Source organism: Ursus americanus, chromosome 6 (assembly GCF_024610735.1).
Source record: "Ursus americanus isolate L20-20 chromosome 6, mUrsAme1.1.p, whole genome shotgun sequence".
Lineage (NCBI taxonomy): Eukaryota > Metazoa > Chordata > Mammalia > Carnivora > Ursidae > Ursus > Ursus americanus.
This window is the reverse complement of record NC_142132.1, coordinates 28,481,383-28,625,561: the sequence shown is the minus strand read 5'-3', so window position 1 is coordinate 28,625,561 and position 144,179 is coordinate 28,481,383. Positions and strand designations below refer to the sequence as shown.

General features: G+C 37.7%; 1 protein-coding gene across 1 annotated transcript; it reads right to left on the bottom strand.

Annotated features, from left to right (window-relative positions):
* Nucleotides 1-32,795: 32,795 nt before the first annotated feature.
* Nucleotides 32,796-91,884, bottom strand: LOC123783638 (inactive heparanase-2). The gene is made up of 3 exons (XM_045784495.2): nucleotides 91,485-91,884; nucleotides 88,368-88,525; nucleotides 32,796-33,138 (listed from the first exon to the last, which is right to left on the bottom strand). The coding sequence occupies exons 1-3, from the start codon at nucleotides 91,769-91,771 to the stop codon at nucleotides 32,936-32,938; spliced, it is 648 nt and encodes a 215-aa protein (XP_045640451.1). The 5' UTR covers nucleotides 91,772-91,884; the 3' UTR covers nucleotides 32,796-32,935.
* Between the last annotated feature and the right edge of the window lie 52,295 nt (nucleotides 91,885-144,179).

Sequence of the window (144,179 nt, the reverse complement as noted above, 5' to 3'; positions counted from 1 at the left end):
TCAGACACTTTTCTAAGTGCTTTACTTATTTAGTTCTCACAACAATTCTATGGGGTAAATGATAATTTGTTGCCAATTTTAGAGATGAGAAAATGAGGCCTAGAGTTGTTAAATAACTTTCCCATTGAAACTAAGAATGTCCTTAATATGTGGTCCCCTTCTACTTTATCAATTCATCCTTCTATATAGTCTAGGTTTTACACACTTATTAGTTTATCTATTTTGAGTTGACCAATGAAGCATTTGCAACTGGGGACAATCCATTCTGTGGAACACTGAAATATCTTCCAGGAATTGTGTTTTATCTAGACTGTAAAAATTGGAATAAATGTTCTTCTTCCCCACAGGAGAAAAAAACATCCTTTTGATTAAAGAACTTTTATATATCTCCTGAATCCCCTATAAAGCTAATAAGCAAAGCCTCTTTTCTATTGTAAGGGGCATTTGGTTATTTCAGTAATATTAGAAAATTCCATGTCTTTACTATGTTTTTAGGTTTCTCTTAAAATTCTGGAAAATAACTGATCCATCCCAATTAGCTCTATAGTTTTCTTTCTATAGTAAACTAGTATTCTCTTCTCACATTCTAATTATCTCCATTGACAAAATCACAACAAGTTAAACATTTTTATTTTCCTACAAGGTTACAAATTTCTTTTTATAGTGATAGGTACTTTGGAATAGTAATCTCCACAAACTATTTTTCTAAAACACAACATACTAAATACCTAGGGATATCCCTTTATTATAATACTCCCTCACAATTAAATAGGGTTTTATAATTTGCAAAGTACTTCTATGAACATTATTTCATTTAATCTTGAAAACAATCTTACGAGCTAGTTAGAAATAATTATCCCCATTTTACAGATAAGAAAATGGGTTCATAGCATGTCCTAAACCAAAACACAAGTTAAGTAGAGGAACTAGAAATGAACACCAGGTCTTCTGCCTTTCAGATAGGAAAAGTCACTGTCTCCTCATGAAGTTACCAAGACTCTGAAGTAGGGGTGGGGAGCTTCTTTGACTATAACTTATTGTTGGTGGTTTATTCCTCCCTCTGAGCCCGTCTTTCTCTTCCATCTTTTCCATTTTCAAATCTGATCCAATCTTATCTCTACATCATTAAATTCTGATGCAAGATACAAGTGAGTGAAAAATACACACCTCAAGCCCTAAGTGACTGTAAATGACAGAGAACAAACTGAGGGTTGATGGAGAGGGGTGGGTGGGGGATAGGGTTGATGGTAATGGGTATTAAAGAGGCCACTTCTGATGAGCACTGGATGTTGAATGTAAGTGATGAATCACTGAATTCTACTCCAGAAACCAACATTGCACTGTATGTTAACTAATAAAATTTAAATTAAAAAAATACACCTCAGACTTATTTCGTGGGTGTTCAAAATGGTTTGGTACATATCCAGCTAAATTCAGGGGACCAGTTGAAACAGGGTCCCCTACTCTTCTGCCATCTTGCCCCAGACCATGAGGGACTCTGGACTCCAGGAAACAAACTGAGGGTTACAGAAGGGAGGGGGGTGGGGGGATGGGGTAGCCAGGTGATGGGTATTAAGGAGGGCAGGTGTTGTGATGAGCACTGGGTGTTATACACAACTAATGAATCGCTGAACACTACATCAAACACTAATGCTATACTATATATTGGCTAACTGAACATAAATAAATAAATAAATATTTATTTAATTAATTAATTAAAATACACATCTCATATTTTTAAAGAGCCTATATACTTAGCAAATATGCTGGATTTCAGTCCAGTGCTTTTTATCCTTCCTTTCACAAGGCTTGAATCTCTATCATGATTACCTTAATATAACATAACATAGTATATACTAGATGAGTGCTTCTTATGTGCCTCTTTTATTCTTAATTCCACCTTATTACCTGAATCATTAAAGAATGCAAAACATCGCTCTCACACTGGTATTGAGATTTGTAGAAAACATTAGTTTCTTAAAAGTTTAAAACAGCAAACCACTCCATTTATCACATTTAGAAAATCGTTTCTGAAATCTCTGCAAGAAAAAAATCGTAGAATCAGCTTCAGTTGTGATAATCATTTTATTAATGTATATTTCAACAAGGTTTGGAGACAATTTACATACAGGTTAAACACATTTTATCAATAATATTTCACCAACCATTTTTTAAACCTGCATCAGCTGACTAAAGTGCTAGGGTTCTCATGAACTGCTTTAAGAGCAATTCTGATTTTAATGTAAGAGAAAAATGGTGTAAATTTAAAAATTAAAAAACTATTATTATGTTTTAAACCCCTATTATTTTTACCAAGGTTTGAGTATATAATACTTACAATAGTTGTCACTTACTTGAGGATTTACAGTAAACTGGGCACTGTGTTAAGCTCCAAATATACATGTTACTTAATCTTCATATCAATCCTATGAAATAGATACTATTATTATCCCCATTTTATACCTGAGGCTTAAAGAAGTGATCTTTCCAAAGTCCAACTATTGATAAAGTCAGAATTCTAGTACTGCTGGCCTTTCTGACTCCTAAATTTAAGAAATTACTACTCTTCACTAATTTTTTTTAAACATGTTTCATGTTCTTTTCTCTGACATTAATCTGGTAATAGTCTAGGCATCTTTTGAAATAGAGTAAACTTTCTCTTAAGCAGATCCATTAGTGCTGAAAGGCTAACTATGCCATTATAAATTAATACTTTCTACTCTGACAGCGTAATTAAAAATTTTTTTTTCTGTCATTGGTTTTCTAGCCTTTAATCATTTCTCAGCTAATACAGAAAATGAGTTAGCTCTCCCCATAGAATCCTTTCTTAAAAGAACCATGTCCTCCTCTACCTCAACCAACACTAACAACTGAATTTCACATTTGTTATTAATTGAATAGCTTTAAATATTTTTATATTGATTGGCATTTATTCTTAGATCAATATTTAACACCTTGTATTAGTTACCCTGGAAATAAAGAACATATATTCAACTTCTTTTACTCCACGGCTTCTAGCATTGTGCCTTATATACATTTGATTTTCGGTCAGTAAATGGTTGCTTGATAAAAGACTACTCAAAATCCCAAGAGCATATTATTGGAATTTTCATGGAACTGTGGATGAACATTCAACATGCATCTCCCAGGGACTTACACACTGAACATACTAGGTTTTCTTGGAATGAAGAAGGGGAACAAAGTGAACACTAAGTATCTCCTGGACTCATCTTTCTAAGAGGATATCCCACTAGCCTTTTGCAAATATTAATATTCCACAAAGAAGATAGGACTAATTGTAAGGAAACCTTCTTAGTAGCTTAAATCTGTTTTGCTTTTTCAAAGAGGACACAAAAATTTTTATCTAACTCCTGTAAAATAACATTCCTCTCTAAATGAAGAAATTCTAAATAACTGAAGCAGATGGCATTGCATGTTTCTTCTTTGAGAGATGCTTCAGAACTACAGAAGAGTTAAAAGAAGATACTGTCATTATGAACTACAAGACAGAAAACAGCTAAGAACAAAGAAATACAGAGATGCAAAAATAGACAGTTGGAGAACATACTTGTGCTGAGAGGATCTGAGAGTCTGTTAAAAAGCTTATTGTGTTCAGAGAGATTAGCAGGAAAATATTAAGCAGGTATTGCATAACTTCAGACTAACCAGCGTAAACTAAAAAGAGGTCATACTGAAAATGATCTGCAGCAACCCACAAGGCAGATAAAGAGGAGACACTATTTAGAGAAAAAAAAAAATCAGTTTATTTTAGTAACACAGCATACCCATCCTATTCAGAAATCTGTTTCTTCTGATTACTCTCTACATAGCATTTCATGACTAATTTATATTATCACCTAGGTAAACAATTATAATTCTATTAAAAATATAAGCATATGGCAAATTAATATTGTTTCTCTCCATTGTCTATGCATAAAATCTAATCATTACCCTAAAGAGAGACCATATTAGCAACTACCATCCAGCCACCAAAAATTAAGATACAAGACCTAAAGAGAATTTTAAATTCCTCTTCTATTTATCCTGCAGGCTTAATCCTCTTAACATGAAGTAGATTCTTACATTGGATACTCCTGTAACTGACACCTTTACTGTAGGAACTTGGAAGTCTCAGTGCTCCTTAAACGGTTAAATAATGTATCACATTTTCAATAAAATTAAACTGTAACTTCTCATTCATTTTTACACTTCACATTCTTCCTTCAAGACTCAGGTACTTCCCTATGCCCCAGACCAAGTTACTCAGCGTCCTGACATCTGAGAGTAGAGCACTTCTCTCCTTGTGCTGTTGTAGATCTGCCTGTCAGTCACACCCATAGATAGCAGGCTTATCTGGGACTGAAACACTGACAGGTTCACTTCCACGCTGTTAGTGCCTACCTCTGCATTAGACAGAGTAGCCCCTCAACAATAATTTTTGGAATACATATATAAATTAATTCTTTAATTGTATAGTTCTTTTTCAATTGGACAGAAGATACTTCATTGCCAGGAGAGAGAGAATTTGCAGGATAGTAGGAGGAGCAAGGAACTCAAGAGCCCAAAGCCTAGATTTTAGTCTCATCTAGGCAACTGTGTGTCCTTGAACAAGTAGCCTCAGTTTATTTACCTGTAATGTGGCAGGGATGGACTTGATTTCTAATAACACTCTCAGCTAAAAATTTATATTTAATTTGGAAATTTTATTATTTGGTTAGCTTTTTATGAGTGTCTTGGAATTCTCGCCTAGAGTACTAAATGCTGAAATGACTTCAGCCAGGCAAACAAAAGAGTTATGCCCAACTGGCACAGGGTGGAATGGATTATTTCCCAGCCAAAAATGGGGTTCCATTCCCATGATGTATCATTCCAAGAATGGAATGATAATGCTAAACAGGAAGCTCTTGTGTTATATGGGGCTAGCTCTTTACTGCCTCTTCTTATGAGAAAAAAAAGAAAAGCAACGAAGTGGCAGCATTGAATGCCCCCCAAACACTCCAGAATGTGTTTTGGCTGCATAAAATGTGGGCTCTGTTCTTCTCTTCCATTAGCCTCTTCTACAAAGAGGTTGAAAATGACATGAAGAAAAAATTTCCATACAGTAGACTGGATACTGCCAGCACATGAGAAAAAAAAAGAAAGAAAGAAACAAAAAGGACTCATCACAGATATAATTAAGTTGGAAGAAATAAAAGTAGGGGCGCCTGAGTAGCATAGTTGGTTAAGCCTCCAACTCGGTTTCTGCTCAGGTCATGATCTCAAGGTCATGAGACTGGGGCCCACATTGGGCTCTGCTCTCAGCTCGGAGTCTGCTTGAGATTCTCTCTCCCTCTCCCTCTGCCCCTCCTGCTCATGTTTTCTCTTGCTCTCTCTCAAATAAATAAATAAATCTTTAAAAAAAAAAAGAAATAAAAATAGTAAACATTATTGTTGAATATGAGACTGGTTGTGTGAGGTCCCCTGAAAATCAGATTCTGCAAATCTACTCATATGGAGAATCAAGAAATACAGGACTGGGAGAAAGTGATGTGATGGAGACAGGAACATAAATAAACAATCGTTAAGGAAGACAGGCCAATTTATTCTCCAAAAATCATATCCTAATAAATAAGCTTGTGTCATAAGCAAACATCTCTTAAACACCATATATAGAATTATCTAACTCAAAGACACAACAATGTTATTTTGGGGATTTTTCTCCTAAGAAAATATTATCATGAAGCTACTTTAGAAGAAAAAGACATGTTCCTTAGCATTAGTTTCCTGTACTGTTTCCTACTTAGCATATACTCTTCTTTTGAGTAGGCCCACTTGAAAAGGAGATTGGTTTTCAGCTCCTGGTTGGCTCTTTAGCCAAAAGTTTTCTCTGTAAAGAAAGGAGCAGCAGCCACAGAACAAATGTGGAAACTGCTCCTCAAGGTGTGTGCAGAAGCTCCACCCTTGACAGGTATACTGTAACAGGTATATCTCTGTGCCTTAAGAACATAGGATAATAAGCATCCTCCCCTATTCTAAAATGAAGTATGACTTCAATGCACAGGAAAGAGTAAGATTTATCAAGAAGACTCATCGAGAGATGGAAGAAAAAGGATGGCAGAGGAAAAGGGGACCCTATTTCAACCAGTCCCCTGAATTGATCTGGAAATCTACCAGACAATTCTGAATACCTACAAAATCAGCCTGAGATGTAAGAAGATATATCTGGATCTCTACAAACAGAATATCTCTGGCAGTTGGTCTCGAGGTATGAAGTGGGGAGTCGAGATTCTGTGGGCAGATATCAGAAAATAAACAGAAGGGGGAGGGAGCCTCCATGAACTTGAGCTGGGAAGGCAAAAGACTCCTGTGGTAGGGACTAAGCAAAGACTTGCAGACCGGTAGCAGCGGGGAAAGGACTTTAGGGCAGCCCCACAGACTGAAACTGGGAGCTACGGGTGCACCTGCGCGAACCAGGGGCGGCTTGAGGTTTTAGAAGTGCAAAAGGCAGAGACGCGCCCAGCCCTGGGAGTGACAGCTGGGAGTGCTGCTGTGGGGTGCACAACCCAGGAGACTGCAGTTTTTAACAGCACAGACAGAAACAGAGACACTGTGGCCTGGAGAGCTCAGTGAAGAGCGCAGACTGTGATCTCTCTGTTCTGAGACAGAGGTTTGGATGTGGTCACTTCTGCTCTGACTCTTGGAAGAGACACGGAAAGCCACCAGGGAAAGCCCCCAGAGAACAAAAGCCCCCCAAAACTGGTTTGCACTGAGCCCACCCCCGCCCCCCCCCCCCCCGCATAGGGGGCAGGGCAACTCTGCCCAAACAGGATTGCCTGAGTAACAGTGCGGCAGGCCCCTACCCCAGAAGACAGGCTGGAAGAACAAGAGGCCAACAACCCTAAGGTCCCTATAAAATAGGTACATCTTCCTTGGGTTGTGGTTAATACTTAGGACTCTACATTCCCTCAATCACCCCTCAACAGAATGACTAAGAGGAGGAACCCCCAACAAAGAAAAGAAGCAGAGACTGTGGTCTCTGACACAGAACTGATGGATATACATATAACCAAAATGTCAGAAATAGACTTCAGAGTAACAATTATGAAGGCGATATCTAGGCTTCAGAAAAATATTAACAACAATATAGAATCTCTAAGGGCAGAAACGAGATCTAATCAGGCCGAACTTAAAAATGCTATGAATGAAATGCAGTCTAAACTTGATACTCTTGACTGCCAGGGTAAATGAGGCAGAAGAACAAATTAGTGAGCTAGAGGATAAGATAATAGAAAAGAAGGAACCAAGGTGGCATGGGAAAAACAGATTAAAACCCAAGGGATCAAACTGAAAGAGATTAATGACTCAATGAAATGTTAATATCAGAATTATTAGGATCCCTGAGGGGGTGGAGAGAGAGAGGACTAGAAGATATATTTGAGCAAATCGTAGCTGTGAACTTCCCTAATCTGGGGAAGGAAACAAGCATTAGTGTCCAAGAGGCAGAGAAGACCCCTCCCAGGATCAAGGAGAACAGACCGACGTCACGACATATAATAAATAGTACAATTCGCAACTATTATATCCAAGGAAACAATCTTGAAAGCAGCGAGGGGGAGAGATTTCTTATGTACAGAGGGAGGTACATCAGAATAATGTCAGATCTGTCCACAGAGACCTGGCAAGCCAAAAAGGGCTGGCAAGACATATTCAGGGTACTAAATGAGAAGAACATGCAGCCAAGGATACTTTATCCAGCAAGGCTGTCATTCAGAATGGATGGAGAGACAAGGAGCTTCCAAGACCGGCAGAAACTGAAAGGATATATGACCACCAAGCCGGCCCTGCAAGAAATACTAAAGGGAGTTCTATAAAAGGAGAAAGACCCCAAGAGTTTCTATACATTTACAGAGACAATCTACAGAAACAAGACTTTACAGGCAACATAATGACAATAAAATCATATCTTTCAATAATCACTCTCAACGTGAATGACTTTAATGCTCCCAGAGTTGCAGACTGGATAAAAAGACATGACTCATCTATATGCTGTCTAGAAGAGACTCACTTTAAATCTAAAGATACCTCCAGACTGAAAGTGAGGGGACGGAGAACCATTTTTCATGCCAATGGACCTTAAAAGAAGGCTGGGGTAGCAATTCTCGTATCAGACAAATTAGATTCTAAGCTAAAGACTGTAGCAAGAGATACAGAAGGACACTATATCATTCTTAAAGGGTTTATGCAACAAGAGGATCTAACAATTGTAAATATCCATGACCCAACATGGGAGCAGGCAACTACATAAGCCAACTGCTAACCAAAATAGACATATTGATAATAATACGTTAATAGTAGGAGACCTCAACACTCCACTCTCAGCAATAGACAGATCATCTAAGCAGAAAATCAACAAAGAAACAAGTGCTTTGGATGACACGCTGGACCAGATGGATCTCATAGACATATACAGAACATTCCACCCTAAAACAATAGAATAGTCATTCTTCTCAAACGCATATAGAACTTTCTCCAGAATAGACCACATACTGGGTCATAAATCAGGTCTCAACTGATGCCAAAAGACTAAGATTATTCCCTGCATATTCTCAGACCACAATGCTTTGAAACTGAAACTCAATCACAAGAAAAAATTTGGAAGAAATCCAAACACTTGGAAGTTAAAGACCATCCTGCTTAAGAATGTTTGGGTCAACCAGGAAATCAAAGAAGAACTTAAACAATTCATGGAAACCAATGAGAATGAAAATACATCCATCCAAAACCTATGGGATACTGCAAAGGCGGTCCTAAGGAGGAAATACATAGCCTTCCAAGCCTCGCTCAAAAAAAAACAGAAAAATCCCAAATACATAAACTACCTTTACACCTTAAAGAACTAGAGAAAGAACAACAAATAAACCCTAAGCCACACAGGAGAAGAAAAATAATTAAAATTAGAGCAGAGATCAATGAATTAGAAACCAGAAATACAGTACAGCAGATCAACGAAACTAGAAGCTGGTTCTTTGAAAGAATCAGTAAGATTGATAAACTACTGGCCAGACTTATCCAAAAGAAACAGAAAGGACCCAAATTAATAAAATTATGAATGAAAGGGGAGAGATCGGGGCGCCTGGGTAGCACAGTGGTTAAGCAACTGCCTTCAGCTCAGGGCGTGATCCCAGCATTCTGGGTTCGAGCCCCACATCAGGCTCCTCCACTAAGAGCCTGCTTCTTCCTCTCCCACTCCCCCTGCTTGTGTTCCCTCTCTCGCTGGCTGTCTCTCTCTGTCAAATAAATAAATAAAATCTTTAAATAAAAAAAAAGAAAGGGGAGAGATCATGCCTAACACCAAGGAAATAGAAACAATTATTAGAAATTAGACAACTATATGCCAACAAATTAAGCAACCTGGAAGGAATGGAAGCCTTCCTGGAAACCTATAAACTACCAAGACTGAAACAGGAAGAAATTGACAATCTGAATAGACCGATGACCAGTAACAAAATTGAAGCAGTGATCAAAAACCTCCCAAAACACAAGAGTCCAGGGCCTGATGGATTCCCTAGGGAATTCTACCAAACATTCAAAGAAGAAATAATACCTATTCTCCTGAAGCTGTTTCAAAAAACAGAAATAGAAGGAAAACTTCCAAACTCATTCTATGATGCCAGCATTACTTTGATCCCCAAACCAGGCAAAGACCCCATCAAAAAGGAGAATTACAGACTGATATCCCTGATGAATATGGATACCAAAATTATCAACAAGATCCTAGCTAATAGGATCCACAGTACACTGAAAGGATTATCCACCACGACCATGTGGGATTTCTTCCTGGGATGCAAGGGTGGTTCAACATTCGCAAATCAATGTGATAGAACACATTAACAAGAGAAGAGACAAAAACCATACGAACCTCTCAATTGATACAGAAAAAGTATTTGACAAAATACAACATCCTTTCCTGATTAAAACTCTTCAGAGTGTGGGAATAGAGGGTACATTCCTCAATTTCATAAAAACCATCTATGAAAAGCCCAGAGTGAATACATTCTCAATGGGGAAAAGCTGAGAGCCTTTCCCTTAAGATCAGGAACATGACAAGGATGTCCACTCTTACCACTATTGTTCAGATAGTACTAGAAGTCCTAGCAAGGGCAATCAGACAACAAAAAGAAAAAAAGGTATTCAAACTGGCAAAGAAGTCAAACTCTCTCTTTGCAGATGATATGATACCTTATGTGGAAAACCCAAAAGACTCCACTTCCAAATTACTGGAACTCAAACAGCAATTCAGTAATGTGGCAGGATACAAAATCAATGCACAGAAATCAGTTGCTTTCCTATACACTAAAAATGTAACTGTAGAAAGAGAAATTAGGTAATCGATTCTATTTACAATAGCACCAAAACCCATATGATACCTTGGAATAAACCTAACCAGAGGTAAAGGATCTATACTCTAGAAACTACAGAACACTTACGAAAGAAATTGAAGAAAACACAAAAAGATGGAAAAACATTCTATGCTCATGGATCGAAAGAACAAACATTGTTAAAATGTCTATGCTGCCCAGAGCAATCTATAATTTCAACGCCATCCCGATCAAAATACCAATGGCATTTTTCAAAGTGCTGGAACGAACAATCCTAAAATTTGTATGGAACCAGAAAAGACCCCGAATCACCAAGGAAATGCTAAAAAAGAAAAACAAAGCTGGGGGCATCACGTTGCCTGATTTCAAGCTGTATTACAAAGCTGTCATCACCAAGACAGCATGGTACTGGCACAAAAACAGACACGTAGATCAACGGAACAGAATACAGAGCCCAGAAATGGACCCTCAACTCTACGGTCAACTAATCATTGACAAAGCAGGAAAAAACATCCAATGGAAAAAAGACAGTCTCTTCAATAAATGGTGCTGGGAAAATTGGACAGCTATATACAGAAGAATAAAACTTGACCATTTTCTCACACCATACACAAAGATAAACTCTAAATGGATGAAAGACTTCAATGTGATACAGGAATCCATCAAAATCCTGGAGAACATAGGCAATAACCGCTTCAACATTGGCCACAGCAAATTCTTTCAAGACACATCTCCAAAGGCAAGGGAAACAAAAGCAAAAATGAATTTTTGGGACTTCATCAAGATAAAAAGCTTCTGCACAACAAAGGAAATAGTCAACAAAACAAAGAGGCAACCCACAGAATGGGAGAAGATATTTGCAAATGACACTACAGATAAAGGGTTGGTATCTAAGAGCTATTAAGAACTTCAAAAACTCAACCCCCAAAGAACAAATAATCAAGTCAGAAAATGGGCAGAAGACATGAACTTCTCCAAAGAAGACATATGAATGGCTAATAGACACATGAAAAAATGTTCCACATCATTAGCCATCAGGGAAATTCAAATCAAAACCACACTGAGATACCACCTTATACCAGTTAGAATGGCAAAAAATGACAAGGCAAGAAACAACAAATGTTGGAGTGGATGTGGAGAAACAGGAACCCTGTTACACTGTTGGTGGGAATGCAAGTTGGTACAGCCACTTTGGAAAACAGTATGGAGTTCCTCAAAAAGTTAAAAACAGAGCTACTCTATGACCCAGCAATTGCACTACTGCGTATTTACCCCAAAGGTACAGATATAGTGAAAAGAAGGGCCACATTCACCCCAATGTTCATAGCAGCAATGTCCACAACAGCCAAACTGTGGAAGGAGCTGAAATGCCCTTCAACAGATGAATGGATAAAGATGATGTGGTCCATATATACAATGGAATATTACTCAGCCATCAGAAAGGATGAATACCCACCATTTGCAGCGACATGGATGGAACTGGAGGGGATTATGCTAAGTGAAATAAGTCAAGCAGAGAAAGACAATTATCATATGGTTTCACTTATATGTAGAACATTAGTAATAGCATGGAGGACATTAGCAGAAGGAAGGGAAAAATGAAGGGGGGAAATCAGAGGGGGAGATGAACCATGAGAGACTATGGACTCCGGGAAACAAACTGAGGGTTTCAGAGGGGAGGATCGTGGGGGGATGGGTTAGCTCAGCGATGGGTAATAAGGAGGGCATGTATTGCATGGAGCACTGGGTATTATACGCAAACAATGATTCATGGAATACTACATCAAAAACTAATGAAGTACTGAGAGGAGTTAAGATGGCGGAGGAGTAGGGGACCCCTTTTTCAGCCGGTCCCCTGAGTCGAGCTGGGTAGGTACCAGACCAGCCTAAATAACCACGGAATCAGTCTGAGACGCAGGATGATGCATCTGGATCTCTACAAATGAACATCTCCAGCGCTGAGTATTGAGGTACGAAGAGGGGAGCTGTAAACCGTGCACGGATATCGGAAGATAAACGGAAGGGGGAGGGAGCCGCCGCGTTTGGGCTCCGGGAAGCGGCAGCCACCTGCACGGGGGAGCGGGCGGACTCACAGAGGGCACCCGCGAGAGAGCGGACTGCGACCGGTGAGCCGTGAACGCGCGCCACCAGGCATCTCCCGGAACACCGAAATCCCGGTGTGCTCACGGGATCCAGACTGAGACCGGGAACTCCCGGAGCGCGCGGGGCGGCTGGCGGCTGGCGGGCCACCTGCACGGGGGAGCGGGCGGACTCGCGGTCGGCACCCGCGAAACAGCAGACTGAGACCCTGAACCGGGTGCGCGCGCCACCAGGCTTCTCACGAAACTCTGAAACTCCGGAATCGAGGTGTGCTCACCGGGCATAGACTGAGACCGGGAGACCTGGGAGCGCGCGGGGCGGCCGGTGGCTGGCGGCATTAGAAACACAAAGGACAGAGATGCGCCGGCCCTGGAAGTGAGGGCAGGGACGCCAGGTGTGGGGCGCACATCCCGGGACGCTGCAGGGTTGAGCAGCACCAACAGTAATAGAGTTAAAGTGGCCAGAACATCAGTGGAGAACGGGCCGTGATCCCTCTGTTCTACGACAATGCAGCCTCTGCTGCTCTGACCCTCAGAAGAGGCATAGCCGGCCGCCAGGGAAAGCCGCCAGAGAACAAAAGCCTGGAAATACCAGCTCAGAGAGTGCCCATCCCCATCCTCCCTCGCAGGGGACACGGAGACTCTACCCAAACAGGGTTGCCTGAGTATCGGCGCGGCAGGCCCCTCCCCCAGAACACAGAAGGCAGGCTGAAAAATCAAGAAGCCCACAACCCAGGCGCCTGGGTGGCGCCCTCATTGAGCGCCTGTCTTCGGCTTAGGGCGTGATCCCAGCGTTCCGGAAAGGAGTCCCTCATCGGGCTCCTCCGCTGGGAGCCTGCTTCTTCCTCTCTCACTCCCCTGCTTCTGTTTTGTTCTTGCTGACTGTCTGTCTCCCTCTCTCAGATAAGTAAATAAATAAAATCTTTAAAGAAGAAGCCCACATCTCTAAGATCCCTATAAAACAAGGGGCACGGCCTGGGACCCAGTCAATAATTTTGGGCTCTGGAAACCCCGCAACCTCTCTTCATCAGAATGACAAGAAGGAGAAGACCCCCCCCCAGCAAAGAAAAGACAGTGAGTCAGTGGCCTCTGCCACAGAAGTAACGGATATGGATGTAACCAAATTATCAGAAATGGAATTCAGAGTAACAATGGTCAAGATAATGAGTAGACTTGAAAAAAGTATTCAGGAAAATATTACTGAGAATATAGAATCCCTAAGGGCGGAAATGAGAGCGAATTTGACAGAAATTAAAAATTCTATGAGCCAAATGCAGGCAAAACTAGAGGCTCTGATGGCCAGGGTCACGGAAGCGGAGGAAAGGGTTAGTGAATTGGAGGATGGGTTAATAGAGGAAAAAATAAAAATAGAAGATGGTCTTAAAAAAATCCACGCCCACGAATGTTGGCTACGGGAGATTACTGACTCAACGAAACGATCCAATGTTAGAATCATCGGCATCCCCGAGGGGGTGGAGAAAAACAGAGGTCTAGAAGAGATATTTGAACAAATTGTAGCTGAAAACTTCCCTAATCTAGCAAGGGAAACAAAAATTCGTGTCCAAGAGGCAGAGAGGACCCCTCCCAAGCTCAACCATGACAGACCTACACCACGTCACGTCATAGTGCAATTCGCAAATATGAGATCCAAGGATACAGTATTGAAAGCGGCCAGGGCAAAGAAATTTCTCACGTACCAAGGCAAAAGCATCAGAATTACGTCAGACCTGTCTACACAGACCTGGAATGAGAGAAAGGGTTGAGGGAGCATTTTTAAAGCTCTTTCAGAGAAAAACATGCAGCCAAGGATCCTTTATCCAGCAAGGCTGTCATTCAGAATTGATGGAGAAATAAAGACATTTCAGAATCGACAGTCACTAGCCAATTTTGTAACCACGAAACCAGCCCTACAGGAGGTATTACGGGGGGGTCTATAAAAGTAAAAAGGCCCCAAGAGTGATACAAAACAGAAAGTCACAGCCAATACAAACAAAGACTTTACTGACAACATGGCAGAATTAAAAGCCTATCTCTCAGTACTCAGCCTGAACATTAATGGTTTAAATTCTTGCTTCAAACGCCACAGGGTTGCAGATTGGATAAAAAGAAATGACCCATCCATTTGCTGTCTACAAGAGACTCATTTCGAACCCAAAGATGCATTCAGACTGAGAGTAAGGGGATGGAGTACCATCTTTCATGCAAACGGACCTCAAAAGAAAGCTGGGGTAGCAATTCTCATATCAGATAAATTGGATTTTAAACTACAGACTATAGTTAGAGATGCAGAAGGGCACTATATTATTCTTAAAGGAAGTATTCAACAAGTGGATATGACAATTATAAATATATATGCCCCCAACAGGGGAGCAGCAAGATACACAAGCCAACTCTTAACCAGAATAAAGAGACATATAGATAAAAATACATTAATAGTAGGGGACCTCAACACTCCACTATCAGAAATAGACAGAACACCCTGGCAAAAACTAAGCAAAGAATCAAAGGCTTTGAATGCCATACTCGACGAGTTGGACCTCTTAGATATATATAGAACACTACACCCCAGAACCAAAGAATACTCATTCTATTCTAATGCCCATGGAACATTTTCAAGAATAGACCATGTTCTGGGACACAAAACAGGTCTCAGCCGATACCAAAAGATTGAAATTATCCCCTGCATATTCTCAGACCACAACGCTCTGAAATTGGAACTCAACCACAAGGAAAAATTTGGAAGAAACTCAAACACTTGGAGACTAAGAACCATCCTGCTCAGGAATGACTCGATAAACCAGGAAATCAAAAATCAAATTAAACAATTTATGGAGACCAATGAGAATGAAAATACAACAGTCCAAAACCTATGGGATACTGCAAAGGCAGTCCTAAGGGGGAAATACATAGCCATCCAAGCCTCACTCAAAAGAATAGAAAAATCTAAAATGCAGTTTTTATATTCTCACCTCAAGAAGCTGGAACAGCAACAGAGGGACAGGCCTAATCCACGCACAAGGAAGCAGTTGACCAAAATTAAAGCTGAAATCAATCAAGCAGAAACCAGAAGTACAGTAGAGCAGATCAACAGGACTAGAAGCTGGTTCTTGGAGAGAATCAATAAAATTGACAGACCACTGGCAAGACTTATCCAAAAGAAAAGAGAAAGGACCCAGATTATTAAAATTATGAATGAAAAAGGAGAGGTCACGACGAACACCATTGAAATTGGAAGGATTATTAGAAATTTTTATCAACAGCTATATGCCAATAAACTAAGCAATCTGGAAGAGATGGAATCCTTCCTGGAAACCTATAAACTACCAAGATTAAAAAAGGAAGAAATTGATTTCTTAAACAGGCCAATTAATTATGAAGAAATTGAGTCAGTGATAAACAACCTTCCAAATAACAAAACTCCAGGCCCGGACGGTTTTCCTGGGGAATTCTACCAAACATTCAAAGAAGAAATAATACCTATTCTCCTAAAGCTATTTCAAAAAATAGAAACAGAAGGAAAGCTACCAAACTCATTCTATGAGGCCAATATTACCTTGATCCCCAAACCAGGCAAAGACCCCCTCAAAAAGGAGAATTACAGACCGATTTCCCTAATGAATATGGACGCCAAAATCCTCAACAAGATACTTGCTAATAGAATCCAACAGTTCATTAAAAGGATTATCCACCACGATCAAGTGGGATTCATACCTGGGATGCAAGCGTGGTTCAATATTCGCAAATCAATCAGCGTGATACATCATATCAACAAGAAAAGACTCAAGAACCATATGATCCTCTCAATCGATGCCGAAAAAGCATTTGACAAAATACAGCATCCTTTCCTGATTAAAACCCTTCAGAGTGTAGGAATAGAAGGTACATTTCTCAATCTCATAAAAGCCATCTATGAAAAGCCTACTGCAAATATTATTCTCAATGGGGAAAAGCTGGAAGCCTTTCCCTTAAGATCAGGAACACAACAAGGATGCCCACTCTCGCCACTATTATTCAACATAGTACTAGAAGTCCTTGCAACAGCAATCAGACAACAAAAAGGGATCAAAGGTATTCAAATCGGCAAAGAAGAAGTCAAAATGTCTCTCTTCGCAGACGACATGATACTCTATATGGAAAACCCAAAAGAAGCCACTCCCAAACTATTAGAAGTTATAGAGCAATTCAGTAACGTGGCGGGATACAAAATCAATGCTCAGAAATCAGTTGCATTTCTGTACACGAATAACGAGAACGAAGAAAGAGAAATCAGGGAATCCATCCCATTTACAATAGCACCAAAAACCATACATTACCTTGGAATTAACCAGAGATGTAAAGGACCTTTATTCTAGAAACTATAAATCACTCTTAAAAGACATTGAGGAAGACATAAAAAGATGGAAAGATATTCCATGCTCATGGATCGGAAGAATTAACATAGTTAAAATGTCCATGCTACCCAGAGCAATCTACACTTTCAATGCTATCCCGATCAAAATACCGAGAACGTTTTTCAAAGAACTGGAACAAATAGTCCTTAAATTTGTATGGAACCAGAAAAGACCCCGAATCTCCAAGGAACTGTTGAAAAGGAAAAACAAAGCTGGGGGCATCACAATGCCGGATTTCGAGCTGTACTACAAAGCTGTGATCACAAAGACAGCATGGTACTGGCACAAAAACAGACACATAGACCAATGGAACAGAATAGAGAGCTCAGAAATGGACCCTCAGGTCTTTGGGCAACTAATATTTGATAAAGCAGGAAAAAACATCCGGTGGGAAAAAGACAGTCTCTTCAATAAATGGTGCTGGGAAAATTGGACAGCTACATGCAAAAGAATGAAACTTGACCACTATCTCACACCATACACAAAAATAAACTCCAAATGGATGAAAGACCTTGATGTGAGACAGGAATCCATCAAAATTCTAGAGGAGAACATAGGCAGCAACCTCTACGACATCGGCCAAAGCAACCTTTTTCATGACACATCCCCAAAGGCAAGAGAAACAAAAGATAAAATGAATTTATGGGACTTCATCAAGATTAAAAGTTTCTGCACATCCAAGGAAACAGTCAGAAAAACTAAGAGGCAGCCCACGGAATGGGAGAATATATTTGCAAATGACACTACAGATAAAGGACTGGTATCCAAGATCTACAAAGAACTTCTCAAACTCAATACACGAGAAACAAATAAACAAATCAAAAAATGGGCAGAAGATATGAACAGACACTTTTCCAATGAAGACATACAAATGGCTAACAGACACATGAAAAAATGTTCAAAATCATTAGCCATCAAGGAAATTCAAATCAAAACCACACTGAGATACCACCTTACGCCAGTTAGAATGGCAAAAATAGACAAGGCAAGAGACAAGAATTGTTGGAGAGGATGTGGAGAAAGGGGATCCCTCCTACATTGTTGGTGGGAATGCAAGTTGGTACAGCCACTCTGGAAAACAGTGTGGAGGTCCCTTAAAAAGTTAAAAATTGAGCTACCCTATGATCCAGCCATTGCACTACTGGGTGTTTACCCCAAAGATACAGATGTAGTGAAGAGAAGGGCCATATGCACCCCAATGTTCATAGCAGCAATGTCCACAATAGCTAAATCGTGGAAGGAGCCGAGATGCCCTGCAACAGACAACTGGATTAAGAAGTTGTGGTCCATATATACAATGGAATATTACTCAGCAATCAGAAAGAATGAGTTCTCAACATTTGCTACAACATGGACGGCACTGGAGGAGATAATGCTTAGTGAAATAAGTCAAGCAGAGAAAGACAACTATCATATGATTTCTCTCATCTATGGAACATAAGAACTAGAATGATCAGTAGGGGAAGAAAGGGATAAAGAAAGGGGGGGTAATCAGAAGGGGGAATGAAACATGAGAGACTATGGACTATGAGAAACAAACTGAGGGCTACAGAGGGGAGGGGGGTGGGGGAATGGGATAGACCGGTGATGGGTAGTAAGGAGGGCACGTATTGCATGGTGCACTGGGTGTTATACACAACTAATGAATCATCGAGCCTTACATCGAAAACCGGGGATGTACTGTATGGTGACTAACATAATATAATAAAAAATCATTATTAAAAAAAAAAAAACTAATGAAGTACTGTATGGTGACTAACATAATAAAACTAAAAAAAAAAGACTCATCTATATGATGATAGAGTCCCATCTTCACAAATATTTTCAGGAAATATGGAAGTTGGTAATTGAAAAGGCTTTTTACTGGATTAAATGAACATTTTATTTAAATCCTGATGATAGAAGAAAAATATTTTTATTCTATCTTTTGTTAATGGATTAAGAAACCCAAAAATTCTATTGCAATTATCCAAAAGATTCCTAAAAGTATCATTCAAATCTTCACTATTAGTCATCTTTCCTTTCATAAAACAGAAATCTCTGACAAGTTTGTAGAGGATCAACACATTCACTTGTTTAATACATACTACAATGTATGTAGAGAGAAGGAAGAAAATTTTTTGATGAATTAAACATAAAATATGTTTTATATTATCCAAATTTAAAATTAAGAATGCAGAGGATTTCTGAACCTACTTGATCATCCTCTTACAGTGTCTCTTGAAGAGTAGAAGTTCTTAATTTTAAGGAAGTTCGACTTTTCATTTCATAACTCATGCTATTGACTAAACCCAAGGTCACCTAGATTTTCTTCTATGTCATCTTCTAGAAGTTTTACAGTTTGATGTTTTACTTTTGGATCTATGATTCATTCTGAGTTAATTTCTATGAAAGGTTTTTTTTAATGTGGATATCTAGTTGTTTCAGCAGAATGTGTTGAAAAGACTAACCTTTCTCCATTGAATTACCTTTCCTCTTATCAAAGATCAGTTTGTCAAAGACCAGTTCAGATATTTGTGTGGGTCTACTCCTGAGCTCTCTATTCCATCCCATGATCTATTTGTCTATTCTTTCACCAATACCACATTATCTTGATCACTGCAACTTTACAGCAAGTCTTGAAGTTGGGTAGTGTACAGTCCTCTGACTTTGTTCCTTCTCAGTATTGTGTTGGCTATTCTAGGTCTTTTGCCTTTCCATATAAACATTGGTGTGTGGGGTGCCTGGGTGGCTCAGTCATTAAGTGTCTGCCTTCGGCTGAGGGCGTGATCCCAGAGTCCTGGGATCCAGCCCCGCATCGGGCTCCTCCACTGGGAGCCTGCTTCTTCCTCTCCCCCACCCCCCGCCGTTTGTGTTCCTTCTCTCACTGGCTGTCTCTCTCACTGTCAAATAAATAAATAAAATATTTTTTAAAAATTGGTGTGTAATTTTCAGTTCATAATTTTGTATCCTTTGTCTTAAAGAGGGCAAATAAAACTTTATGAACTACAGACCCCATAAACTCAGAACCTACTTTTATGTGACAATTCAAGCCACAAGTGTAGATTAAAACCTGGAGGAAGAAAACAGAAGGTGAGGCCCCGATGTATATCCTCACACAAGCAAAAGAGAGAGATGAGAAAAAGAGCCAGAAGAACAAAGAAAGACTGAGATCCTCCAAGTTGCTCAAAACTCCTAATTCCAAACCACATCTGCAGGTACAGACATATGATATCTCTAATTCTAGTGTACAAAAAAAAAAGTATGGTACTTACTTGTAAACTAATTTTTTATTTGAAGGCACCAGAAGCTGCCAACAAATTTGAAGAAAACCACCCCTCTGCTTTTCCCTTTGTTTGCCAAACAGTCCATAACTTTTGAAATAAGGGCTAACCAGAATTTTTATGTAAGAGCAAAAACTCAAAGATCATTAGCACCACTTCCTTCATGAAGACCTCTCTGATTCCCCTAAGCCAATCCAGACTATTCCTCTAATATAGCCCTAATCGCAGTGAGCTATAATTGTTTGCATGTTTGTCTCATTATATTATACTTTCAGGGAGGGCAGGGATCAAATCAAGTCTTATCTACATATCCCCAGTGGACAGCATAGTACTAGCACATATAAGTGTTCAGATATGGGATGAATAAATATTGACAAAAGGCAGATACTATGATTCCAAATTTATAAATGAGGAAGCTCAGGCTTGCCCCGGTGTACATGTGAAACAAATGGCGAAGCTGAAATCCAGGTTTCTCAAGTGCAAAAATATCTCCCTAATATATTAACCATAAATCACTGTAACAATAATATATTTTAAAACATTAATCACCTGAGACTCAAGTGGCTATTCCAAATGGAACAAAATGTTATTTTTCCCTGCCGCATAGTACAATTTATCACTTCCTACTTCCACCATACTTTCACTCACCCAGATTATATGTGAAGCTTTATCTGTAGACCTGTAAGTTTTCTTCATACTAAGGAAAGGAACTGGTAAACTATAACAGCTGAAGCTATTACATTCAAAGGAAATAGGACAAAAACTAAAGAAATTGTAGGATGGTTGCATTTCTCCTGTTCAGAACTCTAACAGAGACTAGAGCTGCTCTAGGGGAAAAGGGTGGGAAGCATGTTCACGTGCTCATGCCCCTATAATCTCTATAAATACTCTACTTCCTCCAAAGCCTCCGCCCTTACACACACACACACACACACACACACACACACACACCGCCACACACACCAGATGCATGAAAACCTTTAGTCCTGACAACAATCATGAAACTTAAGGACTTGCTTCTTTTGAAATCTATTTAGCTCTTTTTCACTTTGCATCGTGACAGTACCTGAGACATGAGCTTATTTATGGAAGATTCCCTGAAGGACAATCTCTTTATTAATAATAACAACATAATAATTATAATAACACAACATAGTTAACACTCACTGAGCATATGGCTTTGTATTAAGCACTTCATAATATTAGTTAATCTATACCTCACAAACCATGTAAAATATTACTTTCCCTATTTCACAAATGGGAATGAGATGAAGTAGTTTGCCCAAGCTCCACACAACAAATACATGGTCAGCACAGAATCAAAACCTGGGTCTGTTTAACCCTAAAGTTTCTGCTCACATCTACCATCTTACACTGCTTTGAGGAACAAAGAACATCATAGGTTGGTGGCCTCCAAACTTTTTTGATTGCAGATGAGTAAACATTTTTATCATAAATCATCTAAATATAAGTATTAATATATGTGAAATATACGATTACATATACGTAATACATATATGTATTACACATGCACTTCATGCAGTTACATTTTAGTGACGTTACAAAACATAGGTCAAAATAAAAACTTTAAATTAATCAGCTAAAAATTAAATAAGCAATATTTTAAAGTTGTTTTATTTTTATAATGGTTCAAAAACCTTCCTTCTCCTATTTTAAAAATAGTATTAATAATAATACCTGGCATTATTAAACTTTCAATAAGACACATTATTGAAAATAATATGAAAATTCAATTAATTACAATTTCAAATAGTCTTCTTGATAATTCAGAAATTTCTGGATAACTTCTTGCCAGATTATTTTTACCAAATTATGTGGTTGACAAAGATTGTATGTAAGTGTTGAATCACTAAATTGTACACCTGAAACTAATATTACACAATATGTTAACTACGTGGAATATAAATAAAAACTTTAAAAAAAAACAACCATCATCTTTGCCATTTTCTTTTTGTTCCTTTGTGCTGGCATTATTAGAACCATATTATACCAATTTCTTTTTTACAAAATCTCTTTAAATCTACTTACCTGGGCACATGTGAACTGCAGCATTTTGAAATACACTGAAAATAAACTAACAGATGATGAACATTATCAATTCCTCCCAATTATGAAAATTCTCACTCCAGTCTCAGAATAAATAAAAATGTATAAAACTAATAATTATCTGATAGTAATTAATTATTAGCAAAACTCTTCTACTCAATGAGGTTTTATCTGCACATCTCCTGGAGTGCTCATACACCCTCTCCCATACCTGCTTCGTCCTTGGAGATCACTGACCTAAATATTCTAAAATACACCACTAACCTAACATAATAAAACCGGACCTGCGTAGAACTATCAGAATTTAATTCATTGTCCAAAAAAATCACTTTTATTCCATTACGTTTGATGCGATACCATGAGCCTAACTGAAGGAATGCAGGAGAAACTGCTTTCATAGTGAGGGAAAAGGAGAACTAAAGTTAAAATGAATTCAAAGGACTCCTTCCTACATCATCTTTCACAGACTATGGCTGAAAAGCAAGAAATAATCATCATTTCTGCACGTCTCCCAATACAAATACTCCTGCAAACAAGGAAGTTCATTCTGTGATTCATACAGACAAAGCTTGCAACAGCTTGGGAGAGAATCAATCGATGCCCCCAAATCTAATTTTGAGAGAAGCAGAACATGAGCACGTTTTAAAAGACATCCTTTAGTGATTATACTAATTGTCAATACAACCAAATGTACAGTTTGTATAATTATATCCTCTTTTATGTTATGAATTTTCTTATCATATTTACTGAAATGTAATTTTATGTCTGTTAAATCAAAGAAACTGAGTTTGTAAAAAACATTTTTTCACTTATGTGATGGTTCATAAGAGGACCTATCAGCCAGAGTGTATCTTTGTACTTAAAACCATAAAGCAGGGCACCTGGGATGGTTAAGCATCTGCCTTCAGCTCAGGTCATGATCTTGGGGTCCTGGGATTGAGCCCCACATCAAGCTCCCTGCTCCACAGGGGCCTGCTTCTCCCTCTCCCTCTGCCTGCCACTCCCCCTGCTTGTGCTCTCTCTGTCAAATAAAATCTAAAACAAAACAAAGCAAAACAAAAAACCATAAAGCAGCTAGAAGAAAGGGGAACTTCTAGTCATTTATTTAACCTCATGGCTGTGTGCCTGTATATGATCACTGACTTTTATGTAGACATTTCATTATGCTGATAACAGCATTAGACTCATTCTAATACGTAGAATACCACCTAATTTCTATCCTGCTCAGTATCAGAGCTTCATGTTAAGATAATCAGGAAAAGTCTAATACCAAGTAATATTCATCTAGTTAGTGTCATGCCTTCAAGGAACTCAAAATGCTTGACCAAAAAATTATGAACAATGCTTCCCACATGACATATTTTCAGACCTTTCTTTTCTAGGATACTGAGTGACTCTTTGTGCTGTATTTTACTGATGCTTACATACATCTTAGATAACTGAAAAATCCAAGGTTCAGAGTGGTAGGGAAATTTATCATGAAGTTACCACAAGTTAACAGCAGAGCTCAAAATAGTTTGATTGGTTTTATCTTACCATATTGTGTCAACTGACGTTTTTAAAAACAGACAAATGTTAGTACCAGAAGAGAAACTGAGCTACCCAAGAGTACTAATTGCATTTGAAAGTACAGTAACATTAATCACAATAATAAATCTAACAAATATGGGTGCTTACTTACTGTACACCATGCATTGTACTAAAGCATTATGCACACAATCTCATTTAATCCTCAAATTCTCTGAGATATGAGTTCTGAACAGGAGAAATATCATTTTATGCCTGAGGAAATCAAAGCTAAAGAGAGGATAAAAATTTGCCCAAGATAGGAAAGCTGGTAAGCGGCTGTTCGAGTCAAACTCAGACTGATTCCAAAGCTCACATGTTGAACGAACATAACTAGGTAGAATTAAAAACTGCCCAACCACTTGTGTATCTCTGCACCAAGGGACCACTGTGATTACTTCATTAATAAAGACATGAAGCAGATTCATTTATAAAGTATTTTCACACTCATTATCTTATTATTCAGAGATCAGAACACTATTTCTCTAGTTTTAACACACTCTGAGGCGATGATTCCCAAAAGTAACTACAAAAAGAAAACCAATGCATATATTACTGCTAACCTATTAATGATGGGAACATTGATGCTTAGAATATACTAATGAGGGGTGCCTGGGTGGCTCAGTCTTTAAGCATCTGCCTTCGGCTCAGGGCGTGATCCCAGGGTCCCGGGATCGAGCCCTGCATCGGGCTCCGTCCTCCACTGGGAGCCTGCTTCTTCCTCTCCCACTCCCCCTGCTTGTGTTCCCTCTCTCGCTGGCTGTCTCTCTCTCTGTCAAATAAATAAATAATATCTTAAAAAAAAAAAAAAGAACATACTAATGATTGATTACACAGCTGGAAGGTCTCAGCTAAGAGACGCCTTCCCTGACTGCCATATCTAAAGTAGTCTCTGCTCCAAACCTGCCAACCTCATCACTCTCACAGTGATGTCACAGTAGTTCGACTGCTAACAGATAATGCAGATAAAAAGTGCCATGGGAGAGATGGAAGACCAGAGCCAGACTGACTAAGTGGAAAAACAAAACAAAACAAAAAAAACACTGCTAACCTGCTGCCCAGAGACAAGAGTTGATGAGAAGTGGCCAGGGAGAAGTAGTGAGAGGGGCTGCAAGACACCTAGAATTCAAGCAGGCCATGTGGCCCAGAGGCTGGATGTATAAGACCTCAGATATCACCACAGAGCAGAACCACACACCACGATAAAAACTGTTCTGAGCTAGGAACACCAAGGGCAATAGAGACAAGAGCCAAATTGCTAACCTGCCCGGGGTGAGCACAGAGGAAGAAAGATACAGAAAAGAAAAACAAAACTTAAAGACTACTAAACTACGTACTCAACAAAAATAAACTTTTTACACTTTTTTTTTGCAATATACATGACAAAGGATTACTATCACTGATACATAAAAAGGATCTTACAATTCAATAAGAAATTGACCAATAACCCAATAAAGAAATGGACAATTCATAGGAGAAATAAAAATGACAGTTAACCTCATTAGTAATTAATGAACTATAATTAGAAATGATGCCATATCAATTATAATCTATTACACTAACACATATAAAAAGATAGGAAATAATCGGCATTAGCAAAAAACAGAATAAACTTGTTTTCTCTTATGCACTGTTGATATAAGTATAAATTGACATGACCTTCCTAAAAGTCCATTTACTATTTTGAAAAAAATCCACTTACTAAATGTATCAAAAGTTTAAATGTTCATTCCTTTGACATAGCTCTCATACTTCTAGAAGTGTACAAAGATACATATGTAATGGTGTTCATCATAGCGTGGTTTAAAATCATGAAAAATTAAAGATAACTATGATGTCTATCAATAAAAGATCAGTTAAATAATTACAATATATCCATAAAACACAACACTAATGTAGCCATTAAAAAGAATATAAGCCTATATTCTTTGATATCGAAAGATATTCACAAAATATTGAGAATGTTACAAAATAACAAGCATGTATTATATTATTTGGTTTGTATAAACTGATATGTGGCTCCTATATGTTTATAACTTATGTATATGTGTGTACAGATAGAGATGTCTAAAAAGATATTAATAAAAATATTTTTATCTCTACTATAATAAAAATAATAAAGTTGCTCTCATTTTGAAAAAATATATTTTTACTTTAAAGTGTTAATTTTAGTGGATAAATATTCAGATATTTATGCACATGAAATAATGAAGTCATTTCACTGAAATGTGAAAAGCACCCATTACCAGTATTTTTCAATATTGTTTGTGAGGGTTTTAGAAATTAAACGGAAAATATTCGGTAAAAATTTAGAAAAGAGGGGCGCCTGGGTGGTGCAGTCGTTAAGCGTCTGCCTTCAGCTCAGGGCGTGATCCTGGCATTTCAGGATCGAGCCCCGCATCAGGCTCCTCCGCTGGGAGCCTGCTTCTTCCTCTCCCACTTCCCCTGCTTGTGTTCCCTCTCTCGCTGGCTGTCTCTGTCAAATACATAAATAAAACCTTTTAGAAAAGAAACTAAAATCTACCTTTGTCTTTGACCAATAGCTTCTTTCTTACACTGGAAATAAGTTATAAAGACAGAGAAATTCACTCTCAACATTAGCAAAGGTATAAAATATTAAAGAATAAGTTTAAAAAGGCACAGGGAAAAACTTATGAAATATTTTCAAATGACATAAAACAAGAACTGAACAAGTAAGGAGATGTAACATATTCTTAAGTGGAAGACTTAATGTCAGAAAAATATCAATCCCCTCCAAATCAGGATGTAAATTGAATACAATTCCAATCAGAATCCAGCGATGAGTATTCTTGAACTGGAAGAAATGAGAAACTCATTTCAAAAAGTAATTATATGAGAATAGCTATGAAAACGTTGGGGAAAAAAATGAGAGAGTGGTAATAAACCTTACCAGATATCAAAACAGTATAGCACTGGCACAGAAATAAAGAACAGAAAAATGACAGAAAATACAGTTCAGAAAGAGGTACACATATATGTGGGAGTAAAATATATAACATATATGATGTTCCAATTTTGTGGTAAAATAATGTTTTATTTTAAAAACAGTGCATTCATAGCTTGGAAGAAAATAATGTGATATACTTACATCACACTAATATAAACATAAATTCCAGTTGTAGTAAGAGAGTAAAGCTCTAAATTAAAAACAGAGTAAAAAGATGAAGGATATCCAGGAAAATGGTTTGCAATACATATGACAAAGGATTAATATTCCTAATTCACAAAGAGTACTTACAAACTGATCAACACTAATTTTTAAAAAAAGGACAAAGAATATGAATAGGTAACTCACAAAACAAAATGCAAATCAACAATAAATATTTGAAAATTTACTCTCTCTGGCTATCACCAGAAAATTGCAACAATGAGATAATAATTCTCACCTGTTAGGCTAAGAAAGATTGAAAAGAACACTGATACCCATTGCTAATGAGAATGCCAGAAAATAACTGCTCTCATACACTGCTAGTAGGAATGAGAATTATTATAATCTTTTCTGAAAATTCTCTGGCAAAAGTGCATCACAATTTCAAATGCAAACCAAAAAAATTTCATAAATTGGAGTCATCAAAATTAAGACTCTGCTCTCTAAAAGAAACTGTTAAGAAAATGAAAAGACAGCATGCCTGGGTGACTCAGTCTGCCTTTGGCTCAGGTCATGATTCCAGGGTCCTGGGATGGAGTCCCACATCAGGCTCCCTGGTCTGCAGGGAGCCTGCTTCTCCCTCTCCACCCTGCTCGTGCTCTCTCTCACTATCTCTGTCTCTCTCTCTCTCTCTCTCTCAGATAAATAAAATCTTAAAAAAAAGAAAAAGAAAAAGAAAAGAAAAAGGGGCGTCTGGGTGGCTCAGTCGGTTAAGCATTTGACTCTTGATTTTGGCTCAGATCATTATCTCAGGGTTGTGAGATCGAGAGCCTGACATTGGGCTCTGCACTGGGCGTGGAGCCTACTTAAGATTCTCTCTCTCCCTCTGCTCCTCCCCTATGCCCCTCCCCCCTAAAAAAATTCTCTTTCTCCCTCTCCCTTTGCCCCTCCCCCTCTCTAAAAAAAAAAAAAAGGAAAAAGTCACAGAAAAAACAAATTTGCAAATCACTTATCTGAAAAGGGGCTTATTGCCCAAAATATATACAGAACTCTCAAAACTCAATAGTAAGAAAACAAAACTCATTTTTTTTTTAATGGGCAAAGGGCTTAAATTACACTTTACCAAAGAAGATATATAGATGGCAAATAAACACCTAAGAGATGTTCAATACCATTAGTCATAAGGTAAACTGCAAATTAAAACCATGAGATACTACTATATATTCACTAGAGTAGCTAAAATTTAAATGACAGACAATACTAATTGTTGGCAAAATGTGGATGAACTAGAACTCTCACATACTGTTGTAATACACGGTAGTTTCAGCCACTTTGGAAAACAATCTGACAGCTTCTTTTAAGTTAAACAAATACCATGAAATCAAGCATTCCCATTCCTAGGTACTGTACTATCTAAGAGAAAAGAAAAAATATGTCAACATAAAGAGCTGAGAACAACTGTTTATAGTGGCTTTATTCATAATCACCAAAAACTAGAAACAAACCAACAGAGGAATGGATAAATAAATTGTAGCATGTTCACAACATGAAATATTACTCGGCAATAAAAAGGAATGAAATGCTGATACATGAAACAAGTGAATGACTCTCAGAAAGAATTATACTAAATGAAAGAAATCAGACACACAACCACTTTATTATTCCATTTATACAACATTTAGGAACAAATATCAGATCAGATACAACTAAGGACTGGAAGGAGGAAAAGAAGATTGCAAAGGGAGACAAGAGAACTTCTAGGGTGAGGGAAATCTGTATCTTGATGGTGGTGGTGGCTATTTGACTCTATTATATATACATTTGTGAAAATTTATTTTTTTCTTATAAATTCTACCACAAAAAACCTGATTTTATAAAATTTAAAAATGCAAACCCTTCATTAAAAAATAAAAAGATAAAAAAATAAAAAATAAAAAAATAAAAAAAAAATACAAACCTTTTGACCCAGTCATCCAACTTTGAGAAATCTATTCTACAGAAATAAATGTGTCAACATGTATAGAAATTGTACAATGACAGGGAAATGGTTAAATAAAGTTATATTTAATACCATAGAATGGAATGCAAATAACTTAAAGGACCTGGAAATAGTCCTCTGAGCATTATGATTTATGGGAACTGAAAGAACAGTTCTCATTCCACTGATGTGAGCCCTTTGCTCAACTAAAATTAGAAGAATGGGCCACAACAGGGAAGTATGAGCTTCTTTTGCTCAATTCATTTGCCACAGTAACACAGGAAAGCTGACCACAGGGATCCCAATCCACTTTAGAATCTAAGACTGAAAGAGGAGGTACAAAACAAAAAGTGGCAGCAATTAACATGAGAAGAGTCCTCATTTGGAAAGCATCTTAAGTAATGCCATCCATTTATAATAGTTTCTGTTCAGGCTGCCTGGTTATAGAGGGTTGACTATGACTTCACAGCACAAATAAATTTTGTTTAAATTTGACCTCGTTCCAAGATCATTCACTATGCTCCATATGCTATGCAGAATGCTGTACAAATATGACATTCCTTGCCCTCCAGAAGCTTATGTTCTAAACAAAATCCTAGAGAATACATTGCCCCTTAAGGCTGACTTTTTCATTTGATTATAGGAATCTACCACAAAAGTTGAATTTATGCCTCAAAAAGTATGGGAGTGGGGCAAGGTGAGGGGAAATGAATAACTGAATCTGAACCTACAAAAGTTACTAATTAGCTGTCAAAATTATTCCAAGTGAATTCATAAATCATATACACAGAAGAACATTTCCAACAAATATATAGAACTTTATTACATTAAGAATCATGAAAACACAAAGAAATGGAAGAACAATCCCTGTTCTTTCTTAAAAGCTCCGGGACAAACTAGAAGCTACAGGACAAGCATACATCCATGTGTTGTGAGTCAGTGTGAAAAGTGCAGCATGTTACTTGTCACCATTTAAAATAGTTCTATCACTGTTGTTCTATTGGTATTACTCCATCACCTTCCCAAAACCTTGGAGTTTATTTCAAAAACCCTCTAGATTAGGTGAAGCTAACATTATTTCCATTGCTATGTAAATCATTCACATAAAAACATTAAAACATGTTTAATACCATGCAAAAATACAATCCACTTTTCCAAAACTATGATATAAGAAGGAATACTTCAATAAGATACACACATTAAAGAACTGTTATTAGTCTCTGTTAACTGGACTGTCACTAAGGACTGCAGCATTGTTTCCTTTTATTGAATGGTCAGAAGACCTTCAAAGCTAGATTATCATTTGCCCACATCTGAGGGGTGGTTGTTTAAGAGAGACTGTGAGCTGGAATGTCGAGTATGAAGGCATGCCTCTCACTCACGCTGACAGTAACATCAGCCAAAGATGAACATCTAAGAAGGAGGGCTTGCTAGTGAGGTGGAGGGCAACAACCATCATTTTAGCATGCTTTTAACTATTTGACATTTCACTTTATCAATTTTCTACTACATTGATTTTATTAATTTTTTCCCATACTATGATCTTAGTTATCCAATTTTAAAATAAAGAATATACCATTAACGGACCAGGAAACAATTATGATACCCTGCTACCACCTATATACATGAAATTCTGTAAATAATTGAGGAGAAGGGTTGAGAGGAGGGCAGAAGCATGAAGAAAATGATCTCTGAGATTTTTGGAGGCCCAGTTTCCTCATCCTGTTCCACATAAATACTTTCATTGCAGACATTTCAAATATTATGCCAGAGTTATACAAAATAAGTGGAACATCACCAAGCAGAAATCCTAAAGTAGGTGTTCTGTACATGTTGGTAAAGAAAGTCACTTCATTTGAGAGGTCTCTGCCCCTTCAACCTCACCCTCCTTACCAATATACATTCATCACTGAAAAGGGAAATATTTACAAAAGTTAGTTTAGTTATGTTTAAATATTATGTTTAGCTGTCTGGAGACCATGTTCTCAAAATTTATACAAGAAATCAAGGATTAAACTTCGTAACAATTAGGAAACCACACTGTGTAAAATCAAAGACTTAGTTAAAGAACATTAAAATAGTTTTACCATTGGTGCTAAATTGAAAGTGACTACATCTCTTCCCAACACCTGGAACCAAAACCTTTTGAACTTTCATGTAAACAAACTGGGGCACACCAAATGCTCTGTCTGCATCAAGGTACCACCTCTGTACACGCATTTGGGTGAAAAATGTGGAAAATGCCTAAGGACTCTTTGAAGCAGCTTGGGAGAAGTGAGAGCAGGAAAGAGGCTCTTCTCTAGGGTAAGTTTGTTTAGTGGAAAGTAAGCAAGTTGTCAGGGTAAAAGTTGACAATGTTGATTCCAACAGTTTGAACTGCGAATAAACATCCAAAGGGATTATGTTACTGAGAATTAGAAAAGATTCCATTGAACTCAATAGAACACTTGTGTTTTCAAAGATAATATGCCTTCAAGCTACACTCTGGATCCACAATTTAGGGTTAGAATTACCTTAAGCCCTTTCTATGCCACATTAAAGAACAAGGGTCTGACCTCTTTAATACGGACCTAAAATTAAAATAAGAATGGAATAAAAATATTTTATTTCTAATAACTGAATTAGAAAATACTAAATACATGTACATTTGTACACCTGAGACAGAATAAGGAAATTTGGAAAAAAAATCTATGTTCTTCCCAAACATCTAAACTTAAATAGTTTCACCAACCAACTTAGGGAAATAATGCACTGGCCATAAATCACTTTTAAGTTTTCTCCCCTTAATGACCTATCAAAGAGCAAAAAAACAAGGCCTATACTTATGAAATCCATAATCCTCTTCTCTGCTCACCAAAGCCACATTTAAATCTGGCTTTTATCTCATGCTGTTGGGTTTTCTACCAGGTACCAGATGAAAAGTTGGAAGACACTTGTGCTTTTTCTAAAGCAAAACAATTTGGTTGCCACTCAGCAATTCCTGGTAAAATGCCAGGAAGCCTATAAAAAAAGTTAAAATTTTCCATGGGGCGCCTGGGTGGCGCAGTCATTAAGCACGTGCCTTCGGCTCAGGGCGTGATCCTGGCGTTATGGGATCGAGCCCCACATCGGGCTCCCTGCTCTGCTGGGAGCCTGCTTCTTCCTCTCCCACTTCCCCTGCTTGTGTTCCCTCTCTCTGGCTGTCTCTCTCTGTCAAGTAAATAAATAAAATCTTTAAAAAAAAAAAAAAGTTAAAATTTTCCTAACTTGGAGTTTACAAAAATAAGTGTGAGATGTACATAGCCTGTCAGACATTCCATCTCTTTATTTTTCAAATATTCATAAGCAAGGGGAAAACAGACACTTTTGATTTGTTAAACTTTATTTAGATCAATATACGCAGGTATGCCTTGCATGCCCTCAAGAAAATGGAGGTAACTTAGACAGCTCTTCTTAATCCATCTCAAGTCCACCATGATTCTCACATTAGAGTTTGCTGTTAGAATCTTCTCCAAAGCTTGACGGAAGCATGCAACTCACACGCTCTTTACCAACCAAGTTTGCAGGCAGCTCTGCAAAAAGTTGCTTCTCCTTTGAGCTCTCACACAAATTCAATTCCCTCCTTGAACCAAGGATGTAAGGGAGTATGGCTGAATCATAGCCTCTTTGCTCTTAAAAAGAAACTCAAATTCTCCAGATATTTTCAAACTCCACCAGGAATAGAACATTCTCAGCTCAGCCTGTGGATCATTATCTCTTTTACATTTCATCTTTATGTTCACTGGGTTCATAGAAAGGGCATACACAGAAAGAGGAAAATAGCTGCTTCTTAGACACCAAATTTAGTAATTCTTTCAGATCTACTGGCACACATCTAAGAAGTCATATTTTTATAAGGCTTCATTAGGTTTTCCTTGGTTCTGTCTTTTGAGAACACACATGCTGAGTTGCCTATAACCTCAAGCCAAAATACATCTGTAAACTACAAGAAATATTTTTTATAGGAAGACAAAAGTCATCACAATTTAAAAAGGGATATAGTGGGTAGAGACAGATGTGGGCTCATCTAGAGTCCATTTTAATGTCTCCCAGGCATCAAGTTATTAACTAATGGAGGCCAACAATCTACAATGCTCTAAGATTCCAGACAACTTCAACAGCCTTACCTGTTAATACGAGATTACTGTAAGTATTAGAGAATTGCTCCTTTAGAAGGACAAGATGCATCTGAGCTGCCTTCTCCCGCTGGAGCTCCAGCATAACATCAGGGTGCTGAGCAATCTTGCAGCCTTTCTGTTTATCCAGGGCAACATCACTTCGAACAATGTCTACAAAAAGAAATAAATGCAGGCAGCAAAACCAAAATAAAACAAAAAAACAAAAAACCATATACACATCAAAGTCTTGTTTCACCCCAAATGACAGAATTTATAACCTCCCAGTATTTCATCAGAATGAAGACATTCATAAGTAATAAACCTGAAGAGCCTCCAATTTCATGACATATTCTGCAAATTTCTCCGGTCATTTCCAAATTCTTTGGCAATTTCCATTTTATTACCTCACTGTGACCTCATTTAAGATTCTCACTCCTCCATTCTACTCTCAGTTCACCTCCAGGACTTACGCACTTCCTAGGGCCTTTTCTTAACAACCTGTACCATTCTCCAGGGAAAAAAATATACAATCTTGTCTGAACACTAGGGACTATGATTATCTCCTCTACTTCATGCTATAGGACCAGGTGATAGCTCCTGCATGTATATTCGGGATATGTGGCCTGTTTTCAAATTTACCTCCCAGCTAGCCCATTCAGCTCAAATTAGGGCTATCACTCTGTGGGTTAACTACTCAGGATTTCTCCTATCTTTCATGTGCCTCTAGCTGCATTCTGACTCATAAATAACTCTTTAAACCTATAAGTATTTTGTGGGTCAATGAAGAAAGCAAAAGTAGGGCTAGAGTCACTTTGTAGATCTGCCACTTTCCCAATTATTTTCCCATTAGTGACAAGCTGCGTTTTATACTTCAGTATGATTTTTCACTCAAAGCAGAAGTATCGTCCAGAAAATAGTCTTCCTCAAAAACAAACATTCTCCTAGAATGCTTCCCAATTTGCAGGGAGGTTTGATGCCCTAAAGTTATTTGTTTATTTTTACAAATTAAAATATAATTCAGCTGACTATCATTGAAAGAAATGATGTTTATCAACAGCAATCTGGATGACAGCTCTAGAAACTTTCAAGTTTTGTGTAGCAAACTGAAGGACTTTAGGAGAAAATGATTTAAAAAATAATAATAATAAGTGCTCTGCCACTGTTGATACCAATGGCTTTGGAAGGGAAAAAATAATACCCATGTTAATTGTACCAATAGGAAAGATCTGGTTCTTAAACAATGCTCAAAGAGAAAATAGGACACCTGGCATGAAAGATGGGAAACTGTTCTAGACAAACAGTCTTCAAACCCATCAACATAGCCCTAATAGAGAAGCCCAGATATAAATACAAACCCATGACAATGAGGGTTAGGATGTGAGATTAGCCAGATGTGGGAATGGTTCTTACTTAATCTTGGTTGAAAACAGGGGAGCTGGTTGGAAACAATGTAGTATTTACTCCTAAAACCTATTTATGCCAATTTCTAGACCGTAGGCAATAAAGTGAACTCATTTAACATTCAAGTAACTTCTCTCATAAATTTCCTGAGATTTGAATACAAAAGTAGAATAAATTAATTCAAGATACACTCTAGTTTTTCCTCTAGAAAGCAAGAGGAAAACTTATTACACTGTATAATTGAATCCTTCCAATTGTCCTATGAATGTAGCAGATATTGTTGACTAGCTGACCCACGCCTACACACAATCCCTTCTCCTTTGTTTTCCTCTACCATAGAGACTAAAAACACAAAAATAAACAATTTCCCAGCTTTCCTTGAAGCAAGGGGTGACCATGTAACATGGTTCTGGCCAATGAGCTGCAGGCAGACATCCCTAGGGGGACTTAACATTAGTGACAAAACCTCACTAAGAGAAAACCAGGATCTTTTTCCTTTAGCCTGTTAGCCTTTCCTATTCCTTATGTCTAAAACATAGACATGAAGCCCAGAGTCAAGAAGTCATTTTGTGGGGGCACGTGGGTGGCTCAGTCGTTAAGCGTCTGCCTTCAGCTCAGGGCGTGATCCCAGGGCCCTGGGATCGAGTCCCACATCGGGCTCCCTGCTCTGCTGGGAGCCTGCTTCTTCCTCTCCCACTCCCCCTGCTTGTGTTCCCTCTCTCGTTGGTTGTCTCTCTCTGTCAAATAAATAAATAAATAAATATTAAAAAAAAAAAAAAGAAGTCATTTTGTGGCAATGAGTCAAGAAGCCAGAGGGCAAAGGACTATATGCTAAGGATGGTAAAATGAAAGATCAGAAGAGCCTAAATCCCTAATGTTTTTAAGGAGCTCCCATAGCTACCCTACTTGTCCGTCTTAGACTGCCCATCATTTGATTTCTTGTTATGTGAGATACCACTTTCTTATTTTCAAAATCCTGACATGTTTTTGTAATCCTAAATGATAAAGAATATTACTATTCCTATTGTAAAAATGAGGAAACTGAGGTCCACAAAGCTTAAGTGACTTGCTCAAGTTCACAGTGCATGGCCAGTCCCCATATCCAGAAATTTTCAAAGCCAATCCAGTAATCTTTCCAAAAGTTACTCCTACGTAGAAACTCATGAATTTAACAGAAAACTATGGTAAATAACAAAAGTGATGAACTAAAGAGAAAAACCTAATTATACTATTACAGCAGAATATCATAGATGGTCTATCCAGAAAAGAAATATGTATGATACTTGCCCAGAAAACATTACAAAACTTGTACCAAAACATACTATATAGAGTCAAGAGGAGTTTAAATTATTCAGATATCTTCTAATAGGAGTCTAATACAAAAGTAGAACACCTACCAAACTCTGTATTTCCTATGTAATAAATGTCTTGCTCAGAAGGCAGAGAAAGCAAATATTATAACTGATAGCCAAAACATCACTCCAACCAGAACCTTAAAATAAAGTGACCATATTATCTTAATAATAGTAAGAAAAGAAAATCATCGGCATGGCCAAACATATGTCTGAGACTTTAGAAACGTATACTGCAAAAATGTTTGGGGAAAAAATAGATATGCCAGTACAGATTCTTTATTTGACCCTGATCTGCTTGAAATTGTATCAAAGACTAGATAAACACACAAAAAAGGATACTTATCAAAGACATACATGGTCATATACATGTGGAAGAAGAGTTAATATTATAGGTGACAGATTCAAAATTCAAAATTATCTGGACAACCTAGAAACTTAGGCTGAAATCCCCAAGACATAGACATGAACACAAAGTCTTGCACTTATATGAAAACTAATTACATAAGAGGATAAGGCCAAACCAGACAGAAGCTCAAATATTTAAGGTATTAAGTTGTATAGGTTTTAGTTGAATGCAAACTTTATGTAAGTCAGTAATATGCTGCCAAATATGATATTGCTGCCAAAAAGATTAATGCAATTCTTTGACGAAATTAATAGAACCAGAACATCCAGAATACAGGAGATAACATAGCCACCCTGAATTCCACGCCAGCCAAGGGCAGCACAGCAAAGAGTTGGAGTTAAAGCAGACCTTGGTTCAAATTCTAGCTTGGTGGTCACTTATTAACTGCAGAAGTGACAGACAACAATGCCTCTGTAAGCCCATTTCTTCATGCTGTTATTGTAAAGAGTCATAAAAGATTAAGCACTATGCATGCCACATAGTAAGAATTCCATAAATGGTAGCTATTTCTGTAGTTTTTATTATAATACTCTACTTGTAGTATTATATGTTTTCCACCTGTAATAGTTTCTCAGGATACTAATCATCTAGCGTCCACCCAAACAAAGTGCCATGATGGGAAATGATTTTATTTTTAAAAAATAGCTGAAAAAACAGTGTTGAGCCTGGCAAAGAAAACATTAAAGATGACTTGCTTCATATAGAAGAGAAAACTGACTTATTCTGTATAAATACAGAATTATACAGAATTGTGTATAAATACACAAACATTATAGGAGTAACCAAAAAATATACTATTTAGTTCCACATGAGAGAACTATAACAACAGAAGTGGTCATATAAGAAAAGGAGAAGATGGGGTGAGTTTCCTTTCCCTGGAGATATTCAAGCAGAGACTAGGTGACACAGGCACAATAAAATGATTTCAGTATAGTCATTAAAGCCTGCCAAGAACAGGGTTAAAATACTTTCACCAACATTATATGAGGCAATATAACAGATATCAAAGGCAGATGCTTTGAACTCAAATATACACAAGTTTAGATCCCAGCTCTATCACTTATTTTCTGAGAGCTTAGACAAATCACTAAATCTCTCCTTCCCTAATTTTTCAAAATGAGAATATTAATAGTGTATTTGTAATGAGCTTACACGAACAGTGATAGGGACATATGAGACATTCAACAAGTGCTGGTTGTTTTAGCAGGTGCTAATAATAATTATATTAATACTGGAAAGTTGTTACTGGAAGATATTATTATACCTTTAGCTCATTTTTAGCTCAAAAATTTTACGGCTCTACAAAAACTTATGCTTTTCTTATGTCAGACATGATAGAAAAAATAAAGCTAGGAGACTTAGGTATGAATTTTAACTAATTTACCAATTAATCATGAAACTATAGACTAAAAACTTAACATCCTTGTGCCTTGGCTTTTTCCTGGTCTACCAAACCGAAAAGTTGGAGTGAATGATCTCTAAACCTCCATCCTCCTCCTACTAGCTCTCTCCTTCTTGCTGATATACTTTATTGCTATGTGATCAAAGTAGTTCCAAATATCAAGCTATCCATATGTCATCTCCTCATCTCCCCCTATGGTCTTTATTCTGATATAGTTCAAGGATGCCAAAGACCCAACATATACCCTGAGTGAGGCAACAAGGGAGAAAGCATCCTGCACCAAAGTTGATACCTAACATCAAGTCATTGCCCATCAGGACTTCTGGACATGTGAGTATGATCATTTTTGTATTTTTGTTCTTGCTTCTTTCTGTGATACATCTTTCTCCATCCTTCAATCAATTAGTAACCCACAGTTCGCTTAGCCGAAGGCTGTAGTTCTGGTTGGTGCAAGTGACAGACTAGCAGACCCACCAAAAATTTTAACAGGGAGATCCTAGAACTTTGAAAGAAACATAAATGAGCTATATAAGTTTGCCTCGCATCCCTGGCTGACTGGAAGGCTGTGAGCACATGCAGGGGATATTCAGCATAGGATTCTTCACAGAAAACTGGTTAACTGGAAAACCATACACAAACTCAAGAGGTTGGGAGGAAAGTAAATGGTGAGGCAGACTTAAAAATTATCATAAAACTGAACATTTTTACCAATCCCCACAGAAATCCTTCAGCAGAAAGCAGAAGGCTTAGGGATTAGAGATTCAAAGTGTCTGAAATACAGCTACTGAACAATCACAGGGTGATCACTAAGATATTAAGACTCAGAGGTGAACCCTAGGAAGCCAAGCTAAAAAAAATAGTAATAATAATTTTAAGAACAGAAGAAATATCAGTGACAGCACAGGATAAAAAGATTAAGTCTGAATAATTTATTTTTAAAAAGGCAAAACAACAATTCTCAAGGGAAAAAAATTAAATTACAGATTGGCTATGATAAATCTAAAATGTCCAGTTTCCAAAAAAAATTATGAGTCATGCAAAAGAAACAGGAAAGTGTGACTCAAACTCAAAAAAAAAAAAAAAAAAAAAAAAAAAAAAAAGCAATCAGTTAGAGCTAACTCTATATTAGCCCAGCATACAAAGACTTCAAAGAATAGGGGTGCCAGGTTGGGCAGCTTCCTTCAGCTTGAGTCATGATCCCAGCCCCACATCAGGCTCCCTCCTCTCTGTCAAATAAATAAATAAATAAATAAATAATCTTTAAAAAAAAAACCAAAGAATAGATTATAAATATATTTTAAAAATTAAAAGAAACCTGTTTAAATAATTAAAGAAAAACCTAATAATGACTCAAGGAACAGGGGAAAGAAAATAAATAGAAACTTTTACTTAAAAAAAGAGGACAAATGGATATTATAGAGTTGAAACGTACAATAACTGAAATGAAAAATGCACTAGATGGGCTTAACAGCAGAACTGAGAGGGCAAAAGAAAAAATCAGTATGTGAGGACAGATGAATAGAAATGACCTAACATGAAAACCAGAAAAGGATCAAGGAAAAATGAGCAAAGCCTCAGAGTATTATGGAATAAAATGAACCAACCCAACAAAGAGGAGAGAGAAGGACAGAAAATTATTTCAAAAAATAATCAAAAAATTCCCAAATTTGATGAAAATTATTAGTGCACAGATCCAAGAAGTACAACAAAAGTAATCATTAAAAAGAAATCTACACCTAGAACATCATAGTACAACTCTTGAAATGCCAAGATAAAGAGAAAATCTGAAAAGCAGAAAAGAAAAACTCCTCTCAAAAAGGGACTCAGCAATACAATTAATGGCTGACTTCTAATCTGAAACAATGGAAGCCAGAAAGCAGTGGAACAACATATTCAAAGTGCTGAAGAAAAAAATTCTGGGACACCTGGGTGGCTCAGTTAGTAAAAGTGTCTGCCTTTGGCTCAGGTCATGATCCCAGGGGCCTGGGACCAAGCCCCGCATCGGGCTCCATGCTCAGCAGGGAGTCTGCTTGTCTCTCTCTCTCTCTCTGCCCCTCCCCCTGCTTGTGCTCTCATGGGAGAGCATGTGCTCTCTAGCTCTCAATTAAATAAATAAAATCTTTAAAAAATTCTTATAACCAAGACTTCTGTATCCAGCAAAACTATCATTCAAAAAATGAAAACAAAATAGACACTTCCATATAAAAATACTGAATTTGCAAGCAAATCTGTGATATAAGAAATATTAAAGGAAGTCTTTCAGGCTGAAAGGAAATGATACCAGATAATTCAAATACACAGAAAGAAAAAAAATACATTAGAAATGGTATATACGTAGGTAAATGTAATAGAATTTTTATACTCTTAATTTCTTTAAAATACATAAGATTATATACAGAAGACAATTACATTGTAGTTATAACATATATAGATGTAATATATAAAAAATTGATACTGTAGAGGGAATAGGAAAATAAGGTGTATTAATGCAAAGTTCCTTTAATTTATCAAAATTAGGTATTAACTTGACTTTGTTATAAACTAAGATGCACAGTGTAATTTCTGAAGCAACCACTAAGAAAATAACTGAAAATAATGCAGTGTAAAAATCAACAAAGCAATTAAATAATCTAAAAAAAATATTTTTAAAAATCTAGAAAATTGATTTAACAGAAAGAAGGCAGTAAACATAAGAAATATAGAAAATATCAAAATGGGGGCACCTGGGTGGCTCAGTCGTTAAGCGTCTGCCTTTGCCTCAGGGCATGATCCCAGGGTCCTGGGATCGAGCCCCGCATCGGGCTCCCTGCTCTGCTGGGAGCCTGCTTCTTCCTCTCCCACTCTCCCTTCTTGTGTTCCCTCTCTCGCTGGCTATCTCTCTCTCTGTCAAATTAAATAAAAATCTTAAAAAAAAAAAAAGAAAAAGAAAATATCAAAATGGCAGACATAAATGCAACTATACCAATAGCTGCTTAAATGTAAATGGACTAAACAATCAAAAGCTATAGATGGTCTTATTGAGTTTAAAGAAGATCCAGGGGTGCCTGGGTGGCACAGCGGTTGAGCGTCTGCCTTCGGCTCAGGGCGTGATCCCGGCGTTCTGGGATCAAGCCCCACATCAGGCTCTTCCGCTATGAGCCTGCTTCTTCCTCTCCCACTCCCCCTGCTTGTGTTCCCTCTCTCGCTGGCTGTCTCTATCTCTGTCAAATAAATAAAAATAAAATGAAAAAAAAAAATAAATAAAGAAGATCCAAATATACGCTGTTGAAGAGACACATTTTAGATTAAATGACAAATATAGGTTGAAAATAAAAGAATGGAAAAAGATGTATCACACAAACAATAAGCACAAGGGTGCTGAAGTGATTAAATTCGTGGCAAAAAAAAATTTACAGGGGTTTGGAGTGGTACCCATTATGCTGTTATTTAATCACGTTTTTTTTTTCTGGAGAGAGGAAGAAAGAAAAAGATTTTCCTTTTTCTATCAACAATTGCTCTCCATTCTGTATTGAGAGGGTGAAAACTTGCTACTTCTCTCATTTTCTTTGGGCAAAATTCTATGGCTCAGATTCACCACGATTGCTGATTTTGACTGTAGGTTGCCCTACTCTGCTTTTCCCCTTCTTTCACACTACTTAACACAATAGGTAAGTCCTTCTAGCCAACACTCCCTAAGAATGGGGTAAGAAAGACAACCCCCTTAACTTTTTTTCTTAAGCTTTGTGTAATTGCTTTTTTTTTTTAAGTATAACTGATACATAACATTATATTAGTTTCAGTATACAACATGATTCAGTATTTGTGTATGTTGTGAAATGATCACTACAATAAGTCTCATTAACATCCATCACCATACATAGTCACATTTTTTCTTGTAATGAGAACTTTTAAGATGTACTCTTTTGGCAACTTTCAAATATGCAGTACAGTATTATTAACTATAGACACCATGCTGTACATTACATATCCATGAATTCTTCATTTTATAGTTGGAGTCTTGTAACTTTTGATCCCCCTCACCCATTTTACCCCACCCCTACACCACCTGCCTCTGGCAACCACCAATCTGTTCTCTATGAGTTTGCGTGTTTTGTTTTGTTTCAGATTCCACATATAAGTGAGATTGTATGGTATTTGTCTTTCTCTGACATATTTCACTTAACATGATGACCTCGAGATCCATGCATGTCATCACAAATGGCAAAATTTCATTCTTTTTTATTCCACATTGTGTGTGTGTGTGAGTGTGTTTCACAATTTTTTTATCCATTCATCCATTGATGGGCACTAAGGTTGTTTTCATATCTTGGCTATTATAAATAATGCTGCAATGAACATGGGGCTCCATATATTTTTTTCTTTTGAGTTAGGGTTTTCATTTTCTTCAAATAAATACCCAGAAGTGGAATTGCTGGATCACATGTAGTTCCACTTTTAATTTTTTGACGAACCTCCACATTGCTTTCTATAGTAGCTGCACCAAGTTACATTCCCAGCAACAGCGTATAAGGGTTCCCTTTTCTCCACATCCTCATCAACACTTGTTATTTCTTATCTTTTTGATAATAGCCATTCAAACAGGTGTGAGAATGAGATATTGCATTGTAGTTTTGGTTTGCATTTCCCTGAGGATTAGTGATGCTGAACAGCTTTTCATGTACCCATTAGACATCTGGATGCCTTCTCTGGAAAAATATCAAGACCTTCTGCCCCCCCACTTTTTTTTAATGATATATTAGTCACCATACAGTACATCATTAGTTTTTGATGTAGTGTTCCATGATTCATTGTTTGTATAGAATACCCAGTATTCCATGCAATACATGCCCTCCTTAATACCCATCACCAGGCTAGCCCATTCCGCCATCCCCCTCCCCTCTAAAACCCTCAGTTTGTTTCCCAGAGTCCATAGACTCTTGTGCTTCATTTCCCCTTCTGTTTACCCCCCCTTCATTCTTCCCTTCCTTCTCCTACCAATCTCCCTGCTATTCCTTATGTTCCACAAATGAGTGAAACCATATAATTGCCTTTCTCTGTTGACTTATTTCACTTAGCATAATCTCCTCCAGTCCCATCCATGTTGATACAAATGTTGGGTAATCATTCTTTCTGATGGCTGAGTAATATTCCATTGTATATATGGACCACATCACCTTCTGCCCCTTTTTAATCAGATGGTTTGCTATTGAGTTGTAAGAGTTCTTTCTGTATTTTGGATATTAACCCTTATCAGATACATTTGCAAATATTTTCTTTCATTCAGTAGGTTGCCTTTTCATTTTGCTGTTGATTTCCTTTGCTGTATAAGAAAAATTGTTTTTAGGACAGTAAATATTACTAGAGACAAACAGTGACAGATCATGGTGATAAAAGGGTCAATATATCAAGAAGATACAACAACTATAAATGTATATGCACCTAATAAGTGAGTTCCAAAATACATGAAACAAAATCTGAGACTAAATTGAAAGGGGAATTTAATAATTATAGTTCAAGATTTCAATATATTTGATGGAACTCGACAGAAAGTCACTTAAGGGTCAATATACCTTACTGACATTTATAGGACATGCCAAATAAAACCAGAATACACATATTTTTCTAATCACACATAAAACATAACCAGAATAATCTTACACTAGGCCATAGGTCTCATATATCTAAAAGGACTGAAGTCATACAAAGCATGTTCTCTGACAATACTGGAATTAAATTAGGAATCCATAACAGAAAGACCCCTAGAAAATCCCCAAATATGAAGAAACTAAACAACACACTTCTAAATAACCTATCGGTCAAAGAAATCACAAGGGAAATTAGAAAACATTTCTAACTAAATGAAAATGGGAACACATGATATCAAAATTCATAGAACAGAGCCTAAATAGTACTTAGAAAACTATAGCATTACACACATGTATTAGAAAAGAAGAAAGATCTCAAATCAATAATCTAAGTTTCCACTTAGAAACTAGAAAAATAAGAAAAAAGTAAACACAGAGCAAGCAGAAAGAAGAAAACAGACACTCCTCTTGATTTCTATTCTGAAATAAAAAAAAGGAACAACAGAGAAAATCAATGAAACAAAATATAGTTCCTTTGAAAAGATCAACAAAATTGAAAATTTTTGAGATAATGGCAAAGTAAGAAGACACAAATTACCAAAAATCAGGGAGGAAAGATAAATGGTTATACACTATATGATTCCATTTATACAACATTTTCAAAAAGACAAAATTATAGTGATAGGGAACAGATTACAAGCAAGTAGCACAAGGTTGTTGCTTCTGGACGGTACAAAAGTTCTGTATTCTGATTGTTATATTGGTTACACAAATTCATATATGTAGTAAAATTTCATAGAATTACACACACAGAGAGGAAATGAATACACTTAAAAACTGATAAAATACAAAGAAGTTCTATAGTTTAAATTTCTCTACTATTTTTGCAAGTTTTTAGGAATCTAAAATTATTTAAAAATAGTGTTTAAAAAGAACTTAGACCTTTACCTCACATCATACACACGCACAAAAAAATCAACTCAAAATGGATCATAGACCTAAAAAGAACTCTAATTTTTTCTAGAACATATGGGGGAATGGCTTTGTTTCCTTAGGTTAGGTAAAGACTTCTTAGTTATAACACCAATAGTACAATTCACAGTGGAAAAAAAAAGTAATGAATTGAACTTTACCAAAAGTAAAAGATTTTGCTTTTTAAAATATCATTAAGAAAATAAAAGGCTAAGACACAGACTGAAAGAAAATATTTGAAAATAACATATACGATAAAATATATAAAGGAAAATGTTTACAACTTAATAAAAAAGACTAACAACCCAATTTTAAACATGGGCAAAATATCTGAACAGACATTTCACCAAAGAAGATAACAAATGGCTAATAAGCACACAAAAAGATGCTCAAATCATTCACTAGTCATTAGGAAATGCAAACTAAAATGACAATGAGGCACTACCCCTAGGAGGGCTATAATCTGAAAGACTGACAATCTCAAGTGTTAACAAGTGTGTAAAGAAACAGGAGCCCTCATACATTGCTAGTGGAAATGTAAAACAGTACAGCCACTTCGGAAAACACTTTAGCAGTTTCTTAAAAAGATAAACATAAACTTACTGTATGACCCAACAAATACATCCCTAGAAATATACCCAAAGCAAATAAAAGCATATCTTCACACAAAGGCTTGTACATGAATACTTATAGTGGCATTGTGCACAACAGTCAAAACTAAAACAACCCAAATGTCCATATACTAGTAAACTGATAAAATGTGGTAGATCCATTCAGTCAAATACTATTTGGCAAAAAAAGAAACAAACTATTGATAAATACTAGACCTGGAAAACCTCAACAATACAAGGTGGGGGAAAAAAAAGACACAAAAAGATTATGCTTTGTATGATTTTGTTTATGTAAAATTTCTAGAAAAGCCAAATCAAATTGATAGAGACAGAAAGCTATCGTTTGTTTCCTAAGGCTGGTGTAGGAGAAAGGATTGACTGCAAACAGGCATGAATGTTCTAATACTGGATTGTGATGATGGTTTCACAACTCTATACAGTTCATAGAAATAACAATATACTTATAATGGGTGAACTTTATCACATGCAAATTACAGCTCAGAAAGGACATTAAAAAGTAACAAAAATAATACACCCATGTTCATAGCAGCATTATTCATAATTGCCCAAAGGTAAAAGCATTCCAAGAGTCCTTCAACAGTTGGATAGATGTGGTATACACACATAATGAAATATTGTTCAGCCTTAAGAGGAAGGAAATTCTGACATATGCTACAACATGAATGAACCTTAAGAATAAGTGAAAGAAGCCAGTCATAAAAAGAGACATTTTTTTTTTAAAAGAGAAACACTGAATAATTCCATTTGTATGAGGTACCTTGGGTGGTCAAATTTATAGACACAGAAAGTAGAATGGAGGTTGCCAAGGGCTGGGAGGTGGAGAGAAAAGTTGTTTAATGGGTACAAAGTTGCAGCTTTACAAGAAGAAAAAAGGTTCCGAAGATAAATGATATTGATGGTTACACAACAATGTGAATGTACTTAAAACCACTTATTATACACTAAATATGGTTAAAATGGGAAATTTCATTATGTGTATTTTACCACCATTAGAAATTTTTTAAAGTAATAAAATTACCAGAAATGTAGCGCTATTCAAAAATTAAAACAAGAATCACCTTAGAACCTTGGTGCTGCAGTGCCATTGTTACAGTCCATATTCAGTTTTCTCTGTAGATTATAGGAGATGAGACACACAACTTTGATATAATTTTGTATGCTGCTACTGCACTGCCAGACCCTGAAGAATAAGGTGTGCAGGCTTGAGAGAATGCTTTGACTATTCTCATACAAACTGACCAAGGATGAGGCTAGAGCCACTTCCTTCCCTCCTGGCTTCAAAGCAGCCACTACAACAGCAGCAGGTAAAGAAAGACTATTTTGCAAACCCTTGAAAGAAGTTCACAGATGCTTGAAGAGCCTCTGTGCTGAGAGCCTATAACCTCAAGTCAAAATACTCATTACCTATGCTCTTTTCCTTCGAATCAGCTAGTCATTTAATTTCCCTGATTTAGTCAGCCAGATATTTTCCCAATCTTCTGATCTCTGATTTCCTCATCTTTTATTCCTCGATCTCTCTTCCTGTACCTTCGAGTCGCCATCTTAATCCACTTTGTTTTCAAAATGTCTCTTAGAGCTGTCCCCTTGTTTTCAATTCCAATTAATACTATTTCTTCGTATCAGAAAATGAAAACAGTACAAGCCAGCATCCACAAATCCAGACTCACAGATCTCCAAGGCATTCCACATACCACTTCTGGGGGGGAGGGGGAGAAAAAAGTCCTTCTTGGGGCACCTGGGTGACTCAGTTGGTTAAGTGTCCAACTCTTGATTTCAGCTCAGGTCATGATCTCAAGGTAGTGAGATGGAGCTCCCTGTCAGTCTCCATGCCCAGCATAGGATTCTCTCCCTCTGTCTCTGGCCCTCCCTGCCAGAAAGAAACGAAACGAAACGAAACGAAATGGAAAAGAAAAGGAAAAGTAAAGAAAAGAAAAAAGAAAAGAAAAGAAAAGAAAAGAAAAGAAAAGAAAAGAAAAGAAAAGAAAAGGAAAGGAAAGGAAAGGAAAGGAAAGGAAAGGAAAGGAAAGGAAAAAGAAAAAAAGAAAAGACAAGACCCTTCATTGTTGCTTTGTTTTAATTATGAAATGTCTGGAACAGAGAAACGTACAAAGAATACCCACCCACACCCATGTACCTTCACTCAGCTCTACCCTTGCAAGACATTTTATCATTTTTGCTTCAGATCAGTTTAAAGAAAATAGTTCAGAAACACCTGAAGCCCTCTACTTAATTGTCTGCAACATTTTCCTTCCTCTCTCCACCTTCACAAAGATAATCACCATCCTAAATCCTGCAAGTAATAACACTTACATAGCTGTATGTATGTATATATATACGCATGCATGTATGTATATGTTTCTATGTATGCTTTTCTTACATAAATAAAAAATATAGTATTAGTTTACATTTTTACAACCAACGGACAATTAACAAAACTAAGAAACTAACACTGCTACAAATACAATTAACTAAACTACAGATTTTATTATATTTCACCAGTTTATTAGTAATTCTTTTGGATTCCAGAACCTGATTTAAGATCCCACATGGCATTAGTTTCCAAGTCTCCTTAATATCCTCTGAAATGTAACAGTTCCTGTCTTTCCTTGTCTTTCATGACTGTCATTTTTCAAGAGTACTAATCAGGTTCAAATAAACTGTCCCTCAGTTTGCGTTGGCTGAAGTTTTTTCTTAGTTGGCATGAATTATGGATTTGGGGCAAGGATACCAGAAAGGTATTCTTAGGTCTTATTAATGATGACGTTAACCTTGATCACTTGGTTAAGGTTGTCTGACAGGTTTCCTCAACATTAAGTTACTATTTTGTCTTTGTAATTAATTAATATTTTGTAGGAGAAACTTTGAAGCTATGCAATACTGTGCTTTCCTGTAAACTTCTACCCACTAATTTTAGCATTCATTAGTGGATCTTCCCTAAAGCAACTACTCCTCTGATATTCCAATGGTGATTTTCTATTTTTCTCATTCCTTCTACATTTATTAATTCTGTAAGAAATTAAGTGGCCCTTCTCCACTTATTTATTCAACCACTGTTTATATTAGTATGGACTTGCAAGTATTTGTTTTACTCCTTAAATCATCATATTTATCTATTTTTTTGCACAAATTGTTCCAGCTTTAGCTATTTGGAGCTCTTCCAGGTCAGCTTTTGTGTCCTTTTGACATACTCCATCATTTTTTTAAAGAACTTCCTTATTTTCTAACACCACAAATGTTCCAGGAACATCTTGTATTTTCCTTGCCCCAGTCTTGGAATCATACTTTGCCAAGGAGTCCTTGTTCCGTTTGTTTGAGAATGATATTTAAAAACCAAGATCTGGGCACAACATGTGCTCATTGCTACTGGGGTGTCACTACTTCCAGACCCTCTTAGTAGATAGAGCTAGGAAATGTGTATGTATATACTGACTGATACATATAGATAAATCTATATTTATCTACCTATTAAAAGGGGAAAAAAACACATTAGTTCATATTGATGTCTCCAATTCCAATCCAGTACCAAAGGGTTTATTCTAGCATTCCTATATGCTTATTTATAATTTCTTTCTGAGAGTAAGAAACCTGCTTTTCCTAAACTACAATATATTTACTTACTTGTTCAACAGTAGTATACAGTTTCAGAATTGCCAATCCATACCCCTATGAGAAACAAATTTATCAAGTACAGTGGTTTTTGTTTTTCAGTTCTTTTTTCATTAGTCTTACAAAACCCAGTCAAAATAAAGCTACTTAGGTCATCTCTTTTCTTCTCTAAGCCCTCAGTGCGGTTCTCGTTCATTGTAATACAGTTAGATTCACTTGTAAATCTACACTCCATCATTGTTTCCCCAACACCCTGGTTGATTTTTTTAAATTTAAAGATAGTAGAATTCACTTTATGGTATGACAGGTTCTGTGAGTTTTGACAACTGCATAGAATTGAGTATCCACTAGCACATTTGCATACAAAACAGTTGGATCACCCAAGAAATCCCCTCATGCTACCCATTATTTATCAATCTCTCACTCCATTCTCACACCAGCAAACAATGATATATTGTTTTTTGTTTTAGGGTTTCTATTCCTATAACTTTGTCCTTTTCAGAATGTCATATCAATGGAATCATACAACATGTAGCTTTTGTAATATGGCTTCATTCACTTAGCAAAATGCATTTAGGATTCATCCATGCTGTTGGGCATCAATAGTTCATTCCTTTTTATTGCTGAATATTATTCTATTGGATAGATGCACCACCATTGGTTTACCCATTCACCCACTGAAGGAAATCTGGGTCATTCCAGTTTTTTCATTAAGGCTTCTATAAACATTCATATTCAAGTTTTTCTGTGAACATAAATTTCCAACTGATTTGGATTAATTTCCAGCAGCAAGACTGTATGGTCATGTGATAAAGTGTATGTTTGGCTTAACAAGAGATAGCCAAACTCTTTCCCAGAGTGGTTGTACAAATTTGCATTCTCACCAGCAATGAATGAGAGTACTAGCTGCTCCACACATTCATCAGCACTTGCTATTGTCAGTTTTGTCTGTCAGACATTCTAATTGATTTGTATTGGCATCTCATTATGGTTTTAATTTTCATTCCCCAATGACAATGGTATTGAATATATTTTCCTATACTTATTTTCTATCCAAATTTCTTCTTTGGTAAGGTGTCTGTTCATATCTTTTGCCCATTTTAAAATTGTTTCTAATTTTTTTTTAAGATTTTTTGTAAGTTCTAAATACAAATCCTTTATCAGATTCGCAATTTTAAAATTTTGCTCCCAGTCTATGGCTTCACTTTTTCATTCTCTTTATAGAGTCTTTCACTCACCAAGCAAAAGATATCAATTTTGATAAGTCAAATTTATCAATTTTTTTCTTTTATGGATCATACTTTTGATATTATATCTAAAAACGTTTTGCCAATTATAAGGTCACACAGATTTCTCCTATGTTTTCTTCTAGAAGTTTTATAAGTTCCCTGGCTTATATTTAAGTAAGTATGATCAATTTTGAGTTAATTTTTGTAGAATGTGAAATATGTATCAAGGTTCACCTTTTCAACATAGGAACTTTCAATCATTCCAGCACCATTTTTTGAAAAGACTTCCATTGTTCATTAAATTGCCCTTGCACCTTTGCCAAAAATCAGTTGACAATATTTATGTGCATCTATTTCTAACCTCCCTATTCTGTTCCACTGATCTATGTGTTCTTCCTTTACCAATACCATACTCTCTTGATTACTGCAACTTTATAGTAATTATTGAAATCAGGCAATGTGAGTCTTCCAACTTTGTTCCTCTTTTTCAGAATTGTTTTGCCTATTCTAATTCCTGTGTGTGTGTATATACATATTCACATGTTTTAATAAACATACACATCTATAGAAAAGAGACACACATCTATAGAAAAGTTTCCTGATTCTGATTAGGATTGAATTGAATCTATACATCACATATTAGGGAGAATTGAGATCTTAACAATATTGAGTCTTCTAATCCATAAACTTTTATTACATATCTCTCTCTTCATTTATTTGACTTCTTTCACCATGTTCTGTAGTTTTCAGCATAAATATTGTGCATACATTTTGTTGTATTTATAATTTTTGGTGCTATTATAAATCTATAATTTTGGTGCTACTTTTTATAAATTTCCAATTCCAATGTTCATTGTAAGTGCATATACAGAAATACGATTCACTTTTGTATATTAAAATGGTATCCTGCAGCCTTGGTAAACTCATCATTAGTTCTAGAAACTTTTCTAGAGCCTTTGGAATTTTCTAATGTATGTTATCATGTTATCAGCAAATAGATACAGTTTTATGCCTACCTTTCTAAACTATATGCCTTTCATTTCTTTTTCTTGCTTTATTACACTAGCTAGGACTTCAAGAATGATGTGGAATAAGAGTGGCAAGGGTGAATATCCTGTCTTCTCAATCTTAGATAGCTAGTATTCATTTTTTCATCATTTAGAATAATGTTACTACAACATTTTTATAGATTCTTTTTATGTGGTTAGGGAAGTCCTTAATCTTCCTAGTTAGAGCTTTTATCATGAATGGATGCTAAATTTTTTCAAATGCTTTCTCTCCATCTATGGAGATGACCAACCTATTAAGTAAGACACACACATAAACATGGCCTATAACAATTTGAAATGCACTGAATTTATAAATTAATTTGGAGACAATTTCAAGATATTTAGTCTTCTTAACCATGACATTATACATCTCCACGAGGTCTTCTTTTATGTTTTTCAATAAAGTTTTACAATGTTCTCTATTAAAATGTGGTGCAACATTTCTTAGATTTATTCAAAGTTTCTATGGTTTTCATTAATTTTATAAATGATATCAATTTTATAATATGTTCTAAATTTTTGTCCCTAGTTTATAAAAATGTAACTTGTTTTGCTATACAGATCTTGAATCCAGCAATCTTGGAAAACTCTCTTATTATTTTACAACCATTTGTGACTAAGTGTTCATGAATTCACTATGCAAATAATCATGTATCTGCTAATAAAAATAAATTTGTCTCTTCCTTCTTAATTCTTATATATTTTATTTATTTACTATTTTGTTGAAGTATAGTTGACATACATTATATTAGTTTCAGGTATACACCATCATGATTCAACATTTGTGTGCATCGCAAAATGATCAACACAGTAAGTCTAGTTACTGTCTGTCACCATACAAAGTTACTAAAACTTTTTTTAATTTACTCTTCTTATGTATTGGAAGAAACCGGTTTCTTGCATTTATGCTTATCTTACAATCAGAGACACGGGCTGCCTTTGTTCCAGATTATCTTTTCAAAACAGTCTTAGAAGACAAAGATAGTGCCTCCCTCCAGAGCAAAGGGCAGGCATGCTTAGTGTCCAATATAATAAAGATAGCATCTCCTTCCAGAACAAAGGGAAGGCCTGTTTACTTCTCATCATAAAAGATTCAGGTTTCCTAATCTCAAGGCTCCCCACTTGTTATACAACCCACTGCATGTGCAAGTATCACCTAGCATTCTTCTTATTGTCTTTTGGGAATTGAGACTCAGGAAAACAGTGAAAAAATTTGCTGATATTCCGTCCACTGCTATTGCTGCAAAAAATAAACTCCTTTGTGTCTGACACAGGAGTTTCATATCTTCTGCCAACATCCATGGAACTCTGGCAGGCTACTTTCTTAGGTTGCAAGTAGGCTAAAACCACAGACCTTCACAGTTCTTGGCATTATTGTGCCAGCTAGAATCTCCAGTACAAAGGTGACCTGTAGGCATTGTTGGCTTCATCCTGATTTTAAAGGGAATGCTTCTAACATTTCACCATTAAGCATAATAATGGATTTAGATTCTAAGTGGACACTCCTTTTCAGGTTATGGGGAATGGTTAAAAAAATTCCTAACCCATTTAATTTGGGAAATTCTTTTTTTTTTTTTATTATGTTAGTCACCATACAGTACATCCCTGGTTTTTGATGTAAAGTTCGATGATTCATTAGTTGCGTATAACACCCAGTGCACCATGCAATACGTGCCCTCCTTACTACCCACCACCAATCTATCTCATTCCCCCATCCCCCTCCCCTCTGAAGCCCTCAGTTTGTTTCTCAGAGTCCATAGTCTCTCATGCTTCATTCCCCCTTCTGATTACCCCCCTTTCTTTATCCCTTTCTTCCCCTACCGATCTTCCTAGTTCTTATGTTCCATAGATGAGAGAAATCATATGATAATTGTCTTTCTCTGCTTGACTTATTTCACTTAGCATTATCTCCTCCAGTGCCGTCCATGTTGCAGCAAATGTTGAGAACTCGTTCTTTTTGATAGCTGAGTAATATTCCATTGTATATATGGACCACAACTTCTTAAACCAGTCATCTGTTGAAGGGCATCTCAAAATTCTTGCCTTAATGGCCTAAAAGAGTTGACATAGCTTTTAAAAGTGGCTCTCCTTAGAATTAAATATAGGGAGGGGATTTCTAAGGTGGAGCTATTAGAGTTTCAGATAAGACAGTTTTTCATTACATCCTGCCCTGAAGGACACTGGACATTCTTGGCCCCCACCAACCAGATACCAGTAGCATCCCTAGTCTCAATGACTGAAAACCCTCCAATTTTTTCAAATGTGTTCCAGAGCAGGGGTTGCCAGATTTTTTCTATAAAGAGCCAAACAGTAAATATTTTAGGTTTTGTGGGCCTTCTAGCCTCATGTTGCAACTAAACTTTGCTGTCATAACACAAAAGCAGCCATAGACAATACATAAATAAATGAACAAAGCTGTGCTCCAATAAAACTACAAAAAGGCCAACCTACAAAAACACGTGGTGGCAAGATTTGGCCTGCAGGCTGTACTTCATTGACTCCTGCACTAGAGGGATGGTATAGAGTAAAAGATCTTCAAATTTCACAGATAAGAAAACGGGAATCAAGGATGAAATGATTTAGCCAGCATCTTGACTGCACAGAGCAAAGATCAGAACCTAGGCCTCCTAACCATCATTGCTATTCGCACTACATCACCCAGCAGAATAAATGACACCCTGGCAGAAACTGCCTCAGTAAGTATTTCTATCCATTTCTACTAAATGTATTCAAATATATATGGATATTTGGCAGATGTCCATGAATATTTAAGTCTCTGCTCCAGGCCCTTCCTCTGTGGTCTGCAGTACTTCTCTAGTTTTGCATCATTCCCAGATGAAGACACCACTGTTCCATCTCAAGTATGTTCATGAAAACATGCAGTACAACTAGGTTGTATGCTGAACTCAGAAGCAGAGACTTTCCACAACAATTCAGCATAAATCATTCATCTGCTGAATATTTCTAAGGCCATCCTCACAGTATTGACCACAGCCCTGATTTTTCATCTGTATGCCAGGACTCAGAGCCAATCAACTTGAAGTCTAATTTCAAGTGAGAGTCCCTACAGAACTGGATCTAATACTAATATATACAAAGTGTCAGAATGTATCACATCTACTCATTTTCTGTCATCTGCAATTGCTGAGATTCCATCTACAAAGATATTTTATTTGGTCTCATTGATTCTTTTTTTTTAAGTTTTTATTTTAATTCTAGTTAGTTAATATACAGTGTTATATTAGTTTCTGGCCTGATTGATTCTTCACAAAGGTGCTAAATAAATTGCCTCATGGAAGGACTATGTAATCATAAATAGCTATTAGCAATGATACACACAAATTGAAGTAAAACATTAGTTTTTAGAAGAAGAATGGGCTCAGACAGCTACATAACCAGCCTTGGCCAAAACCAAAACTTTTGCTAGTTTATTCAGTATACCTGGGGCCATTTCTACCCATACTTGGTGGGATTCACACATTGGACAGGAGACTAGACTATATGAACCGAAGTTCTTTCAACTCTAACATTTAGTTAGCCTGTACTCAAAAGAAAAAAAAATGAATATTACATCCTGGTGAAACTCTCATAGAAGAACTCAGTCATGAAGAACAGACAGACTTAGATGTGGAAAGAGAAGACAGTGTGCATGAAGAGATCAGTGTAGCTCTGCACCAATGGGCTACTCTCTTCCTTCTCACATTCACAGTAAAAACCACTCAGGAGCTCAAGAAGCCCCTAAAGAGACAACCTTCTAAAAAATGATTTGGAATTTACTGCACCAAATCAGCAGTCATGAATGCCAGATGTAGCCAAAGGCCTGGCATATCTGGTCAATGAGAAGCAATAATCTTAAATGGTAATTTCTGTTGGAATCTGATATATTCAAATCTTTTGAAGCTAAATAAATGACCAGGCAAGGACAGGAGGCAACAATTATATTTAACACATGCTTTTTAATGAAGAAGAGAAGAAATATTTAGGCAGTGGATTAGAGTTCAGTAGCACTAGCCTTCATTCTGTGCCTGAAAAAACTAACTTAGCTTCCTGGAGAATTGACTTCTTCCCATGATATGGGTACACTGGATCAGACTAGAATGTTTATATCCTTGGCTTATCAACATTTAGGTGTATTGTAAGTTCTTCAAAGGGCAATGTTTAACACAAAATTGATAAATGTCAAAGTCAAACAGAAAACAAAACAGAATTCTAAAGAAATTACAACAAAGATTTAGACATCCAAAATTTTGATAAGAATTTGTCAAGCATCATCAGCTCCTTGCCTAACTTGGAAGCAAATCAAATTTCCTCATGTGGATGGCTTTGGAGCCTCCTAGTGGCAACCTCCGGGGACCTACAGAACTAAGAGTTCTGGAAAGGACCAGGCTTTCAAGAGAGAATTACTTAGCATGCTGGTGATAATTCAAACAAACTCATCAACTCCCACAAAGTGCTCAATACACTATACTAGACACTAGGAATGCAAAGATTAATAAATATTGGTCCCTACCTTCATGGAGCTCACAACCTATTATACAAACAAGAACAGAAATAACTCTGAAATGACACAGTGAGCATTTATAATCTGCATAAATAGGGAAGGGGGATGAAGTCAGGAGTGTGTACGAAAGGAGGCTGACTTCTTAGCTGTGTCCTCATTAAAGGATAAGTATGTCTATCTGATGGAGAATCCAAGTAGATTATATATTTTCATGCCTTTGCTAATTTTCTTCCTGTCTGAAATATTCCTTTTTCCCCACATCATACTTAGAATACTAAGACTAGAGTACAGTAGGGTAGGAAGAAACTTGAAAAAACAGGGTGGGAGCAAACTTATGAGTGCCTTTATGGTTTGAACTTTATCTTCCAGGCTCTGAAGAGACTTCAGAGTGTCTGACTCAGAGAAGTGACTACTGAAGATTATTTAGAAAATAACTCTGATAACAGTATGAGATTTATATTAGGAAAGCTAGGGAGCAGAGAGATCTATTAATCTGTCATAACAGTTCAGGAGATGGATAGGAAAGGATAGCAGCACAGCAGTAGCAAGAAAATTCCAGAGTGAAGAACAACTATCCCTAACAGCCACATGAATATGGGAGATTAGGCTCAGAAAAGAATCAAAAATAGTACAGGGGCGCCTGGGTGGCTCAGTCATTAAGCGTCTGCCTTCGGCCCAGGGTGTGATCCTGGCGTTCTGGGATCGAGCCCCACATCAGGCTCCACCGCTGGGAGCCTGCTTCTTCCTCTACCACTTCCCCTGCTTGTGTTGCCTCTCTCACTGGCTGTCTCTCTCTCTATCAAATATATAAATAAAATCTTAAAAAAAAATAGTACAAAGTTTTCCTCAAGAGACAAGGTAGATAGTTATGCCACTAATCAAGGTAGGGAACACAGAGGTCAAGAGAATGAGTAATAATGGGGAACTTTAGTAAATTTTATTTGGAGAAAAAATTGTATCTGGGGTTTGTTTAAGAAACACTAGAGGGAGTGCTTGGGTGGCTCAGTTGTTAAGTGTCTGCCTTTGGCTCAGGGTGTGATCCTGGCTTTCTGGGATCGAGCCCCACATCAGGCTCCTCAGCTGGGAGCCTGCTTCTTCCTCTCCCACTCCCTCTGCTTGTGTTCCCTCTCTTGCTAGCTGTCTCTCTCTGTCAAATAAATAAATAAGATCTTTAAAAATTAAAAAAAAACACTAGAAAGTATCTATAAAACTCATAACTCTGAACAAATTATAACCACCTCAGAATAATCACAAGAGTTATAACCACTATTAAAATATTAATTGTTATCTCTTAGTGGTATATGAAAAAGAACAATTACTTTAGTTTTCATAAATAACATCCTGAAGTTGATTGATCCAATCTCAGAAGATTAAACTCCTATTAAACAAAAAATTTTCAACAAAGGTGAACATCTTATTCCCCTAACTTTTGTCCCCTTTGGCTTATCCAAAAATTCCCATCTTCCAAGGACTACCTTGAGTTCCATCTCTGCCACAAAGCCTTACCTTATTCTTTCAGACCTTATATATTAATTAGGTTAACATATGTGGACTTTCATAGAACTTACAGATAATATTCTGCTATATTGTAAATTTTGTTGTGTTTCTCCAACTATATGTAAGTCCCTTAAGGAGTGAGTCCATAGGCCTACTTCTGCTTTCAGCCAGCGGCCAACTAATCACCTATTCCAACTAATCACTCATTCTATCTTCCTTATATTTTACAAATGATAAAACAAGGCCCAGACAAGTTAAGTAACTTAGTCACAGGTTCATATGTAGCTTGTGGTAGATCTCAGACCAAATCCATGTACCCAGAGTTCTAGTTCTATAACATCTCTATGCTTTCAGATGCTCCATAAGTATTGGTGTGCTATTACACTTCCTTTCCTGTGGGGCACTTTTGCGTCTTAAAAGGATGCTCAAATACCAAAAGATCCAAATTAGTGATTATTTAGTGATAAAATTATAAGCATCCTGAAAGGCAGTAAGGGAGATATTTGGGGACAGAATTCTGGGAAACTTAAAATCATATCACAAATTTCAGCATCCAGTCATGAAGGAAAAATAGGAACTGGGTTAACCCTCCTACCTTAAATAACTTTTAAAAAGACCAAGATATACAAAACAATGATTTCAGACATAGGAAAACAGAATGTACAGGACAGTGATCCCTGAGGAAGGAAAAACAAAGTGAGCCCTATCATGCTATACCACCTTACTACCTAGAGAGAGATTTCAGGCTGTAGTAAAAGGAGGGGGAACCCAAACAGAACTCAGCAGTCTTGCTGACTTGAAGAAACAGAGTATGCAGTTAGGAGAGGCCAAGGCAACTAGAGTTTACAGAACAGAGTACAGGAGAGGAAAGAGCTACACAAAGAGCTCAGAGACCTACAGTGGAATCGCCTGACACTGCTGGATAATGACCTGCCATATGTGAGAAAACTACCAAGGCCAGGAAAAGAACCACAAGGAAGCAGTTAAGTGGAACAATCACCACAGTTCACACAGGACCAGGAACAGTTCATGTTCAGGCCAGCAAGACTAAAAAGGCCTCATAACACACAAGGTATCAAGTAAGAAGAGTATGGATGTAGAAAAGTATTGCCTCAGAAAGGTTCTGCCTCAACTGAGAAGCCAAATTAGCGTAGACCAAAGACTGTTTTTTAACTTAAAAGAAAGCCTTGAAAAAAATCAAATTGATCCACAGAACTTAAATTCATTATGCAAAAAGACAAAAAATATTTAAAGGGGTATCAGAATATCCAGCATTCAAAAATGCAAAATTGAAAATGTCCAACTTCCAATTAAAAATTCCTAGGCAAACAAAGAAGCATGAAAATATGACCTATAAATGGGAGAAAATCAATAAATATAAACACACAGAAATGACAAAGATGATGGAAGCAGTAACCAAAGATTTTATTTAAAAAACTATTAAAGATATATTCTCTATGTTTGAGAAGAGAAAGCACAAGAGTGAAAATGAGGGGGAAAAAAACCAAACTGAATTTCTAAAAACAAAAAATGTAATAAAAGAAACAAAATTATACTTGATTGAATTAATGCCACTTAGACACTGCAGAAAAAAAGATTAATGGAATTGAAGACATAGCAGTAGGAACAATCAAAAACAAAAGATTTAGAGAGGAAAAAAAGACTGAAAAAAACGCAACATCACTGAGCCACCAGACAACACTAAGCAGCCTAACACATGAAGAATTGTTGCCCAAAAAAGGTGTGAGTAGAACAGGAAAAAATACTTGAAAAAATAATGGTCAATACTTCTAAATTAGATGGAAACTACAAGCTAGAGAAACTCAAGAAGAGGAAATAGGAAAAGTACTACACCAAAGCACATCATATTCAAACTGCCGTAAGCCAGAGATGAAGAAAAAAATCTTTTTTTACTATCAATGTTTATTCATTTGATTTGAGCCTAGAACACACAGAAAATAGTTTCACAGTTGCTAACTCATATTACTACAAAAAGGAATTCACATTTGTTTACTGTTCTCTCTTTGTGGAATACATAAACCCTTTTTTCCAGTTTTATCAAGAAACAGCTGACACACATCACTGTATAAGTTTTAAGGCACACAGTATGATGGTTTGATGTACACATATTATGAAATGATGACACAATAAATTCAGCTAACATCCACCTTCTCGTATGGATAGAATAACAGGAAAAAAAAGGGAAAAAAGGGGAAAATTTTCTCTTTGTGATGAGAACTCTTAGGATCTACTCTCTTAACAATCTTCCTATATTATATAGCAGTGTTAGCTTTAGTCATCCTGTGTATATTACATTCCAGTACTTATCTTAAGCATTCAATTCATTTTTCCAGAAGCAGACATTCATGTAATCTCCATTCCTATCAAGTTTAGAACACTTTTCTCAGGCTCCTTCCTAGTTGTTCTCCTCTTGTGCCAAGTTACTTTCCCAAATTTTTGTCTGAATATACCACAATCTGTTTACACATTCTCCTGTTGGTGGGCATTTGAATTATTTCCATTTTCTTGGCTATTTTGAACAAAGCTTCTACAACTATTCCTGGGCAAAACTTTCTGTAAAGACATATTTTCATTTCTCTTGGATAAATACCTAGGCGTGGAATTATTTGGATCATACAATAGGTACATATTCAACTTTGTAAGACACTGCCAAACTTTTTTATAATTTATTGTTCCAGTTTACCTTCCCATATTCAATGTATAAGCACTTCAGTTGCCCCATATCCTTGCTTACATTTGCTTTTTTTTCTCATCCGAGATTTTATTTAAAGTCAGGTTAGTTAACATAGTGTAGTATTAGTATCAGAGGTAGAATTTAGTGATTCATCAGTTGCATATAACACCCAGTGCTCATTACATCAAGTGCCCTCCTTAATGCCCATCACCCAGTTACCCCATCCCTCCACCCACCTCCCATCCAGCAACCCTCGGTTTGTTCCCTATAGTTAAGAGTCTCTTATGGTTTGCCTCCCTCTCTGTTTTTATCTTATTTTACTTTTCCTTCCCTTCTCCTATGTTCATCTGTTTTGTTTCTCAAATTCACACATGAATGAAATCATATGGTATTTGTCTTTATCTGACTGACTTATTTCGTTTAGCATAATATCCTCTACTTCCATCCACACCATTAACAAGTGGCAAGATTTCATTCTTTTTGACAGCTGAATAATATTCCATTGTGTACATATACCACATCATCTTTATCCATTCACCTTTCGATGGACATCCGGGCTCTTTCCATAGTTTGGCTATTGTGGACACTGCTGCTATAAACATGGGGGTGCATGTGCCCCTTCGAATCGGTATTTTTGTATTCTTTGGCTAAATACCTGGTAGTGTGACTGCTAGGTCACGGGTAGTTCTATTTTTAACTTTTTGAGGAACCTCCCTGTTGTTTTCCAGAGTGGCTGCACCAGCTTGCATTCCCACCAACAGTGTAAGAGGGTTCCCCTTTCTCTGCATTAAAGAGAAAAATCTTAATAGTACATTGAGCAAAAGACACTTTTGTATGGGGGATATATATATATATATATTTATAATGACAGAAAACTTTTTTCACAAACAACACAAGCAAGCAAGAGAGAACTGGACAAATAGAGATTACCTAAAGAAAACACAAAAAGGACAAAAAAAGAGTACAAAAAAAACCAGAATAGAGAACCCAAGAGCAGAGGAGAAATATCAAATGATATATTATATGCATAACTGGAATCCTGGAAGGCAAAGAAAGGGACAACAGGCCTAAATTAATAATGGCTAAGAATTTTCCAAAATTAGTGACAAACAACAAACCATGGTCAGATCCAATAAACTCAAATTATACGATAAATACCAACAACAACCAAACGCACACACACCTGGGCATATCAAAGTCAAAATGCTAAAAACCAAAGATAAAATCTAAAAAGCAATCAGAGAATAAAGATACATTGCCTACAAAGGAATGAAGATAAGAATTACAGCACACTTCTCATTGGAAAGCATGGAAGAAAATAGTGTGACATCATTAAAGTGTTAAAAGAAAAAAAAAAAGGTGCAACCCAGAATTCTACACTATGAAAAGTATCCTTCAAAACTAAAGGAGAAATACTTTCTCAATCAAACAAATTCATTGTTGGCATACGTCATCCTTAAGAAATGTTAAAAGTCTTTAGGCGTAAGGAATACGATATAGGTCAGAAACCTGGATATAAAAACACAGTAAACAGTGTCAGATAAGTAATAAATGAAGATAAAACAAAATACTTTTCTTATTTTTATTTACTCTAAGAGATAGCTGAATGATTCAAGCAAGTACAGGAGTAATGAATTTTGTGTATGGCATATGTTAAATTTAAATTATATCAATGGCATGAGGAACGGAAGGGAGAAGTATGGTACTTACACTGCGTGAAACTGTATAATATTAATTAAAAGTAGATTCTGATCATTTATTTTTTGTTGTTTCAAGTTTTTCTTTAAATTTCAATTAGTTAACATATAGTGTAACATTAGTTTCAGGAGTAGAATTTAGAGATTCATCACTTACATATAACACCCAGTGCTCATCACAAGTACCCTCCTTAATGAGTGATGGGTATTAAGGAGATTCTGATCACTTAAAATGTATTTTGAAAACCCTAGAACACAAAAGCACAAAATGTTTTTTAAAGTGATGAGTTGGACTTCATCAAAATTGAAAACTTTCTTTAATGCACAGCACACTGCCTATCATAAGCACTCAATAAATGTTACCATCAATTTCTTAAGAGGTTAAGCATACACTTATGTGCAATCCAGCAATTCCATTCCCAGGCATTTATCTCAAAGAAATAAAAACATATGTCCATACAAAGATAGAAATTTTCAAAGCAGTTTTATTCATAAAAGCCAAAAACTAGAAAGAACCCAATTTCCATTAGGTGGTAAATATATTTGTTCAACGGAAACTACTTACCAATACAAAGAAACAAACTACTGATACATGCAAAAACACTGATGAATCTCCCAAGTGTTACACTAGGTGAAAGAAGCCCAGCTTAAAGGCTATCTATTGCATGGTTTCATTTATTTATTTTTTAATTATTTTAGAGAGAGGCAGAGCATGCAAGCGAGTGGGGGAGGAGCAGAGGGGGAGGGACAGCAAGAATCCCAAGCAGGCTCCACACCAAGAGCATTTCACAACCCTGAGACCATGACCTGAGCCAAAACCAAGAGTGGGACACTGAGCCACCAAGGCGTCCCTGCATGATTTTATTTAAATAAAAGTCTAAGAAGTGTAAAACTCTGGTGACAAAAAGCAGATCAGTAGTTCCTAGAAGAGTGGGGGTTGACTATAAAGGAGCAAGAAGAAACTTGTTGAGAAATGTTCTACATCACCATATAGAAATGTATAGGACATTGTGGAAGTAGTTAAATGAGTACATTTGTCAAAATTCATCATCAAATTATACACTTAAAAACTGGAAAAATTTTACCTGAATAATGCAGATCAAAAAGGGGGGGCACTAAGGAGGAGGTGGAAGAAGAGGAAACTTTTTTACAAAATCATTTGCAAAGGCTGTCATTTGTTCTATCTACTCACAAGGTAATTCCTTACCTAAACTTAATTGAGAACTACTAACACACTTAAAATACCAGCAAATCTTACAATATATTGGAAAAGAGTATGATTATTACCTCCCTAGTGCTTTAGAACTTGAGATAAGAGAAGGCTTAATAAAGTCACTGCAATAAGAAAAAGATTGGGAGTAAAGGAAGGACTTGAAAGGCAGGATAAATCTGGGATAGAAAAAAAAAAAAGAGCCTTTGAACAAATGAAATAATTTGTTTAAATATTTCCAGAATATCAAAATAGAAAATTCATTTGTAGAGATGAGAAGCTATTCTTGGAAAAAAGACCCTGAATTCCTTATGGATTCATATGGATTAGTCTGTGTTCACTGCTTCCCAATCCTGAGGAAAACTGGAAACTCAACACTTCGTCCTCTCTGCAAGAGTCCTGTTCTCCCACATGACTTTCCCCCCTTATAACACAATAAGAGACATTTAATTAACTTTTCTGCCACATGCAGCTGGCACCAAAGCAAACCAAGCTGTGGGGTGGCTGACCCAGAATTACTGATGAATGTTCAAAGTAAACATGTTTTCAGCCAATCTGGAATGGTATATTTCTAAGAGGACAGAGAGCTCTTAAAATTAATTAACTCATCTGGACAAACTGTCCATCCAATGGGAGTTTTTCAGTAATGAATATCAGACCACAGATCTTCATGCAGCTGAGCTTGTTTATCATTCAACAAGGCTCCTTCTGCCGTGTCTCATGGATAGCTTCATGATTTTTATTTTCACTGGCTTCTGGCTTCTTATATTTATATAAACAGGCCAAGAAAGCAAAACACACATGAGAGCAAGTTTAAATGAAAGATTCCACATTTCCCCAAAAGGCAGAGACACCTACCTTTCTTTCCTTTTCTGCATGTCAGAGTAGACAAGTGGGGAGAAAAGGACCCCATGACTGGGAGGAGAGAAGACGGCCTCATTAAAAAGCACGAACTCACTTAAGTGGTTTTGTCATTGTGTGGAAATTCTAATAACATGCTCTCTACTGCAAAGTCTGAAATCTCATTGCGTAGTGGGGGCTATACACAAAATGACATCAGACCCCATGAAGACTGCAGCTTAACTCTTAAGTTAGGAAGTACTAAAATTAGTGTCCTGAGAACTTGACTGCACAGTACAGTCCATGTCAAGCACAGTTTTTCTCTATTATTCTGCTTGCCTGTTTGTTTGTATGTGCCTATGTAGAACATAATCTTCTGAATGAGCTCTGACTGTGGCTCTGAAGGGAACAGTGCATCGCATATGGATCCTTTTTGAGATAGGATCCTAGAGTATCTTGCTCTCCTCTGAATTAATCAACCACACTGCCTGATGGGGAGTTCTTGTTCTCTTACTCACAGGGGACCCAAGAGATCCTCTGGCCAGCTTAGGAAGCAGAGTCCCTTCTACCTTCTGAGAACTAGCCTAGACAGATGTTTCTGTTACCGTACATGAATGTCCCCCACTGCCTGCCTCCCTATGTAGTTTTTCTAACTTCATTTGGTACAGAGTTTTTCCTGCCACAGATCAACTTTACAGGGCAATCATGTAATGATTCATCTAAATGAAGAGAATAAGTATCATTTGTTAAGTATCTACTAGGCATTGGTCACTGTGTTAATACTTTACATATTGTGTTATTTAACCTATCATGTCATGACATATATATAACATTTCATTCCACAATAACACCATGTGGCTGTATAGAGTAATAATTAGGAGTACTGGTTCTAGAATCAAACCACCTGAGTTAGATTTTTTTACTTCACCCCCCCCCCCATAAGCTGAAAAACCTTGGAGAAGTTACATAACTTCTTCATTCCTTAGCTGCCACATCCATAGAGAGAATGAAAGAATATTTCACAGAATTTCTGTTAAGATTAAATGAAGTGCTCAAAAAATGTTAGCCATTTATTATTTCTGTTTGACAGATAAAAAAACTAAGACTTAGCAAGACCAAAAGATTTGTCCAAGATCATACACCTAGAGTTCAAATGTAGGTCTGCCTGACTCTAAAGCCAATATCCCTTACTGCTCTATCACACTGATGCAAAAAAAAAAAAAAAAAAAACTCAAAACTAGGGTTTCTCAAAGCATGTTCTGTAGAACACTGATCTTTTGAAATACATACTTCATCCATCTTTTGGAGATTTACACTGCATGTTAGTATATTAAAAGCTCCTAAAAATTAATTTATTTTAACCTAATGTTTCACAAACATATTTGACAAATTATATTTCATAGACATTCAGGATCACTGGGACATCCTTTGCTAAAAACTTAAGGAGCTGACCCATCACAAATAAAGTGTGGGTAATGTTGGCAAGAATTATTTCAAATGTCCTGATTTCTACAATTAGCATGTACACCCACCAGTTATTACCTCCAAGTGTAGACTAACTGTATTGTAAGAAAGAGCAAAATTAAGACTTGTGTTTTTTTTTAAAGATTTTATTTATTTATTTGACAGAGAGACAGAACACAAACAGGGGGAGTGGCAGGCAGAGGGAGAGGCAGAACCAGGCTCCCTGCTGAGCAGGAAGCCCCATGTGGGGCTTAATCCAGGACCCTGGGATCATGACCTGAGACAAAGGTAGACCCTTAAATGACTGAGCCACCCAGGCACCCCAAATTATTACTTGTGTACAGAAAAAAAAACAACTTATAAAGTTCTACTTTTAAGAAGAGAGATCCAGAAATAATAAATTATTTGGTCAAGTCAACAGAGCCAGGAATAGAACCCAGTCTCTGGATCTAATACTCTGTCTTCTATACTAGTGATCTCCAAAATGGGTAATGTTTACACCACAGATGTGAGGAGAAAATAATGTAACATCTATATATCATTTTAATCTGCTATAATTTCTATTTTTATGGATATGCAGTATTACTATTATAATTAATACAATAATATAAATATATAATTTATAAATAAATATATTCACAAACAAAATTCGCAGGTGTGCTCAAAAGTTTTTATTAACAGAAGTACACTGTCAAAAAGTTGGGAGTCCACTATTTCAATCTCTACACCCAGAGAATGGCATGCTGCTGTGACAGAGAGCAAGTGTCTTTCAAGTATAGTTCTCCTTTTAAAGACAAAAGGGGAAAAAGAAATTTTCACGGACAACCCCAAAATTAAAATAAATTATTTCATCATGTTATGTTAATATTTAATAATATAAAAATTAGCTTTGACCTATAGTTCTTAAGCAACTACCAAAAACAAATTTATAAATTAATTAGAAACAAACCAAAAAAACCATAAAATTTAAATTACCACCATCAATTTAACATGATGGATGGTGTTATGTTATTGAAATACCAAATCAACATTCATGACCTGATTATAGCTAAGATTTATGGCACAAGATATGCCTCAGTTTCCTCATATAGAAAATACAGAAATAAAAATGCTTAGCTCACAGTTATGATAAGTTAATGAGCCAATACCTGAAAAATGTACAAAACCTGGTACATAATAAGCATCCCAAAATATTAACTATTACCATAATCAGTATTGTCATCCTTGTCACTGTCATCATCATCATCTTGATTCTGGTTTATTTCCTGTGGATCGTTCAATTCCCCCCATGACTATTCCCTATTGGAACCATTTCTAAATTTTTGTTCCTAGAGCCCTCCCTGACATGATTTTGAGCTGTTCACATTATTTATGTTTTAAGTTTGCTCCTCCTCTCTCCCCATAAATCTAAGACAATTAAAGTAGTATGTCTTGACACCCAACACAATCCTAAACACTAATGAACACAGATAGTAAAATCCTATGGCAGAAGTATTCATTCAAATAAATTAGAATGTAGCCAGATCCACATATCTATTAGATTATCATTAAGATTAAGGGGGACATGTGTTGTGATGAACACTGGGTGTTTTACGCAACTAATGAATCACTGAACGCTACATCAAAAACTAATGATGTACTATATGGTGGCTAACTGAACGCAATAATGAAAAAAAAAAGATGAGACATAACATTTTTAAATTCTAGTAAAGAATTCCTGGACACCTGAGAAGACACTGAGAGATATATACAATCCTCCAAGTCTTCGGATTCCAGTTAGAGAAATACTGTCCTATAGATATATGAGGAGAGATGAAAATTTATATTATGGCTAAGGATGACTCTGTTTTTCATGTTTCCTTGCTAACACCAGAATTCGTACATCTCTTCAGGTTAAGAGTAACATTCTATTTCATATGCATTATGTGCATATCTGTCTTTCATACAAGAAGAGCTCCTTAAAAGCAAGCATGATATTATTCATCTCTGAATCACCAGCACCAGCAAACTGCTTTTCCTCCAACTCTTGGGAGAATGCCCTACTAACCTGAATAGGTTACAGTAGGAAGAGTACCAAACATGGAGTTCGAAGTACCAAGTTCAAGTGCCAGCTCTGACCCATTTAATAGCTGTGTGAACTTGAGAAAGGCAACTAATTTCTAAGTCTTATTTTTTCTTTTTTGAAAAAGAGTAAGAGTGTCCCCGACACGGTTGCCTGAAGATTAAATGACATCTATATGCCAAGTGCTTAGTAAACAATAATATACCAGATAAATATAATATAGAATTACTAATGTAAAACATGAATCTGCCAAAGGTGAAGTGGATAGAGAGGATGAATCCTTTTCATAAACTCAAAATTACCTGGGCATAACACTACTGAACTATACACTTAAAAGTGGTTAACATGGTAATATTTTCCCAAGGTCACAATAATTTTTACTTGCTAAAGAGATAGGTTCTTGGAGTAAGAAAAAATAATCAAAAACAGTAACAAAGACCTGGTTTCAAATCTTACTAACCATACCATCTCACACAATTCACTGTTTTTGAATCTCAAATGCCTCATCATTAAAAGGGGAGTAGTGATAACTTTCTCTCAGGGTTTGGTAAATATTTAAATAAAACAAACTATAACAAACATTTAGCACAGTGTCTGGCACAGAGTAAACGTTTAAAAAAATTAGTTTCTAGAGCATCTGGCTGGATCGGTCAAAAGAGCATGGGACTCTTGATCATGAGTTCAAGCCTCACGTTGGGAGTAGAGATTACTCAAATAAATAAAACTTAAAAAGATAATCTTATAGGCATGCCTGAGTGGCTCAGTTGGTTAAGCATCTGACTCTTGGTTTCAGCTCAGGTCATGATCTCAGGGTCATGAGTTTGAGCCCCACACGCTGGGCTCCACGCTCAGCATGAAGTCTGCTTAGGATTCTTTCCCTCTTCCTCTCCCTCTCCTTCTGCCCCTCCCCACCTGCACACACGAGCACTCTGTCTCTCTAAAATAAATAAAATCTTTAAAAAAAAGATAATCTTATTAAAAAATCAGTTTCCATAAGTTTGAAACCCTTACTTTCCTCATAATTAGTAAATCCACCCATTAATCAGGTATGAACTATGCACTGTGTGGTTCTTCACCATTTAAAAGCATGAGGTACAGAAGAAATAAAAGACATGGATTCCATTTTCATAGAGTTTACAATTAAGTTAGGATGCCAAAAATAGTCACAGAGAGCCCTTTAAAACCCTACTATATTCATATAATAAACTCTAAGGTTTTATACTATTGTTATGATAGAAATCTTTTTTATTGTGGTAAAATACAACATGAGATCAACCCTCTTAAAATTTTAAGTGTACAATACAGTATTGTTACAGCAGATGTCATACAATGTTGCACAGTAGATCTCTAGAACTTAATCGTCTTGCATAACTCAAACTTTATACCCACTGAACAGCAACTCCCTAAGTCCCCTTCCCCTTAGTCCATGGCAACCAGCGTTCTATTCTGCCTCGATGTGTCTATTTTAGATACCTCATGTAAATGGGATCATACGGTGTTTGTCATTCTGTTACTGGTTTATTTCACTCAGCATAATGTCCTCAAGATTCATACATGTTATCACATACAGCAGGATTTCTTTTTTTATCTTAGCTACTGTGAATGATGCTACAATGAACACAGGAGTGCAAGTATCTTTGAGAACTGATTTTTTTTTTTGATAAATACCCAGAAGTGGTAATGCTGGATCATATGCTATTTGTTTTTAATTTTTTTAGGAACCTCCATATTGTTTTCTATAGTAGCTACAACATTTTATATTCCCACCAACTGTGTGCAAGAGCTTCAATTTTTCTTCAATCTCACTAACACTTGTTATCTTTTGTTTCTTTGATAATAGCTATTCTAAAGGGTACGAGGGGATATCTCATTGTGGTTTTAATTTGCATTTCCCTGATTATTAGTAATGTCAAGAATCTTTTCAAATACCAATTATAGCCATCTGTATATCTTCTGGCCATTTGTATGTCTTCTGTAGAAAAATATCTATTCAATTCTTCTGCCCAGTTTTAGTCAGGTTATTTTGTTTGATTTTGGTTTTTTGTTTGTTTATGCTATTGAGTTGAAGTAGTTCCTTATACATTTTGGATATTAACCCCTTATCAGATATTTGGTTTACAAATATTTTCCCCCATTCCATAAGATGCCTCTTTACTCTGTTGTCTCCTTTGCTCCGCAGAAACTTGTAGTTTCTTGTAGTCCCTCTTGCCTTTTTTTGCTTTTGTTGCCTATGCTTTTGGTGTCATATCCAAGAAATCATTGTCAAGACCAATGTCATGAAGCATTCTATGTTTTCTTCTAGGAGTTTTACAGTTTCAGGTCTTATATTTAAGTCTCTAACCCATCTTGAGTTGATTTTGTGCATGATGTAAGATAAAGAACCAATTTTATCCTTTTGCATATGGATATCCAGTGGATATCCTTTTTTCCCAGTACCATTTGTTAAAGAGACTAGTCTTTCCCCGTTGTGTATTCTTGGCACCCCTACTGAAGATCAGTTTACTATATAGGCTTGCATTTATTTCTGGGGTCTCTACTCTGTTCCACTGGTCTATGTGCCTGTCTTTACACCAGTACCATACTATTTTAATTACTGTAGCTTTGTGATATATGTTTTATTTTAGTTCCAGTATAGTTAACATACAGTGTTATATTAGTTTCAGTTGTACAATAGTGTGATTCAACAATTCCATACATTATCTGGTGCTCATCACAAGTTCATTCTATAAATAATTCCTTGCCCCTGTAATCAGATTTTTCTTTAGGAGTTACAAAAATATTGTACTATTCATTTTTAGCTTTGATACTTATGCTCCCCACATATCTGCTGGATATGTACTTGGAAATATTTTACTAGATATGACAGAGCTTTGGGGTCAAAGTGATTTGAATTCCTGTCCTTGTTCTGCCACTTACTAGCTGTACAATCTTGAACAAGATAAATATCTCTAAGCCTGAGTTTCCTCATGTGTGCCATAATAAAAATATTACCTACACTTCATACGATGGTTATAAAAATTAAGTAAAATAGTAGATATCGTGGACACAACATCTGACTCATATTAAGTGTTTAATAAAAGGCATTAGTAATAAACAGCCACAGAAGAAGAAGGAGGAGGAGGAGGAGGAGGAGGAGAAGCAGAGTAAGAGGAGAAGGGGAACTAGACTAGACCATCCACTCACGCATCTAGTCCCCATTTATAAGCAAAAACATATAACTATAGCACAACAGGGCAGGTTTAACAGTACATATTAGCTACAGGAAAAAAAATGTCCTCTATATGTTAACTAGATTCACACTTATCTGTCACATAGGTATTTTGCAAATATTTGAGAAGGGCTGAAATACAAAAGTGTTTTCTGCCCATGTACTACTACTTGTAAAACATTTTTTTAACCTGATCCTCAACTATCCAATTTGGCTTTATTTGTCTTTGGGGAGAGGAATCAGGCTGAATGAATGAATGAATGAATGAATGAGTGAATGAATGAATAAATAAATAAATAAATAAATAAATAAATAAATAAATAAATAAATAAAGGAAGGGGGGATTACTTCAGTTGAACTCAGAGCCAAAAACCTGCTCTGCACTCACTAATTTTTAAAAAATTAAGCTTGACTCATGCCGATGCTATTAATCCCTCAGTTTATAGCATTCTTTGATCCCAGTGAATCTCAAAAAAAAAAAAAAAAGAAAAGAAAAGAAAAGAAAAACCCTCTCCCTTTCATGTTTGAACTGGAGCAAAAATTAATTGCAAAGGATACTACCCATATCAAATCAATTACCATGTCCTGTCAATTTTTCCTTTGTAATGACTCCCTAACTATTTTTTTCTTTCCCACTGCTTGCTGCTTCATTAATGTAATCTCTCATTAATGTTCTCATCTCACTCCTAGATATCTTCACTAACCTCCCGTTGGTGCCTCTGCTTTAGGAATCTACCACTGTTTCTACTCTGTTCTGCGAGGAGCCATGAGATAAATCTCCCTAAACTATCACACATAATTTTCCTAGTTATAATCCTTCCTTGATTCTCTGATAAACAAAGGATAAAATCCAAACTCCTTAACTTAACTCTCAAGTTTACTATCAGATTGTCTTCCACAATCTGATCCCAAACAAAACCCTTTTACAACTGGTTCCCAAATGGCCTTTGTATATTGGAAATGGGACTGGCCCAATGGCATATGGTCATTATCTTTATCAATTTATCAATTCCCAAACATTAAGCAGTTTTTGAAACAAAAGGTAAAGACTATCCCCCTTCATATCCAAATACTCCTAAGACTAAAAACCCTAGAAAAGGGATCAAAGGTAAATATATGCATAAAACAAAACCCATCCTATGTTTCTTCATTCCCAAAATAATTTTACTTCTTAGAGTATGTTCACAGTTATTTCCAGCATCCTCCAACTTCCAATAAACCAACACTGTCAGAAGATGAGCATGACACTGGTCTCCATGGTGGTTAACTCATCAGCCTACCAATGTCATCAAGGTTTCACAATGCTCACTTCCACGCCCTCACCACAGCCCTCTCCTGTACTAGTACAGCAAATGAGATCACTGGGGGAGAAAGACAAGGGCTGGAAGTAGTGGAGGAAATCAGCTGCCAGGCTGGGAAGAGAATCCAGGAATTCTACTCTCTCCTCATATCCAATTACTAAAAGTTGTCCATTTAGCTTTTGTCTGTTTTTAGTTTTACCCCCTATTTTTTTTTCCTTTTGCATAAACAAGCTAGCTCTAAGACAGCAAGACTCTCAAGATGTAAGAGCTCCTTCTTCACATGCAAGCTGCAGCTCCTCCAGACCTCTATTTTCTGCTGTGAATATTTTAATACATTAGACTTGTACATTCTCTGCAGACTCCAGGGCTCTCTTGGTTAATGCTGATTGCAAATGCAGATCCAGAAACAACCCCTGGAAAGACAACTACCCTCAAGTTACATGAATTAAAGACTTGTTTTCCATTTTAATGGATTCCAGACCACCACAACCTAACCAATTCATTATTCTTTCAACCAATATTATTGAGCACATACTATGGTCAGGCCCATTAAAATACAGTGATTTTTAAAACACCACCATCATTCAAAGGCAGAGATACAAGGGACAGAGGTCTACTCTATGACCAAGTATGGAGTAAGTCCTTTGACATCATTATTTTATAGTAAGATCATTAGTCCCTCTCTGACTTTTAAACGTTGTTAAGAGTATGTTAAAACAAGAATTCAACACAAGTAAGTAAGCATTTTTGAACATTGACTACTTACTCATCACTGAACTAGATATTATGAGATTCTAAAATGGATTGGGAGCAGCCATATGTTGTTGTAAAAACATAGATTTTAGAATCATCAGCTCTGATTCTGTCAAGTCCTAGGTGTAAACTTGGACAAGTGACTTAATCTCCCTGAACTTCAGTCTCCACATCTTTAAATGATGATTATTTGGAAAATCTGCCTAGTAAGGTTGTTGTGAGGATTAAATGAGACATAATATGAAGTGCCTTGCAGAGGGCAGGTGCTCAAGAACTGTTTATTCTCCTCCTTTCAAAGAAATTAGGGCACTGACACCAATTAAGAGGTTACCATTTTAGTAGAAGGCCTAGAACAGTAAGACCAACAGTAAGACCAAAGGGAAAAGTGAGAAATATCAAAGACAAAAAAAGACAGTTGGCATAGCTCAAAAAGGCTTCATTCTATTCATGAACTAAAAGAAACATTCTTTTAGGAACAAACAAAATGTGATATACCCATACAGTGGGATATTATTCAGCAATACAAAGATATGAAGTACTAACATAGCTACAATAAGGATAAACCTTGAAAACGCTATGCTAAGTTAAAGAAATCAGTCCCAAAGAACCACATATTATATAATTCCATTCATATGAAATATCCAGAATAGGCAAGCCCATAAAGACAGAAGGTATATCAGTGGTTGCGTCAACTGGAGGAGAGGGGAATCTGGGGAAATAACTAAGAAGTGCAAGGTTTCCTTTTGGAGTGATGAAAATGTTCTAAAATTGATTGTGGTGATGGTTGCAAAATCCTGTGAATATACTAAAAGCCACTGAACTATATACTTTAAATGGTATGTGAATCATATTGAATGCAAACTGTATCTCAATGAAAGTGTTTTTTTTAATTAAATGAAAATAAAATAAAGTAAAAAGATTAAATGAGACAATGCTTATAGTACCTTGGAAGAACTCAATAAATGTAGTGTAGACTGATGATGTTACTGATACTGTTTCCAGAAAAAAACATTTAATCTCAACTTTTTTATACATGTTATTAATGAGAATTACTTGGACCCTTAATCTGAAATCAGAAATAATAACAGTAAATTTGTCTGATGACACCTATGAAGTTGTCCCCAGGTACTTCATGTAAAGTTTACTGCTTCTTCCTTTGTAATTTGTCTATTCATCTTTCTACACATCATTATCTATTGTATATGTCATTTTTTCCCACTAACTGTAAGTTCTATCAGAGGAAGAACTATATCCCATTCATTTTTTTATCCTTTGGGAGAGCATACTGCAATACTGGTACATAGTAGGTACTTTTAAATAAATGTTTATTGAATGAACATTTAACTGAAAATTCAAGGATTTCTTGTAATTTCTATCTAAACTCCTGCTTCAGCCTCCTTAAAGAAGAGGAGAAAAAGGTTTTGAAAGCTGACCAACTTAGCAATTACACCCCATATTCCTACAAACAGAATAAAATGCCTCAACAACAAGCTGTCACAGACTTGGAGTTCCAAGGGCTCTCGAGAACAGGGAAATATTCTGAAACAGGTTAGTTTGCCCTGGGAAAACACTGAAAAGTTCACATAATCAGCCCATGATCTCTGCCATCATCACTAAAGTAAAATGGATGAGAAGCCCTTCCCAGCTCCTCATTCTGCTGCTGCCTTTCGGTGAACATTTTCCCGTTCTGCCTACCATAAGCACTAATATTAGTAACCAGCAGCAAAGCCTTGCTACTCCAAGTATGGTCCCCAAACTAGCAGCATGGGCAAGACCTAGGAGTTTGTTAGAAATGTAGAATCTCATTTTTAACTAGATCCCCAGGTGACCTGCATGCATGTTAGAATTCAGGCATTACTACAGTAGAGCTGGCTATGCCCAGGCTCTAGAGTCAGACTGCCTAGATTTGAACTCCACAACAGACCAGCTAGGGCACCTTAGACAAATCACTTCACCCAGAGGTTCTTACCATGGTGTGCACTTTAGAAGCACCTGAGGAGATTTTTAAAAATCACAATGCCTCAGTCCCACCCCAGTGACTGATTTAATCTAGGACCCAATATTTTTTAAAGCTCCTCTAGCTAATTCTATTGTGCAGCCAGAGTTGAGAGCACTGACTAACATCTCTAGGTTTCTATCAAATAGGACAGTTAAGAGTACCTGCCTCATGGGGTTGTGAGGAAAAAAATCTGATCAACTTTGAAAAGCTTTTGGCCCAGTACTTAGAATGTGTAAGTACTTAATAACTGGTAGTTACTATTATCATACCTGGAAGTCTGAAAAATGAATTGTCCTGGAGAAGGGATAAAAAAGAACAGGCTCAGGGACGCCTGGGTGGCGCAGTCGTTAAGGCGTCTGCCTTCGGCTCAGGGCGTGATCCCGGCGTACCGGGATCGAGTCCCACATCGGGCTCCTCCGCTGTGAGCCTGCTTCTTCCTCTCCCACTCCCCCTGCTGTGTTCCCTCTCTCGCTGGCTGTCTCTCTGTCACATAAATAAATAAAATCTTTAAAAAAAAAAAAAAAAAAGAACACAGGCTCAAATCTTCTAGTCTGGCCCCACCCTACAGGCAGGTACCTGCCAAACCTCATGAGGCACCAAAGAAAGGACACAATCAAAGAATGTATTATCCCCAGGATGAGTTTTTCCTAGCAGCAGACTGTTGATTGAAGCTTCAAGGAAACTACAGTGTCAGGTAACGGGTAAGCCATCTCTGCAAGGTGTCAGACAAGGCCACTACCTTCACTTGGAATGTATCGTTGGAGGGTGGGGAGCACTATTTCAGCAGTTCTGTAACACAGGAAATCCCCCTTACCACACCTTCCTGATTTACACTGATTCTTGATACACACCACATGTGTCCTCAACTCTTTTCCCCTCCCCCCAAGTTTTCAATCATTCTGTTCCATATTTAGGTGATGAAAACTTAAAACCTGTGGTTATAACTTCTACGAGAAATTTCATTTTGAAAGCTCGCTAAATTTCAACTTTATTGCCATAAGGAAAACAGAAGAAACAAAAGACCTCAGTCATCTACTAACACAAAAACCCCTGGTGAAGACATTTAATAAGTGTAAGTTTTCTGCTGCAAGTTGTTGAAAATCCTGACCTTTAGACTGGGGTGCCATTCATTTGCTTCTACAAATGGTCTATGAAACAATAGCATTTATTTGTGTAATGGTTTTAGGTTACGTGTTTAGTTTCACCAGTGGATTTTAACTTGGCTAAGCCTGGCCTGTAGTTCTTTTTGAATCTATATCTCACTGGATTTACCTGAGTCTACTCTTCCAAAGGGATTCATAATGGCTAGGCAAATAATTCACAATCTGGCTTTTCCAACAACTGCAAGGAAATAAATACCCAGATGAAAATAGCATACCTATTAAGTCACTGAGAGATATGTAAAGATTTATCTCAATGGTGATTACAAAGATTTTTTTTTTAATTGTGCATAGTTCAAAGACTATTATCACCAAAAAGCTCATGTTGTATTTGTAGCTCCTTTGCCTACTCACTATGGGCCTCCTCAAGGTAAATGAAACAGACTCTTCCTGCCTTTCATTAAATGCACTGCAATAGCTAATGAATGTCTACCTTGCTTTTAAATTCTTTGTTGGAAGTTTCCTTGGAGGTATTGTAATCCCAGAGTGCTCTCAAAGTCCCCTGGTCCCATTCTCTGGTCTAGTTCTAACCTTACCTGGTTTAGACCTGGTCTCAAGGGAGTCTACGATTCAGGTGCTGTATTTCCAAGAATGACATTCTGTGGCCTGTCCAGAAGTTGGTCAATGAAGAACAGTTCAAAAAAATACAAGAATCCAGGACTAAACTGGACCCCAGCATACCTTCAAGCAAACACATCCCCTCACAAAAGCCACAGACCCATTCTAGCCTCCCAGAGAATTTGCTGCAGAGTGGCCCAACCACGGCAGAATACAAGTGCCCACATGACTCACTGTAGTGGAGTGAAGGGACTATCATTAGCTGTGATACCTTATTTAAGAGTGTCAGGCTTGAAAGGAGAGATGCTAAATTCTAATACCAGCTCTGCCACTTAAAAGCCATGTTACTTTGAACAATTTCCCTGAATCTGTTTTTTTATTTATAAAATGGCAATGACGAAATTTAAAATAAACTTCCTCTACACAGTCTCTGTAAGGATCAGGGATGTTTTTATAATCTTTAAAGAGCATAACACATGTAAACACATAATGATTTTTCTCCTGCAAACGACTGATTAGGGAGTTCTTCAAAAATGGTTACCCGTTTCCAACAAAACATTATGCCAAGTCTTCATAAATCTCACTTTTTTGGCTAATATTCAAATTCAAAGAGTAGCTTTAATGAGATGAGTGACATTCAAAAAAATCAAGAAATCCTCAGCTAGGTTTTCTCTTAAATCACATAGTGATATAATATTTGAACAAAAACTCAAAATATTTTGAGTGTCACTTTCCATCTGCATCCAAAACTTCACAAAGTACTTATTTCACTAAAGGAAACCATACTTTGATGCACAGAATTAGTTTTGCTGTCACTTTTTCTTGACATTTACTCAAAGAATGTATTATAGCTAAAAGGATTAAAATGGATAAGGGTGTTTAAAAAGACATTAGGGGAAATAAATAATTTAGATCAAGTTCCAACATGGAGAAAGAAATATGATACTACAGCACTGCTCCGTTAGAAACTACGGACAAATAGCAAACAGAAGTTCTTGGGAAAAAGTACCAATGAAAGAATTAAAGAGAATGGTTAAATTACAGCTCATCCATATATGGATTACTTACTGACTAAAAAACAGACCATAGTTACTGACTAAACAATTATCTAGATAAGCAAGTTGTACAATATGACCTCAATTATATATTTAAAAGTTTATATACATCTGTATACATAGAAAAAGGTCTGGAAGTTACATACCAGAGTGATTTTTAAGAGTGATTATATCTATAGAGCGGGATTGGGGGTCATTTGATATACATATTATTGAATTTATACTAGTGAGCCTGCATTATATTGGTAATTAATAATAGAAATAAAAGCATAAATCTTTAAAAATAAAAATATGAATAAAGAAGTTAAGCATTCACCAGAAATATCTTATATATATATTTTTAAAGCAGAAACAATGAATGGAAGAAAGATTATTCCCTTTAGTATATTAAGCTACCAAATAAACGGCAAATAATTAGTCAACAAGTATTTGCTGAAGAGCTACTATGCAAAAGACACTCTACTAGATGTTGTAGAAACTACAGAAATGATATAATCACTACTCTCACAATGACCTATAATCTAAGGGTAGATCCAAGTCTATATGAACACATAAAAAAGATACATGAGAAGATAAGGCAGAATATGAAAATAGCAAAGGAGTGATTTTTAGATAATAAATGCCTCAGGAATTCAGGCTTGATGAATGTTTCATAAGGGAATTAGTTAATTAAATCACTTTGAGTTGAGATAGTGAAGAATTCATAGAGGAGGACAAATGTGATTAGGGCTCTGCAAGGTAGAAGAATTCAGAAATGGGTAGAAGGTGGGCAAACAGATGATAGAGTGAGAATCCAAGGGTTAGAAATGATGGCAGAGAGAGGAGAAGCTGACTCTCAAGGGCCTTGGAAAGCTGGAGGAGAGTGAGAACTTGAATGAGCAGACAAGAGAGGTCTCTGAAGGTTTCTAGCTGGGCAGACAATGGAGCTTCAGAAAGATTAATCAGGCAGCAGGACAGAGAGAGGACAGAGACATGGAACCCAGGTCCCTCAGAGAGAGGTGACAGAATGAGGAGATAAGTGACCAAACCAGATGGAAACAGCCACAAAGGAAATAATAATACTTTTCATGTAGCCCCATTCTCAAACTTCCAAATCAGACTCAAGTTAATATAAACCCCTAGTGGAAAGGCCTTTGAAGCTGTCTCAGTAAGAAGAATGAGGAACATAGTGCTGTTATGCTACAGGGACAGAGACAATAACCAACTTCAGAGCGAGAATGTCCTGGATCCAACCATAGCTCTGCCACTTAACAACAGAGTTTCTTAAATCACCCCTGAGACTTTGTGCAGAATATATAAACCTCTTTGTTCCTTGGTTTCTTCATTTTCAGTGGCTATAAAAGTGTTTTCCACTTGAATTTAAAATCTCAATTTAAAACGAAAGACAGGGAGGGAGGTTAGAAAGGAAGGGTTCTCCTGAAACCTCACCCTTACCAGTTATCTTTACCCTTCACAGGGTTTCACTGGACTTGGAACTTAAGGCAGAGTATGGGTCTGTTTATAAATATAAAATAAGGTAATTCTAAAATTGCAACAATTTGTTTATAACTTTAACTTTTTGAAATATACTTAATTTTGTTTTTATCCTGCCATTTCCTTTATATCAATAATACTCTTGATTCATTTCTATTATTCTCTTCAATGTATCTACTTCCAAATATACCTCCTTCCCAGAGAAAGTAGTAAGTTCTATTCCACATTAGATCAGTTGTTGTTCTATTCTTTCAATGTGTCATAAAATGTGACAACCACCTCTTTCAATTGTTCATGTGCCTCCCTGTGATTATTCTTTTGTTGCTTTACCTAACAACTATTTTGTGTCCTAACCCACAAGACTTCCATTATCCTCATGGGAAGGCCTATGGCACACATACTTTTAATGTTCCACAAGGCTTAGTTTAATATAGGGCTTCTGAGTGCCAGAAAGATGAATGGATGAATAAATAAAATAATGAATGAATCAAAGATGGGACCCCTCTCCTACCTAAGCATGGTAAAGAGAAAACAGGACTGGGTTCTAATCCTGGTTCTATCAACTGCTTATCTTTATGACCTTGAGCAAGTCACATGTCTTTTCTGAGTCTCAGGTTCTTCATACACACACACAATGTTTCTCATCAGATTGATTTAAGAATTAAATGAGATAACATATGGAAAGATTGTAAGAGGTCAACAAACAATAGCTATTATTAGCATTATTATTATATACTCTTAAGACCAGGTCCTGACTACTCCAGCTCTCACTTAATCTCCTTCTCTCAACTTATATAGCCCTTACAGCTTGTTCTACATGGTTTAACATTTGATTATATCCTATCTTGTTCTTGTTATTATTTTTTGCATGTCTTATCTGTCTGAAAAGATATTTAAGTCTGCAGGTTTAATAACTGATGTTATTAAGTCTCTGCTCTACAACTCATTAGCTGGGTGGTCTTGGGCAAGTTACTTAACCACTCTGTGCCTTGGTTTCCCCATTTGTCAAGTGGGGAAAACAGTACTTTTCTCATGGGGTTGATAAGAGAATTAAATGTATTAGTGCATATAATTTGCATAAAATACCATTTGGCACATAAAAAGCACTCACTAATGTTAAGTATTATTATTATATTATTTTTTTTTAAAAGATTTTATTTATTTGACAGAGAGAGAGACAGCCAGCGAGAGAGGGTACACAAGCAGGGGAAGTGGGAGAGGAAGAAGCAGGCTCATAGCAGAGGAGCCTAATGTGGGGCTCGATCCCATAACGCCGGGATCACGCCCTGAGCCGAAGGCAGACACTTAACCGCTGTGCCACCCAGGCACCCCTATTATTATTATTATTATTATTATTATTATTATTATTATTATTAAGCTACCAAAAAACACCCATTCTTATTTCAGATATAATGCTCCAAATCTGGACAATTTGGAGCTTTTCCCAGCTTTCCAATCTCACCTTCCATCCTTCAAGGCTTTTTTGCCTTTCCAGAGCAAGTGAAAATAAGGTACTGGTTTAACCCCCAATAATACAACATCCTCAACACAAACATACAGATACAGATATGTACCCCATTTTTTCTATATGCAGCTTATATTTTTTACTTTATTCCTTGCCATTCAAAAAGCAAAACACATGCATTAAGGTTTCTAAATAACATAAATATTTTGCTTGATTTAAAGTGTCTGTTCCATACAGTGTGATGATAGTTTTCTCTGTATGGATTTGTATGTGTGTCAATGCCAGTGTGTTTTGACTGTAAATTCCTAGAGACAAAAATGATGTCAACTTAAGTCAATCAAACATAAATTCTGGGGTACTTGGACTAAATTAGATCAAGTATTCAGAAAAGAATCTCAGAAAAATTCAGAGAATGAGGAGGGATGGATGGGGATTGGCTTAGCAGAAGGTTTGGTAGGAGAGGAGACAGAGCTTTGAAGGACAAGTAAAATTTTGAATTCAAGAGGGAGGATGAGTATTCAAGGTGGATGATATAAGCAAAGTGGAGGGACTAAGCAAAAATTAATCTGACTAAAGTAGAAAAATAATACTGGAGACCACTGTGAAATTCTACAAATATGAAGACCAGAGCACTTTGAGACTGCAGTTCATGCCTTATTCCTCTTGGTAGCCCCAATGTCTAACACTAAGTTTGGCATATAGTTGATAATCAAAAGTTTATATAGGCAAAATTACAGTTCTTGGGGCGCCTGGGTGGCACAGCGGTTAAGCGTCTGCCTTCGGCTCAGGGCGTGATCCCGGCGATCTGGGATCGAGCCCCACATCAGGCTCTTCTGCTATGAGCCTGCTTCTTCCTCTCCCACTCCCCCTGCTTGTGTTCCCTCTCTCGCTGGCTGTCTCTATCTCTGCCAAATAAATAAAATCTTTAAAAAAAAAAAAATTACAGTTCTTCACTATAGTAAAGTGAAGAAACCTGACAGAACTGAACTTCACTCAAGCAAATCATGAAACCTAAGGACAGCAGAGTTCAACAAGGTATCTACATCTTGTACAACACAAACCATTAATCTAGAAATAAGTATTTACTCTGACAAAACACCACCCACAGACAAGTGCAAGAAATAAAACACACCAAATTCTCTCATGCTTATATATTCTCTCTCTTACACACACACACACACACACACACATACCCCTACCTCAGTGTTCCCAATCCACTGTCTCATAGACTGAGACAGCTGAAAACTTGATTAAGGCACTAAGAAGCCCCAAAGTTAAGATTCTTAACATCTAATCCATTTTGATGAAGGATTCTCAGAAAAGGCTCCTGACTCTAGGAGCCCAGACCATGTGACTGGGGGCATGATCAGGCCCAGGGAATCATGAAAGAAATTTCTTTTCTTCTATGAGGTGCCCATCCCACCAGGAGGGCTTGGTAGAACAGGAGAGAGAATTTAAACTCATTTGGCAAGAAAAATATTGATATTTGATATTGGCAACAGTAGAACAATTGTGTTGTACAGGAATACACAACTGTCTGTGGATAACCTTTGGCCCCAATGACCAGGTGATAAATTATACAAATGTGGTTGTGATTGTAAGGTTTATTCGCTGAATTTTCTGATTCGCTGAAATTAATTAAGCCACCTCTACTCATAACAAATCCCAGAGTTTCGATCTCTACCACTTCCAGCACTCTACAGATGGCCACCATGACTAAATGACAGAACAACTATATCTTTGTGAGATACCATATTCAAATTCAAAAGGTACAGTGAGCTGCAGCTAACATCAGGACTTGGGTACCAAATTTTAAACATTTCAGAAAATTCATCCTTTTGTTTCCAAAAGGCAGAATAAGACATTTATAAAACTTCAGGTGATTTCTGACACACTTTAATAAAATATTCAATTAAATCAAATCCTACTAAAGTTGCTGGCAGACAAATCATGAAATGCCAAATGATGAAGTTGAAAGTTCTTCCTCAGCCTAAAAATCTCCAGAAACTGCTTTTGGCTGATGCTGCTAAAGTGACAAGAAGTCAGTAGTATGAAATTTGACATTAATACCTCATTCATCTTCTCAGCCCATTTCATCTTCTCAGCCTCAGTGTCAAACAGGAATTAAATGCCTGCTCAGTGAATAAAGTCATGAGTGAATGAATATTATAAAATACTAGCCTGTTTTTATTCTGTGGTAAAACTTATCAAGCAAGTTCTAAAACCTTTTCTTTTTTTTATATATCTTATAATGTAAGAACCAAATTAATTACTAAATTTTAAATTATCTGTCTTTCAATCATGCTTCATAACTCAAACCTCAACAAAGTACTTTAGCTAGAGTATGTGAACACGTGCAGTAATTTTGAAAAGAAGAATGGGAGAGGGCAAGGGGCACTGCCCACGTTGAAAACATGTCCTCCCCTTCTCCAATGGAATAAGAGAACTTACAACACCCTCTAGTTTCCTATAGGAACAATACTATTTACTATGGCTAAAATTCAAGGTTCTCATAATGTAATCCGGATTTACCCAACCAACCTTTTCCCTCAAACATGTACTTTCTTCTTCTTCAATTACATATTTTGGAACTAACAAAAATATATTAGAACTTCTTAAAACTCAATTTAGACATAATTTTAGCACTATGAGCTTTTCTTAGAATCATTTCTAACAGGGCGCCTGGGTGGCTCAGTCAGTTGAGCATCTGACTCTTGATTTCTACTCAGGTCTTGATCTCAATGTCATGAGATTGAGCACAAGGAGTCTGTTTGGGATTCCCTCTCCCTCTCCCTCTGCCCCTCCTCCTGTTGAGTTCTGTCTCTCTCTCTAAACAATCATTTCTAACATGTACTTTATTTTTTATATATTTTTTAATTACAAACATTTCTGAATTAACAAAAAAATGTGCCAATAGGCCTCTAAAAAATATAGCTCTGGCAATATGAACTAATCTTAACATGTGCCTTCTATGCAACCAGGATGGTCTCCTTTCTACCCAAACACATATTTAGGCTTTGCCCTCGTGCTCTTTCCCTTGAGTTAAATGTCCTCTCTTCTTGTCACTACCTCTCCAAAGTCTAACTCTTTCACAAGGCCCAACCTAACTCCTACCTAAGTCTGGCCTATATTCATCTCTACTTTTCCTGTTACACCTGGCAAAGTGTTTCACTTAGCACTTCTTTCTATATTGTCTCTGAGTTACTCTTAAGTTTTATCAGTATAAATATTATCTCACTAATTAAGCTACTAGTTCACTGACAGCAGGGACAGTGTCTTTTGAAGGGTACAGGTCAGTTAGTCTGTAGAATGCCTTTCAGTTTGGTTTGGCTAATGTTTTCTCATATTACAGAGAGTTAGGGATTCTTCCAAAGAATATCAAAAAGGTGATGTGCCTTCCCATCACATCATATCAGGGAATACATGATTATCCAAATGATTTATCTGCTTATGTTAAGCTTGATCACTTTGTGAAATAGTCTGTTTCTCCACTATAAAGTTAGTATTTTCCCCTTTACAGACTCTCTTCTTTAGAAACAAATCATTAAATCCAGCCTACACTTAAAAGGACAAAAGTCAAGTTCCACCTCCTAGAGAGAGAAGTATCAAAGAATTTACGGTCATAAGCCAAAACCACCTCAACAATTCATTAATAAATATTATGGGAACGATGCTTTAAAGCTATGCAAATATCCAGTTTTACATTAGGGTCTCACCTATTTTTTTTTAAGATTTATTTATTTCAGTGAGAGATAGAGAATGCAAGCAGGGGGAAGGAGAGAGAGAGAATCCTCAAGCCGACTCTCCTGTGAGCACTGAGTCCCATATGGGGCTTGATCCCAAGACCCTGAGGTCATGACCTGAGCTGAAACCAAGAGCAGGATGCTCAACCAAATGAGCCACCCAACCACCCCTCACCTATTTATTTTAACACTGATTAGGAGATCTTGCCTACAGCAATTATTACTGTTGTGTTCTAATGGTGATTTGGGACGCTGTCATTTATTTATTTGATATTCTGCCATTCTTTGTCTAGCATGAAACTAAACAGAGTAGGTAATCAATAAATACTTGTAAATGTAACTGAATTTCAAGAAACCTTTATAAAACCTTTATTTTAAATAAAATGAGATAATAAAAGGTGGGTAAGTTCAAGGCAAATATGTTTTTTGGTACTTGTGCTGTTGTCATGTCTTACGTCTTGATTGATAGCATGGAAATAGAAAAAAATTAACTACCTCACCTCTACTAAAACTGGGAAAACTTCCTGGAGAAAGGCGAACAATAATAATAGTTGTAGAGTGCCTTAGAGTTTATAAAGTGCACTCACATTCAACATTTAGAATTTCAGAAGCTCTCTGAAGAGAAAATCTTCAAGACAAGGGAGATAAAAAAAAAAAAAAACTGTTGAAGTTTGTGAAAAAGCACTATTAAATTGGGAATTAGAAAATTAGGCACAGAAACTAAATAAGGCTAACAAGGAAAAGCAAAAGTAAAGGCAAAGAAGAAACAAATACAATATAAAATTAGTAATGGGTCTAGTGCAAGGCTTTAAACTAGGTGATAAATTTAATTTAAATGCATAGCGTGAAACTAAGATGACTTAGACTACATAAGATAAAGAGTACACAGTTAAAATATTGAAAATGTCATTAAAATAAGCATTAAGAATGAACTTATAAGACTATGCACTTAAGGTGAAAAATGAATAGAATCTTCACATACAAATTCACTCATTTCTTCATTAGTCATCTCCATTTTCCCAGAGCTTTAACAGTGTTCTTAAGCCAATATAGATCCAAAAATATTTGCTGAACCTCTATTAATGCTAGACATTTTAGAATATATACTAATTAGATATGGTCCCTTCTTATGAAAAATTTGCTTTCTATAAAGGTAAAACATTTAATGGAAAGGAAAACTTTTCATATACATGTTAAAAGTTAAAAGCAAAATAAGGCAGACAGAGCCAAAAAAAAACAAAAACAACAACAAAAAACCCAACATAAAGAGTAAAAGCTACAACAGTCCAGAGAAAGAAGAGATCACTGCGCAATGATATGCTTGGGAAATGCCTTGAGAAAATAAGGGGGATTTGCCATGGGCCTTCAGGAATTGGGTAGCGGGTAAGATTTGAACAGAGCCAAGAGAAAGGCATTCAGAGCAGAGATAATGTGGCTGAACAAAAGTATGGGGTTGAGATAATGAAGATGCTTTACGGAGAGTGAAAATCAAGTAGGACTACAATAAAAAGTATATAAAAACACAGGATACAAAATTGTAACCCGAGACTGAAATGTGAAAGGCTTTGAATGCCAAGTTGAGGAACTTCAACATTTTCTGGGCAAAAGAATAATATAATGAATATGATATTTTAGAAATATCAAGCTGGCTTTTGACATGCATAATAAATGGTGTACAAAAGGTAAGGCAAATGGTAAGATTCCAAGGTATGAAGAACAATCCTATTTTTATACCTTCCATCACCATCGTGTTTGTATGAAATTCAAGCTGCCTAAGCATAGAGTTGAATAGATTAACTGTATTAAGAGTAACCAGAGACTCTCCCAAAGTGATACATAAACAGCAGTTTTAGAAAGTTAAGAGAAAATGCAATTGCGCTAAAGCTTAAAAAGTATGTGGAAAATAGAAGCTACATGCTTTGTTAATTGCACTATTCATTCAGGGGGAAACAACAAATCACATCAAAATAACAGTAAGAATTAACTGTAAAAGTGTATTTTACCTAAACTGGAATTACTCGTTCATTTCATTGTTAGCATATAACAAAAGTAAAGACCAGTCTCTTCTCTCATTACCACAAAAAAAGTAAGCCATCCTAAGTTCTCCACCTCCACTCCTTAAAGACAATTCTCCCTACATTCCCTTAATCCTGTCAAACAATTTTCTAATTCTATCTCCTTTCTTCTGTATAAACTTCTGCCTCATTAAATCTTATTCACTCTTAATCCCACTTCAAAATATTAAATGTTACAAATTTTCTGGAATTGCTCTTAATAAATGTAAGATCCTTAGCCTTTATATAGTGTGTTGTAACTGACAAAATATTTTACACATATTACTTTTTAAAAGCCTCACAGAAGCAATGCACAGCAGGTATTATCACCATCCATATGCTATAGAGAAGCAGAAAGCCCAGGGCCACACAATCCTAAGTGATAGAGCAAGGCCTGCAATACAGGCCTTCTAAGTCCAAATTCCATATTCCCTTCACTATAGCATTCAATTTCATAATGTGCCAATAGGTGTATCTTATTACTCAAAATGTATGTTATTACTCTGTATTATGTTTAAGTCAATACATCTTGTTTTTAATAAGGTGCTTATGCCCAAGTGCCTATTACAGGGCCATTTACTAAGAAGACCTAATTATGTTTAAAGATGTTCATCATGATGATGATAATTATCACTGGATGAAAAGTGACAACTGAAGTATAATGTTTGCAAAATTGCTAAGACTACCAAAAATATTTTTGCCTTAAATTCTGTAATGCAACATGCAACAACAAAGACAATACGGGTGATTTAAGGATAAGTGAGCATCAAAGGGCAGAAACAGGGCATTCCTACTCTCTTTAACTCTGCTAAGGTCTCAAATACTGATACAGTTCAGAGCATCTCATTACCAGGGAGACATAAATCAAAAGGAGATCAGCTAGGAGCAATAAAACAGATTAGTGACTGGAAATACAGACTTTAAAGAAAGTTTTAAAAGAATTAAATCCAGGTAGTCTAGATTAAAAAAAACATCTATAAGGAAATCTTTTTTTGAAGCTGCCACTCATACCAAAGACAGAAATTATTTTGAAGACAGATGTCTAAAAAAATGCTAAAAAAGACATAATCATAAATGTTTGGAGAATATTTATAAAAGGAAAATTCAGGATAAATATCCTGGCAAAAACCTATGGGACAGAAGAACTCTCTCCCCCAAGTGTGGTAAAAACTACATTCCTAGAGATATTTAATACCAGGTTGGACAAAACAAGAAAGGATTCCATATGGAATGATCCTGTACTGGCCCCTGAAGTGGTGGGAGGATTGAAGATGACCTCTTAGATCTTTTCCATTTCTGATTTTTTTTTAATTCTACGAAGTTTTATGGGGCAAAGCCTTCTGCCAATTTCCCTTCTCCCCATGATGCCCACTTTCTCTTTTCACAAAGGGAAACAAATTGTATCCTTCATTTTAAGCGGATCTCATGTTCTCAATGAATTAGTAATATAATCCTAGGTTCAAGTTTGGGAGAAAAAGTCCAATTCCTGTAATTTATAATGGTCCTTCCCCCCTCCCCCAGTGGTTCTTGGGGCTCTTATATGTTTTTTCACAAGCCAAAGAAGTAGTAGTTGACATGAATTCAAAGAAAAGCCGTTTCATCAGGAAAACCATTAATATTCTCCCTTCTCATGTCTGATCACAGAGCTGACAGTGACCCTAGGAGCTATAAGGCCCTGGGTCAAATTACCATCAGAGCTGCTGTTCAGGATTATCTTTTACCTTTCAGCATTTTATGCTGAGTGACAGCAAGATCTATTGCAATCCACATTTTTATGGCAATGACATTTACCTTTGAAAAGATGTAGCTTTACACTCCTATACACTTTGGCAAATGTTGTAAGAGTAAGTCCTATTCAGGCTTTAAACTCAAGAAGCCTCAGCCTTGCTCTCTTTCTCCACTCTGGCACTTACAATAAAAAATTTCCCCCAGCCACCCTTGAGATAGATCCCAGTATCTCTCCAGAATCCCCATTCAGTGAAACTCCAGAATATGCATACAATGGCATTTCCTCCTTTTGCTGATTTACAAGGACAAGATGTAACAAAATCCAGGGAGCTCTAAGAACCTGTCCTTGAGCTCTTCAAAAATAAAACCGAGGCTCACTTATGAAAAGGGACAGCAGGGCAGAGATAACCCTCCAAGAACGGACACCAATGCCTCTTTCATACAATCTAAACAGCCTCAGTAGCTGAGTACCCACCAATTCCCATCTTGACTACTTGAAAGAAATATGCCCCCTACCCACAAAGAAAATTCATATATATTAACACTACGCCCTCTAAACAAAACTTTTAAACACCATTTTCATTTTTTCCTAGTAAAAATGAGACTATTCGAACCTAAAAAGACTGACCTCTCACGCTTGAATATGGTTTGGAGTTTTCAAAGACCTTCCAACACTTAACTCATTTGATCCTGGCAAGAAAGAAGGCTGGCATTCATAATCCCATTTTAAAACAGGAAGAAAAAAAAGACTCTAAGATTAGGCAGTCTGAAGGAGAACCCACCGGAAGATATTCAAACCTTCCCCAACAAAAAGGTCCAATCTAAAACGGATTATCCAGAAAACTTATAGAGTGGGATTCAAAAGAGGCTGTATCACCTATACCCTCATCTCAGGAAAGCAAGAAATAAGAAAAACAAAAAGGCACTTTTTTCTAGAATTTTAGGAATGAAACGTGACCCTGACCCATTAGTAGCCTATGAACCTGTTTGAATTTTCTCAGAAACCCACTACGTCTTCTCCCCCACAGGACTGGCCTGCCAGTTGTTCTGGCTACCAGTTCTCGGCCTCCGGAGCTCAGACGCCCAGCGGAAGTCCGGCAGCAGGGCCCAGGACAACCTGGCGACCCCCTCCGCGTAATCACGTCAGGAGTCCCATACTCTGATGTCCCCTAACCCTCCGCTACCAGCTTTTCAGAGGAGCTTCTACCAAGCTCTCCTCCAAGTCTGCTACTATCCCTACCCCACCCCACATACACAGAGAGCGCTCGCTCCTATTCCGCCAACTTCCCTCACCCCGCTAGACTAGAAGCAAGTTTCTCACCATCCTCATAGTTTTTGAGATAGTAATCCGGACCGGGGCCCCCGCGGCTTTTCGCCGGGTTCCTCAGGTTCTGGAACTGCAGGAAGTCGGTCCTTTTGCCCCCGAAGCGAAGAAAGGCGGGCGAAAGTCCCCGAGCCAGGGTCACCAGACGCTTGGAGCTGCAGGGATAGAGAAAGAGAGAGGAAAGGATCGGGGGGAAGCGAGAGGCGCGTGGCACCGACCAAGGCCGTCTTCCCACTCTCTGCGAGCGACCTGGCGGAGGCTACGGGCTGTGTCCACCCCAGCCCGCTATCCGCGCGGGCCCGGCTGCCAGGCTACGCCTCCTGCACCCAGGCGGCTGCGGCCCCCTCCCTCAGACAACCCGACGCTGCTCGCCAAAGGTACTTCTTTCCAAACGGTTAGTCTGCTTGTTAACACAGTGCGGGGGGGCGGGGGGGGGGCACGTCTGCTGAGAACACCGGGCTAAGGCGCAGTTGCCCAGCTTCTGCCACTGCCTGGAAAGCGCTCCTGGCGGAGACGCGCAATGCGCGGACTGCCGGGCTCCGACTTTTGCCAAACTTCTAGGCTGAAAGCCGAGATCTGCCTCCTCCGCCCCAGGGGCACCCCAACCTCTGTGGATAAGGTGAAACCTGCCTCCTTTCTTTTCTCTCAGACCGGGTACCTGAGGTCGAGTTCGTTCGTTCTTTTTTTTTTTTTTTCCCCTTCCTTAATGCTAAAGCTGATTTTCCTTCAACACTATCTTGTAACAACCGCATCCATCTCCCAAACTCTGGACAAGAGATTCCCGGGGTAAATCCTTGCTTTTCTGAGAACTCTACCCACCCCTGCCTTGCACGGTAAAAGTAATGTCTCTTTGGCCCCTTAAATAATTCAGCCTGATCTCAGGAAAGGTAACATCCTCCTCCCCACTCTCTGAGTTCAACTTCACGTTTCCTTCCTACGTGGGGCCCTTTGGAAGCAAGCTCTGGGAAAAGTAAAGTTTGCCGAAATGCGGAACCTGCTCATCGGAGGAGACTCCAGAAGCACCAGAACAACAGCATTTACATGTATTTAGGTTCGGGATTTCCATAAATAAATAGTTTTAAAAGCCAAAAGCTACTTCAGGGAAGGATAAAGAAGGAGCAGTGCTGATGCTCTTAGTGCTAAGACGACCAACTGTTGAATTCCGGATCTGTAAGTTATTTTTAACGCTTTGCTGGTTCAGGATCTGAAAAATCCAAATCTAAATGTAGAAAATACACAGGATCATAAAGGGGGTGGATGTGAAATCAAAAAGCGGAGGGCTATAGTTTCGGAGAGTTGCTGACAAAGTGGTAGCCACCCCGAGAAGTCCGGTGGCCGGGAATGTCGTTTGGCCGAGGACTCCGGGACTGCGTTCTAGGGCTAGCGCAGTCAGGGCACCGCATGGGCCCGCGGCGGGCAGAGGAGTCACATCTGCGCCAGTACCGCCCGGCAGAAAAGGCATTTCCAACAACTGTCCATCCCGAAGCCTGTACAGCCAATGCAAATGCGCCCCGCCACGGCTTCTTCCCCGAAAAGCTGCCTTCCAGAATCTTTTCTGCAGCATGCAGTTAACAAGATGGTTTAAAAAGTAAGGAAGGAAGGAAAAAGAAGCCCGAAGGAATCCGCGCAGCTGGAGTAATGCTATGCAAGTGGGGCGTGTATTTCGGAAAACCCCCCGTCGCCCCCAACCAACGCACGAGCTCAGAGACGCGCTCTGCTGCACAACAGAACTTCCGAGGAGGAAGCCGGGCCGCGCGTAGCTCTTCCCGCCTTCCCAGCAGAGGCACCGCCAGGAACCGAAACGGCCTCAGCGACAGCTGCAGCAACACCAACCACTCAGTCCTCCCGCAACGCTCGCTCCACGTGGAAGGAGCGCTCCACGTGGCTCCTCCCGCTACCGGCCGCGTCCGCTAACCCAGCTGAGGCCCGGGCAGACCCGCAGCGCTGAGGGGCTGGAGGACGCCAGCAGCAAAATGGATTTCGCAAGGAGTGAAAGATACTCACGAAAGACGCACGGCGGACGCGGCCTCCGGGCAGAAAAGTGGGACTGAGAGAGCGCTTAGGTCTCTTCGGGAGTCCCACAGCTGAGGCTCCAATTTGGAGGGAATTTTTAATAACTCAACACTGGATTCGACATTGCAGATTTATTTATTTATTTTTTTACACCACAACTCTGTCCCTGATGGGAAGGGATCTTAGTTGCCTAACTGCTAAACAGTAACAACTCAGGGAGAGAGTGAGCCCAATTAGATCCCAAGCCATTGAATAAGGGGGGAGTTCATGATCACAAACCACCCGGTTTGGTAATCCGCTGGTGCCGAGTTCGGACCTCCGAAACATCCCCGGAGTATTTCTAGGACCCTTTCCGCTCTCCTTATATACCCTATGACTGGAGCGAGAACTTTTTTTTCTTTAAAGAAAAACTAAACTATGCAGTTACCGCAGGAGATTTAAGGAGGAGGGACTGGGGGGCCATTCGGTCTATAAAAAAACATCTTACAAAGTCCTGAAGTCTGGAGACGACAGCAGAGGATATAAAAGAAAACTTCAAAAATCAGATCCAACTTGCCCCACCGCTCAAGTCTCTGCTTAAATTCGTTTTCTGTCTTGGAGTGGGAGAGGACTGACAAATCGATCTTTCCGTGGAAAATTCCACTTTCATGCGATCCCCGCTTGAACACTCACATACACACACACAGGCACACACACTCTCTCTCTCACACACACACACCCATTCCTCTCGGGTCTTTGTTGCTCCAGACCTTTCTTCGCTTTTGTAACTGCCCTGAACCTCTTGTTTCTTTTTCAGAAGGAGACGGGGAGGCTAATTGTGGATATATGTAAGCACAACATTTTTTCAGTCATAACTGATAAGTTTCTGAAATGCCTTCTGCATTGCAAACATGTGCATCTTAATAGAAAACATTGCTTTTCTCAATCACCAGTTAAAGCCTCACAGCAAATATTCCAGGAGGAGGAAAACCTCTTTTCTTCTCTTTGTGAGATCCGCTTGGCTTATTTTCTTCTTCTTCTTCCCCCTTTGGAATGGGGGATAGGAAGGGGTGGGGGTTGTTACTTTTAAAAAAAAATGATCCATGGAAGCCCCTGCCTTACCTTAAGAAATCGAGCCAGCCATCATGAATGATGGACGGATCCAGCTGCAGAGAGAGGAAGTTCTCATTGACTGTCCTGACTGGGTTCTTGGTGCTCACATCAAGTAGAATCAGAGTCTTTTCCTTCAAACCTGGAGCTCTGTCTACAGGCAAGGGTCTCCTGTCTCCAACTTGGGAGGAAAGGGAGAGATGGAGCAACAGAGCCAAGACAGCCACCGGGGCTAGGCACGCAGGGGGGCGGGAGTTGCTGGAGGGCATGGCTTCAGGGAAGGCACAGAGCACCCTCATTAAATCCCTCTGATTTAAACCTCTCTTCCTACAGGGTCTCACTGGTGACTAATTGTCCTTATCTAAAGTGTATGTCTGTCTGCCTCCCCCCCCCTTTTTTTTCCTTTCCTTTTTCCCCCCTCTCTCGCTCTCTCTTTCTCTCTCTCTCTCTTTTTTTTTCAGTGTTTTGGTGCTGGTGGAGCGAACTCACGCCCCTAGCCAGCCTTCTCAGTGACTCGTGCCAAGAGTACTCGTACACCAGCACCGCCCCTTTAAGAGATTTCGACTGCAGACATTTTTTTAAACTTTTTAAAGGTGAGGGGATGGGGGGGGGAGGCGGGAAGTAGGAGGAAGGGGTGGCGTTGTACCCTCCTGATTTAACCCTCTAGGGTCAGGAAGCAGAGAGAGGGATGGAAACGTATGGTTGTAACATTTTGGGTACGGGGCGGGACGTCTTGTTTTTACTTCCCTCCCAGCGAGGCTTTGGGGAGGGCGGTTCTAGCTTCAATCCCGACACGAAAGCCCCAGCGCCAGCCCTAGGCTCTGGAGTGAAGAGTGCGCACCCGCCGCGCGCCGGTTTCTCCTGACAGCGGCAGGCATATCTTCCTCTCTGGGCCCTTCCCTTTGCGTTGAAGGAGCAAGAGCAAGAGTGGTTAAGTTGCAGAGGGGGTCCTGCGGCGGCGACTGTGATTCCAGCCAAAGCACAGAGTGCAGATGGAGACTTCATGGACACAAGTATGGACCTCTGCTACGCGCTGGGCAGCCACACAGAAGCATCCTCTGACCTCAGTAGGGAAAACAGTAGCCAGAAAGAATACCAAGTGTCCTGGTCAAAGGGCTTATCCGCCGGTAGGGGCAAAAGGCCCCAGGCTGCGCGTGGCTCCGTTCTGCCGGCAGCCAAGGAAAAAGTGTCTTGGGGACTTCAATATACGCTGACTTAGGCCAAGTCAAAGCAATCTAGTCGTGCTTGGATGGTCTCAGGAACGCTGCGCCCATCTGAGCCATGGCTTGGCCACTCCACCGCACAAGCGGACTTGCCCTTCCAGCCCCTCCTTGAGGCTGACCATGGGGTTATCCCTCCTGCAGGGAAGTGCACCTTTATGGTGCCAGAAAGGCACAGAGTAACACAGCTGGTTTTCATACCTGGCCAGCAGTCACAGCCAGTGTCTGCCGGCACATAGTCCCTGGATGCTCGAGAACAGCCAGTAACCATGTGGCGCATCATCCGCCCTGCCTCACCAAGCCCAACCCACACCATCTCTCAGTCAGCACCATGGGTCTCAAACCCAAGCAGGGAAAAGAAGTCGGGCCCAGTTTGCTGTACTCAAAGTTGTGGCCCCACTTTCAGCTTTTTTCTGAAATAAAATGGACCTTCTACTTGGCAGATGAAGATAACTATTTTATGCATGGTGGGTATGCACGAGGGTCCCAGGGCCTCCAGATATCAAACAGGCAAAATGCAGAGCAAAGGTTCTGCCCAAGGGTGGATGTGCAAATGGCAGTCTCAGAGCCCAAACACTGAAATGGCAAACTGTCTCCCCTCTCTCCCCCCAGATAGGATGAAGGAATCTGAAAAGGGCTGGAGTGCATGACCTTCAGCTGAAATTCCCTGAAGATCTTCTACCAAACTAAGCAACCAAAAAATACACAGGTTAGGTTGGGTTAGACTGGGAAGTGCCATTAAGACCTTCTAGAAGTAGGATTGCATAAAATGAGCCCAAAAGAGAAAGAATATACAAGGCATATTAAAGATGATTTTAAAAACACACATGTTATATACTGAAGTATTAGATGTGAGCTTCCACCCTTAAGGCCTGCCTGCTTCTTTTGGTTCCTGAAAATTTCTGACACACCTAAATCCTTTAAAATATGTGTGTGTTTCTGTGTGCGGGTGTGTGGTATAAGTTCCCACAGAAGTTACTATAATTTTAAAATGTGCGCTGAGCACCTCTTGAGATGGTAACAGCTGGTGAGCAAAGATTTTTATTTATCTTTACATCTCCAGACCTAGGCACTTCGTAGGCGCTCAATAAATGTCTATGAAATATATTAATGGTAAATCAAATCATGCTCAATACACTAAAATTATATAGTGCTTTCAAGAAGAATGTGGAAAAAATAAGACTTATTTGTCACAGCGAACTTTGTTTTAGGTTACGGTTCAGTAATTTGTTTTCCCAGCTATTAGCATTTTCCTGGTCACCTCCTTCAGGAAATACCTTACAAATTCAGGGGCGCCTGGGTGGCACAGCGGTTAAGCATCTGCCTTCGGCTCAGGGCGTGATCCCGGCGTTATGGGATCAGGCTCCTCCGCTATGAGCCTGCTTCTTCCTCTCCCACTCCCCCTGCTTGTGTTCCCTCTCTCGCTGGCTGTCTCTATCTCTGTTAAATAAATAAATAAAATCTTTAAAAAAAAAAAAAAAGGAAATACCTTACAAATTAAGAAGCCATTAATTCATTTGCTGTATTCAAAATTAAAACTGATTATAAATGTTTAACATGGAGTCAGATTTTCCAAGGGCCTAAACACTCCCTGGCTTACAACTGAATGTACTTTTAGAAGCCACATTAATTGGGACAAGAGGACAACCACATAAATGAAATAACTCACTCACCTACTAGATAGCTATAATTAATGTACCTTTCAAAAATACCTACTCTTGGGACTAAAGATGAACTTGGGTATAACGAGAATCTGCCTGGTTATTAATTTTATCCATGATTTTTGCTTACTTACCCAACTATTCCATAATTGTTTGATGTCCTAGTTACTTTAACAAATATTTAATGTTCTCCTCAGAATCTGTATGTAGCACAAAAATCAAAACCAACAGAACAGTGCCTTTTTTTAAATTCCTGATGAAAACCATCTTCTTTAGTCTAGCCATTGAAATTCTATAGTCATGTACAGCCTCAGGACATCGAGGCAAAGAAAGCAATTCAGTAACGTTTAAGGAGTTCCAGATAGCCCTGGTTGACTCCAAGGTGACCTGATTGTTTGGTCCTTTGGTCTAGTTTGGATAAAGATCTTCACAGGGCTACTCTTTCCAAATAGCCTCCCCTCCCCATATCATGGCTTTTGTCTTGCTTCCTAATCCTAAATTATATGCTGTAAGTAGCTCATTATTAATCTGTATATTAGATTAGTTTCTACTCTGGTTTCTGTGTGCTGAGTGGCAATGACCCATACCTCTGTTCTGTCTTAAATGGTAATTTCCTAGGAGATAAGAAGTGGGACCTCTGCATAAAATGTGAATTATTGGGAACTAGATGCATCTCCTCGGAAATGTTCTTCCTGATGTTACTGAATGAGCCTCATAAATTCCTTTGATATTTAGGAGTCTAGTTTCCCACACCTGCAAGATCTTGTAGATTAACTCAGTCAGTGTTTTTCTAGTGTATGGAATTTCAAAATAAATATTAGTGGGGAAGAGCTGACATATATTTGCCAACTTATTTTGTCTAGCAAGGACCTTAAAAAAATCTACCAACTATTTATCACTATTATTTCCCAAAAGAAAAAAAAATTTAATAGCCAAAAAAATTTTTTTAAAAGCTGAAATGGTATGTCAAAAATAAAGAGCAAGTGTTAAAACTGAGTAAATTTAGCTTCATAAAAAAATCACTATACTATTTATCATTTCATCTCAGACCAATAGAGATATGCCAGTGACCAACATGAGTACCAGTACTAATGACTGGGCCTAATGCTACATTCTGTGTTTATGGCCAAATTCTAGTTTGTAGTATACAGTATTGCTGCAAGATGTGCATGCTTTTTAATGACGGTCTTCACTACAGTAATTTCTGTCCATTTTGCCTATCCTTCTTTCATACTTTTAGCCTGTCAAAAACTCACTGACTCTATATGCCACCTCTCTTTCTATTAAACATTCAGAGCTATAGTTATTTCTATTCCTGTTTTCCCCTTCTGGAAGAAATATACCTAGATATCAAATAACAAGAAAAAAATTCTTTCCACAATAACTGGAACTGGGAAGCATGAAGCCATAGCAGCCAACCTGCTATCTCATCACTGCCTGTGGACTTGTCCACAATGACTGTTTATTGAGATCTTGTGGCCCCATGATGGTAATTCAGAATTATACATACGTTATCTTATTAATCTTATCAAATAACTCTGAGAGGTAGATAGAATTCATTAGTATACCTAGTTTACATATGAGAAAATTGACTCAGAGATGTTAAGCAACTTTCTCATGATACACTGCTAATATGTGGCAGCAAGGATTGAAATCTAAGGCTACCTGACTCCAAAGCCTATATCTGTGTTCTTAACCAACATACTCTACTGTAAGTGGCTAAAATATTGCATACCTTTTTTTTTTAAAGATTTATTTATTTATTTAACAGAGACAGCCAGCGAGAGAGGGAACACAAGCAGGAGGAGTGGGAGAGGAAGAAGCAGGCTCCCAGCTGAGGAGCCTGATGTGGGGCTCGATCCCCAAACGCCAGGATCACGCCCTGAGCCGAAGGCAGACACTTAATGACTGAGCCACCCAGGCACCCCTGCATACCTTTTAACAGTATGTCATTGTACAGTTGAAAAAACCTTGGACTAGGTGTTGGAAGACCTGAGTTTAAGTCCTGACTTTGCCAGATCCTAGCTTTATGACCTTGGGTAAACTTTGTAACTGTTGTCTCAGCTGCCTACTCTGTAAAACTGACATGATATCCTAGAGTAAAAAGCAAATGAGGTTATGTCTGGAAAGGGTGCTTTATGAATTCCAAAATAGTATACAATTGTGCTACTGGTTTCTTGTTATCTCTTATTCCCTCTCTCCCATACTTGCCACAAATACATTAATTGATGACTAGGGCAAGAATTAGGTTACATATAAAGAATTTAGTGATAAAGTTGAAACAAAAGGTCAACTCTAATACAATGTCAATAAATGCAGTAATAAAGCAAGTATGTACCACATAGTTAAACCATGCAGGCTCTTCTGCCTGTGACTAGCATCTGAAAAAGGAAGAAAAGTTAAGTTTTACATGCCTCCTTCAGTTTTCTACTAAGACGGGAGAGGGCAGAAGAGTGGGCAAAGGACAGTGCTGGGGAATAACAAAGACTGTGTCTTTGTCATGCTCAGAGGAACAAGGGAGGGCAGCACTTTCTCCATATGGAAAGTTGCAGGAGAAAGGAATTTATAACTATGATTGTTCCACCTCGTTATATAAGAAAACTCAAGCTGGGTGGGTTTTGTTCCCATTGTTCCCATCAAGCTTATGTGGGGAAGATCATAATCATAATAAATGCAGTTAACTCTAATATTAGAGTTCAGTTCAAAATCCCTTAGCATGTCTGGGGTAGGGATGACTGCTATTTGAGAACTGCTAAGGTGGAAAACCAAGTAACAGAAAAATAGATTACATTTATTCATGTCATTAGCCACATTCATTGAAGTAATTTTACTATCTTAGCCCATTTTGCCTTTTGTACGTACATTCAAATTAGTCCTGAAAAGCATCATGTTTTATTGCAAATTGCATGGGCTTTGGAGTTAATAGACTTTGATTAAATCCAGTTCAGAATTTACTATCTGCTCACATGACCTTTGTTGAACAAGTCATTTATTCTAGCTGAGCCGCAATTTCCCCATCTACAAACAAAATAGGCTTAAGTATACTTCCCTTCACGCGTGCTGTGAGAATTATGTGAGAATTAAATGAGGTAACGTCTTTAGTTCTTGGCACATAGTTACTATGCAACTATCATTTTCACTGCTTGGGTTTCATGGTAGAAATAAACATAATTTGCATAGATAAGGTGGGAAGAAATTTATACACCTGAAACCTAAGATTTTGAAATAGTATAATAATAACTTATAGGTGTACATTCTCTTTTATGCTTACAACATAGATAGGACAAGCTTTATCCTCATTACTCAGGTAAGGAAATACAGAGTCAAAAAATTCAAAATGCTGGGGTGCCAGGGTGGCTAGGTTGGTTAAGTGTCCGACTCTTGATTTCAGCTCAGGTAGTGATCTCAGGTTCATGAGTCCAGCCCAGCATCAGGCTCCATGCTGGGTGTGGAGCTTGCTTAACATTCTCTCTCTCTCTTCCTCTGCCCCTCCCCCCCTTAAAAAAGTTCAAAATGCTGTTTCTTTAAGAATCTGAGGCTAAAGCCAGTTCTACTGACTGATAATCAGACTATACTCTTGGTATGGTTGTTACTGAAAATACCTGAGAACTTTTAACATATAATGTTCCAAGACAAAAATTCAGATTGCCTTTCACATATTCTATAACCTCATTAACTATAAGTTGTTTATACATACATTTAAACAACCAGACCACTTTCCTAGTCAGACAATTCTAAGTATTTAATTAATGCTAAAGATAATTTCTAAGAAGCTGAATACGTAAATCTTTTTTTAAGATTTTATTTATTTATTTGAGAGAGAGCGCATGCACAATTGGGGAAAGGAGCAGAGGGAGAGGAACAAGCAGACTCCATACTGAGTGCAGAGCCCAACTCAGGCCTCCATCCCATGACCCCATGACCCTAAGACCATGACCCAAGCCAAAACCAAGAGTCAGACACTCAGCCGACTGAGCCACCCAGGCACCCCTTTATAAATCTTATTTATCTCACTATATCTCCTATTTTAGTATCTACGTTGAAATATGTAACCCCTAATAAAATACTTGCATGAACACAGTTGTGTTTGTTGACCCCCAAAGAATGACTGACTATGATTGCATTTTCTTTTGTTCCCTAGGCTAACAGCACACTTGGACATTTTTAAATATCCTAATGTGTTTAGTTCATAATAATCAGAGTGAAACAAATACCAACAATAGAAAGCCTACCAACAGGTTCAGTCCTCAATAATCAAAATCAGCTAATAGACTACTTGTACATACAATGGAATATTTTACCTCTGCCTATATTAACATCTGGATCCCTAACTCTTTGGAGTAGTTTTGTTGCCACATAAGCATACCCAAGTCCTTCCCTGGTTCAAAACCAATTATGCTAAACCTTACCTACCTTAACTCTCACCAGATTTTCCAATTCTTCTAGTCCTTTTGGTCACCTAGAGACAATGATGTGCTGTGACCTTTAGAAAGTATCTTTCATTTCCACTGGTCACTTAAATATTACATTTCTCTTTTGATTTTCTGAAGCCTAGGCAGCATGATACTGTGTTTAAATATTTTTAAATGCTATTTCCCTTTCAGGAAGAAATAAGAATAATCTGAGAATCAAGGGTCACTGATATTCAGCTCTGGCTGCACATTAAAATCACTTAGGAGCTTTTGAAAAATAATTCTGCCTTGCAGCACCAGGGCGGCTCATTCAGATAAGCAGTGGACTCTTGATTTCGGCTCAGGTCACTCTCAGGGTCCTGGGATGAAGCCCTCCTTGAGCTCCACACTCAGTGGGGAGAGTCTGTGTTATCTCTCTGCCCTTCCCCCTACTCAAATTCTCACTCTCTCTCTCAAATAAATGAATAAAATCTTTAAAAAAAAAAATACACCTTGGCCCGCCCGCATTTATTCTGAGAACTGATTTTGAAGTGGGGCCTCAGCATATCCTGGATCCATTGTTATACAGTTCCATTTGGTTTCTAGTTACAGAGATCAAATTTAGATGGCAAGGGATACCATATTATTTCCATCTATTTGATTCCAAGATTTCAGGTAATGAGGAGCAAGAGTTCAAAAACTAAAGGATATCTCAAAAAAAAAAAAAAAATCAGAATCTGTTCTGTTCCTAAGTTTAGACAATGAAAGTTCAGATAGTGAGAGACCATCCTCCAAGGAGGAAAATTATGCATGTAAATACCACATATCCTCTTAGCTTTAATAGATCTTCAACTGATTATTCCTTTATTCAAGAAATGTTTTCCCTTTACACCATCTGATTGGCAAAATGTAAATACTGGCTAACGCTAATTGTGGATGTGAGGAGAATGCAACCTTCTTGCACACTGATGGGAGTGTGAATGGGTTGGACCATTCTGAAGAGTAATCTGGCAATATTTAATGAAATTACATATGTATATTCCCTAAGATCTAGCAATCCCACTATGGGCATAAATTACCCAAGCAACTCACAAAAGACTCACAAAAGGACTTGAATGAGGACAGTCAGTAAAGCACTGATTTCAATACAGGGGAATCAGAGAAACTAAGATGTCCATCACAAGGAAAGCGGACAGGTAAAATGAGGAGGGCGGCAGATAGAGGCAATGAACTGAATGTAAATACAAGAACATGGATGGGCTTTAAATAGAATGATATGTAAGGAATAAAAAACCCAGAATATTATAGAATAATAACATTAGTACAAATTAAACACACACACAAACCAATATATTTTACAAGGATACAAAAATATCAAAGGACATACATCAGACACATGAGAGCTGATGCCCATAAGATAATCATTCAAAGGAAAAAAAATAAAACAAAAGGCTTTACATAGATCAGTGTTAAACATTCTCCTGCATTCAAGGTAATACTCAACCAATTTTCTAGGGAACAAAAGGGAGAAATATCGAGTGCTGTCTACAGGCTAGGTAGTCTGTCTTCCCCCCACCCTTGGAAACTAAAGATATTCTTGCCCTTGGAAACCTTACAGTCTACCCAGGAAAATGAACAGGTTAACAAAAATCCATTTGGTAAGTGCTATAGTAGAGTTTGGTGAAAACTGCTGTGGAGCACTGTGAGGGATTATGATGTAATATTAATTTGTGTGTGTGCGTGTCTGGTACTTGATACATATGTAATTTCCCATCACAATGATAACAAACATCATACTTTAATGAGTTGGGCTTTTTCTTTTCTTTTCTTTTCTTTTTTTTTAACCTGTCTCCAAGTTTTCTCCTGTCTTTCTGCTTTGGTAATGGCTAGGGGTTGCCAGTTGTAGAAATGCTGGAGTGCCATCTGCTGGTGGAAATGTTTTAAATTCCCTATCTATCTCCCAATCCATTTTCAAAACCAAGAACTATCACTTTTATCGTAGGATATCTGGGCTGGAAGGCATCCTACAGATCAGGAGCCTGGTTTTCGAGGAGGACAAATATCTCCTTACAAGAGTACATCTAATTTAAGGGAAATGTACGTGCGCGCACACACGCACACATCTCTCCTATCACCACTGTAAGCTTCACAGAACTCTACAGTAAATACAAAGCTTAGTATCTAAATTTTCCTAGATATACATATAAACTCCTTTGGAGGGGTCCACAGACATGTTCAAACATTTATATAAGCTCACTTCCCAGGAAAACAATCTTATTAAGAAGGCAGCTTACTGCAGTGCCAAAGGAATGAGCTTCAAGGTCAGACCTAAGTCCATCTCAGCTTTACTATTACAAAGCCTTAAGGAAGTTGCTTAACTTCCCTGAATCTCAATTTCTTTATATGTAAAATAAGAATAGTAACCTAACTTACAGAGTTATTATAGTAATTTGTGGGGGTATATGTAAAACAAAATGCCTAGCAATGTCACAAAAATATTTAATGGCTAAACTAAACCCCTAATACTAATTGAAATATGCTTTCTACATCCTCAATGATGCTAGATCTTCCTCTCATTTATATTTGATACTTATATTTAATATAAATAATTCACCAGCTTTAAGAAATTTCATACAACTAATTCCCATAGAAACATAAATGGAAGGCAAATTGTGTTTTAACAGTTCACTGTACATCTGGTCAGATCATACTTCTGCTCTAAGGTTTTGCTATTCAAAGTGTGGTCCACAGATCCAGCAACATCAGCATAACGTGGGAGTGGTTAGAAATGCACAATCTCAGATTCCATCCCAACCTAACAAATTAGAATCTACATTTTAACAAGTTCCCCAAGTGATTAAAATTCTGATTTAAAGTCTGAGAAGCATTACTTTAGGGGAGAGCAAATAAAACCTGAACTCCACTATTTCAGAAGATGTTTCCAGAACTAGCTGCTTTGCTCCTCTTGGCTAAATTTATCTATGTTTTAGCAATTAAGTACCGAAACGTCTTCAGTTTTTTAAAGTAAAAATAATCTTGGCATAACGCATAGCACTTAACATACAGCCCATGGAAAGAAGGGAGAAAGGAAAATGCAATACTACTATGTTATTAATTAAAATGATGTTCCAAAGCCAAAGAAGACAGAAATTGATTTGGGTAAACACTATAAGGAATACGGACTTGCAGGGTTTCTGTTACTGATGGTGAATAAGCAATTATAAAATATGGAATCGATCAGTCAGAAACATCATGCAAATTAATGCCCACGGATGTGTCTGTCTATGCACCTTTATGAGAGTAATGATAGATGAAGCAGCAATCTCAAACCTAGCAGCCAGCATAAGTCAGGGAAACAACCCCCAGTTGCTAGGAAATCTGAAAATCCGGTGGTGAAAAGGCATAAACTTCATGAAGACAAAATTGGGCATGGCCCACCTGAGCTTTTAACTAGATTCTCTAAAAAACAAGTAACGTGTTACTCCGTCCTGTGAAGACAAAACTGTTATGAAATATTTGATCAGTATCCACTCTGTGCAAGGCATGATGGAATCAAAACAAAGTCATACTATGAAAGAGAAAGAACAGGCACACAACACCATGCAGGCAGGCAAACAGGCAAATACTGTTTCTGCCAATATGAAAGGAGAGCCAATGTCATCATTCTAAGTCCTTCCTCATCTCAAGTATGAAATCCATCTACCCACTCATGCAGACAATCAATAATAATTAAATAAGCAACTTTCCCGAGTGCTTATTAAGTACCAGGAACTGTGCAAAGCATTTTAATGCTTTACCTCATTTAATCTTTACAATAAAACTAACAGGAAGGTTCTCATAGCCTTATTTTAAGAAGGAAAAACTGAAGGTTAGAGAGATTAAGTAACTTTCTGGAAATAACTAGTAAGACACAGCTTGGGGAATCAAATCTAGGTCTGTCATTCCAGGGGCTAACCTCTTAATCACTCAGTTATTCTGAACCAGTCTATGTAACATATAAGTAGGCCCATATATTTAGAGTCAATAAACATTTTAATCAATGTAGCTTATCTTTTTACTTTTTATCAGCTTTCTCTCCTCAATCTAAATGGCACCCCCTGCTGTAAAATGGAGGATACAATCTGAAGAAAACAGATTTTATTTTTTCGACAATATTGATCATTTGATTTTCTCTACAGATTTTGAATTTCATATACAATGTATACTAATGTATAAAAAATAAATCTATACCCATGATTATGTGTACTTTTACTGAGTATATTGTGGTTAGAGAGTAAGGCATAGAGAATATGGCTCCTGAAGCCTCAGAAATCCCCTAATTCATATGTACACTTTTTGGTTTATGTTCGTTTTTCTCTGTGTGTGTCTCCCTCTCTCTCTCTCTCTCTCTCTCTCTCTCTCTCTCTCTCTCTCTCGCACACACACACATACTTACAGGAAAGAGAAGCAGACATATTTGAAAACAGTAGCAAACAACCAGGAAGATTTTGTATAATCCAACTTGTGGGTGGGTTCAAGGATCTGTGGAAAATCTGAAAGGCCTGAAGCAGTCTAGACCCTGTGAACTCACAAAACCAACCAGCTAAAACGCCCTTCCACAAACAAAACCCTGTAATAAGAAGAAACATTTGGGGAAAGAATCCACATGGTATAGTATATAGATAATTGATGTAAAGGAAACAGAAAACTCAGATAAAATTAGAGGAAGGGAACAAAACCAGGATTATCTCAGAAAGCAATAGGCCATACTTTTTAATGCTCACACACACACACACACACACACACACACACACACACGGGAGCCCTACAGCTATGAAGCTAGAAAAGCTCTCCTAATCCAACTCTCCTTCCTAAAAGTTCAAGAAAACTAATTTTGCATAAAAATGAGCACCAAAAAATCACAATCAACCTCATGTAAAAATATTATAAGAAAAAAGAGAACAGAGGTTGAATAATCTTTTTAGAAATAATAAAATCATGCAAGAGAAGACACACGTATAAAAACTATAACCTAATATTTCAAAACACAGTAAAGAAAATTAAGAAAACAGTAGAATGACAGGGATGTCTATTCTCACCACTGTTGTTCAACAGCACTGGAAGTACTACCCTCAGCAATCAGACAACAAAAAGAAATAAAAGGCATCTGAATCAGTAAAGAAGTCAAACTTTCACTCTTCGTGGATAACATGATACTCTATGTTGAAAACCCAAAAACCTCCACCCAAAAATTGCTAGAACTCATACAGGAATTCAGCAACGTGGCAGGATATAAAATCAATGCACATAAGTCAGTTGCATTTCTATACACTAACAACGAGGCAGAAGAAAGAGAAATCAAGGAATCAAGCCTATTTTACAATTGCACCTAAAACCATAATAGACCTAAGAATAAACCTAACCAAAGAGGTAAAGGATCTGTACTTTAAAAACTATGGAACACTTAGGAAAGAAAGAGAAAAAGATACGAAGAAATGGAAAAACATTCCATGCTCGTGGATTGGAAGAACAAATATTGTTAAAATGTCTGTGCATCCAAAGCAATCTACACATTCAATGCAATCCCTACTAAAATACCATCAACATTTTTCACAGAGCTGGGACAAATAATCCTAAAATTTGTATGGAACCAGAAAAGACCCTGCCAAAGGAACGTTGAAAAAGAAAACCAAAGCTGGTGGCACCACAATTCCAGACTTCAAGTTATATTATCAAGACAGTATGGTGCTGGCACAAAAACAGACACACAGATCAATGGAACATAATAGAGAACCCAGAAATGGACCTTCAACTCTATGGTCAACCAATCTTGGACAAAGCAGGAGAGAATATCCAATGGAAAAAAACAGAGTCTCTTCAACAAATGGTGTTGGGAAAACTGGATGGCCACATGCAGAAGAATGAAACTGGACCACCTGGATGAAAGACCTACATGTGAGACAGGAATCCATCAAAATCCTCAAGGAGAACACGGCACCCTCTTTGACCTCAGCTGCACCAACTTCTTGCTAGACATGTCTCCAAAGGCAAGGGAACCAAAAGCAAAAATGAACTACTGGACTTCATCAAGTTAAAAAGTTTTTGTACAGCAAAGGAAATAGCTGACAAAACTAAAAGACAACCAACAGAATGGGAGAAGATATTTGCAAATGTCTTATCAGGTAAAGGGCTAGTACCCAAAATCTATAAAGAATTTATCAAACTCAACACCCCAAAAAACAAATAATCCAATCAAGAAATGGGTAGAAGACATGAACAGACATTTCTCCAAAGACATACAAAAGGCTAAAAGACACATGAAAAAAATGCTCAATATCACTCAGCATCAGGGACATACAAAATGAGATACTACCTCACACCAGTCAGAATGGCTAAAATTAACAACTCAGGAAATGACAGATGTTGGGGAGGATGCAGAGAAAGGAGAAGTCTATTACACTGTTGGTGGGAATGCAAACAGGTACAAAAACTCTGAAAAACAGTTTGGAGGTTCCTCAAAAAGTTAAAAATAAGCTACCCTAAGACACAACAATTGTACTACTAGGTATTTTTTTTTTTTGTACTACCAGATATTTATCCAAAGGATACAAACACAGTGATTTGAAGAACTATATGGTTATAGTTATGTTTTTGTAAATGCCCTTATCTTTTAGCGATAATGAAATATTTATGAAAATGTCCTCAAGCTCTGAACTTACATGGGGAAGCCCTAGAAGAGCAACTGCTTTAAAGTGAGATAAATAATAATTGTAATAAGATGATATCAGGGATAACCAGCCAGGGTTTGAATCATCTGATTTTAAAAGAGGAATTAAAATACCCCTTAACAACAACTCTAACCTTCACTGCTAGGCTCTCATACCCCATATTCACACCCCAACTTCCCCTTCATTCTTTCCTTATGTTCTTCCCATTATCAAAGTTCCCATTAAGCAAAAACTAGAACATCAAAGATGCAACAAAACTCAGGTTGTCATGGTAATGTTTAAAAAGAAAGAAGGAAAAAGTTCTCCGAGTTAATGATGCATCCTAAAGTATTTATAAGTTAAATTACATGTTGGGATTTGCTTTAAAATACTCTATGAAAAAAGAGAGAAGAAAGATGGCTGAAAAATTCTCAAAATGTTGTAATTATTGAATCTAGATAACAGACACATGGGGTTCATTACATAATTCTATTTTTGGAGTCTTTTGGAAACTCTCCATAATAAAAGGGTTTTTTAACTTAAAAAAATATATAAGGCCTGAGAATTTTCCTTCTCCCTCTGTCTTTGGACCAAATGTAATGACTATCAAGCAAGTTAAAGATAAATGTTTAACAAATTACAGGCAAGGAAAATAGAATCTAAGAAAATAGGGCTCTAATCTAGGCACTAGAATCTAGAAGAATCAGATCCAACACATAAAGCCCCCCCATAAGTATGGGACTGATTTCCAAGAGAAACAAAGGATGCAAATCTTCTCTCCTGTATAGATCTTTAGCAGGGCACATATAAAATGGGCAACTGGACGGACGGATGGTTGGATGGATGGACGGATGGACAGATAGACGAACAGGGGGAGTAACAGATAAATAAAGGATCCAGTAACTGATGGACCTTCTTAAAAAAAAAATTCATGATACAGAGACAGGGAGTGACCATTAGCAGTGATGACAAAAAGGAAGCCATGACACTCTGTGGCCAGTGAAGATATGAGGTACATGATCTCTGATGCCAGAAACATAACTTCTAAGATGCCATCTGAAGTAAGCCCATATAGAAAATAAAGGCAAATAGATCACTAACCAATCTGGGGTCTTACATACAACTTCTCTGATAGCATTTGCATAAATAAAGAATAGCTAAATGCCTGTTAACAGTGTGAGGCAAGAAGTCCAAGGAGACAGAAACAGAAACTAAGAACTAAGCTTGGACGGAGCTCCTAAACTGTAATCTATCAATCAATGGACACAGAGAAAAAAAGGGACCTTTCAGCTCCTGCATCAGAACTGCCTTAGCAAGAGATAACACCTCTGGGGGAAGCTCCATGTTTTCAGAGCTTCCCATTCTGTCTGAGATCACTTCTCAGGAGGCTAAATGCAGATAATGAAATTATCTAACAGGGATGGTACTACAGCCGTCGGAAAAATAATTTTTTGTCAATATCTACAGAGCAAACTGGAGCAAGTCTTTATGCAATATTACGCCAAACCATACAACTCTCAGCTGGGAAATACACTTCACCAACAGCACTTACACGGATATAACTTTTTAAACTAGAACAAAATTCTGCAAGGGTATGCATTTCTAGTCCACTTCTCATTTTTTTTAAGTAATTTAATATCAGAACTGCAAGGGACCTTAGAAATGATTAATTCGGAACTAGAAGAATCTAGTTCTTCTAAAACCCAGTATTATGGCTCTTGGAAAACTGGAGTACTTTTGCATTCAACTTCTAATTTTTTTCATCAAGATGAAGACGAGCTGAGGTAAATTTAAAAAAAAATTTTTTTTTAAAGATTTTATTTATTTAACAGAGAGAGACAGCCAGCGAGAAAGGGAACACAAGCAGGGGGAGTGGGAGAGAAAGAAGCAGGCTCCCAGGGGAAGAGCCTGACGTGGGGCTCGATCCCAGAACTCCGGGATCACTCTGGGATCATGTCCTGAGCCAAAGGCAGACGCTTAACAACTGAGCCACTCAGGCGCCCCAAATTTTTTAAAATTTAACTTACTGTTTGCAGTGAACTCTTTTTGTTATCATCTCCCCTCAGGGCATCCTGTTCTCTCTATAGGTGGTCATGTAGATACCATGAGCCAAGGGGACTTGGATACCTACACCTTAGCACCCTAAGGGCAGGATGACCGTATAATTTATCATCCAACCTGGGACACTTCTGAGAGCTAAGAGGCTATTACTAATAAGTACACAAGGACCAAGGTATAAACTGGACTCTTCTGGACAAACTGGTGACATATAATGGTCACCCTACTAAAGTATTACTTGCTTTGGTTGTCTAGTCCAGAAAGGATCCCAGAGACAGCCCTCTCCCTTCCTTTCTTTTTTATTTTAATCCTGACCCAACTTACTGACAACTTCCCTCCTCCCCACCTTCATTCCCCACCCCTACTCCTAGGTCCATCCCAGGGATATATAAAGCCCATTCACTTTGAATCATCCCTTTTAGCAGCTGTAGCATCCTCCCTGGGTCTTCTTCATCCTTTCTCCCCCTCAACCCCAGACCAGGTTCCCTTAGCCCAGAATAATTAGGACATGGGACTATAAGAGAACCCTTCTACTGGGAATAAAGGGAAGACATTATTATAGGAGGGTGTGTATGTGTATGTGTGTTATGTGAAATCCTAGTAATGTTAATGATGATTAAATGTACATGGTATCATGAACATACATATGAAAAAGAAAATAGCAAAGCTGAGATAATAACAATTTGGTTTTATTAGTAATTTTTTGTGATGATAGTTTATGTGTGTAAAATAATAGTATCTAATTCATCTTATTATCACACATAGTACTTTGCTGATAGTAAGTACCCAATAAATGTTACAAAATGAATAAAACTAAGTTTGAACTATTTTATCACATACATAAAACAATATTACTGCTTGTAACAATAATAATAGCTTCATTTATTAACAGCTACAATGAGCCAGACACTATGCTGTGCTTCAGATATATTTTCTCTACAAATGCCTATTTGCCCTACAATCCAAGAACTATTCAATGTATCACTAATGCCTTTATTTCATTAGCATATAAAACCCTACAGAAAAGTATTAAAATTTCATAGTTGGGTACTTGCTTAGCATGATTATCTAGTTACAACTTTTAAAAGAATTTGCTTCCTGCCCAGGGTTTTTCACTGCACATTAATCCCTTTACTATGTATAATTTTCAAAGAACGTATTAGCCTCTTCTCTTCTCCTGTGCTCTCACCTCAGCATTCACAGCCTCATTCAAATTACACCTATAATATTCTTTTATGTATTCTAGAGTTCTTTTTTAAAAATCCGTTTCAGGGGCGCCTCTGGGTGGCGAAATCGTTAAGCGTCTGCCTTCAGCTCAGGGCGTGATCCCAGCGTTATGGGATCGAGCCCCACATCAGGCTCCTCCGCTAGGAGCCTGCTTCTTCCTCTCCCACTCCCCCTGCTTGTGTTCCCTCTCTCGCTGGCTGTCTCTGTCAAATAAATAAATAAAATCTTTTTTAAAAAATCTGTTTCTTTTTAATCTGTGCTCAGAGTCTTGAAAATCCCATAACTGGCTATTAGTAACAGCAGACAAGAAACAATATTAAGTTCTATTCTCTGCAGGGGTTATTAAATCAGTGACAGTTACACATGTACACAGAGAGGCAACTTCACCCTTTTCAAGCCACAGGGGTATGATTTACTTCAACAGCAGTACCCTAATACAACAAATCAGATGCCAGCAAATGTCTTCGGTACTAGAAAGAATACTGAAATGTAAAAATATTATCCTATTATAATACTGGGAAGTATTTGTAACTTTAAAATAAAGCAAAAAATGATGACTACAACCATTTGCATTGATTATTTTAAAATAATGTAGGAGGAATAGAAATATTAAGTCACTGTCCTATATTAGCCAAAGTCATAACCTTTAAGTTGTCAGGTCAATTCTGAAAGCATGAGACAAAGAGGAGAAAATGGATACTAACTGTCATCTGGTAGGTTTTTATCTAATTAAATGGAAAATATTTCAAGTAAAATGTTGGAAAGCTGCTGGGAGTAAATTTATCCTCCATTCAAACCAAGATATTCCCCAGGGAGTGGGAAGAAAAATAGCATAAAAACAATCCTTTCTACCATGTTATGGCATTAAAAGTACACACACATACAGACACACACACATATGTACTCAGGGCTTAGAGAGCAGCTTGAATTAAAAAATAAGAAGAATGTATTGTGACTGAAAGAAAAACAATTTTACTAGGATCCTGGAAGAAAGTAAATCCTGACTTTACACCAGTAAAACTAAAACGTTTCTGTACTTCTCTTCAGATAATCTGCTGGTCTGCCTTTTAAAATCATGGGTGCACCAATCCAAACCTGCAAATATTAGGATTTTTTTCCTTATTCCTGCAGAGACAAAACTTACCTCTATGGAATGCCTTAGTAAATATTTTTCCATTTATTTGTTGTTAGCCCAAAAATCAAATCATGGAAAAAGATATTTAACAAATACTGAGTACATAACATTAAGAACTAATAATGTGCAGAAGAGATAACATTCAGTGCAATATAATTACAGAAAACAATTAGAACACTAAGAATCAAAGAAATTAAAAATAAAATAATTAATTTCATTTTGTCCATCTAATTAAACAGAGTAAAATAAAATATGAGTGCCCAGAAATATAACTAATTTTTGCCAAAGCTATAATTGAATACTTCCATTTATTTCTAGTGGAATAGTAAAATGATATAATCTTTCTAGGGAGCAATCTGGCAATCTATGTAAAACGCCTTAAAAATACTATTATTTATTAACAGCATATTTGCAATTAGGAAGTCATCCTAAGAAAAAAATTAGAATGATACACAAGAATTCATGTACAAATACTGGCACACAGCATTATCTGTAAGTTGGGAAGAACCTAAATGTCTAACATGTCTCTAAACTGCAGGATACCAGGTACACACCCTCACCCTGGCCCTAACCCTAACCCTGACCATAAACCCTAACCCTACACTGGAGAAAAATAAATAAATAAATAAATGTCTAACAATAAAAGGATAGTTAAATAACTCAGGGTGCAATATAACATTAGAGTCTACCCTCACAAAATGTTCTGCCCAGCCAGGCCATATCTAATGGGACAAGGATAAGCTAGAAAGCTTCTGGGAAGAGAAATCAGGTGGTTGAGGTCTACACACAACATCTTATGAAGGTCAGTCAAAGAAAGGCCCCAAGAGACCTCCTAGCTGGAAAAGGGACTATGAAAGAGAGGCTTCAGTTATTTAAAGGATTACTGAAAGGACAGAAAAGTGGTATCCAAACTTTTTGACCATATTTTAAGAGATCAAACATATATTATTAATTTATCAATTATATATATTTACCACTATACCAATTAATATACATTAAAAATACACAAAAATATAAATCAAAAAGATAGATCATCTCATTCTCCTGGGACATCTGTAGCCCCCCCTTTGAGAAACATCAAAAAGAAGCTGAAGTACTTTGTTCTGTTTTGCTATGAAGAGCAGAGCTAAGACCAACAGGTAGAAAGCAAAGGAAAATAAAATTTGGGCTCAGTTTAAGAAAAATCTACAAAGGACAACTGTTCAACAAAAATGTAATAGATGCTTATGAGGTAATGAGCTCAGTCCAACTGGATAAAACCATGAAAAGACACAATAATGGAAGGGGTTGGCTCTTCATCAAGTGAGATCTCTAAACGTCCTTCCACCTCTGAGGGTACTCTAGACACCACCCCCCCCCATGATAGAAGACATTTAATAATAGAAATCCTTAGCATTTGCGCATCCTGGTACTTGCTGGAACAATTAGCTGACTCTTGATAGTATAAATGCCATATGTACAATATAATAAAATATAAATTCTCAAATTCTTAAGAAGATATACACTTCAAGATGTCTATCATATAATGCAATTTAATATGTATGCACCTCACTTTATGAAAAACTGATATGTAAAACTCTAAACTTAATAAATTAGGGACAGTAAAACTCCTCATAATACTTTGATGATGAATATGTGTAAAGTAATATGCATGTCAGAAAAAAAGTTTAAAAGGTATACACGGCTATTTCTTGGTTTACAAGTGATTTGTACATTATTCTTTATGCTTTTCTATACTTCCAAAACATTCTACAATAAACACATATTACTTGTGTAATTAGAAAAAAAAAGTAGTTTAAGAAATAAAATTTTAAACTACAAAGTCAAAGAAGGGTAACTAGGCACTTCCAAAATGCATTTTTTATTCTGTTACCAGTATCATTATTACTTGGTATAAGTTCAAATAAAAAGTCTGACAGAAATAACCGTTAGTGTCAATAATAAACTGATGTTTAATAAATAGCTGAGCATTATTATATTCTTATATTTATTATATAACTTGTTTCAGTATATCAAAACCTATAAGGAAAAAGATTAGAGGGAATTTTATTTAAAAAGAGAGATTAGCAATGATTACATCATGAGATTACTTTAAATGCTTAAGAATGCAGCTTCTAGAATCTGACAGATTTAAATTCAAATCCCCGTTTTGCTATAAACTAGATGTTTGAGTGTGCTAGTTACTTAAGCTCTCTGATCTCTAGTTTCCTTACTTGTAAATGGCAATGATGAGGAGGGGGAGGAGGAGGAGGAGAAAGTGAAGGAGGATTACACCTATACTCATAGGACTGTTTTAAGAAACAATGCAAGAAAAATGCTTAACAATGACTGGCACATAGTAGATGTTCACCACAAAAAATTAAAAAAGGAATTGCCCGTCTGTCCCAGTGTATTTAATATAATTTATGAACTTTGATTGGTCTACTATTTCCCATAAATATATTTGTTGCATGAATCAAGGCATACTTTAAGTATACTTTGTAGAATTCATTTTCAGTTAAGAACCTCTATGACTAACTATAAGGTAACCGGTGTTTTCCAAACTTGAATAGGCATAAAAATCACCTGGGGATCTTGTTAAAATACAGATTCTGATTCAGTACGTATATGAAGTGCCTGAGATGTTGCAGTTTTTACAAACTACCAGGTCATGTTGATGCTGCTGGTCCACCCACTACACTTTAAATAGTAAGACACTGGATTATATGGAACTTAAAAAGTCAGTCACTCAGTTATTCAAAAATTGGCTGGCAGACCAGCAGTACTGGTCTAGTATAGTAAGTGTAGAATGGTTCTGAAGTCTACTGTAAATAGGAACTACATTCAGCGGCTTCTGAGATGTGTGTGTTCTCTCTCTCTCTCAACCTCTCTCATTAACATAAGGTCTGAAGGTAGGCAGTCCAGGGCTGTTACGGTGGCACCACATTGTCATGAGGGTCTCAGACTCCCATTTTTCTACTCCACTATACTTAGCATTGGCATGTAGCTTCCATTCTGAAGCTTCCTTCATGTTCACAGAACACCCGCTGGAATGCATGTGATAACCTCATCTCTAGATAGGAGCAAGGAAGATGAGAAGAGGAGCCCAGGGAGGAGTTAAGATAGCAGAGGACTAGGGGACCCCTTTTTCAGGTGGTCCCCTGAGTCGAGCTGGATAGGTACCAGACCAGCCTGAACATCCACGGAATCAGCCTGAGACTCAGGAAGATACATCTGGATCTCTATAAATGAACATCTCCCGAGCTCAGTATTGAGGTATGCAGCGGGGAGCCGTGAAACTGCGCAGAGATATTGGAAGTAAACGGAAGGGGTAGGGAGCTGAAGCGTTCCGGCGCCGGGAAGCGGTAGCCACCTGCACGAGGAAGTGGGCGGACTCTCAGACGGCACCCGCAAGAGCGCAGATTGAGACCGTGACCCGGGGAGCGCGCGCCACCAGACTGAAACGGAGCTCCGGTGCGCTCACTGGAACCAGACTGAGACTGGGAGCTCCGGAGCGCGGGGGGCGGCTGGCGGCTGGCAGTGTTAGAAACACAAAGGACAGACACTCGCCGTCCCTGAAAGTGAGGTCTGGGACGCTGGGTGTGGAGCGCACAACCGGGTCACTGCAGGGTTGAGCAACGCCAACAGAAACAGAGTAAAAGTGGACAGAACATCAGTAGAGAACGGCCCGCGATCCCTCTGTTCTTAGACAGAGGCTGAGATTCCGCCACTGCCGCTCTGACTCTCAGAAGAGGCACAGCAGACCGCCAGGGAAAGCCGCCAGAGAAAAAAGCCTAGAAATACCGGCTCACAGTGTGCCCATCCCCATCCCCCCTCGCAGGGGACATGGAGACTCTACCCAAACACGGTTGCCTGAGTATCTGCGCGACAGGCCCCTCCCCCAGAGGCAGGCTGAAAAATCAAGAAGCCCACATCCCGGGGCGCCTGGGTGGTGCAGTCCTTAAGCCTCTGTCTTCAGCCCAGGGCATGATCCCAGAGTTCTGGAATCAAGTCCCGCATCGGGCTCCTCCGCTAGAAGCCTGCTTCTTCCTCTCCCACTCCCCTGCTTGTGTTCCCTCTCTCGCTGGCTGTCTCTCTGTAACATAAATAAATAAAATCTTTAAAAAAAAAAAAAAAGGCAGCCCACATCCCTAAGATCCCTATAAAACAAGGGTGCACGGCCTGGGTCCCAGTCAATAATTCTGGCGCTGGACAACCCCGCAACCTCTCCTCATCAGAATGACGAGAAGGAGAAATCTCCCCCAGCAAAGAAAAGACAATGAGTCTGTGGCCCCTGCCACAGAACTAATGGATATGGATATAACCAAATTATCAGAAATGGAATTCAGAGTAACAATGGTCAAGATGATGTGCAGACTTGAAAAAAGTATTAACAAAAATGTTAATGAGAATATAGAATCTCTAAGGGCGGAAATGAGAGCGAATCTGGCAGAAATTAAAAATTCTATGAGCCAAATGCAGGCAAAACTAGAGGCTCTGACGGCCAGGGTGAATGAGGTAGAAGAATGTATCAGTGAATTGGAGGATGGGTTAGTAGAAGAAAAAGCTAAAATAGAATCTGGACTCAAAAAAATCCACACTCAATAATGTAGGTTATGGGAGATTACTGACTCAATGAAACGTTCCAATGTCAGAATCATTGGCATCCCCGAGGGGGTGGAGAAAAACAGAGGTCTAGAAGAGATATTTGAACAAATTGTAGTTGAAAACTTCCCTAATCTAGCAAAGGAAACAAACATTCGTGTCCAAGAGGCAGAGAGGACCCCTCCCAAGCTCAACCACGACAAACCTACACCACGTTACATCATAGTGCATATCGCAAATATTAGATCCAAGGATACAGTATTGAAAGCGGCCAGGGCAAAGAAATTTCTCACGTACCAAGGCAAAAGTATCAGAATTACGTCAGACCTGTCTACACAGACCTGGAATGAGAGAAAGGGTTGGGGGGGGGCATTTTTAAAGCTCTTTCGGAGAAAAACATGCATCCGAGGATCCTTTACCCAGCAAGGCTGTCATTCAGAATTGATGGAGAAATAAAGACCTTCCAGAATTGCCAGTCATTGACCAATTTCGTAACCACGAAACCAGCCCTACAGGAGATATTAAAGGGGGTTCTATAAAAGTAAAAAGGCCCCAAGAGTGATACAGAGCAGAAAGTCACAATCTATAGAAACAAAGACTTTACAGACAACATAGTATCATTAAAATCATATCTCTCAATAATCAGTCTCAATGTAAATGGCCTAAATGCTCCCATAAAGCGCCACAGGGTTGCAGATTGGATAAAAAGACATGACCCATCCATTTGCTGTCTACAAGAGACTCATTTTGAAACTAAAGATACATTCAGACTGAAAGTAAAGGGATGAAATACCATCTTTCACACCAATGCACCTCAAAAGAAAGCTGGGATAGCAATTCGCATTACAGACAGATTGGATTTTAAACTAAAGACTATAGTTAGAGACACAGAGGGCACTATATTATTCTTAAAGGATGTATCCAACAAGTGGATATGACTATTATAAATATCTATGCCCCCAAGAGGGGAGGAGCAAGATACACAAGCCAACTCTTAACCACAATAAAAAGACATATAGATAAAAATACACTAAGAGTAGGAGACCTCAACACTCCAGTATCAGAAATAGAAAGATCACTTAAGCAAGAAATCAGCAAAGAAACAAGAGCTTTGAAGCCATACTCGATGAGTTGGATCTCATAGATATATATAGAACACTACACCCCAGAACCAAAGAATACTCATTCTATTCTAATGCCCATGGAACATTCTCAAGAATAGACCATGTTCTGGGTCACAAAACAGGTCTCAACCGATACCAAAACACTGAAATTATTCCCTGCATATTCTCAGACCACAATGCTCTGAAATTGGAACTCAACCACAAGGAAAAATTTGGAAGAAACTCAAACACTTGGAGACTAAGAACCATCCTGCTCGGGAATGACGCGATAAATTGGGAAATCAAAAATCAAATTAAACAATTTATGGAGACCAACGAGAATGAAAACACAATAGTACAAAACCTATTGGATACTGCAAAGGCAGTCCTAAGGGGGAAATACATAGCCATCCAAGCCTCACTCAAAAGAATAGAAAAATCTAAAATGCAGTTTTTATATTCTCACCTCAAGAAGCTGGAGGAGCAACAGAGGGACAGGCCTAATCCACGCACGAGGAAGCAGTTGACCAAGATTAGAGCAGAAATCAATGAATTAGAAACCAAGAGTACAATAGAGCTGATCAACAGAACTAAAAGCTGGTTCTTTGAGAGAATCAATAAAATTGACAGACCTCTGGCAAGACGTATCCAAAAGAATAGAGAAAGGACCCAAATTAATAAAATTATGAATGAATAGGGAGAGGTCACAACCAACACCAATGAAATTGGAAGGATTCTTAGAAACTTTTATCAACAGCTATATGCCAATAAATTAAGCAATCTGGAAGAGATGGAGGCCTTCCTGGAAACCTATAAACTACCAAGAATGAAGCAGGAAGAAATTAATTTTTTAAACAGGCCAATTTCTTATGAAGAGATTGAGTCAGTGATAAACAACCTTCCAAATAACAAAACTCCAGGACCGGATGGTTTTCCTGGGGAATTCTACCAAACATTTAAAGAAGAAATAATACCTATTCTCCTAAAGCTATTTCAAAAAAATAGAAACAGAAGGAAAGCTACCAAAACTCATTCTATGAGGCCAATATTACCTTGATCCCCAAACCAGGCAAAGACCCCCTCAAAAAGGAGAATTACAGACAGATTTCCCTAATGAATATGGACGCCAAAATCCTCAACAAGATCCTGGCTAATAGAATCCAACAGTACATTAAAAGGATTATCCACCATGACCAAGTGGGATTCATCCCTGGGATGCAAGCGTGGTTCGACATTCGCAATCGATCCGCGTGATACATCATATCAACAAGACTCAGGAACCATATGATCCTCTCAATTGATGCAGAAAAAGCATTTGACAAAATACAGCATCCTTTCCTGATTAAAACCCTTCAGAGTGTAGGGATAGAGGGTACATTCCTCAATCTCATAAAAACCATCTATGAAAAGCCTACAGCAAATATCACTCTCAATGGGGAAAAGCTGGAAGCCTTTCCCTTAAGATCAGGAACACGACAAGGATGCCCACTCTCACCACTATTATTCAACATAGTACTAGAAGTCCTTCCAACAGCAATCAGACAACAAAAAGGGATAAAAGGTATCCAAATCGGCAAAGAAGAAGTCAAAATGTCTCTCTTCGCAGATGACATGATACTCTATGTGGAAAACCCAAAAGAATCCACTCCCAAAGTATTAGAAGTTATAGAGCAATTCAGTAACGTGGTGGGATACAAAAGCAATGCTCAGAAATCAGTTGCATTTCTATACACGAACAATGAGACCGAAGAAAGAGAAATTAGGGAATCCATCCCATTTACAATAGCACCAAAAACCATACGTTACCTTGGAATTAACTTAACCAGAGACATAAAGGATCTATATTCTAGAAACTATAAATCACTCTTGAAAGACATTGAAGAAGACACAAAAAGATGGAAAAATATTCCATGCTCATGGATCAGAAGAATTAACATAGTTAAAATGTCCATGCTACCCAGAGCAATCTACACTTTTAATGCTATCCCGATCAAAATACCGAGGACATTTTTCAAAGAACTGGAACAAACAGCCCTTAAATTTGTATGGAACCAGAAAAGGCCCCGAATAGCCAAGGAATTGTTGAAAAGGAAGAACAAAGCTGGGGGCATCACAATGCCAGATTTCGAGCTGTACTACAAAGCTGTGATCACAAAGACAGCATGGTACTGGCACAAAAACAGACACATAGACCAATGGAACAGAACAGAGAACCCAGAAATGGACCCTCGGCTCTTTGGGCAACTAATATGATAAAGCAGGAAAAAACATCCGGTGGGAAAAAGACAGTCTCTTCAATAAATGGTGCTGGGAAAATTGGACAGCTACATGCAAAAGAATGAAACTTGACCACTCTCTCACACCATACACAAAGATAAACTCTAAATGGATGAAAGACCTCAATGTGAGACAGGAATCCATCAAAATCCTAGAGGAGAACATAGGCAGCAACCTCTATGACATCGGCCAAAGCAACCTTTTTCATGACACATCTCCAATAGCAAGAGAAACAAAAGATAAAATGAACTTGTGGGACTTCATCAAGATAAAAAGCTTCTGCACAGCCAAGGAAACAGTCAAAAAAACTAAGAGGCAGCCCACAGAATGGGAGAATATATTTGCAAATGATGCTACAGATAAAAGACTGGTATCCAAGATCTACAAAGAACTTCTCAAATTCAATACACGAGAAACAAATAAACAAATCATAAAATGGGCAGAAGATATGAACAGACACTTTTCTAATGAGGACATATAAATGGCTAACAGACACATTAAAAAATGTTCAAAATCATTAGCCATCAGGGAAATTCAAATCAAAACCACACTGAGATACCACCTTACGCCAGTTAGAATGGCAAAAATAGACAAGGCAAGAAACAACAATTGCTGGAGAGGATGTGGAGAAAGCGGATCCCTCCTACATTGTTGGTGGGAATGCAAGTTGGTACAGCCACTCTGGAAAACAGTGTGAAGGTCCCTTAAAAAGTTAAAAATTGAGCTACCCTATGACCCAGCCATTGCACTACTGAGTATTTACCCCAAAGATACACACGTAGTGAAGAGAAGGGCCATATGCACCCCAATGTTCATAGCAGCATTGTCCACAATAGCCAAATCGTGGAAAGAACCAAGATGCCCTTCAACAGATGACTGGATTAAGAAGTTGTGGTCCATATATACAATGGAATATTACTCAGCTATCAAAAAGAACGAGTTCTCAACATTTGCTGCAACATGGACGGCACTGGAGGAGATAATGCTAAGTGAAATAAGTCAAGCAGAGAAAGACAATTATCGTATGATATCTCTCTATCTATGGAACATAAGAACTAGGAAGATCCGTAGGGGAAGAAAGGGATAAAGAAAGGGGGTGTAATCAGAAGGGGGAATGAAGCATGAGAGACTATGGACTCTGAGAAACAAACTGAGGGCTTCAGAGGGGAGGGGGGTGGGGGAATGGGATGCACTGGTGATGGGGTAGTGAGGAGGGCACGTATTGCATGGTGCACTGGGTGTTATACGCCAACTAATGAAGCATCGAGCTTTACATCAGAAACCAGGGACGTACTGTATGGTGACTAACATAATATAATAAAAAAACATTAAAAAAAAAAGAGGAGCCCAGCTGAGTCATTCCTGGATGTCCCATCCAACAATTTCCACTTATACCTCATGGCCACTCCTAAGTGAAAAGGAGTCTGAGAAAGTTTTTTGCGACTTCAAAATAAAACTGGGATTCTGTTCATAAGAAAGAAGAGAGGATGAATACTGAGTAGACAACTGGCATTCACCACCAAAGAATTCAATAAATCTAAATTTAAATCCCAGCTCTACTGTACTAACTCTATGATCTTAGGCAAATTTCTTTCACTTTCTGACCTTCTGTATCTTCATCAGTAAAAATTAGTATAAAAATAACCACTTGATGGGGTGCCTGGGTGGCTCAGTCGGTTAAGTGTCTGCCTTCATCTCAGATCATGACTCCAGGGTCCTGGGCTTGAGCCCCGCATCAGGCTCTCTGCTCAGCACACACACACACACACACACACACACACACACACACTCTCTCTCTCTCTCTCTCTCTGTCAAATGAATAAATAAAATCTTTAAAAAAAAATAACCACTTCAGGGGCGCCTGGGTGGCACAGTGGTTAGGCGTCTGCCTTCGGCTCAGGGCGTGATCCCGGCGTTACGGGATCGAGTCCCATATCAGGCTCCTCCGCTATGAGCCTGCTTCTTTCTCTCCCACTCCCCCTGCTTGCGTTCCCTCTCTCGCTGGCTGTCTCTATCTCTGTCAAATAAATAAAATCTTTAAAAATAATAATAATAAAACAAAAAATAAAAAATAAAAAAAATAACCACTTCATAAAGTTGTCTAGGTGATTAAATGAGTTAAAGTATGTAAGTAAAAGTAGCTATTACACATAGCGTTAAGTAAATGAAAGGTTAGTATCATTCCTTTTCTGAAAGTACCAAGTGGGTATTCTGCAATGGAGGACAAGAGTAATAGTGAAATGTTTAAAAGAAACTATGTTCTAGGCATATATTTCCCCTTTAAAAAATGCCTGTTTCCACTCTAGACTTCAAAAATGCCTGAGATAACTGATTACATTATCAAAATCACAATTTGTAAAAAACATTATTTCTCTCCTAATCATTGAACTCATAAATTTCCTGGATCTTCATTTATCATCAGGAAAAAAGAAGTCTTATTTCAGAACAACAAAATTGCAACTGTTGATTTTTTTAATAGATGACAGAACTAATTAGGAAGAAGGAAGAAATGGCTTTTTTTTTTTTTTCCATGAAAAGGTTGCATTGCTCTTTACTGACACCACAGAAAGTGATGGCACATAAGTGAGCTATCTCAGAGAAAAGCTACAAGCAAATTACATACAGAAAGTCAGAATGATGCCAGATTTTTAGACCAAGAACATCCACGCTGATAAAGAACATGTTGGCCCTGGAAAAACAGAGGTGAAAGAATTACAGTTTTCAATAAAAATCAAGGCTCTGATTCTTTACCTAAGGGGGAGTATACTTAGATAAAAGAGATTCCTAAATTGTAAATAAAACCCAGGTTTGAATTTCCTACCTTGTAACTAAAAGACTAACTTTCCTTTGTCAAATATTACAGTTCATCAGAATACCCAATAAACCAATTTTGAGTGATAGATTTTGGCAAGTTCTAAATTCAATGCATGGAAGAACTTCATAAGTAAATATGAATGCCCAATGTACATAAGACAGGAACATTTAATAACCTCCAGCTTAGTCCCATATGGGGCTACCCAGGACTATTTTCATTATAGGAAATCAAGCTATGACAAACAAAACCCATGGGAAACATAAAATGTCTTCCTCCCACCTCGGAGACTGGCAAGTCACCAGGGGAGGCAGACTAAATAAATTCTATATTTGCATACTGCTGTCAGGGACTACACTGAGTAAATAAAACAGACGTGACTTTCTTGAAAAATCCCATACTCTATATATGAAAATTCATACTGGCACATATTTTTAAATTGATGTCAGAGGAGACCCAGAGGCCCTCTCAGAAGCATATCCTTTAAAGACTGCTTTTAGCAACTCAAAAGAGAGGCAGAGTGCGGCTGTCCACACAGCCTATGACTGCAAGTCCAGGAGAATTGAGTTCTTGACTAGTTTTGTCATTAATTGTTGTGTGACCCTGGACAAGTTTCCTCAGCTTTCTATATCAGAAGTTTTTCAAAGTCCCTTTTAACTCCTTGATAAGCAAGGAAAGACTGTATAAGACCCTGAAGATCATGGTAAAGAATTTGGACTTTATTCTACATGTACCAGAAAGTCATTGAAAGGTTTTTAACAAAAGAATGACATAACATTATACACATTTTTAAGAAGTTAGTGATGGCTGCTGTGTGGAGAGAGGACTGCAGGGAGACAAGAATGCAAGCAAGGAGATGATCAGGACACATGATAAATTACAGGGCCTGGACTAAAGTAATAGCAGCAAAAATGCCAAGAAGTGAACTGAAATGGGATATATTTTGAAAGTAGAGCCAAGAATACCAGTTAATGGAGTGAGGAAACAAGAGAATAACACTACTTTACCTCATAAGGTTGTTGTAAGGATTGAACTCACATTTTAAATGGCTTAACATTATGCTCAACAAATGGTGGCTGTAATTATTAGTATTTTATTTTATATCTCTACAGAACCAAGCATTGTACTTTGTAAATATTAAGTACCTAATAAATTGTTTAAAAATGAACCCTTAAATAACTTTACCTTTTTCAAGAATGATCTACTTCCACTAAAAACTACCGAATATTTGATAACTTAGCTCTCTCATCTTGGTACTGAATCATATAATGTGTATGCATTCAAAAAGTACATTTAAGTATTAAAACCAAGATTTCATTTCCTCCACAATTTGAGGCCAGTGGAGGAACTAATGAATGAGAAACATACATGACATACAGCAAACAAATAGCTCAATGGCAGAAGTAGCCCTTCCTTATCGGTAATTACTTTAAATATAAATGGATTAAACTTTTCCATTAAAAGGCAGAATGGGTTAAAAAACATGATCCATTTATGTACTGTCTATTACAGACTCGTTTTTGATATAAAAACACAAAAGTTGAAAGTAAAAGGATGGAAAACTATATTCTATGCAAATAGTAACCAAAAGGGAACAGAAGTAGCTCTACTACTATCAGACAAAAATATACTTTAAATCAAAAAATGTTCCAAAAAAGAAATACATTATATATTAATAAAAGTTTCAATGAAACAATTATAAACTTCTATGTACCTAATGACAGATCATCAAAATATACAAAGGGGCGCCTGGGTGGTGCACTCATTAAGTGTTAAGCCTTCTGCTCAGGGCGTGATCCCGGCGTTCTGAGATCGAGCCCCACATCAGGCTCCTCTGCTGAGAGCCTGCTTCTTCCTCTCCCACTCCCCCTGCTTGTGTTCCCTCTCTCGCTGGCTGTCTCTCTCAAATAAATAAATAAAATCTTTAAAAAATGTATATATATATACATATATATATATATATATATGTATATATATACACACACACACACACACACACAAAGCAAAAACTAGAACCGAAGGAGGAAATAAACATTTCTATAGTGATAGCTGGAGACTTTAATATTTCACTCACAATAATGGGTAGAACAATCAGATAGAAGTAAAGAAATAGAGGACTTAAATTGTACAAAACCAACAACAGACATATACAAAATACTCCACCCAACAAGAGCACACACATTCTTCTAAGTGCACATGGAACATTTTCTAGGATAGTCTGTTAGGCCACAAATTATTTTTCAATAGATTTAAAAATATAAATGTCATACAAAGTTTCTTCTCTGACAACAAAAAGATGACATTAGAAACCATTAACAGAGAGAAAAATGGAAAATTCACTGACTGTTGGAACTTAACACACTATTAAACAACTGATGGAACAAAGAAGAAATCACAAGGGAAATTAGAAAATACTTAGAAATTAATGAAAATGAAAACACAATACACCCAAACTTAGGGAATACAGCAAAAGCAGTGCTATGAGAGAAATTTACAGCTACAAATTCTCACATTATAAAACAGAAAGACAGCCCTGACACAAAAACAGGCACACAGATCAACAGAACAGAATAGAGAGCCCAGAAATAAACCCAAACATACAGTCAATTAATCTTCAACAGAGGAGGCAAGAATATGCAATGGGGAAAAGACAGTCTCTTCAACAAATGATATTGTGAAAACTGGACAGCTACATGCAAAAGAATGAAACTGGAACTACTTACCCCATACACAAAAATAAACTCAGAATGGACTGAAGTGAGATCTGAATATGAGACCTGTGAGCCCTGAAACTATAAAAATCCTCAAAGAGAGAATGGGCAGTAATTTCTCTGACATCAGCTGCAGCAACATTTTTCTAGATATGTCTCCTGAGATAAGGGAAACAACAGCAAAAAATAAAGTATTGGGACTACATCAAAATAAAAAGCTTCTGCATAACAAAGGAAACAATCAACAAAACTAAAAGACCACCGACTGAATGGGAGAAGATATTTGCAAATGACATATCTGATAAAGGGTTAATATCAAAAATATATGAAGAATATACACAACACCAAAAAAACAAATAAGCCAATTAAAAAATGGACAGAAGACATGAACAGATATTTCTCCAAAGATGACATACAGATGGCCAACAGACACATGAAAAAATGCTCAACATTAGTACTCATCAGGAGAAAGCAAATCAGACCTACAATAACATATCACCTCACACCTGTCAGAATGGCTAGAATCGGAAACACAAGAAACAATAAGTGCTGGCAAGGATGCAGAAAAAAAGGAACTCTTGTGCACTGCCAGTGGAAAAGCAAACCAGTGCAGCCACTGTGAGAGAAAGTATAGGGATTCCTCAAAAAATTAAAATAGAATCACCATATGATCCAGTAATTCCACTACCAAGTATTTACTCAAAGAACAGAAAACATTAATTTGAAAAGATATATGCACACCGATGTTTACTGCAGCATTAACAATAGCCAAATTCTGGAAGCGGCCCAAGTGTCCACCAATAGATAAATGGATAAAGAAGATGTGGCATACCCACACACGCACACACACACACAAACACTCGCACACACAAATATTACTCAAGAATGAAATCCTGCTATCTGCAACAGCATGGATGAATCTAGAGAGTACAATGCTAAGTAAAGTAAGTCAGAGAAAGACAAATACCCTATGATTTCACTCATGCGGGAAGTAAAAAACAAAACAAAGAAAAAAGAGACAAACCAAAAAAATAAAAAATAAAAAACAGACTCTTAACTATAGAGAACAAACTGATGGTTACCAGAGCGGAGGCAGGTGGGAGAATGGCTGAAACAGGTGAAGGGGATTTAGAGTAAAGTTACCATAATGAGCAATGAATAATGTATAGAATTACTGAACCACTATATTATACACCTGAAGCTAATATAACACTGTATATTAATTATACTGAAATTAAAACCAAATACACATATATATATATATATACACATATATGTGTGTGTGTGTGTATCTATATATATTATTAAGAAAGATCTCAAATCAACATCCTAACTTTACGACTTAAGGAAGTAGAAAAAGAAGAACAAACTAAACTTAAAGCTAGCAGAAATAAAGAAATTATAAAGGTTAGAACAATATAAATCAAACAGAATAGAAAAACAATAGAGAATATGAATGGAACAAAAAGTTGATTGGATAAAGAGAAGACCAGAATGAAAGTGGGGACATTCCTATCAATTCTACAGAAATAAGAAGGATAATGAGAGTACTATGAACAATTTTATGCCAAAAAATTAGATAACCTAGATGAAGTAGACAAATTCCTAGAAACACAAAACCTACCAAAACTAAATTATAAAGAAACAGACAATCTGAATAGACCTATAATTAGTAAGGAGATTGAATTAATAATCAAAAATATTCCAATAAAAAAAGGCTTGGACCTGATGGTTTCACTGGACTCGACCAAACAGTTAAAAAAAGAACTAATATCAATCATTCCCAAACTTTTCCAAAAAATTAAAGAGGATGGAACACATTCTAACTCATTTGAGGCTAGCATAACCTTGATACCAAAGCCAGACAAAGACATTACAAGAAAACTACAGACCAGTACAGGAAGGAATACTGGGAAAGAAAAAATAACAAGTAGGATTAAAGGATAAGAGAGTTTACAATGTTGATGTTAGAATAATAGAGCACACAAGGTCACAAACGGTGGGTCAACCAACAAAGCTCCCATCCTGAATTCACGATGGTCTGATCTTCATTTGTTTCTCATTTCTGCCCTCTCCCGTTAATGGTCAGAGAATCACTGAGTGTTAGTGCCAGAAAGGACCCCAGAAATCATCTTATCTCCTTGGTTTTTTCTAATGAAGATCTGAGACTCTGAGAAGAGATTTCCCCCAAATTACACTCCTAATAAGGACAAGGGATGGCACCATCACCCAGATCATCAGACTGTGGCTTTGTGCACTTTTTCTTACTTGGCTCACATTCTCTCTTGTTCTCACTTCCATTCAGTTATTTAGTTGTAAAAGATAATGTCCCGTAGAGGGTTCCAATTTGCCAAGTAAATCACAGTGTAGTGAGCCCCACTGAGAAAGGCCTGTGCAGGTGTCTGGGCAGAGGGAGAGAAAAGCTAGATCTTCCTCTCAGCCTTTGGCAAGCTCCATTCCCCTCTAGTGAACTTTAATTTAAATTTGTAAGGATGAACAAAAAGCTAGAAATAAGAGGGGACCAACTACATGGCTTCTGAAGGAATAAATAAAAGATTGTCAGAACCACATGCCACACTGGTTTAAAGATGCCCAAGAAAAAGAATTTAGATGAACAGGAAAAGAGAAAAGAAAGAAAAGGAAAGGGGCAAGTAGCCAGACATATCACACTGAAAATGTTTGAAAACCAGCTGGGAACTGGCTAATAAGAAAGGAAGTAAACATCTGGGAAGTTTCCATCAGAAAGCATTATTTTATTCATTCATCTAATAAACATGTTCCAAATGCCTACTATGTGTGTAACACTCTACTAAGCCTATGGGGAGGTACTCAAAACATTAAAATGCAGCAGTGGGTTGTCAGAAGGTTTTAATCTAGTTGGAAGGGAAGACATGATTAAACAAGCATTCAGGGAGTGCTCACCAGGTGCCTGGCACAGTGCTAGATGCTAGGTATTACAAAGAGGAAAGAGGCAGTTCATAATTTGCATCCTGCATTCATAATTTGCGTCCTAGAGTGGTGTTGTCCAACAGAATTATAATGAGGACCACAAATATGAGCCACATATGTAATTTTAAATTCTCCAGCAGTCATACAAAAAAAGTTAAAAATAGGTAAAATTAGCTTTAATAATATTTTATATAGCTCAACATATCAAAAATATTATCACTTCAACATGTAATTAAAATAAAATTAGTGAGATGTTTTACATTTGACATAATTTTTATACAAAGTCTGAAATCCAATGTTTCTTTCATAGTTAACAGAACACCTCAATTCAATCAAGCTATATTTCAAGTACTCAAAAGCCACATGTGGTTAATAGCTATCTTATTGAAGTGTACAGTTCTAAAGCAATACTTCTCAAACTTCTTTTGATAAACCTGAATATCTCACACACCTCTGAAGTTTCTGATCTGCATCCTGTCTGCACCCACCTCACCCAATCCTTCTCCGTTCTCATCTCTCCCTTTCTATCCCTGCTCACTTGGTAGTCTCTACTTTGCTGGCTAGGGCAAGTGGCTAGAAGTCCCATGCTTTTCCAAGGTACATGTGACCCTCTTTATCTGGTAAGCCTGATAAGCAGCTACCTGTCTCCCCAACTCATCACCCCCCACACACATACACACCATACCTATTTGAGAATCACCATTAAATCTAAAGAGTACACAAATATAAAATAGTGTTATTATAGGAAGCAAATAGGAAAAAAAGCAATCTAGATAAGCCATTTCACCGAGCAGTTCATGATTATATAGCAAATGTTGAGTCAGGAGTGAGAAACATTGGCTAGGCAGAGCAGTCAGGCAAGGCTTTACTGAATGAACGGATTTGAACTGTGCCTTGAAAGATGAATAATGCACATTGAAATAAAATTTGAAATAGTCTGTCATATAAAAATAGAAATCTGAAAATTTAGGTAAGCCATGACTTAAAATGCATTTAAAAAAATTTTTTTAAGATTTTTTATTTATTCATTTGACAGAGACAGACAGCCAGCGAGAGAGAGAACACAAGCAGGGGGAGTGGAAGAAGAAGAAGCAGACTCCCAGTCGAGGAGCCTGATGTGGGGCTTGATCCCAGAACACTGGGATCACGCCCTGAGCCAAAGGCAGACGCTTAACGACTGCGCCACCCAGGTGCACAGCATTAAAAAATTTTTGAAGAGACTGTGTACCCAGTCCTAGAATAAGTTTTAGGGAAGGGGATGGGAACATTTTGTTCTTCCTATAAAAACAGGGGCGGGGTTAAGGAGGAGTCAATTAAGGGTCATGCTCAAGTGAAAAACAATTTTTGTTTCTTATAGCTGCCAGTTTTAAAATAAAACATAGACACTGGAAACATTTTTTTAATATTTAAATAATTCAAAACAGTATACAGTCACAGAAGACTAAGAGAAAAACTGAGTAAGAAAACATTAGATTTTAATCAACAATATAGCAATTATGATTTTTTTTAAACCTCGGCCCCAGATTACAGCCAATTACAGGAGATAGAAAGGAGAGGAAAATATTTGCAGAGAAAGGTAAAAATGCCTTACTCTCTCATTCAGTCCAAACCCTGGCTATCCCTGTGATTTTCCTAGTCTACCAGCCAAAATGCATGCCAACATGACTGGACAAATACTTGTCCAGGTCCATCACTGATGGACAAAGCTAACTAACAATTTTATTTCCAAATGAGCCTCCTGGTTTCCTCCTTAGTCTTCACCTCCTGGCAAACATACTTAGGGCAAGAATACCCTTTCTTAGGGATATTTCTCTCAGGTCAATGTTAGAGTACAGTCTGATCAATGAATTATGCTTCTAAAATTATACCCAGTATGAATATACTTTAATCTCTTTCAGTACTCAAAATGGGGTAGTGGTAAAAGAGTATGGCCCTGGGCATTACACCGCCATGGTTTGAATCCCCATTCTGATGACCTTGGGCAAGTTACTTAGCCTCTCAGAGCTTCAGTTTTTCATGTGTAAACAGTGCTAATAGTATTTTCTCATATGCTGCTGTATGGCCTAAGTGACAAAACAGGTATTAATTCCTTATTATAGGGTTTGAACCTAGTAAGTAATCAATTTGACTTTATTATCATTATTTTCCCATTGACATGATAACCTCCACCATGGAGACAGACCTATCAGGCAATCTCAGCCTAGTGACATAAAACATTTGATATGTCCACCAACTCTCTCTGTTCTGTGTCTATACTCAGAAAACAAGGCTTTCTACTTAAGTCCATCTACCAGAGAATGGGTTTTCATTTATATATATGATAATTCCTGGAGTAGTTATATTTCTAATTGAAGATAATTCTTCTAATTAAAAATATGTCAAGAAAAGGCTGTGATACATTTATTACATTTTACTAAGAGCACTCACAAGATAAAACTGTAATCATTCTAACCCACTGCAAGGGCGAAGGTAAATTATAAATTAGCAACACACTTGGAAAGCAATTTGGTGAGCTGTTTCAAGAGCTTTAAAAAATGCATTTTGACTCAATAATTCTACTCCTGGAAATCTATTTTAAGCAAGTAATCAAAGTCCTACAAAATCTATATGAACAGAGATAGCATTATTTATCAGATAAGAAAATGAAATAAACTAAATACTTATCAGTGGAAGATTAACAGTAATAATATCCTTTACTTAAACAGCATTTACTCTGTATTAGACAATATTCGAAGGGTTTTTCATGTGTTGACTCATTTAATCCCCTCAACAGGTGGGTACCATATTCTCAACTTAAAAATGGAGAAGTTGAGGTACTAAAACCTAAATTAAGTTGTCCAAGGTCATACAGACAGCAAAAACATGGTGGAAACAGGATTAAAACACAAATACTCCATTTACAATCACACCCCAAAAAAAAAAAAAACCATAGTAATGAACTTAACCAAGAAGGGAAAAATTATACTGTACTCTGAAAACTATAAAACACTAATGAAAGATATTTAAGATGACACAAACAAAATTAAAGATGTTTCATGTCCATGAATTAAAAGAATTGATATTGTTAAAATGTCCATACTACCCAAAGCAATTAACAGGTTCCATTCAATCCCTATCAAAATACTACCAGCATTTTTCACAGAATGAAAACAAATAATGATAAAATTTGTATGAAATCACCAAAGACCATGAATTTCCCAAGCAATCTTGAGAAAGAACAATAAAACTGAGGTATCACAATCCCAGATTTCAAGATATACTACAAAGCCATAGTAATTAAAACTATAGTACTGGAACAAAAACAGACACATAGGTCAACTGAACAGAATAGCCAGAAATAAACCCACACTTACATGGTCAAATAATCTATGACAAAGAGGTAAATATACAATGGGAAAAGGACGTCTCTTCAACAAATGATGCTGGAAAAACTGGACAGCTTATATGCAAAAGAATGAAACTGGACCACTTTCTTACACTACACGTAAAAATAAACTGAAAACGTGAGCCATAAAACCATAAAAATCCTAAAAGAAAACACAGGCAATAATTTCTTTGACATTTGCCTTCACAACATTTTTCTAGATATGTGCCAGGTAGGGGAAACAAAAGCAAAATTAAATTATCAGGACTACATCAAAATAAAAAGCTTTTTCACAGCAAAGAAAACCATCAACAAATGAAAAGACAACGTATTGAATGGAGGAAGATATTTGCAAATGATATATCCAATAAGAGGTTAATATCCAAAATACGTAAAGAACTTATATAACTCTACACCTATAATCATCATCATCATCATCATCCAATTTTAAAATGGGCAGAGCATGTGAATAGACATTTTTCCAAAGAGGACATACAGAAGGCCAACAGACACATGAAAAGATGCTCATCACTAATGATCAGGGAAATGCGAATCAAAACCACAATGAGATATCACCTTATACCTATCAGAATGGCTAGAATCAAAAATAACAAGCATTGGTGAAGATGTAGAGAGAGAAAAAAGGAACCTTCATGCACTGTTGGTGGGGATGTAAATTGCTACAGCCACTGTGGAAAACAGTATCATGGTTCCTCAAAAAAGTAAAGATAAAAATAACATATGAACCAGTAATTCCATTACAGGGTATTTACCCAAAGATAATGAAAACACAAATTCTAAAAGACATATGCACCTTTATGTTCACTACATTATTTACAATAGCCAAGATGTGGAAGCAACGCAAGTATCCATCAATAAATGAATGGATAAAGATATGAAATATAGAGATATATAACGGACTATTACTCAGCCATAAAAAAGAATGAGATCTTGCCATTTGCAACAACATGGATGAACCTAGAGGATATCATGTTAAGTAAAATAAGTCAGAGAAAGACAAATACCATATGATTTCACTTATACATGGAATCTAAAAAACAAAACAAATGAATAAACTAACAAAAAGCAGAAACAGGCACATAAACAAAGAGTGCAAACTGATGGTTTCCAGAATGGAGGGGTGAGGGCGGATGGGCAAAATGGGTGAAGGGGTGTGAGAGATACAATAAAAAATGGAGGCTCTAACTGCTAGGATAAATGAGGCAGAAAAGAGAATTAGTGATATAGAAGACAAAATGGTGGAGATTAAGAAGCTGAGAAAAAGAGAGATAAATAACTACTGGATCATGAGGGGAGAATTCAAGAGATAAGTGATACCAAAAAGTGAAACAATATTAGAATAACTGGGGTCCCTGAAGAAGAGGAGAGAGAGAGGGACAGAAGGTATATTTGAGCAATTTATAGCTGAGAACTTCCCTAATCTGGGGAAGGAAACAGGCATTCAAGTCCAGGAGGCACACAGAACCACCCTCAAAATCAAAAGAAATAGGTCAACACCTCAACAATATAATAGTGAAGCTTGTAAATTTCAGAGACAAAGAGAAAATCCTGAAAGCAGCTTGGGACAAGAGGTCCTTAATCTACAAGGGTAGAAACATAAGACTGTGAGCAGACCCATCCACAGAGACCTGGCAGGCCAGAAAGGACAGGAGCAATATATTCAGGGTGCAAAATGAGAAAAATATGCAGTCAAGAATACTTTATCTAGCAAAGCTATCATTCAGAATAGAAGGAGAGATAAAGAGCTTCCAGCACAAACAGAAACTAAAAGAATTTATGATCACTAAACCAGCCCTGCAAGAATTATTAAAAGGGATCCTATAAGCGAAGACAAAGCCCAAAAGTAACACAGACCAGAAAGAAACAGAAACAACATACAGAAACAGTGACTTCATAGGTAATACAATGGCACTAAATTCATATCTCTCAAAAGTTACTCTGAATGGAAATAGGCTAAATGTTCCAATCAAAAGATACAGGGTATCAGACTGGATAAAAAAGCAAGACCCATCCATATAATGTCTACAAGAGACTCATTTTAGACCCAAAGACACCTCCAGATTGAAAGTGAGGGGGTGGAGAACCATTTACTATGCTAATGGACATCAAAAGAAAGTTGGGGTAGTAATCCGTATATCGAACAAATTAGATTTTAAACCAAAGACTGTAACAAGAAATGAGGAAGGACACTATATCATAATTAAAGGGTCTATCCAACAAGAAAATCTAACAATTGTAAATATCTATGCCCCTAACATGGGAGCAGCTAATTATATAAACCAATTAATAACCAAATTAAAGAAACATATTGATAATAATACAGTAATAGTACAGGACCTTAACACCACTCAGAGCAACGGACAGATAATCTAAGCAGAAGATCAACAAGGAAACAAGGGCTATGAATGTCACTCTGGACCAGGTGGACTGTATGGATATATTCAGAGTATTCTATCCTAAAGCAACAGAATGCTTCTCAAGTGCACACGAAACATTCTCCAGGATAGATCACATACTGGGTCACGAATCAGGTCTCAACCAGTAACAGAAGACTGGGATTATTCCCTGCATATTTTCAGACCACAAGGCTTTGAAACTCAAACTCAATCACAAGAGGAAATTTGGAAAGAACTCAAATACACGGAGGCTAAAGAGCATCCTACCAAAGAATGAACGGGTCAACCAGGAAATTAAAGAAGAATTTTAAAAATTCATGGAAACAAATGAAAATGAAAACACAACTGTTCAAAACCTTTGGGATGCAGCGAAGGCGGTCCTACGAGGGAAGTATATAGCAATACAAACCTTTTTCAAGAAATAAGAAAGGTCTCAAATACACAAACTACCTTATACTTAAAGAGGCTGGAGAAAAAACAGCAAATAAAGCCTAAACCCAGCAGGAGAAGAGAATTAATCAAGATTAGCACAGAAATCAATGCAACAGAAACCAAAAGAACATTAGAACAGATCAATGAAACTAGGACCTGGTTCTTTGAAAGAATTAATAAGATCAATGAACCCCTAGCCAGAGTTATCAAAAAGAAAAGAGAAAGGACCCAAATAAATAAAATCATGAGTTAAAGAGGAGAGATTGCAACCAACACCAAAGAAATACAAACAATTATAAGAATATATTATAAGCAACTATATGCCAACAAATTAGGCAATCTGGAAGAAACTGATGCATTCCTAGAAATGTATAAACTACCAAAATTGTAACAGGAAGAAATAGAAAACTCATAGAAATAGAAGACCCATAACCAGCAAGGAACTTGAAGCAGTAAATCAAAAATCTCCCAACAAACAAGAGTCCAGGCCCAGATGGCTTCCCAGGGTAATTCCACCAAACATTTAAAGAAGAATTAATACCTATTCTTCAGAAGCTATTTCAAAACATAGAAATGGAAGGAAAACTTCCAAACTCTATGAGGCTGGCATTACCTTGATTCCAAAACCAGACAAAGACCTCACCAAAAAGGAGAATTACAGACCAAGATCCCTGATGAACGTGGATGCCAAAATTCTCACCAGGATATTCTCACCAGGATATTAGCCAATAGGATCCAACAGTACATTAAAAGGATTATTCACCATGACCAAGTGGGATTTATTCCTGGGATTCAAGGGTGGTTCAACATCTGCAAATCAATATGATACACTACATTAATAAAAGAAAAGACAAGAACTAATTGGTCCTCTCAATAAATGCAGAAAAAGCAGTTGACAAAGTATAGCATCCTTTCTTGATTAAAACTCTTTACAGTGTAGGGATAGAGGGAACATGCCTCAATATCATAAAAGCCATATATGAAAAGCCCACAGCAAATGTCATTCTCAATGGGGAAAAACTGAGAGCTTTTCCCCTAAGGTCAGGAACACGACAGGGATGTCCACTCTCACCACTGTTGTTCAACAAGTACTGGAAATCCTAGACTTAGCAATCAGACAACAAAAAGAAATAAGAGGCATCTAAATCGGCACAGAAGTCAAACTCTCTCTCACAGATGACATTCTATTCTACGTGGAAAAATCTTAAAGACTCCACCTCTAAATTGTTAGAACTCATACAGGCATTCAGCAACATGGCAGGATATAAAATCAATGCACAGATACCAGTTGTATTTCTATACACTGACAATGAGAAGAAAGAGAATTTAAGGAATCTATTACATTTACAACTGCACCAAAAACCATAAAATCCTAGGAATAACCTAACCAAAGAGACAAAGGGTTTATACTCTGAAAACTACAGAACACTCATAAAAGAAATTGAGGAAGACACAAAGAAATGGAAAAATCTTCTGTGCTCATGAATCAGAAGATCAAATATTGTTAAAATGTCTATGCTACCTAGAGCAATCTATACATTCAATGCAATCCCTATCAAAATACCATCAACATTTTTCACAGAGCTGGGACAAATAATCCTAAAATTTGTATGGAACCAGAAAAGACCCCAAATAGCCAAAGGAATGTTGAAAAAGAAAACCAAAGCTGGTGGCATCACAATTCCAGACTTCAAAGCTGTATTACAAAGCTGTAATGAAGACAGAATGGTACCGGCACAAAAACAGACACACAGATCAATGGAACAGAGTAGAGAACCCAGAAATGGACCCTCAACTCTATGGTCAACCAATCTTGGACAAAATAGGAAAGAACATCCAACAAAAAAAATACAGTCTCTTCAACAAATGGTGTTAGGAAAATTGGACAGCCACATGCAGAAGAATGAAACTGGACCATTTTCTTACACCACACTCAAAAACAGACTCAAAATGGATGAAAGACCTACATGTGAGACAGGAATTCATCAAAATCCTCAAGGAGAACACAGACACCACCTTCTTTGACCTCAGTTGCACCAACTTCTTGCTGGACATGTCTCCAGAGGCAAGGGGAACACAAGCAAAAATGAACTACTGGAACTTCATCAAGATAAAAGACTTTTGTACAGCAAAGGAAACAGTTGGCAAAACCAAAAGACGACCAGCAGAATGGGAGAATATATTTGCAAATGACATATCAGATAAAGGGCTAGTATCCAAAATCTATAAAGAACTTACCAAACTCTGGGGGCGCCTGGGTGGCACAGCAGTTAAGCATCTGCCTTCGGCTCAGGGCGTGATCCTGGCGTTATGGGATCGAGCCCCACATCAGGCTCCTCCACTATAAGCCTGCTTCTTCCTCTCCCACTCCTCCTGCTTGTGTTCCCTCTCTCGCTGGCTGTCTCTATCTCTGTCAAATAAATAAATAAAATCCTTAAAAAAAAAAAAAAAGAACTTACCAAACTCAACACCCAAAGAACAAATAATCCAATCAAGAAATGGACAGGCTCAGTCGTTAGGCGCCTGCCTTCGGCTCAGGGCATGATCCCGGCGTTGCGGGATCGAGTCCCACATCGGGGTCCTCGGCTGGGAGCCTGCTTTTTCCTCTCCCTCTCCCCTGCTGTGTTCCCTCTCTCGCTGGCTGTCTCTCTGTCACATAAATAAATAAAATCTTTGGGGCGCCTGGGTGGCACAGCGATTAAGCGTCAGCCTTCGGCTCAGGGCGTGATTCCGGCGTTATGGGATCGAGCCCCACATCAGGCTCCTCTGCTGTGAGCCTGCTTCTTCCTCTCCCACTCCCCCTGCTTGTGTTCCCTCTCTTGCTGGCTGTCTCTATCTCTGTCGAATAAATAAATAAAATCTTTTAAAAAAAAATGGACAGAAGACATGAACAGACATTTCGCCAAAGAAAACATCCAAGTGGCCAACAGACACATGAAAAAATGCTCAACATCACTCAGCATCAGGGAAATACAAAATGAGATGCCACCTCACACCAGTCAGAATGGCTAAAATTCACAAATCAGGAAATGACAGATGTTGGCGAGGATGTAGAGAAAGGGGAACTCTCTTACACTGTTGGTGGGAATGCAAACTGGTGCAGCCACTCTGGAAAATAGTATGAAGATTCCTCCAAAAGTTGAAAATAGAGCTACCTATGACCCAGCAATTGCACTACTAGGCATTTACCCCAAAGATACAAATGTAGTGATCTGAAGGGGCACCTGCACCCCAATGTTTATAGCAACAATGTCCACAATAGCCAAACTACGGAAAGAGCCCAGATGCCCATCAAGAGATGAATGGATAAAGAAGATGTGGTTTATATAAACAATGGAATATTACTCAGCCACCAAAAAAAATGAAATCTTGCCATTTGCAATGACATGGATGGAACTAGAGGGTATTATGCTAAGTGAAATAAGTCATTCAGAGAAAGACAATTATCATATGATTTCACTCATACATGGAATTTAAGAAACAAAACAGAGAAGCATAGGTGAAGGGAGGGAAAAATAAAACAAGATGAAATCAGAGAGGGAGAAAAACCATAAGAGACTCTTCATCATAGGAAACAAACTGAGGGCTGCTAGTGGAGAGGGGATGGGGGGATGGGGTAACTGGGTGATGGACATTAAGGAGGGCATGGGATGTAATGAGCACTGAGTGTTATATAAGACTGATGAATCACTGAACTCTACCTCTGAAGCTAATAATATGCTATATGTTAATTAATTTAAATTTTTAAAAATAGAGGGAAAAAAGATTATTTTCCCTTTTTTTCTATATTTTCAAAATTCTTTATAATACTGTACTTAAATCATTTCTTAAAATAAGGAGAAACTAGAAAGTACAGCCATACTCCTCTCAGAGAACAGATCACAATGACACACTTCATTTTCAAAATTGTGTTTATAAAAAATAATACCAATAAAGCAGCAAAACAGAGCAGATAACGATGATGGCTTTGGAACTGAAAGACAGGTTGAAAAACCCAATTGAGGTTAAGATGGTGGGACCCCTTTTTCAGCTGGTCCCCTGAGTCGAGCTGGATAGGTACCAGACCATCCTGAACATCCATGGAATCAGCCTGAGACACAGGAAGATACATTTGGATCTCTACAAACGAACATCTCCAGTGCTGAGTATTGAGGTATGAAGCGGGGAGCCGTGAAACCTCGCACAGATATCGGAAGATAAATGGAAGGGGGAGGGAGCTGCCGCATTCAGACGCCGGGAAGTGGTAGCCACCTGCATGGGGGAGCGGGCGGACGCGAGGATCGGCACCCGCGAGAGAGCGGACTGGGACCGGGAGCCAGGGAACAATCACGACCAGTCTGAGGGCTGGAGCTTCAGAGCGCCCGCGAGCCACACTGAGACGGAGCTCCGGAGTGAGCGGGGGTGGCTGGCGGCTGGCGGTGTTAGAAACACAAAGGACAGAGACGCGCTGGCCATGGAAGTGAGGGCTGGGACGCTGGCTGTGGGGCACACATCCCGGGATGCTGCAGGGTAGATCAGCACCAACAGAAACAGAGTTAAAGTGGCCAGAAACACAGTGGAGAGGTCTGCGATCCCTCTGTTCTGAGATAAAGGCTGAGATTCGGCTACTGCTGCTCTGACTCTCAGAAGAGGCACAGCAAACTGCCAGGGAAAGCCGCCAGAGAACAAAAGCCTGGAAATACCAGTTCACAGTGTGCCCACCCCCATACCCCCTCCCAGGGGACACGGAGACTCTACCCAAACAGGGTTGCCTGAGTATCGGCACGGCAGGCCCCTCCCCCAGAAGGAAGGCTGAAAAATCAAGACGCCCCCATCCCTAAGGTCCCTATAAAACAAGTGTGCACTGCCTGGGTCCCGGTCAATAATTTGGGCTCTGGACAACCCCGCAACCTCTCCTCATCAGAATGACGAGAAGGAGAAATCTCCCCCAGCAAAGAAAAGACAATGAGTCTGTGGCCTCTGCCACAGAACTAATGGATATGGATATAACCAAATTATCAGAAATGGAGTTCAGAGTAACAATGGTCAAGATGATGTGCAGACTTGAAAAAAGTATTAACAAAAATGTTAATGAGAATACAGAATCTCTAACGGCGGAAATGAGAGCGAATCTGGCAGAAATTAAAAATTCTATGAGCCAAATGCAGTCAAAACTAGAGGCTCTGACGGCCAGGGTGAATGAGGTAGAAGAATGTATCAGCGAATTGGAGGATGGGTTAGTAGAAGAAAAAGCTAAAACAGAATCTGGACTCAAAAAAATCCACGCTCAGGAATGTAGGTTACGGGAGATTACTGACTCGATGAAACGTTCCAATGTCAGAATCACTGGCATTCCCGAGGGGGTGGAGAAAAACAGAGGTCTAGAAGAGATATTTTACCAAACTGTAGCTGAAAACTTCCCTAATCTAGCAAAGGAAACAAGCTTTCGTGTCCAAGAGGCAGAGAGGACCCCTCCCAAGCTCAACCACGACAAACCTACACCACGTTACATCATAGTGCATTTTGCAAATATTAGATCCAAGGATACAGTATTGAAAGCGGCCAGGGCAAAGAAATTTCTCACGTACCAAGGCAAAGGTATCAGAATTACGTCAGACCTGTCTACACAGACCTGGAATGAGAGAAAGGGTTGGGGGGGGGCATTTTTAAAGCTCTTTCAGAGAAAAACATGCAGCCAAGGATCCTTTACCCAGCAAGGCTGTCATTCAGAATTGATGGAGAAATAAAGACCTTCCAGAATTGCCAGTCATTGACCAATTTCGTAACCACGAAACCAGCCCTACAGGAGATATTAAAGGGGGTTCTATAAAAGTAAAAAGGCCCCAAGAGTGATACAGAACAGAAAGTCACAATCTATAGAAACAAAGACTTTACAGGCAACATGGCATCATTAAAATCATATCTCTCAATAATCAGTCTCAATGTAAATGGCCTAAATGCTCCCATAAACGCCACAGGGTTGCAGATTAGATAAAAAGACATAACCCATCCATTTGCTGTCTACAAGAGACTCATTTTGAACCTAAAGATACATTCAGACTGAAAGTAAAGGGATGGAATACCATCTTTCACGCCAATGGACCTCAAAAGAAAACTGAGGTAGCAATTCTCATAGCAGACAGATTGGATTTTAAACTAAAGACTATAGTTAGAGATACAGAAGGGCACTATATTATTCTTAAAGGATGTATCCAACAAGTGGATATAACAATTACAAATATCTATGCCCCCAACAGGGTAGCAGCAAGATACACAAGCCAACTCTTAACCACAATAAAGAGACATATAGATAAAAATACACTAATAGTAGAGGACCTCAACACTCCACTATCAGAAATAGACAGAGCACCTAAGCGAAAATCGACAAAGAAACAAGAGCTCTGAATGCCATACTCAACGAGTTGGACCTCATAGATATATATAGAACACTACACCCCAGAACCAAAGAATACTCATTCTATTCTAATGCCCATGGAACATTCTCAAGAATAGACCATGTTCTGGGTCACAAAACAGGTCTCAACCGATACCAAAAGACTGAAATTATTCCCTGCATATTCTCAGACCACAACGCTTTGAAATAGGAACTCAACCATAAGGAAAAATTTGGAAGAAACTCAAACACTTGGAAACTAAGAACCATCCTGCTCAAGAATGATTCAATAAACCAGGAAATCAAAAATCAATTTAAACAATTTATGGAGACCAACGGAAATGAAAACACAATGGTCCAAAACCTATGGGATAATGCAAAGGCAATCCTAAGGGGAAAATACATAGCCATCCAAGCCTCACTCAAAAGAATAGAAAAATCTAAAATCCAGTTTTTATTTTTTATTTTTTTATTTCTTTTTAAAGATTTTATTTATTTATTCGACAGAGATAGAGACAGCCAGCGAGAGAGGGAACACAAGCAGGGGGAGTGGGAGAGGAAGAAGCAGGCTCCTAGTGGAGGAGCCTGATGTGGGGCTCGATACCATAACGCCAGGATGACGCCCTGAGCCGAAGGCAGACGCTTAACCGCTGTGCCACCCAGGCGCCCCTAAAATGCAGTTTTTATATTCTCACCTCAAGAAGCTGGAACAGCAACAGAGGAACAGGCCTAATCCACGCACGAGGAAGCAGTTGATCAAGAGTAGAGCAGAAATCAATGAATTAGAAACCAGGAGCACAGTAGAGCAGATCAACAGAACTAGAAGCTAGTTCTTTGAAAGAGTAAATAAAACTGACAAACCACTGGCAAGACTTAGCCAAAAGAATGTAGAAAGGACCCAAATTAATAAAATTATGAATGAATAGGGAGAGGTCACAATCACACCAATGAAATTGGAAGGATTATTAGAAACTTTTATCAACAGCTATATGCCAATAAATTAAGCAGTCTGGAAGAGATGGAGGCCTTCCTGGAAACCTATAAACTACCAAGAATGAAGCAGGAAGAAATTGATTTTGTAAACAGGCCAATTATGAAGAGATTGAAAAAGTGATAAAAAACGTTCCAAATAACAAAACTCCAGGACCGGATGGTTTTCCCAGGGAATTCTACCAAACATTTAAAGAAGAAATAATACCTATTCTCCTAAAGCTATTTCAAAAAAATAGAAACAGAAGGAAAGCTACCAAAATTCATTCTATGAGGCCAATATTACCTTGATCCCCAAACCAGGCAAAGACCCCCTCAAAAAGGAGAATTACAGACCGATTTTCCTAATGAATATGGACGCCAAAATCCTCAACAAGATACTTACTAATAGAATCCAACAGTACATTAAAAGGATTATCCATCATGACCAAGTGGGATTCATCCCTGGGATGCAAGCGTGGTTCGACATTCGCAATCGATCCGCGTGATACATCATATCAACAAGAAAAGACTCAGGAACCATATGATCCTCTCAATTGATGCAGAAAAAGCATTTGACAAAATACAGCATCCTTTCCTGATTAAAACCCTTCAGAGTGTAGGGATAGAGGGTACATTCCTCAATCTCATAAAAACCATCTATGAAAAGCCTACAGCAAATATCATTCTCAATGGGGAAAAGCTGGAAGCCTTTCCCTTAAGATCAGGAACACGACAAGGATGCCCACTCTCACCACTATTATTCAACATAGTACTAGAAGCCCTTCCAACAGCAATCAGACAACAAAAAGGGATAAAAGGTATCCAAATCGGCAAAGAAGTCAAAATGTCTCTCTTTGCAGATGACATGATACTGTATGTGGAAACCCAAAAGAATCCACTCCCAAAGTATTAGAAGTTATAGAGCAATTCAGTAATGTGGTGGGATACAAAAGCAATGCTCAGAAATCAGTTGCATTTCTATACACGAACAATGAGACTGAAGAAAGAGAAATTACGGAATCCATCCCATTTACAACAGCACCAAAAATCATACGTTACCTTGGAATTAACTTAACCAGAGACATAAAGGATCTATATTCTAGAAACTACAAATCACTCTTTAAAGACATTGAAGAAGACACAAAAAGATGGAAAAATATTCTATGCTCATGGATCGGAAGAATTAACATAGTTAAAATGACCATGCTACCCAGAGCAATCTACACTTTCAATGCTATCCCAATCAAAATACCAATGACATTTTTCAAAGAACTGGAACAAATAGCCCTTAAATTTGTATGGAACCAGAAAAGGCCCCAAATAGCCAAGGAATTGTTGAAAAGGAAAAACAAAACTGGGGGCATCATAATGCCAGATTTCGAGCTGTACTACAAAGCTGTGATCACAAAGACAGCATGGTACTGGCACAAAAACAGACACAGAGACCAATGGAACAGAATAGAGAACCCAGAAATGGACCCTCAGCTCTGTGGGCAACTAATTTTTGACAAAGCAGGAAAAAACATTCAGTGGGAAAAAGACAGTCTCTTCAATAAATGGTGCTGGGAAAATTGGACAGCTACATGCAAAAGAATGAAACTTGACCACTCTCTCACACCATACACAAAGATAAACTCTAAATGGATGAAAGACCTCAATGTGAGACAGGAATCCATCAAAATCCTAGAGGAGAACATAGGCAGCAACCTCTACGACATCGGCCAAAGCAACCTTTTTCATGACACATCTCCAAAGGCAAGAGAAACAAAAGATAAAATGAACTTGTGGGACTTCATCAAGATAAAAAGCTTCTGCACAGCCAAGGAAACAGTCAAAAAAACTAAGGCAGCCCACAGAATGGGAGAATATACTTCCAAATGATGCTACAGATAAAAGACTGGTATCCAAGATCTACAAAGAACTTCTCAAACTCAATACACGAGAAATAAATAAACAAATCATAAAATGGGCAGAAGATATGAACAGACACTTTTCTAATGAGGACATATAAATGGCTAACAGACACATGAAAAAATGTTCAAAATCATTAGCCATCAGGGAAATTCAAATCAAATCCATACTAAGATACCACTTTATGCCAGTTAGAATGGCAAAAATGACAAGGCAAGAAACAACAATTGCTGGAGAGGATGTGGAGAAAGGGGATCCCTCCTACATTGTTGGTGGGAATGCAAGTTGGTACAGCCACTCTGGAAAACAGTGTGAAGGTCCCTTAAAAAAGTTAAAAATTGAGCTACCGTATGACCCAGCCATTGCACTACTGGGTATTTACCCCAAAGATACAGACGTAGTGAAGAGAAGGGCCATATGCACCCCAATGTTCATAGCAGCATTGTCCACAATAGCTAAATCGTGGAAGGAGCCGAGATGTCCTTCAACAGATGACTGGATTAAGAAGTTGTGGTCTCATATATACAATGGAATATTATTCAGCTATCAGAAAGAACGAGTTCTCAACATTTGCTACAACATGGACGGCACTGGAGGAGATAATGCTAAGTGAAATAAGTCAAGCAGAGAAAGACAATTATCATATGGTTTCTCTCATCTATGGAACATAAGAACTAGGAAGATCGGTAGGAGAAGAAAGGGATAAAGAACGGGGAGGTAATCAGAGAGGGGAGTGAAGCATGACAGACTATGGACTATGAGAAACAAACTGAGGGCTTCGGAGGGGAGGGGGGTGGGGGAATGGGATAGGCTGGTGATGGGTAGTAAGGAGGGCACGTATTGCATGGTGCACTGGGTGTTATACGCAACTAATGAATCACCGAACTTTACATCAAAAACCAGGGATGTACTGTATGGTGACTAACATAATATAATAAAAAATATTTTAAAAAAATAAATAAAGTTCTGTAAATGTAAAAAAAAAAAAAAAGAAAGAAAAACCAATTGACCTGAGCTGCTTTAAGGCACGTAGCCTCATCTGTAGAATGGAAATATAAACAAGTCCTATGATCACTGTGAAGATGAAAGAAGTTGATTCAGTAAAAATAAGTTAGAAATCAATCTGGTATTATTGCCTAGCCTTGATCAAGGTACACCCTTCTTCCCTTCCAGGTAAGCTGTGCTCTCCTTTCTTCTCTTCCCCTATATGAGCCTGTTTTTACTTCTCTAGCCCAGTGGCCACAGAGCCCAGCAGATATCTCTCCCAAATTCAGATAATCTCCACCATACCAACACTGATCCATATAGTAGCCAAGCTGAGGCAGTATCTGAGTATTCAACAGTACCACTGCTTCTTCCTTCTCAACCCTAACCCCTAGAAACATAGTGTTGAGAGGATCAGAACTCCCCTAGCCTTCCCTGCATCCAGGCAGAGTTAGATAAAAGATGAGGATATTTACACACACACACCCCCAAAAAACACAAATATGGTAACTTTAAAGTTTACGAATAAGCTGTATTCACTCATTTGTTTTTGATCCACATTGCTAAAATTGTGTATGACTACAATAGAAACTCCAACAAATATAAGACAATTTCAAACTATAGAAGGTCTTCTCAAGTAGTTTCTGGGAACAGAACTACTAATCCTGGCTGAGCCAGCCTATTCAAACTCATAAATGACTGACAGCAGATCAAACTCATAAATAATAGCAGACCAAATTGTGGTCTAAAGCACTGAGAGATGCATTAAAAACACTGGGCCACAGAATGGCAGAATAAGAGAAACAATGAAAGTAAATTCTTTCCCAAAAAGGTCTAATATACTCAGGACTCCAGCAGACCATCTGGGCCCACTAAAGACATAAAGAAAAGCCCATCACTGTCCCTAAAGCAGTGCCTTACTTTCTCTGAGCAGTTTTGCACTAGTAAAATGCCAGGCTGACCTCACAATATGAGTATAAAGTAAGAAACCATACATGAAAATGCTTTTATAAGTGTTGGTGGGTTGATGATAAAGACTGCTATTGTTCCTTTCTTTGATCTCCAGAGTGAAAGAGAAAACTGAAAAGAGAAAGGAGTATAGAAGGGAGGTTTGTAACATCAAAGTTCCTAATGACTTCACAGCTTTACCTATGGTTACCCCAGTTAAGTTTTAAGGATGGGAAGATAAACACAGGTGTCTGAAGGTACAGAAAAGTCCAGTTTATAATCAAACTTTCCCAAGTACCACATTCCCAAGTACTACATAACTTCAAGGACTGTGAAAACACTTTTCACTCTTTCAATATCCTCTGACATAGCACAGGTCAGGTAAAGAACCTTACCAAACCTCTGCTCTCCTTTATCCTGGTGTCCCACAAAAGTTCATTACTCCACTGGGAAGTAAAGTTCCTTTAAAATAATGCTACCCTAGGGGCGCCT

Excerpts from the sequence above, each read along its gene's own strand:
- LOC123783638 (XM_045784495.2), bottom strand. The coding sequence starts at position 91,771 with ATGAGGGTGCTCTGTGCCTTCCCTGAAGCCATGCCCTCCAGCAACTCC. Across the intron at positions 88,526-91,484 it reads GGCTGGCTCGATTTCTTAAG|CTCCAAGCGTCTGGTGACCC; the intron begins GTAAGGCAGGGG and ends CTATCCCTGCAG. Across the intron at positions 33,139-88,367 it reads TCTCAAAAACTATGAGGATG|ACATTGTTCGAAGTGATGTT; the intron begins GTGAGAAACTTG and ends TTCTTTTTGTAG.